Here is a 119,161-nt window from a genome sequence, read left to right as displayed (position 1 = left end):
TTTTTATGCCATTTTTGACCCCTATGGCATTTTCTGACAATTTTTCATGCCTTACTGTACTATGACATTTTTTGATGTTTTTTGACACCTTACTATAATATTACATTTTTTTTTATTTTTATTTTTTACCATTTTTGAATCCTATGACATTTTTTGGTGGTTTTTGACGCCTTACTCTACTATGACAATTTTTGACCAATTTTGACAAGTTTCATGCCTTAGTATAGTTACTATACATATTTTTTTTACTAATTTTTGATGCCTTAGTATACTGACATTTTCAGACATTTTTTCATGCCTTACTGTACTATGACATTTTTTGATGGTTTTTGATGACATGTTATACTATGACATTTTTTGACCATTTTTGACATCTTACTACACTATGACATTTTTTGACAATTCTTCATGCCTTACTTTATTATGACATTTTTTGACCATTTTTCATGCCTTACTATACTATGACATTTTTTGACGTTTTTTCATGCCTTACAATACTATGACATTTTTTGATGGTTTTTGATGACATGTTATACTATGACATTTTTTGACCATTTTTGAAGCCTTACAATACTATGACATTTTTTGATGGTTTTTGATGACATGTTATACTATGACATTTTTTGACCATTTTTGAAGCCTTACATTACTATGACATTTTTTTGATGTTTTTTGACGACATATTATACTATGACATTTTTTTTTTACCATTTTTCATGCCTTATATTACTATGACATTTTTTGACTATTTTTGATGATGTTATACTATGACATTTTTTGACCATTTTTGACGCCTGACTAGACTAGGACATTTTTTGACCATTTTTCAAGCCTTACAAAACTATGACATTTTTTTGACCATTTTTGACATCTTACTACACTATGACATTTTTTGACGGTTTTTCATGACATGTTATACTATGACATTTTTTGCTGGTTTTTGACGCCTTACTACACTGATATTGTTTGACCATTTTTCATGCCTTACATTACTATGACATTTTTTGATGGTTTTTGATGACATGTTATACTATGACATTTTTTGACCATTTTTGACGCCTGACTAGACTAGGACATTTTTTGATGGTTTTTGACGCCTTACTACGCTGACATTATTTGCCCATTTTTCATGACTTACAAAACTATGACATTTTTTGACCATTTTTGAAGCCTTACTATATTATGACATTTTTGGACGACATATTATACTATGACATTTTTTTTTTTTTTTAACCATTTTTCATGCCTTACAATACTATGACATTTTTTGACCATTTTTGACATCTTACTATACTATTACATTTTTTGACAATTCTTCATGCCTTACTTTATTATGACATTTTTTGACGGTTTTTGATGACATTATACTGACATTTTTTTGACCATTTTTTGCTGGTTTTTGATGACGTTATACTATGACATTTTTTGACGCCTTAATATACTATGACATTTTTTGACACCTTAATATACTATGACATTTTCTGATGCCTTATTTTACTATGACATTTTTTGAACATTTTTGATGCCTTACTAAACAGTGCTCTGTGTTGGACAGTTGATGTAAAGCTATTTGTGAATTACCTGGAGGCCTCTGTCTTGGTCTGAAAGAACAACTTCATTGTCAAAGCCTCTCTGTGATCAAGGACTACATCTCTGTGATCGCGGACTAGGTCTCTGTGATCACGGACAATGTCTCTGAGATTATGGACAAAGTCTCTGCGATCATGGACAATGTCTTTGTGATCGTGGACGATGTCTCTGAGATCATAGACGCTGTCTCTGTAATCATTGACAATGTTTCCATGATCGCGGGCAGTGCCGTCAAATCGGTGACCCCCGTCTCCGCCGATTCTATCGCAAGGTCTCTACGAAGCATGGGACAATGTCTCTGATCATGGACAACGTCTCTCTCATCTTTGACAAGGTCTCTGTGATCATGGACGACGTCTCTGATCGTGGACGATGTCTCCCTCATCCTCAACAATGTCTCTCCGATCATGGACCATGTCTCTGTGATCGTGGATGATCTTGTGGACGAAGTGGTGACACCTGGAGGAAATCAAAGAGAAACATACAAAGGAAATTGATCAATACACTACTACCTATTCCTCATCAACAGTTTAACCATGAAAACACTGATAAATATTCAATATTACAGCTGAACCAGAACATTTAACATTTTATGACCATTTCTGATGCCTTACTATACTATGACATTTTTTGACGCCTTAATATACGATGACATTTTCTGATGCCTTATTTTACTATGACATTTTTTTATGACGTTATACTATGACATTTTTTGACCATTTTTGACGCCTGACTAGACTAGGACATTTTTTGACCATTTTTCAAGCCTTACAAAACTATGACATTTTTTTGACCATTTTTGACATCTTACTACACTATGACATTTTTTGACCATTTTTGAAGCCTTATATTACTATGACATTTTTTGCTGGTTTTTGACGCCTTACTACACTGATATTGTTTGACCATTTTTCATGCCTTACAATACTATGACATTTTTTTGATGTTTTTTGACGACATATTATACTATGACATTTTTTTTTACCAATTTTCATGCCTTACATTACTATGACATTTTTTGATGGTTTTTGATGACATGTTATACTATGACATTTTTTGACCATTTTTGACATCTTACTACACTATGACATTTTTTGACAATTCTTCATGCCTTACTTTATTATGACATTTTTTGACCATTTTTCATGCCTTGCAATACTGACATTTTTTACTGACATCTTACTATACTATGACATTTTTTGACTATTTTTGACGCCTTACTACACTGATATTGTTTGACCATTTTTCATGCCTTATAATACTATGACATTTTTTGATGGTTTTTGATGACATGTTATACTATGACATTTTTTGACCATTTTTGACGCCTGACTAGACTAGGACATTTTTTGACCATTTTTCAAGCCTTACAATACTATGACATTTTTTGACCATTTTTGACGCCTTACTACGCTGACATTATTTGCCCATTTTTCATGACTTGCAAAACTATGACATTTTTTGACCATTTTTGAAGCCTTACTATATTATGACATTTTTTGACCATTTTTGACGCCTTACAATACTATGATATTTTTTGATGGTTTTTGATGACGTTATACTATGACATTTTTTGACCATTTTTGACATCTTACTATACTATGACATTTTTTGACCATTTTTGACCCCTTACTATAATATTCCTTTTTTTTATTTTTTTATTTATTTATTTATTTTTTTTTTTTACCATTTTTGAATCCTATTACATTTTTGACCATTTTTGACACCAATCTATACTATGACATTTTTTATGCCATTTTCTGACAATTTTTCATGCCTTACTGTACTATGACATTTTTTGATGTTTTTTGACACCTTACTATAATATTACTTTTTTTTTTTTTTTTTTTTTTTTTTTTTTTTTTTTACCATTTTTGAATCCTATGACATTTTTTTGGTGGTTTTTGACGCCTTACTCTACTATGACAATTTTTGACCCCTTACTATACTATGGCATTTTTTGACCAATTTTGACAAGTTTCATGCCTTAGTATAGTTACTATACATATTTTTTTTTACTAATTTTTGATGCCTTAGTATACTGACATTTTCAGACATTTTTTCATGCCTTACTGTACTATGACATTTTTTGATGGTTTTTGATGACATGTTATACTATGACATTTTTTGACCATTTTTGACATCTTACTAGACTAGGACATTTTTTGACCATTTTTCAAGCCTTACAAAACTATGACATTTTTTTGACCATTTTTGACATCTTACTACACTATGACATTTTTTGACGGTTTTTCATGCCTTACTATACTATGACATTTTTTGACCATTTTTGAAGCCTTACATTACTATGACATTTTTTGCTGGTTTTTGACGCCTTACTACACTGATATTGTTTGACCATTTTTCATGCCTTACAATACTATGATATTTTTTTGATGTTTTTTGACGACATATTATACTATGACATTTTTTGACCATTTTTGACATCTTACTACACTATGACATTTTTTGACAATTCTTCATGCCTTACTTTATTATGACATTTTTTGACGGTTTTTGATGACGTTATACTGACATTTTTTGACCATTTTTCATGCCTTGCAATACTGACATTTTTTGACCATTTTTGACATCTTACTATACTATGACATTTTTTGATGGTTTTTGACGCCTTACTATACTATGACATTGACCATTTTTCATGACTTACAATATCTATGACATTTTTTGACTATTTTTGACGCCTTACTACACTGATATTGTTTGACCATTTTTCATGCCTTACATTACTATGACATTTTTTGATGGTTTTTGATGACATGTTATACTATGACATTTTTTGACCATTTTTGACGCCTTACAATACTATGACATTTTTTGATGGTTTTTGACGCCTTACTACGCTGACATTATTTGCCCATTTTTCATGACTTACAAAACTATGACATTTTTTGACCATTTTTGAAGCCTTACTATATTATGACATTTTTGGACGACATATTATACTATGACTTTTTTTTTTTTAACCATTTTTCATGCCTTACAATACTATGACATTTTTTGACCATTTTTGACGCCTTACAATACTATGATATTTTTTGCTGGTTTTTGATGACATGTTATACTATGACATTTTTTGACCATTTTTTGCTGGTTTTTGATGACGTTATACTATGACATTTTTTGACGCCTTAATATACTATGACATTTTTTGAACATTTTTGATGCCTTACTAAACAGTGCTCTGTGTTGGACAGTTGATGTAAAGCTATTTGTGAATTACCTGGAGGCCTCTGTCTTGGTCTGAAAGAACAACTTCATTGTCAAAGACTCTCTGTGATCAAGGACTACATCTCTGTGATCGCGGACTAGGTCTCTGTGATCACGGACAATGTCTCTGAGATTATGGACAAAGTCTCTGCGATCATGGACAATGTCTTTGTGATCGTGGACGATGTCTCTGAGATCATAGACGCTGTCTCTGTAATCATTGACAATGTTTCCATGATCGCGGGCAGTGCCGTCAAATCGGTGACCCCCGTCTCCGCCGATTCTATCGCAAGGTCTCTACGAAGCATGGGACAATGTCTCTGATCATGGACAACGTCTCTCTCATCTTTGACAAGGTCTCTGTGATCATGGACGACGTCTCTGATCGTGGACGATGTCTCCCTCATCCTCAACAATGTCTCTCCGATCATGGACCATGTCTCTGTGATCGTGGATGATCTTGTGGACGAAGTGGTGACACCTGGAGGAAATCAAAGAGAAACATACAAAGGAAATTGATCAATACACTACTACCTATTCCTCATCAACAGTTTAACCATGAAAACACTGATAAATATTCAATATTACAGCTGAACCAGAACATTTAACATTTTATGACCATTTCTGATGCCTTACTATACTATGACATTTTTTGACGCCTTAATATACGATGACATTTTCTGATGCCTTATTTTACTATGACATTTTTTGAACATTTTTTATGCCTTACTAAACAGTGCTCTTTGTTGGACAGTTGATGTAAATCTATTTGTGAATTACCTGGAGGCCTCTGTCTTGGTCTGAAAGAACAACTTCATTGTCAAAGACTCTCTGTGATCATGGACTACGTCTCTGTGATCGCGGACTAGGTCTCTGTGATCACGGACAATGTCTCTGAGATTATGGACAAAGTCTCTGCGATCATGGACAATGTCTTTGTGATCGTGGACGATGTCTCTGAGATCATAGACGCTGTCTCTGTAATCATTGACAATGTTTCCATGATCGCGGGCAGTGCCGTCAAATCGGTGACCCCCCGTCTCCGCCGATTCTATCGCAAGGTCTCTACGAAGCATGGGACAATGTCTCTGATCATGGACAACGTCTCTCTCATCTTTGACAAGGTCTCTGTGATCATGGACAACGTCTCTGATCGTGGACGATGTCTCCCTCATCCTCAACAATGTCTCTCCGATCATGGACCATGTCTCTGTGATCGTGGATGATCTTGTGGACGAAGTGGTGACACCTGGAGGAAATCAAAGAGAAACATACAAAGGAAATTGATCAATACACTACTACCTATTCCTCATCAACAGTTTAACCATGAAAACACTGATAAATATTCAATATTACAGCTGAACCAGAACATTTAACATTTTATGACCATTTCTGATGCCTTACTATACTATGACATTTTTTGACGCCTTAATATACGATGACATTTTCTGATGCCTTATTTTACTATGATATTTTTTTATGACGTTATACTATGACATTTTTTGACCATTTTTGACGCCTGACTAGACTAGGACATTTTTTGACCATTTTTCAAGCCTTACAAAACTATGACATTTTTTTGACCATTTTTGACATCTTACTACACTATGACATTTTTTGACGGTTTTTCATGCCTTACTATACTATGACATTTTTTGACCATTTTTGAAGCCTTACATTACTATGACATTTTTTGCTGGTTTTTGACGCCTTACTACACTGATATTGTTTGACCATTTTTCATGCCTTACAATACTATGATATTTTTTTGATGTTTTTTGACGACATATTATACTATGACATTTTTTGACCATTTTTGACATCTTACTACACTATGACATTTTTTGACAATTCTTCATGCCTTACTTTATTATGACATTTTTTGACGGTTTTTGATGACGTTATACTGACATTTTTTGACCATTTTTCATGCCTTGCAATACTGACATTTTTTGACCATTTTTGACATCTTACTATACTATGACATTTTTTGATGGTTTTTGACGCCTTACTATACTATGACATTGACCATTTTTCATGACTTACAATATCTATGACATTTTTTGACTATTTTTGACGCCTTACTACACTGATATTGTTTGACCATTTTTCATGCCTTACAATACTATGATATTTTTTTGATGTTTTTTGACGACATATTATACTATGACATTTTTTGACCATTTTTGACATCTTACTACACTATGACATTTTTTGACAATTCTTCATGCCTTACTTTATTATGACATTTTTTGACGGTTTTTGATGACGTTATACTGACATTTTTTGACCATTTTTCATGCCTTGCAATACTGACATTTTTTGACCATTTTTGACATCTTACTATACTATGACATTTTTTGATGGTTTTTGACGCCTTACTATACTATGACATTGACCATTTTTCATGACTTACAATATCTATGACATTTTTTGACTATTTTTGACGCCTTACTACACTGATATTGTTTGACCATTTTTCATGCCTTACATTACTATGACATTTTTTGATGGTTTTTGATGACATGTTATACTATGACATTTTTTGACCATTTTTGACGCCTTACAATACTATGACATTTTTTGATGGTTTTTGACGCCTTACTACGCTGACATTATTTGCCCATTTTTCATGACTTACAAAACTATGACATTTTTTGACCATTTTTGAAGCCTTACTATATTATGACATTTTTGGACGACATATTATACTATGACTTTTTTTTTTTTTAACCATTTTTCATGCCTTACAATACTATGACATTTTTTGACCATTTTTGACGCCTTACAATACTATGATATTTTTTGCTGGTTTTTGATGACATGTTATACTATGACATTTTTTGACCATTTTTTGCTGGTTTTTGATGACGTTATACTATGACATTTTTTGACGCCTTAATATACTATGACATTTTTTGAACATTTTTGATGCCTTACTAAACAGTGCTCTGTGTTGGACAGTTGATGTAAAGCTATTTGTGAATTACCTGGAGGCCTCTGTCTTGGTCTGAAAGAACAACTTCATTGTCAAAGACTCTCTGTGATCAAGGACTACATCTCTGTGATCGCGGACTAGGTCTCTGTGATCACGGACAATGTCTCTGAGATTATGGACAAAGTCTCTGCGATCATGGACAATGTCTTTGTGATCGTGGACGATGTCTCTGAGATCATAGACGCTGTCTCTGTAATCATTGACAATGTTTCCATGATCGCGGGCAGTGCCGTCAAATCGGTGACCCCCGTCTCCGCCGATTCTATCGCAAGGTCTCTACGAAGCATGGGACAATGTCTCTGATCATGGACAACGTCTCTCTCATCTTTGACAAGGTCTCTGTGATCATGGACGACGTCTCTGATCGTGGACGATGTCTCCCTCATCCTCAACAATGTCTCTCCGATCATGGACCATGTCTCTGTGATCGTGGATGATCTTGTGGACGAAGTGGTGACACCTGGAGGAAATCAAAGAGAAACATACAAAGGAAATTGATCAATACACTACTACCTATTCCTCATCAACAGTTTAACCATGAAAACACTGATAAATATTCAATATTACAGCTGAACCAGAACATTTAACATTTTATGACCATTTCTGATGCCTTACTATACTATGACATTTTTTGACGCCTTAATATACGATGACATTTTCTGATGCCTTATTTTACTATGACATTTTTTGACCATTTTTGACGCCTTACAATACTATGATATTTTTTGATGGTTTTTGATGACGTTATAATATGACATTTTTTGACCATTTTTGACATCTTACTATACTATGACATTTTTTGACAATTCTTCATGCCTTACTTTATTATGACATTTTTTGACGGTTTTTGATGACATTTTTTGAACATTTTTTATGCCTTACTAAACAGTGCTCTGTGTTGGACAGTTGATGTAAATCTATTTGTGAATTACCTGGAGGTAATTTCATGCTATGCTATGACATTTTCTGACAATTTTTCATGCCTTAGAATGACATTTTTTGGTGTTTTTTGAGCCCTTAGTATACTATGACATTTTTTGACCATTTTTGACCCCTTACTATAATATTCCTTTTTTTTTTATTTTTTATTTATTTATTTTTTTTTTTTTTTACCATTTTTGAATCCTATTACATTTTTGACCATTTTTGACACCAATCTATACTATGACATTTTTTATGCCATTTTCTGACAATTTTTCATGCCTTACTGTACTATGACATTTTTTGATGTTTTTTGACACCTTACTATAATATTACATTTTTTTTTTTTTTTTTTTTTTTTACCATTTTTGAATCCTATGACATTTTTTGGTGGTTTTTGACGCCTTACTCTACTATGACAATTTTTGACCCCTTACTATACTATGGCATTTTTTGACCAATTTTGACAAGTTTCATGCCTTAGTATAGTTACTATACATATTTTTTTTTACTAATTTTTGATGCCTTAGTATACTGACATTTTCAGACATTTTTTCATGCCTTACTGTACTATGACATTTTTTGATGGTTTTTGATGACATGTTATACTATGACATTTTTTGACCATTTTTGACATCTTACTAGACTAGGACATTTTTTGACCATTTTTCAAGCCTTACAAAACTATGACATTTTTTTGACCATTTTTGACATCTTACTACACTATGACATTTTTTGACGGTTTTTCATGCCTTACATTACTATGACATTTTTTGCTGGTTTTTGACGCCTTACTACACTGATATTGTTTGACCATTTTTCATGCCTTACAATACTATGATATTTTTTTGATGTTTTTTGACGACATATTATACTATGACATTTTTTGACCATTTTTGACATCTTACTACACTATGACATTTTTTGACAATTCTTCATGCCTTACTTTATTATGACATTTTTTGACGGTTTTTGATGACGTTATACTGACATTTTTTGACCATTTTTCATGCCTTGCAATACTGACATTTTTTGACCATTTTTGACATCTTACTATACTATGACATTTTTTGATGGTTTTTGACGCCTTACTATACTATGACATTGACCATTTTTCATGACTTACAATATCTATGACATTTTTTGACTATTTTTGACGCCTTACTACACTGATATTGTTTGACCATTTTTCATGCCTTACATTACTATGACATTTTTTGATGGTTTTTGATGACATGTTATACTATGACATTTTTTGACCATTTTTGACGCCTTACAATACTATGACATTTTTTGATGGTTTTTGACGCCTTACTACGCTGACATTATTTGCCCATTTTTCATGACTTACAAAACTATGACATTTTTTGACCATTTTTGAAGCCTTACTATATTATGACATTTTTGGACGACATATTATACTATGACTTTTTTTTTTTTTTAACCATTTTTCATGCCTTACAATACTATGACATTTTTTGACCATTTTTGACGCCTTACAATACTATGATATTTTTTGCTGGTTTTTGATGACATGTTATACTATGACATTTTTTGACCATTTTTTGCTGGTTTTTGATGACGTTATACTATGACATTTTTGACACCTTAATATACTATGACATTTTTTGAACATTTTTGATGCCTTACTAAACAGTGCTCTGTGTTGGACAGTTGATGTAAAGCTATTTGTGAATTACCTGGAGGCCTCTGTCTTGGTCTGAAAGAACAACTTCATTGTCAAAGACTCTCTGTGATCAAGGACTACATCTCTGTGATCGCGGACTAGGTCTCTGTGATCACGGACAATGTCTCTGAGATTATGGACAAAGTCTCTGCGATCATGGACAATGTCTTTGTGATCGTGGACGATGTCTCTGAGATCATAGACGCTGTCTCTGTAATCATTGACAATGTTTCCATGATCGCGGGCAGTGCCGTCAAATCGGTGACCCCCGTCTCCGCCGATTCTATCGCAAGGTCTCTACGAAGCATGGGACAATGTCTCTGATCATGGACAACGTCTCTCTCATCTTTGACAAGGTCTCTGTGATCATGGACAACGTCTCTGATCGTGGACGATGTCTCCCTCATCCTCAACAATGTCTCTCCGATCATGGACCATGTCTCTGTGATCGTGGATGATCTTGTGGACGAAGTGGTGACACCTGGAGGAAATCAAAGAGAAACATACAAAGGAAATTGATCAATACACTACTACCTATTCCTCATCAACAGTTTAACCATGAAAACACTGATAAATATTCAATATTACAGCTGAACCAGAACATTTAACATTTTATGACCATTTCTGATGCCTTACTATACTATGACATTTTTTGACGCCTTAATATACGATGACATTTTCTGATGCCTTATTTTACTATGACATTTTTTGAACATTTTTTATGCCTTACTAAACAGTGCTCTGTGTTGGACAGTTGATGTAAATCTATTTGTGAATTACCTGGAGGCCTCTGTCTTGGTCTGAAAGAACAACTTCATTGTCAAAGACTCTCTGTGATCATGGACTACGTCTCTGTGATCGCGGACTAGGTCTCTGTGATCACGGACAATGTCTCTGAGATTATGGACAAAGTCTCTGCGATCATGGACAATGTCTTTGTGATCGTGGACGATGTCTCTGAGATCATAGACGCGGTCTCTGTAATCATTGACAATGTTTCCATGATCGCGGGCAGTGCCGTCAAATCGGTGACCCCCGTCTCCGCCGATTCTATCGCAAGGTCTCTACGAAGCATGGGACAATGTCTCTGATCATGGACAGCGTCTCTCTCATCTTTGACAAGGTCTCTGCGATCATGGACAATGCCTCTGATCGTGGACGATGTCTCCCTCATCCTCAACAATGTCTCTCCGATCATGGACAAAGTCTCTGCGATCGTGGACAATGTCGTGGACAAAGTGGTGTCACCTGGAGAAAATCAAAGAGAAATATACAAAGGGCAATGATCAATATACTACTACATATTCCTCATTAACAGTTTAACTATGAAATAACAGATAAATATTCAACATTACAGCTGTAACAGAACATTTAACAAACAGAGGGCTGTTTCAGAGAATGAAATACTGATATACTGAATACTGAACATAAACAGTTTAATGTCAGTGCTCTGTGTTGAACAGTTGATGTAAAGCAGTTTGTGAATTACCTGGAGGCGTCTGTCCTGGTCTCAAAGACTCTCTGCAATCGCGGACAGTGTCTCTGAGATTATGGACAAAGTCTCTGCGATCATGGACAATGACTTTGTGATCGTGGACGATGTCTCTGATCATGGACGATGTCTCCCTCATCCTCAACAATGTCTCTCCGATCATGGACAAAGTCTCTGCATTTGTGGACGATGTTGTGGACAAAGTGGTGTCACCTGAAGAAAATCAAAGAGAAATATACAAAGGAAAATGATCAATACACTACTACCTATTCCTTATCAACAGTTTAACCATGAAAACACTGATAAATATTCAACATTACAGCTGAACCAGAACAATTGATGGCTTTACATGCCTTACTACACCGTGACATTTTAGTATAGTAAGAAACATATGGCCTTTTTTAATGATATTTTTAACGACAAACTAGTGTCCTTTTTAATGACATACTATTGTCTATACTATGCGATGACATTTTTAGACATTTTTATGCCTTACAAACTATATCTAGTAATAGATTACATTGACTATTACATCTTATTTCTGATATTGCTCATTACTTTTACAGTTCTTCTATTTAACATATTACTTATACATTATTTTTATATTGCAGATTACTTCCATCATTACACTTTTCTGATATACTGAAAACTCAACAGAAACAATTTAATGTCAATGCTCTGTCTTGTACAGCTGATGTAAAGCTGTTTGTGAATTACCTGGAGGCCTCTGTCTTGGTCTCAAAGACTCTCTGCAATCGCGGACAATGTCTCTGAGATTATGGACAAAGTCTCTGCGATCATGGACAATGACTTTGTGATCGTGGACGATGTCTCTGAGATCATAGACGGTGCCTCTGTGATCATTAACAATGTCTCCATGATCGCGGGCAATGCCGTGAAATCGGTGACCCCCGTCTCCGCCGATTCTATTGCAAGGTCTCTACGAAGCATGGGACAATGTCTCTGATCACGGACAACGTCTCTCTCATCTTTGACAAGGTCTCTGCGATCATGGACATTGTCTCTGATCATGGACGATGTCTCCCTCATCCTCAACAATGTCTCTCCGATCATGGACAAAGTCTCTGCAATAATGGATGATGTCTCGGCAATCATGGACTATGTGGTGGATGAAGTGGTGACACCTGGAAGAAACTGAAGAGAAACATACAAAGGAAAATGATCAATACACTACTACCTATTCCTCATCAACAGTTTAACCATGAAAACACAGAGAAATATTCAATATTACAGCTGAACCAGAACATTTAACAAACATTAGAGGGCTGTTGACTAACATCACCTCCTGAAGAACCAACAAGGAAAAAGTAAAATGATTATTGATTGCATGTATAACAACTAATCACTGAAGCAATCATGTATGTTACTGTGAACTGCACAACAATAATAAAGATTATTAGTTAAGTAAATTTTTGAATGCAGGCTTTAAACTTGTGTTGTTTATTATTCTTCAGTAAAAAAAACGTCTAGAGTATTTCTTCCACCACAGACGATCACCTATAGAATCATTATTTCACATTTCGACCCTCTTCTTGTTAACTGTTTAAAATGTCTTTGTTTTGTTTTGTTTTTGTTTGCAGAACTGGCTGTTACACACTGTAAAAATATTATAAAAATCACCCCCTGACCAACAGGTAAAATTAACGCACGTATGAACAACTCACTCCAATATTTTATTTGTAGAACTGATATTGTTTTGTACCGTGTAGTCTAGTACACAAGATTAAGAATTTATGATCATGTACCGTCAAACTGAAGTTACAATATTTTTGAATCCCATTTTGACTGATCCTTAACAATAACATTTGACATTTTTATGTCTTACTATATTATGAGATTTTTGATGCTTTACTGTGGCCTTTTTGATGTCTTACTAAAACCTGGCAGTTTTCCTTCTATTTTGGATTACTATTACTTCTGCATTGTTTTTATATTACAGATTACTTTTACCGTTACCTCTAATATTAGATTACTTTTCCCATTACATATTACTTTTCTTATTGCAAATTACTTCTAAATTTACAGATAACTTTTACTGTTACAAACTATATCTAATAACAGATTACTTTGACTATTACATCTTACTTCTGACATTGCTAATTACTTTTACATTATTTCTATTAACAAAGATTACTTATACATTATTTTTATATTGCAGATTACTTCTATTTTAACACTTTTCTGATATACTAAACACTGAACATAAACAATATAATGTCAGTGCTATGTGTTGGACAGTGTATGTAAAGCTGTTTGTGAATTACCTGGAGGCCTATGTCCTGGTCTCTTCATTGTACAATAACTCTCTGTGGAGATGTGAGACAAGTCGTGGACAACATCTCTGTGATCATGGACAACATCTCTGTGATCGTGGACAATGTCTCTGAGATTATGGACAAAGTCTCTGTGATTATTGACAATGTCTCTCTGATCACGGACAATGCCTTCAAATTGGTCAACTCCGTCACTGCAATTTTTGCACGTCTCTGTGAGTCATGGACAATGTCTCTGATCATGGATGATGTCTCCCTCATCCTCAACAATGTCTCTCCAATCATGGACAATGTCTCGGCGACCGTGGACTATGTGGTGGATAAAGTGGCGACACCTGGAGGAAACTGAAGAGAAACATACAAAGGAAAATGATCAACACACTACTACCTATTCCTCATCAACAGTCTAACCATGAAAATACAGATAAATATTCAATATAACAGCTGAAACAGACAACATTTAACAAATCATATTTTATGCCTTACTATACTATGGCATTTTTTGACATCTATGACCACATACTATACTGTGACATTTTTGATGTCTTACTAGAACGTGATATTTTTCCTTCTATTCTGAATTACTATTACTTCTGCATTGCTTTTATATCACCGAATACTTTTACTGTTACCTCTAGTATTAGATTAATTTTTCCATTACATATGACTTTTCTTATTAAGGCTCGCGCACATATATAACATGCCCAGATGTGCAAAAAAGTTTCCTGATGTCATGACCTCAAACCAACAGGAAGTCAGCCATTTTGACTTTAAAACACAAATTGTGCTCATTTTTCGCCATCTGGGAACATTGTATTTGAACAAACTCCTCCTAGAGATTTAATCCTGCCGACTCTATACTTCAGTATACTGTTAACACCGTTGTGATTAAAAGTAATCAAAAGCTTGACTTTTCCTTAAAGGGCATGGCCGTAGTGGCACCTCAAATTTGCTAACATCCAGGTGTAATGCAGCCTGATACAGACGCAATATTATACAAAATGACCACAAACAGACACAAAACGATGACAACGACATGATAGACCGTTATAAACTCTGGTAAAATGACCAGGATAGTACACAAAGCGATGCAAAATGTCGGTAGTGACTGTAAACAATTATAAAAGGGATTTAAAGAGACTACCATTAGCTCCTTATGTTTTCACCCGTCCACGTTGGGGGTCCACAACTCATGTCAGGGACGCCTCAGTTACGGAAACACAAACACACTCTTACCCACGCGATAAAAACGATTGGAAAGGGAAATTAGGTAAAGTAAGTAATTAAAAGAGAAAGCTAGTGTTAACGCTCGCCGCTAACTGCTAACGCTAGCTGCTAGCTAGTTCGCTCCTTAGCCTTACCTGCGACACATTCGGCGTCCAGCCTCGCTCGGGTCACACAAAAACCAGCTTCGATGCTTGTTTTAGCATCCATGCTCTTCAGTATTTAAGTTTTCTCACAGTACTGACAAACCGAGGCAACATTCAAACATTGGTTTTAATCTGTTTCCTGACTTCGTTTCTCAGCCTCTCTGCACTCCTCATAGCCAATGACAACACAATTGGCCCTCTGATTCTGTTCCGCCTAGCAACGGCCTACAGTCTGTGATACACACATACAGACAGGAAGCGGGTGCGGAGGGATACAGGGATGGGATGAAGAACTTCTTCTATCTCTTTCGTTGGACTTTTGAACTACTGTGATTAATAATTGTGATAACTTTTAACACATTATTTGGATAATCTATCAAAACGTGTTCTCTTAACTTTGAATGTTTGCATTTGGTCTTGGACAAAAATAATTGAACTTGCAAGATTCGAATTCAGGACCCCGGGTTATGAAGCAGACAGCCGTCAAGCCTGACCCAACCACTTCCATTCTTTCTCTAGCCTTTGAGTGTTAATGTTGAATCTTGGAGGTTTAACATATAAACAACAGAATGAGGAGAAGCAGAAAATGGCACTTTTTTTCGTAATGTATATCAATGCGACCTCTAGTGTTGAAAGTGCGCCATACACACGCTATCGTGTAAGAGGTTACTGGAAATACTCAATAACCCTTACTGTAATAAATATAATGTGTGGCCTTTATTAAATCACATTAACAATGAGGGAACTGTTATAGTCAAATTAGCTATGTTTTGTGATTGAAATTGACATTAAATGGGCAGTCTGTATATGAACTCGAATAATACTATTAGAAGTCTGTCATTTACAGCAAGAAAAAAATATTTCAAACAGGCCAGTATTAGCGCTAATACGCATGAATTAAAACGCTAGAACTAAAAAAAAAACCACGTATAAAAGAGTGAGCATAAAAACACTAAACATAACTGCATAAATAATGGAATAAAAATGAATGCAACCTGCATGACAACGTCAGGTCTATAGTGAGCACAGATGGGGATAAGTTCTCCGCTTTACTGCAGTTGTCATCATCAGCACCAGAGCAACCACTGCTGGCACTCTCATAAAAGAAACTCCACTGGACGACTGACTGTGTTTGATTACACCAGATTGTTACTTAGCAGTCAACGCCTTCACGCGGCAGAGAAACACAAGGGCTTCCTGCGAGGGTTTCTCCGCTTTTCCTCATGCTGTTGCTGCCCTGATAATGGAGCTGTCTTGTGAGTCCGTGAGATATCCAGACGACAGAAGACCGACCAGTTGCAAGGTACGTCGAGGGAATTTAACTCTTTTCAAAACTTAGACTGAACTCAAATATAAGTCAGTCAGGATGTCAGTGCACTATATGCACTCTGAAATATTAATGTTTCTGTCTAGTTTGTGGAGCTCCATGTGCTTTATGTACCAGATGACCAGTGGGATGTGAAGCTCAACAAGGTCCCTGCTGAAGCCATAGAGAGCTTCATATCTGCAGGCTTCATCAGGTGAAACTGCAGGAAATGTAAACTTTTATTCAAGATGTCCAATTCAGGGGAAGACAAGAAACAGTCCAAATATACAATGTGTGTGGATTGTAGCAGCACATATGCAAAGACTGTCACACTGGAAAGCAGTACATGTGCATAGGTCAGTGTTCATTGAGCAGCAAAGTTTAGTTACCAAGGAGTTCAGTGGTCCCTTCCCTATATTTATAACAGACTTGAAACATTGAATAAAAAATCTTGTTAAATGTTAAATTATTAGTGCAACGTGTGAGCAGTGTAGCTGTGGTGTTGGTCAAGGTGATGCCAACTATTTAATACACTGCTGGATAGTTGAAACTGTAGAAATGCATCAGATTAACTTGCTCTGTGTTTGATGAAAACTTTTAATTAGCAAACTAATTAATAACTACAACCATCAGACAAATGCAACTGATTTATAGTCATCATTTTTAAGTTTAACTTTTAAGTGTCAATTCTTCCAAGTCCAGTGCCTATACCTCAGTTCTCACAGTGCAGTACATGTGTTTCACCTTTGTTATGTCATGTGTGTTGCAGTAAAGACATTACAACTAGAGCTTCTCTATTCCAACCAATATTCAGTTTTCACAGAATTTATTTGGACAGTAATGGGTCACTAAAACCTACAGCAATCCACACTAACTTTATGCGTCTTTCTCTTGTGTTTGTAAGATAAAACTAGTGTTTAAAACTTAACAAAATTAACTAAAACAACCTAACTTTGTGAACACTATGCTATTAGGGTATATCCTGATATCACCTTGAAAACTCTGAGGAGCGAGCTGGGTGCTCTTCTTGGCACAGAGAGAAGTGTCGACAAATTCTCCTTCCTGAAGTGTGTGGGCCGCAGTCTGGCACTGGTGAGTGCAGCCGGGGCTCTTTAGTGCGCTTTTCTATAGCTGGTTGTGTTTCACCAGGCAGACAGTGGAGAGAAACAATGCAGACAGTTTGATTAACAAGTTCACTATTCAGGTTTCAACACTAAAGGGTGTAAAGCATGTGTGTGTATGAGAGCGAGAGAGAGAGAGAGAGAGAGAGAGAGAGAGAGAGAGACACACACACACACACACAGAGCTTTTACTGCCATGACTCTGACACCAACCAAATTCTTTCCTGTTACAGGTTAAAAGCAAACAGGAGAGAGATCTGAAAGTGAAAACATTCGCTCCACCGTATGTATGTAGAATTCATGTTCCACATCTGCATATAACTAGAATTGGTGATTTTTCTTTGGCATAATAAATAAAACATTTTCTTACATCATCAGTGAGATATATCCTTTTTTGTATCATAGAGAATAGTTATTGAAATAATCTAATTCTAATTCACTTCTTGAGCTACCAGTCCCAGAAGGCTGATTATAAATGTATATTGTTGCTACGCTTAACCCTTATTAAAAAAGTAGGGGGTCACCTCTAGTTGCATAACTATTAACTTATGTTTGTTATGCTCTCAATATCATCATTTTGAAATGTCTAAATTTTACCATGAATTATATTTGGATTTCAGTGCATTATCTGTTAATCCTCAGGTGGGTAGAATGCTTTGTTCTGTGCCATTTGAGCTCTGCAAATGTCTTATCATCACCTGTGAGCAGGCCCCACAGCCAGAGCTTTACCTGCTGCCCACCGTGGAGAATGGCAGCAGCGTTCGCTCCCATTCCCTCTCGCCAGACACCAGCAGCAGCTCCCCAGACCACCCGACCTATTACCACCCTCCCAAGACATGCACCCTGCCAACTGGGACAAAGGAGCGTATTAAATTCCCCCTCATCCCCCAGCGTTCCCATCAGCCACCTCCCACTCCCAGCCTAGAAGAGGAGGAGGAGGAGGAGGAGGAGGAGGATGAGGAAGACGAGGAGGAGAGCTACAGTTCTTCAGAGGGAGATGGAGAGAAGGAAGAGGAAGCTCTCTCCTCCAACAAGCCTGAGTGGACACAGTGTTGTCCAAGGAAGACTCAGAATCAAAAGGGAGGCCCTGTGTCACTGAATAAAGGTAAAAAATTAACAGTGCAGTAAGTAACCTCAGACAGGGAGTGTATTTCCAGTTTAGTTTGACAAGTTCCTGCTCTAACATCTGTCACCTGTTTACTTGAAACTGCAGCAAACACGTAGCTGAAAACCAAGTCTCTCTAATGGTTGATATGAAAAAGAAACAGCAATAATTCATTTTACAAACTTCACTGAAAAGGCAGTTTCAGGCACAGGCAGGTTTTAGACACAATCACAAAATAGTGTTTTATTTAAGTTTTTTACTTTTCTTTTGGTCTTCCAAGATCTCTCATTATATAACCAAGCTCTTTATTTGCTCTGTAACCACAGTTTTACAACAACCTGAAGCTGATTCAGCTCAGGTGAAGAAGTTGCCAGAAAAAGAAGACGCCTGCAGAAAGAAGAAACAATACCACAGAGAAAACAGAGCGGCCAGAGATTCAGGAGTAGCAGAATCATTGGAAGACCGAGATTCAGGCTTCTCCCTCACAGACGGGTACAAACACACACAGTGTGGAGAGCACACTGAGCAAAAGCACTACTGTGTGCCATACTTGTACTTTGTGATACTAGTACTACTAGTGCTTGATCACCTAACAGTGTGTCTGTTTGCAGGCTTGGGAAATCAAAAGATGCACATGCGCTGAAGTCCATCAGGAATAAACCAGCGAGTGGGGTAATCTGTCATTGGACTAAAACTAATATAGCATGTTTTCTTTCTTCTTTCCTCTATGTGGAAAAGGTTGTTTTGGAATTATTTTTTACAGGCCTTTTAAGACAGGCAGGAAGCTGACAGTCTCTTGCAAGTCATTTGGTTAGGTGATTAGTCTAAATTCCTCTGCCAGCAGGTGGGTTTAGTGGAAAGCTTGAGGTCTTTGAGGTGAACAAAGGACTTGAATCTGCACAAACCCACGGAAAACTATCCAAATAAAGACTCATGTTGTGTTTACTGTCTGCTTTAAGGTGACAGAAAGTCCAGCTGTGTTGTCTCGGCCTGTTCGGTGCACCTCTCCACCTCCAGGTCTAGGCTTGGCCTCGGTCACCCACAAGACCGTTGATTCTCCTGTCTTTCAGGCAAACAGTAAGCTGTTGCTTTGGCCACCTACCAAGAAGGAACAATCTTTCTTCTTTTAAAGACAACTAACGTGGTTTGTTTCTGTTAGGAGAAGAACTGATCGAGGAAATCAAGCAGGTGAGGGAGGAGAGAAAACAGCTGGAGTGGACAAGACAAGAGCTGCTAAGAAAGGGGAAAGATTTATTGGCCCAAAACAGACACCGGAGGAACCAAGGTGGGCACAAAATATTGTTTAAAGTGTTTCATGAGACCTCAACAAAACCGAGCTCCTCAGATATTGAGGGATAGTAACTCTACTACAAAACCTCTGTTTGATGACTCATGTTGGATAGTAGTGGGATCCCATTATATTCAAGAAAGTAACTAAATAAAGAAAAGTTAAATTTGTCAAGAATAACTAAACTCCGCTGCTGCTCTTTTCTTCCCCTTAAACATAAAGCACGTGACAGCTGGAAAAAGAAATACTTTGAAACGAAAAAGGCCACAGCACCGCTGGAGGACAACCTGAGAAACTTGAGACAAGAGTTGGAGACATTTTACAACAAACTCTTGCACCAGCTCCAGGCCAGAGATAACAGAGGGAAGCCGAGACGACAAGGCAGATCCTCCATCAAGGTTAAATATTCTGGACTTGCCTTTGAATTTTTACATATTGGCGGGAGATTTCTCAAAAAATAATGAACATGTTTGTTTATTGACCTTTGTCACATTATGCCTGGACATAATCCCAGAAAAACTCACAACTTGGGATGAATATCTGTTTAAAATACTTAAAGCAGTCACATGGAAGTGGCTGCAGCCAATCCCTCCAACAAAGAATGACTGGGCAGCAATTGTCAACGAAATAGTGTATGGAGAAACTGACCTTTACCTTAAGACTGTGATATGTACTGAATGAAATATCTTTTATTTCAGAATGAACTCATCATTCAGATCATGACAGAGAGCCATGAGATTGACAACCTGAAGAGGAAGGTTGAAGATGCCAAGATGAAGCTGGTAACAGAGATAAAGGTAACTTACTTTCTGTGTATCAACATATGACTATAACTTTGACCAAGTAGAAAAGCAGCTGATGAATGAGTTAGTCAAGAGATGTTTGAGAACTACTTTTCATTAGGACAGCAGTCATCAGAGCCACTTTTGCTTGTTAATAAGACTGTTTAGTACATTCACTTTTATTTTTTCCCATGTATGGCTGTGTAGTTGAGGAAACAGGCTGCCACAGAGCTGAGGGCCCTGAGGGCTGAACTGGCCCAGAAGAAAAACCAGTCATCTCATACTGGGCACATAGCCTCTCTAGGCTTTGGAAATACCACCCGGGACAGACCACAAGTTCAGAACACCTCCATCTAATTCAGCATTTGCAGGACTGTACTCAAGACTGTTGTACGGCCTTAACTCTGCTGGCACAGATAAATTTTGTTATGAATCCAAAGTTTCAGGAGAGGGATTGAAAAATATTGCTTTTATGCATTTGTGCTCACTATTTCATAACTGAGTTTTGTACTTGTTGTTTTTCTACATTTTATTATTATGACATGCCACTTGGTGCTGCCTCATTTGTTCAAAGCACTGACATTGTTGACTTATCTTCTCATTTCTCTCAGGTGCTGTAAGCTTGTTGCTAAGGAAGCTAAAACTAAAATGTTTAGATGGTTATGTAACTTCAACAAGTTATAGATTTACCATAAAATGTTTTATTTATGAAAAATATAAAAGTGCACAGACCTCAGCAAGCTCAACATTGGTCAATCAAATATACAGTGTGTGTGTGCAACAAGAAGATTGGTTGTCTTTTTTGGAGAATCACAGTTATTTCAGTTAGCACAAAGGAATGTCTGAGATGTAGCTACGTTCAAAGACAACAGCAATAAAAGCCACAATAAACTCTGAAGTGCAAGTATGCATCCCTGAACTCAGAGGGTAGTCACACCCCATTGCTACTACAAAGGGATATATTGACTTAGCAACAAACAGGAGCAGGATCAGGGGTGGTGTAAATTTCTGCAGCACTGTTAAGCGTATCCCAGCTAGCATCCTAACAGGGCATTCCACATCATTGCGGTCTGCTGCCTGGCAACCGTTTCATCGCCGTAATCCAAGATGTTGCCATTCCACATGCCAATGCCCCTCAAACCTTTAGATTTCACAGAGTTCGCCTTGGGACAAATGCTCTGCGGGTCATCATACCAAACCTGATGAATCTGTCCCTGCTGATCCTAAAGAAAAAAAAATAAAGAAATGACAAAATGAGAGCTGATGATGGCACCACCTTGTGGTGAAGGTGAAGGCTTTTAGACTCCAGTGAGAGGGCGTTCACCAGAGTGTTTTACTACTGCTTCGAAGAGGCGATTTGTTTTGTCTGGGAAGTGACACTGTGGTAGCTCGGGTGGATGCCGGCACTCCAGATAAATAGCCCTTGCCTGAAATGCCCGCCTGATTTGTAGGGTTGTAATTTATTAGAACTAAGGTGAAGGGGGTGAAGTTGGCGAGGCTCAACCTTGGCAGAAAGACAAATAACCCATAGAATGGTTGCCCACTTTGCTAACAATAAAACATCTAACCCAAACAGATATATTTTAAGTACACCACATGTTACTACTGAACTACTATGAAGTAAAAATTAAAATGACGCTGATGATATTTTCTGCACCTACCTTTCACATTTCAGACTAATGGATTTAGTGGGAGTGTTCCCAGCAAGTCCTTGAAATTTTAAATGAGTCATTTTAGACTATAAAGATAATGCACCTTGTAATTGAAGTAGGGAGCCTGTTGCTTGCTGTCCCACATCCTGCCAGACAATGAGCTGTTGACCTGCTTCATGATCCACTTGTATGTTTTCTGCTTTCCAGCTGCGTCACTGCAGGGAGCTCCACGGAAAGGAACTTTGGGTATAGAGCATATTCCCTCCTGTCATAAGAAAAAAACATTAAGGGTTATATGCTTTGAGCTAAATGCTAACTTCAGCAAGGAAACCACATCCAAAGAACTCACAATAACAATAACAGATAACATGCTGATGCTAAGCCATCATTTTAGTAAAGTATCTCTGCATGCTAACATTTGCAAATTAGCACTAAACACAAAGTACAGCTGAGGCTGATGGGAATGGGCAAAAGTACGGTGATCACCAAAGCCATTGGGGTTCATCCTCAGGGAATCGTGAATGTAGGTAAAAAAAAATAATCCACAGGAATCTATCCCAACAGTTTTTGAGACATTGCCATTCCTAGGGCCGTGCTGCTCACATTGCTAAAAATATCAGTATTACCAGACTTATTCTTCAGCAAACATTTAAACTCTATATATTTTAAATGAACATCTCACCTGGGAAAGGTTGAGGCATGGGTAGTCATAACCGTACCATGGCACTCCCATCACCAGCTTCTTTGGATCGATCTTCAGATTCAAATACTGGTCATAAGCTTAAAAGAGAGAACAGACAATTCATATGGTGACGAGTAGCTCTGCATTAACAAGCTGATTTGTTTTCATTTGCTTCCACACAACTGGACAACAAACCATCTAGTGTTTGAGAGACGGGGGCATTTGCCATTGCAATACAGTCCCCCATGATCTGACTCTGCTCATCGTAGGACATGACGAACAGCAGGTCGCAGGATTCAGCGATGGTGACGTAATCATAGCAGCGCTTGTCGATACATTTTGGTGACCAGGCAACATCAAATGACACCTAGAGATCAGGGAAAGGCAAATACGAGATTGATTGTTTTAAAATTTATTATCAGACCAGGCAGGTTAGGAAAGGCTTACAGTCTTGCATGTACTTATTCAAGGTGATACTGTCAGAGCATCTCCCTCACCTGGGATCCTGGCATCTCCCTGTGGAAAGCCTCAGTGGTCTCTTTGACCAGGTCTGTCAGAGCGTAGTATTCGGGCGAGCCTTCCTCCACGGCTTGCTCAATGTCAATGTTGATTCCATCCATGAACTGACTTTTGGCCAACTTGACTCGCTCTGTTATCCATGCTGTCCTGTTCTGCTGGTCCACAATGTAGGAGATGTGAACGTCACCTTTTGGCACCAACAAGTAAAGAAAGAGACAGGTAATGGGTCAATGAATGTTGACAGGAGCAGTATGTGGTATTAAAAACATAATTATGTAAACAAAAAAGGGGTGTACATAACTCCTTTAGCCCATTACCTTTGTAAAACTTCCAAATCACTTCTTATTATAGAGAAGAGAGAAAGTTACTCTACCTTTGAGGACCACTCGTGCTCTTTTGGAGTGAGCGTAACACATGAGTTCAGCATCATATTTTCCAAACATGGCCACTGTTGTCACCATGCTCCAGTTGTAAGACTTCCATGTCTTTCCACCAACATCAAACACAAACACCTGAAAACAGAGGCCACACAGACACACGACGGTAAGGATAAATGCTTTTATTCATACTCCTTTTGTGTCCCACCATTTCTTTTTCTTACAGTTTGTTAATTGATGAATCCCCAAAAAGGAAATAAGTAAGAGATTTCTTTTTGGTCAGTCTCACTTCCTTTTATCCTAAACTCAAGGCAAAGCAGAGCTGGGGACAGTGACTGCAGTTTCAAAAGTCAATTCATCATTTCCTTGGACTTATTAATAATGTAAATGTCAAAAACTTAACTGTTTATCACAAGCAGCCAGAGATCTTCTAATTACAACTATGTTTGGAATTTCTATGAGATAGATAAAATAATTAATACAAAATCAAAACTGGCAGTGATCAAGTCAATTATTTGATTTAATCTAAACTGGTGGGCAGAAAACTGTTATTTTTAATGTTATTCCAATGACATCTCTCCACGGTTAAAGAGTTAGGGTCAATACTGATGATTTGTATTAACGATCAAAGCACACTGTTAATATTAGGAGTAACCTGAGCATACCCTGGCCCTATATAGTAAATTGTGATCAATGTTTTACTTTCCATTTGTACAAATAAACTACATTTAACATCCGACATGTGCATTAGTTGCACCTGTGTTTGACAAGTCAAATTGTCCCCTGTGGGAAGGCTTAATTACATGAATAATAAAAGGGCAAATATTGCATTTTGACATGTAAGTTTCTAAGTAACAACAGTCCAAAAGAGGCCAAATAGATCCAGAAAAGGGGAACCTCCTCAAATATCACACCACCATAAAGAACACACAGACACACTGCATGCATAAAGAGGAACAGAAAATAGAAATGTCAGTAGATAAGTTCAACAACAGGATTTATAGTGGTGTTTACAGCGCTGGTTTATCTCCTTGAATCGTATCTTATCTCCTTCCCTGAAACTTTTAAAGTCCTTTGTCTTGTAGATGTTTTATTTTCTCTGCACAATTCCTCAAATAAAACTACAGTTCGCATTTTTGATTCACCAGTTAGGTTAGTTTGTCTAGGTTATCATAGTTTTTGTAGGTGAAGATGACAATTCAATGTTCACTATCCAAAGCACGACATATACGACATTAAGTGTAAACTATCTGCATCTTTTCAGTGTCCTTCCATTTATCTCAGCACCACGAGGATTTTTGCTGGTAACAGAGTATTTCTAAAATGTGGTTTCCCTTCTTTTACTTAATCAAAACATCAAAGTACTTCCTCCATCTCTGCTATTTTAAATCTTATTTGCTGTCATACTGTTGAAATACACCTGTCAACACTGACTCCAGTAGCAGTTTTGACGTCTGTCGAGATTTATGTCTCCTTACTGATGTGGCGTGTTAGAGATATTTTGTGCTAAGGCTGTAAATTCACGTCAGACCGGGTTGTGTTTGCTAAAGTTCACTACCTCGAAGTCTCTCTCCTCGCGGATCGGCCGGCAGAGCTCCGGCCTCTGACACGGACAGCGGTTAGCCCCGCAGACCACCAGCACCGACGACAAAAACACAAGAAACCAAGACATTCTTGGTGAATTGTTACAGAATCGAAAGGAGTCGGGCGAATGATAAACTAATCACGTTACTGTCATGTCTTTATGTACGGAACGTATCATGGGACAAACTTCACACAATCGACTACCGACGTAGAGTAACCACGTAGTTAGAAAACAAAAATTTAACGGATTTTTTTTGACACTGAACCCGTTGAACATGTATTAAAACGTATCTTAGAAAACGTTTAGAATATTAAAATAGCCGGGGCAGGTCAAACAAAACTCAATATTGTTTCAGGAGGATGAAAGGCGGAACCTCAGGGTTGCCAGGTCTGTGTGACAAAATAAGCACAGTGTCCATTTAAAACCAGCCCAAAAACCACCTTAGTACGAGAATTCAAAATATCCTTGTGCCAAACCATAGACACTGCTTTTAAAGTCAAACAGCAACGCTATCACCACCAAATATATTGTAATATCTACAAAAGTAACATCATAAATATCTACTGTGCCAATATTAAAAGTAGTTTTCCCTAAATAGTTCTTTCACATAGATCCAAAAATGGCCTTGGGTAATTAGATACAATAAATTATGATAAATACAGTGGTGTAGACCATTGGAGCCCTGATTTCTAATTAGATGTAGCAACTAAATTAGTTCACCAATACAGACCAAATAGCAGCTCTTATGGCTCAGTGCTGTCACCAATGTGGCCAATATGCTTTAAGACACATCTTACACTGTACTGAGGTAAAAGGAAAAACCCTAATATTCAGGATAACAAAGCTCCTCAACGATTTGCTGAAGAATGTCCTCTCTTTCGTTACTGTTACTTACAGTGTGTCTGACCCAGAGGCGGTTCTGGCTAGATTTGCGCCCCGGGCGAACCATCCCCAAACCCCGCCACCAACACAACAATATATTATATTATTTGTATTATTTTATTACATATAATCTTAAATACAAAAACGTAACTAGAACAAAGAAAAAACAAGATCAATAAATAAAATACAGTATATAAACTGCACATGCTTGAAAAATCCCAGAAGAAAGCAAAAAAAAAGACAACTCTATATATAATCTTAAATAAGCTGGAAGCAGTTTGTGTTCTGTGGCCTGGCATCAGTCTATCCCTCGCCCCCCTCCCCCTTGCCAACCTCTGCAGTCGCAAGTTGATACCCGCCCCCCTCCCCCTTGCCTCTACGGACACACACAACCTGTACGACTCTCAGCAGCAAGTTGACGTGACAATGAGGGCGCCCCAGCGCCCACTCCACTAACTTAACATGGAAATGTCTAGAAAACTGGCGAGTTTTGTTTTGAGTTTAGTTTTTTTGTTTGTTTGTTTGTTTGTTTTTTTGAGGGCGCTCGTGCGCCCTCACATAGAGTGCGCCCTGGGTGGTCGCCCACATTGCCCATAGCAAAAACCGGCCCTGTATTAAATTTCCAATAAACAGAATGCTTATTACACTTGTATTAAATTTCCAATAAACAGAATGCCTATAACACTTCTGAAGAGATGAGCTGGAAAAAAATCTTATCTAATCTCTTCTGCTAGTTCTTTTGTCTGTATTTGCTGCTGGAAACGTAATTTCCCAAAGGGATCAATAAAGTCTGTCTAAGTCTAAGTCTAATTAATTCTATTACTAATATTAAAATACATCATATTAAAGTACATCCTAATGTATTACTATAAACAATAGGATTATCATACACACATCTTTGAATTATATGATATAATGGTGTTAAATTGTATTGTATACAGATGTATTAAGGCAAATCTTTAAGGCCTTGTTGTAGAGATGAAACTGTTTTAAAAAGCAACAATAATTATTTTATTCCTCACTTCCATTTTCTAATCCTTCCAATTTGCTGGACAGTTGTTAGTTTCATTTAAAAACGTGTGCATTGCAGTCTGAGTTTCTATTCACTTGTGCTGTCTTGTTAAAAGGTATCATCATCTTCATTGTCATATGAATTTTAATTTATTTAATTTTGGTACAATTTTACTTTTCATTTAAAGATTTTGAAACATTGTGACAATGAAAATTAAGTAAACATATGCTGTACTGTTACCTTTGGACAGTCAACAGTTCAAGGAGCAAGTTGACAGAATAGTGACAAAGTGACAGGTCAGGACAGAATGACTTTTCACAGAAAGACTGGAACCCTCACAGGTTTATACAACTGGAAACCATCCTCCTATGATAGCATTTTTATTATAGGCTATTTGTTTTTAGAATAGAAGGTTTTTTTTGTTTTTTTTTTGTTTTTAGTATAATAATTTATGTGAGTGTAAATCAATTGATGCAGCAGAACTAACTGTAATTTTGGCTTTTTATCGAATAACAAGACATAACTAAAATTGTAGATATTACATATATAAGTGACATTTGTGTGGGATAATTTTATCTATTTATGGATAAATATTATTTGTGCAATATCATTATTATCATATAGAATTGCATTTCACCTGTGTTGAATGTGCTATGTTACAGGAGAAAAAACATCTTTGTATTTGGCACATAGGGCTGATTGTGCCAACAACCTGTTTGTGACATTTTTCATTAGTTTTTTTCTCTGTTTGTCTAATCTACATGGTCAGGGCACAGTAACATCAATGCCAATGAAAGCTGATATTTACTTAATGATACATTTCAATGGGCCCACAGTCAGCAAAAAACTGGTTTTAAAAGGAAGCCTCTGCTGACAGTCAGTCACATCCACCAGCCATGAGGGTGTTCCTTCTAGCTCTCACTGTGGCCCTTGCAGGTATGTCTTTATGCATTTAAAATTAAATCTGCTTAAATTAGATTTTTATTTAATCTTATATTCTGAAAATGTTGCTGTTTGTAGGATGAGATACTCTCACTATTCTGAAGATGAGTGACAATTCTCGGCTGATATTTAATTTTATTACAAAGAAAATGTAAAAATTATGATTTAAGAGAAATACTAGCACTTGCTGCCGTCGTTGGTATATAACCAATCCTAGAACAGAGAATACTTTTTAAGCTCTTTGGTTTTATCAACTGTCTTGCCAGGTTAATAATTTTTTTTTTAAATAAAAGAAAATGTTGTAGCATTTTCTATGCCTTTCTATGAAATTACTTTCACAAATTCACTGTTTTTTCACATATTGTGTCTGTGCTTTATGAACACCAAAATAATCTTCTCTTTCTATTTTTCAGCGGGTTCTCAGGTCAGCTTTGGTGAGTTTTCTAACTTCCAATTGAAAACATACAATCATTTAGTTCACAGTTTAAAAATTTGTTTGACAAAACTGGCGTAAGAAAGATAGTCATTTGTTTGTCTGTCTTGGATTCAATGCTTTACTGAAATACAAATAGATTGATGAATGTCTTTGAGTGTCTGCAAGTTTACAGCAGCTTCCCATCAGTCATGATATTTCCAATATTATTGCAGCCCCAGAATTTGCTACTGGAAAGACCTACGTGTACAGATATGAAGCATTTCTCATGGGCGGCCTGCCTGAGGAGGGTCTGGCACGGGCTGGAGTGAAAATCCGGAGCAAGGTTATGATCAGTGCCGTGGCTGCTGACACCTTCATGCTGAAGGTAAAGACCATTTATAAGTATCAATATGATTTTATCATGACAGTTTTGTCACATTTCATTCAAATTGTCACTTTTTCCTTACAGCTTGTAGACCCTGAAATCTTTGAGTACAGTGGCATCTGGCCCAAAGATGCTTTCATCCCAGCCACCAAGCTCACCTCAGTCCTGGCTGCTCAGCTTTTGACACCTGTCAAGTTTGAGTATGCTAACGGTGTTGTTGGTAAAGTGTTTGCACCGGCTGGTGTTTCTGCAACTGTGCTGAACATCTACAGGGGAATCCTCAACATCCTCCAGCTGAACATCAAGAAGACTCAGAACGTTTACGAGCTGCAAGAGGTATGAATTACTCACTTTTCATGGAGTTCCACCCAGGAACTGAGCAATACTTAAGCTAACAAACCATATTGTGACTTTTGTGTGAACTAGCCTGGAGCTCAGGGTGTGTGCAAGACCCATTATGTCATCAGTGAGGACGCAAAGGCTGACCGCATTCTTCTGACCAAGACCAAGGACCTGAACCACTGCCAGGAGAGAATCATTAAGGACATCGGCTTGGCTTACACTGAGAGATGCGTCGAGTGTGAAGCTGTAAGAGTAATTTCCCTGACACTACCTGTAGTCTAATGCAGTGCACTCTTAGCGCAGGTGTGATAACATTGTGGGTTTGGTTGTCCATGCAGAGAGGAAAGACCCTGAAGGGAGCAGCTGCCTTTAACTACGTCATGAAGCCAGCATCCACAGGTGCTCTCATCTTGGAGGCAACTGCTACAGAGTTGATTCAGTTCTCTCCTTTCAACATCTTGAACGGTGCCGCCCAGATGGAGGCTAAGTATGTTGTTAAAGTTAAAAAGGAGAGAGCAATATCAGAATTGCAACCATTATTCACAGCACAAAATGTCACATTGCAAATTAAGTGAGTGCTTATGTATGTTCACAGGCAAATCCTGAAATTCCTGGAGATTGAGAGGATCCCAGTAGTGCCCATCAGAGCTGAATATCTTCACCGTGGATCCCTGCAGTACGAGTTTGGCACCGAGCTTCTCCAGACACCCATCCAGCTTCTGAGGATCAGCAATGCCAAGGCTCAGGTACTTCAGATGATATCCCCTCTTACATCTAGCCCTTTGATTAATTCATCCTACAGCAACATACTTTAACACGGGAAATATTTTATTTTTTGTTAGATTGTTGAGATTCTGAACCATCTGGTGACCTTCAATGTGGCCAAAGTCCATGAAGAGGCCCCTCTGAAGTTTATTGAGCTCATTCAGCTGCTGCGTGTGGCCAGATTTGAGAGTATTGAGGCTCTCTGGGCTCAGTTCAAAGTTAGACCTGACCACAGGTAACTGCAACTTTCAATCTGAGAAGAGCCTAGAAACAAAAATACAATGAATAATATAATAATACAGTGTTTCTCTCTCTTAGGCACTGGATCCTGAATGCTGTCCCCGCCATTGGTACTCATGCTGCTCTGAGGTTCATCAAGGAGAAGTTCCTGGCCAATGAGTTGACTATTGCTGAAGCTGCTCAAGCTCTTTTGGCTTCTGTGCACATGGTGACAGCCGACCTGGAGGCCATCAAGCTTGCTGAGGTAAGTCAAAATTAAAAAAGGTCTTGTGTGTTTTTAGTGATGTGAAAATGTGGACGTGTAATCAGTTCTGTATATTTTTCACCATTCCACAGGGCCTTGCTATGAACCACAAGATCCAAGAAAATCCAGTCCTGCGCGAGATTGTCATGCTCGGCTATGGCACTCTGGTCGCCAAATACTGTGTAGAGAACCCAACTTGCCCAGCTGAGCTTGTCAGGGTATGTATTGTTTGTACAAATGTTTGAACTAACTAAAATTCAGTTGCAACATCAGTGACACAAATGCTTTTCTGTTCCTGCCGCAGCCAATCCATGAAATCGCTATCCAGGCTGTTGCCAGAGGTGAATCTGAGGAGCTCATTGTCGCTCTCAAAGTTCTGGGTAATGCTGGACATCCTGCCAGCCTTAAACCAATCATGAAGTTCCTGCCCGGCTTTGGAAGTGCTGCTGCCAACCTGCCCCACAGAGTTCACGTTGATGCTGCTCTGGCTCTGAGGAACATTGCAAAGAAAGAGCCCAAGATGGTGAGGCTAGATTTGCTGATTCCTTTCAGTACTACCAGTCAATACACCTAAGACCTGTCTTGTTATGTGCAGTTTTGTTTATAGCATTCATCTTTGTGAATTAGGTCCAAGAAGTTGCTGTTCAGCTGTTCATGGACAAGGCTCTCCATGCAGAGCTCCGTATGGTTGCTGCCATTGTGATGTTTGAGACAAAGCTGCCCATGGGCCTAGTGACCACCCTCGCCGACGCCCTCTTGAAAGAATCAAATCTGCAGGTCGCCAGCTTTGTCTACTCTTATATGAAGGCCATGACCAAGAACACAGCCCCTGACTTTGCTTCTCTGTAAGAACCTAAATAATATTCATGTTTGAAATTATTTTTTTCTGTTGTTATTGTTGTTATCCCCTACAAACTCATATATTTTAATCTTCTTCCTTCAGTGCTGCAGCCTGCAACGTTGCTGTGAAGATCCTCAGCCCCAAATTCGACAGACTGAGCTACCGCTTCAGCAGAGCTTTGTATTTCGATGCCTACAACAGTAAGAGGACAAGATACAAATAATTTAGCATCACTGATTTCAGATTAAGACATGCAGTTTGATGGTTCTGGTCCTCCCCTTGCAGACCCCTGGATGATGGGTGCCGCTGCCAGCGCCTTCTATGTCAACGATGCTGCAACCGTTTTGCCAAAAGCCATTGTGGCCAAAGCTCGCACCTACCTGGCCGGAGCTTACGCTGACGTTCTTGAGGTTTGACTATCATGTCTTGCATGCTTCATTTTGTAAGAGCGTATATACCTTCAATCTATGTCATTCTTTGTTAGCAGTAACAAATATTTTTGTAACACTATTCTTCCTTTTTTCAGATCGGAGTAAGAACTGAGGGGGTCCAGGAGGCCTTTTTGAAAATCCGCGAGGCTCCTGACAATGCTGACAGGCTCACCAAGATGAAGCAAGTTATGAGGGCTGTAAGTTCAAGGGATCATTTCTGATGACTACTTCTTTTTAACAAGGTTCATGTTTGTAAAAGTTACAATAGTTCATTTACTGTTTTCTCCCCAACAGCTTTCTGAGTGGAGGGCAAATCCTTCAAGCCAGCCCCTGGCTTCCATGTATGTGAAATTCTTCGGACAAGAAATTGCTTTTGCCAACATTGACAAAGCTGTTGTTGATCAGATCATTCAGGTACAGCATCTTCTTCTACCTCTTCTACATACCCAATGACCTATAAATAATTATTGTATTTTGAACTGAAAATCTGATAAGCTGTCTTGTGTTCACAGTTGGCCAGCGGACATGCACTCCACACTTATGGCAGGAGGGCTTTGGATGCTCTGCTGTCTGGTTTGCAGTTGCATTATGCTCAACCAATGCTGGTTGCTGAGGTCCGTCGCATCCTTCCCACCGCTGTTGGTCTGCCCATGGAGCTGAGTTTCTACACTGCTGCTGTGGCTGCTGCATCTGTTGAAGGTAAGTACCACTAGTGTAGCTTAACCAATCTGAAATAATACTGATACTAAAAATTAAATATTGATTTATACTTATACTACTTTGTTGTTTTTCACAGTCCAAGCCACTGTGACACCACCTCTGCCTGAGAATTTCCATGCTTCCCAGCTTCTGAAGTCTGACATCAACATGAGGGCTGCAATTTCTCCTAGGTAAACTGGTTGTACTGTAGCTTACTTCAATGAGCTTCTTCTCAATCCTTTACCTAGATTTTTACTGTTGTCAAACACAAAAACAAACATAACATTCAGGAGCATCGCCCTTTAAGTCTGTATTTTCTGTCCCCTGCAGTGTCTCTATGCACACCTATGCAGTTATGGGCGTGAATACTGCTTTCATCCAGGCTGCCCTGCTGTCAAGAGCCAGAGTTCACACAGTCATTCCAGCAAAGATGGAAGCAAGAATTGACATGATCAATGGCAACTTCAAGCTTCAGTTCCTGCCTGTTCAGGGCATTGATAAGATTGCATCTGCACTGTATGTACTTTTCCCTCTAACCAAGTAAAACATATCATCCAGTTTTGAAATTGTGTTTTCTTAAAACCATGTTGTTGTCTTTTTTCTTCTCTCTGACAGTGTTGAGACCTTTGCTGTTGCAAGAAATGTGGAAGACCTCACAGCTGCCAAAATCACACCAATGATTCCAGCTGAAGTTGCAGCACAGCTGTCAAGGGAGACCTTCTCTTCAAAGATTTCTAGGATGACATCCTCTCGGGCTGGTGGTTTGGTGAGTTTGATTCATTTCACAGCCTTTTCTGACACAAAAACCTACGCCATTCAGAAATAATGTGGTGAACTATGCTGTGGTTTTACAGTCAGCATCATCTGAAATCATTCCTGTTGACCTGCCAAGACAAATTACCAACAGACTCAAACTACCCAAGGCCTTCGAGAAGAAAATGTGCGCTGCATTTGAAACCTTCGGAATAAAGGCATGCACTGAGATTGAATCTCGCAATGCCGCCTTCATCAGAGACTCCCCACTCTATGCCATAATTGGAAAACATGCTGTCTTGGTTGAGGTGGCTCCAGGCAAGTGAAATGGATTATATTAAATTACTGATACAAGTAATTTACAAGTAAAAATTACTGATACAAGTAATTTAATAAGAAGTAATGTATAAATTGATGTATTTGATTGCAGCTGCTGGACCAGTCATCGAGAAGATTGAAATTGAGATTCAGGTTGGAGACAAAGCAGCAGAAAAGATCATCAAAGTGATCAACCTGAGCGAGGAAGAGGAAATTATTGAGAACAGGAATGTCCTGCAGAAGCTCAAGAATATCTTGGTTCCTAGTCTGAAGAACAGCACTGTGGTATCCTCCAGCTCCAGCAGCTCCCGTTCCCTCAGCTCTCGCTCCAGCAGCTCCCGCTCAAGCATCTCCTCCTCTTCATCGTCCAGCTCCTCCTCTCACCGCATCCGCTCAAGCAGCCAGTCCAGCAGCCACTCTGCCAGCTCCAGCTCTTCCAGGTCCAGTGCCCTGTCCAAGGTGAGATGCAGCTTCACCACTGACATGTAAAAAAACTGTGGAATGGAAAAATGTGAGCAGGAATTAATCTACTCATTTTTCTATTTCAGCAAGAACTGTATGACATTGAGTTTACCAAGAACCACATCCACCGGGTAATTATCAGATTGTGTTGTAAAGAGCAGGACACAGTTACACCACTTACTCTGTTTGAGCAGGCTAAATGTATGACTCCTTTGTTTGCAGCATGCCCTCTCCACAGCTGGCGTCAACAGCCAAAGCAGTGCCTACAGTTTTGAAGCCATTTACAATAAGGTAAGTCATCAGACCAAGCCATTTACAGTCTCAGCTATTCAATGGGGAAATAAAAATGCAAACATTCATTAATATCAATCTGCGGTTTGCACTTTCAGGCCAAGTACCTCGCTAACGATGTGACTCCCGCCGTGACCGTTCTCATCCGTGCTGTAAGAGCCGACCACAAGGTTCAGGGATACCAGATCGCAGCTTACTTCGACAAAGCTACTGCCAGACTGCAGGTCATTTTTGCCAACCTGGCTGAGAACGACCACTGGAGGATCTGTGCTGATGGCATGATGCTGAGCTACCACAAGCTGATGGTAAAAACACAAATTAGGTCAGCAAAAGTTATTAGAAATCTGAGTGACACTTAAGATTTAAGTCTAATTTAAATTTCTCTTAGGCCAAGATTGCCTGGGGCATTGAATGCAAGCAATACGAGACTGAGATCACAGCTGAGACCGGTCTTGTGGGTCAAGAGCCTGCGGTCCGCCTGAAGCTGACCTGGGACAAACTTCCAAGGGGAATGCAGCGCTATGCAAAGCAGTAATGTCATAAACTAATACACATTACTGATACAAATTTATTGAAAATGCAATATTTGGTACATTTTTATCAGGTATTCTAGATATTGGATATTATCCTTCATTACTTTCTTTTGTGTGACATTAGTTGTTACATTATTCACATTAGTCAACACTTAATTTGACAAACTTAAAAGAAAATAACCATAACCTCTCTGTCTTCTAGGCTCTCTGAGTTAATTTCCCGTTTTGCTCATGAAAACGGAGTAAGCCTGGCAAAGGTCAAGAATGTTCGTAATCAGATCAAACTGACTGTGGCTGTTGCTTCTGACACAAGCCTGAATGTTGTGCTGAAGACACCAAAGGTGTGATTTTATTGGCCATTATTATGAATACACAGATGCACAATACACAATTACTCCTAGTCACTCAGATTGTGTGCTCTCTATTTTAATTTAATATTATAGAGGACTATTTACAAACTTGGAGTGGGTCTCCCCATTTCTCTGCCTTTTGGAGAAACTGCTGCTGAGCTGGAGGCTTACCAGGACAACTGGGCTGACAAGATTTCTTACATAGTCACCAAGGCTCATGCAGGTGAAAACATTTAAAGGAAAAGAATTCATATTTTTCATAGCTGAATATTACGACTGATCTGTACATAGATAACTTCCTGATTCTTATTTCCTTTCCGCTCCAGCTGAGTGCACCATGATCAAAGACACACTGATCACATTCAACAACAGGAAACTCAAGAATGAGATGCCCCACTCTTGCTACCAGGTCTTGGCACAGGACTGCACCCCAGAACTCAAATTCATAGTTCTGCTGAAGAGGGACCAAGCACAGGAGCAGAACCAGATCAATGTGAAGATTGCAAACATGTAAGAACAAACAGTATTTATCTAAATTGTGGGAATTGTCCAAAAAAATCAGGAATTCAAAAAATGACTATAATACACATATATTTATAATGCAATTGTTTTTCAACAGTGATGTTGACATGTATCCAAAGGACAACGCTATCGTGATGAGGGTTAATGGAGTAGAAATCCCCATCAGCAACCTGCCATATCAGCATCCCACAGGTTTTTTGTTTGATTAAATCAATTTGAACCGTCACACTGAAATGTATTCAGGTTTTTGAAAGTTAAAAATCACATATTTATACTTATTTTCACTCATTTTAGGCAAAATCCAGATCAGACAGAGAGGCGAGGGCATCGCTCTCCATGCTCCCAGCCATGGTCTTCAGGAGGTCTACCTGGATCTGAACACACTGAAGGTGGTACAAGAAAACTGGATTGTGTGACTTTCTTGATTAAAACTTTTATTTTAAACATACATAACAGTAATGGCACAGTAGAAGTGTAGACTCTACAGACACTGAACTGTTTGGGTTTTTCTTCAGGTTAAAGTTGTGGACTGGATGAGAGGACAGACTTGCGGACTCTGTGGAAAGGCTGACGGAGAAATCAGACAGGAGTACCGCACACCCAACGAACGCCTGACCAAGAACGCAGTTAGCTACGCTCACTCCTGGGTTATGCCTGGAACGAGCTGCCGTGATGCCTCTGGTAATACTTACAAGTACCCATTTCACCTTTCATCATTTATACTCAGAATGTTAAAATGCAGCATATAAAGGAATCTGCATTGCAATAACAAACCCACTCCAAACCACTATTATATCATATTACAGAAAAAGACAGGACTGTTGTAGGTAAACGTGGTATATGGACAGTGCTTACCTCCATTTTTATCCCTTTCCCAGAGTGCTACATGACTCTTGAATCTGTGAAGCTGGAGAAGAAGGTGATGCTCCATGGTCAGGAATCCAAATGCTACTCTGTTGAGCCTGTGCTGCGCTGCCTGCCCGGCTGCATGCCCGTAAGGACCACCACTGCTGCCGTCGGCTACCACTGCCTGCCTGCTGGTGAGTCTGCAAGAAATGGACACAGCTGGATCACAAAACTGAATTGTTGCACCTGTACCTTGAGCCTAACTGCTTTACCCTCCTCACTTTTTGCAGATTCTAACCTGAGTCGTACTGAGGGTCTGAGCAGCATCTATCAGAAGAGTGCTGACATACAAGAAACAGCAGAAGCTCACCTGGCCTGTCGCTGTACCGCTCAGTGCGCTTAATCTCATTGCCTTCAGTCATGTTGTGTTTCATTTTCTGTTTCAAGCAAATATTCCTAATTATTTTTGTTTGAGCTGTAAACTTGAATAAATTACAGAAGCACGTGAAACAACTGTTGTCTGAAATTAATTACAAATGCAACTGCTATATACAAATACAAAAAAAGTCCTTTATCCTAATAAGAGATCATTCATCCTTTATACTCATTATCATACATGTTGAAATGAAGAACACCTAATAAACAAATAATATTTTAAACCAACAGGCATAACTTTTTCTAAAAAAAATGAAAAAAAGAAAAGAAAAAGAAGGCTAATTAACACTACATTGCATGAAAAAAAAAAAAAACACTTTTCAGCAACCCAAAATCTGCTCCTCACTTTTCCTCCACAGTTTCACTGAATGACAGTACCACTTCAGTGACAAACATTTTTCCCACAATGTTTGGTGGCAGAGACACTAACCTCCACATTATGAAGTCATTTGTTTAATTTATCCTTTATCTAACCATGGTACATGTTAAAGCAATGACATTGTTATGTGGAAGACTATTTAAAATAATATTAGCCATGTCAAGATAGGGTAAAGATCCCAATTTAAGTATAAGTATACCTTGCAAGCTCACTCCAAGCTTCTGGTGCAATAAAAAAGGCAGATCAGCTCTTTTGAGGTGGATGGGACCATGAGGAGAAGTTTCTCTGATGATTTTGTATTATAGCTGCTAAAGCAGTATGTCAGCAAAATAGATATGTACTACAGTAATTTACTTGTCAAAGATTTTGCGCCAAAAATCAACATGGGGTTTTGCTCCTTAGATGTGGTGAAGACCATCAAACCATTTCATGTGAGTTACAATGACACACCAGATACAGACCACAAAGCAGAATGATAGACTACATCCAGTTTTTTCAAAAGGGATGACGATGTATGCATATAAATCACACTGCTGAAGTTATGAAGACACAGCCTGAAAGTGGCCTTTGTTTGGCCGATTCAGAGATTCTCAGAGTCATAGTTATCTACTTTTGGAACTGTGTATTATTGCTGTCTAAAAATATCTTAAATCATTAAATAAATAACACATGAAAAAAAAAAAAAGATTTGTGTACAGTAAGTGTGATCAAACATGTCTAAAACAAAATTAAAATATCCATCACATAACAGACCAAAAAATAAAGGGGGGATTGTGGTTGTGGATTAAAATTGGATAAGGACTTCAGCTCCATTAAAGTTTTACAATATATTAACTACTTCTCAACAGAACACTGAAGTCAGACTATTAGCCAATTACTAGTAAGTACCATCATGTGTAAAAAATTACACATTTTATGTTTTCATTCTTCGGTTTTTGTAGGGATTTAAAAAAAGAGTGTAGAACATGTTAATTAGCTACTGAGGGGCTGTGTTGCCTTTAGACAGAGACATTTCCAGTCGTTGTGCTAAGCTAATAAGCTAACCAGCTAATGGATGTTGCTTCATACTCACAGACATGACAGTGGTATTGATCCTCTTATCAAACGCTCAGCAAGAGAGCAAATTAGTACATTTCTCAAATTGTTGAAGGTACAGTTGAGAGCCTAATGTAACATAAAGACTGGAAGCAGGGGGAAACCTATCACCACCTCTAAAGCCCAGTAAAGCTCACGTGTATCTGTATCTCACTTGTTCAAATCAAACATAAATACAGATATAAAAACAGTAATTTATAGTTATATGGGAAGTTCAGGAGTGTAATGATTTCTTGATGAATGACAGTTTATGCTTATGCACAGCTTACTTACACTCAGTCACATTCAAATAAATAAGGGGGTCTTTCTAATCTGACCGGTGTGTCAGTTGCTTAAAGGGAATTTGAATAATTGAACATTTATTTGTGAATATGCAGCACTTTATTATAAATCAACATCACAATGTTGAGGCCCTGTTTTACAGAGGGTTTGTGTGTCTTTTATTATTTATTATATCCACCTAATATTGTAATTACATGGAGCACATTCCTAAAGAAATTCAGAGCAACATAGTCACATACTCCAGGAGAGCATTAGGAGAGCAGCCTGACTGGAGGCATCAGTGCATGGTAGGAGAACTGCTCTGCTCTGCTCTGCAGAGGGTCACAGCCCAGACAGCCCAGGACAGCAGTGGATGTGAGCTTCCTTCCAACCAGGATTTAGTTCATTGGATTATCAAAGACTCCAAACATCCCACTCACAGACTGTTCCAGCTGTTGACAGCTGGTGTTGTATCCTAAAGGCCCAGACCTGCAGGATCTGAGACACCAGGCAACCAGGCTCATGAACAGTGGACACTAATGGCCTGTTGCCTGTCTGCCTGTGACACACACACACACACACACACACACACACACACACACACACACACACACATAGCTGTGCCTATACATTTGTGTGTATACACAAACACATATACAATGCACATTTGCACTTACCGCACTAACAACAAAGGAATTGTGAATCTTAAATCCAGAACAAATGTATTGACTAGTCTCTTAGCAGAAAATAGTGAAGCTGCAGGGGACAGTGTGTCAGTAAAAATGACCAATTATAGATTACTGTCATTAATTATATTAATTAATTTAAAATAATTTTGATTCCATATGTGCAACCATATAGTATATCAGTGTAATGGTGCAGCAATGTAGAATTAAATCAACATTTATACATGTGAAATATGATTTTGAAACTGAAACTTTGCTACTGAAATGCTCCATATACTTAACATGTAACTTTATGATGAGAACTTTTAGGAATGCCTGTGTATACATGAGACATTTGCAGTCAAAATGACATTGACAGGCGACTGGGAAGTATCGCCATTAGTACTATTTGTTTGTATTAGATATCAATGGGCAAAAAAAAAAAAAGAAAAAAGAAAAGAAAAGATTCTAAACAAACTTGCATGCAAAAAAGCTTAAATTAATTTTAAAAGATTTTAAAAATAAAAGGTTAAGAGCTGTTCATATTAAAGAGAAATATTTAATAAATATTTAATCTATATCTACACTATTCAGTTTATTGAAAGAAGAACTTAACAAAAGAAAGAACATAGACTATGAAGTTGTTCACAAGCATTAACTGCATCATTTACCTCTATAGCTCAAGTGGGCATTTTCAAGAAACAGAAGTGACCATTTCACTGTGAAATGTCATGACATAAGTGGTCACCTTGACCACAACAAATAAAGCGAGCAAACAGCCACAGTCATGGTGCCTTCTCGTGTGAACTTTGAAACTGCATGTCAACAATATGATGGAGAGATGCCACAGATGTTCATGGTATTCACAAAATTAAAATCAATACAAACACTAACTGTGAATTATGTATAATTGAATAAAGACTTCATTATTCCTCCACTCAAATACTTTGATTCTTCTAACCCTCAGGTCATTCATTCATTCATTCATTATTTATACATCTTATCCTTATGGGTTGTGGGGGTGTGGTGTGGGGGCTGGAGCTAATCCCAGCCGTCACTGGGCAAGAGGCAGGGTACACAACGCAGGACCATCATACATAGACAAACAACCAACGCTCAGATTCACACCTACAACTAATTTAGAGTCACCAATTAACCTGCATGTCTTTGGATTGTGGGAGGAAGAGAGAATCCACGCAGGGCACAGGGAAGAACACATGCAGAAAAGCCCCAGGCAAACCAGGGTTTGAACCCCAAACCCTCTTGCTGTGAGGTGACAGTGATAACCACTGCACCACTGTGCCCACCCTCAGGTCAAAGAAAACCAAAAGTTTCTCTTAAAGTCTGCATTTCAATATTTTCAACCAAGGTAAGGATTGTTGTAAAAAAAAAAAAAAAACTGAGTTTTCTTTAAATGTGTGGTTGTAAAATGAATTGAGAAACACTTTGAAACATGATAAATGACTTTGACTTGGAATATCTGAGGAGAACAAGGTCAGGTGACCCTAACTTTTATCTACTAGTACATGCCCTGTTGCCCTCCCCAATCCAAACACAAGTTTGCTTGAAAAAGAGTGAAATCTATCTAATAGAGCAAATCGATCAAACATCATAACATCATTGTCAGCACAAAATTTCCCTTTAAAAAGGTTGCTCATCACTCAGGCTTTCACAACCCCATCAGCCATGAGAGCGGTTGTGCTTGCCCTGACTCTGGCCCTTGTGGGTGAGTATTTCTGTTTTTGTGTTTTCAGGTTTTAAAACAAGTTTGACTATAATTTGAAAAATTATTGTAGATGGGGTTTTTTTATGTCTTTAAATAATGCATGCAAGTGGTCATTTTTAAAGAGGAAATAAAAGCTGATTTTTTTATCACAACACACGAGCTTACTCAGTTGAACAGAAGCAACAGTTATTATTGCATTGTTTTGTACCTGGTTAACAGTTACAGTGCTTTTAAAAGCCACACAACCTGAGAAGTTGCTATATTATAATATACACGAGAATGTAATGTAATGTGATACTGTAGCTGCTTTAGGACAAATATTTAGGCCTTTGGAGAAACTAAAAAAAATGTCAACTGACAAAAACAGAGAGGGAAATCTATCATTGCAAGGAGGAATAACTGAATATCTATCTTAAAAAAAAATAACAAAAAATTAAAAAAAAGATTGTATCAGAGAAACTACATTTGTATACTGAACATGGGATACTGAACATCTCATCTGCTGTAAGCGTTTATAGAGTGATTAACCATGACCATGAACTTTTCCAATTACATGTAAAATAAATAAATACTTTAAAAAGTAAATAAAATAAAATACCCACACTTATTAATTTGCAGTGTTTTAGGACATTTATAATGGAATACATTGCATTCTTCCCATATTTAAATTTTTAAAAATGCTCTAAGTAGTATTTGCCAGATTATTAATTTCTTTTCAATTTCATTTTAGCTGGTCAACATCATAACTTTGGTAAGTTAAGATCCAAGTAAAATACTCTTTTCACAATTTGTGGTTCATTCAATGTCACAATTTTCTCTTAAAGTTTTGGGTTTATGGTAGAACACCTCTCACTGGGTAACACTGTGCTTACAGCTCCTGATTTTGCTGCTGGTAAGACTTATGTGTACAAATATGAGGCACTGCTCTTGGGTGGTCTGCCAGAGGAAGGTTTGGCAAGAGCTGGACTCAAAGTCAGCAGCAAAGTTCTCATCAGTGCCGCAGCACAAAATACATACATGCTGAAGGTGAAGATTGAAATCATGTGTGAGCAACAATCCTTTTATTTTGTGCAAACTGCCCTGTAATAAATATTTTTACACTGTAGCTTGTGGAACCTGAGCTTTATGAGTACAGCGGTGTCTGGCCTAGGGATCCCTTAATTCCAGCAACCAAGCTGACTTCAGTACTGGCACCTCAGTTCTTGACCCCTATCAAGTTTGAGTATGCCAATGGTGTTGTCGGAAAAATGTTTGCCCCTGAGGGAATTTCCACACTGGTACTGAACGTCTACAGAGGTATCCTGAATGTCCTTCAGCTCAACATCAAGAAGACCCAGAATGTCTATGAGTTGCAGGAGGTTTGTCAAAGATCCTACAGTGCTGCTTATAAATCCATTGCAAGGAGTTGAATGTCTGTAGTAATCACACCCTTTTCTCATTAGGCCGGAGCTCAGGGTGTGTGCAAAACCCTCTATGCCATCACTGAAGACGAAAAGGCTGAACGCATCCTTTTGACAAAGACCAGGGACCTGAACCACTGTCAGGAGAAGATCATGAAGGACATGGGGTTGGCATACACTGAGAAATGTGTCAAGTGTCAGCAGGTAGGTTCAAACCCATTTTGTGTCATGCAAACATCTGTGAAAGTGGAAAATGTTGCATGATAAAGCAACTGTGTGCTTCATTTGAACAGGATTCAAAGAACCTGAGAGGAGCTACAGCGTACAATTACATCTTGAAGCAAGTTGCAAGCGGAATCATGATCCTGGAGGCAGTCGTCAATGAGGTGATCCAGTTCTCACCTTTCAGCGAGATGAACGGAGCTGCTCAGATGGAGACCAAGTATTCCAACACATACTGATGAATGTTTTAATGTCAGTGTTTGGTTTTAACAGAGATGCAGATTAATCGTTTTTTTAATTACTTTAAAGGCAATCCTTGGTCTTCCTTGAGATTCAAAAGGCCCCTATTGTACCCATTGAGGCTCAGTATCTTCACCGTGGATCTCTCAAGTATGAGTTCTCCACTGAGCTTCTTCAGACACCCATTCAGCTCATCAAGATCAACAATGCAAAGGCCCAGGTATCCTCTCTTTATAAGATCAATTATGAAGGAAAATTTGTGAAATTTGTGCATCTCTGACATATTTAATGACTTCCTCCCCATCCCCCTCATCCTTAGATTGTGGAAATTCTGAATCACCTGGTCGCCCACAATGTGGAGAGAGTCCATGAAGATGCCCCTCTGAAATTTTTGGAGCTCATTCAGGTCCTTCGTGCAGCCCACTTTGCAGACCTGGAAATGCTCTGGAGCCAATTCAGAAACAAACCTGCTTACAGGTGACTCTAGGTGGTCGAAGATTTGAAAAAGATATTTGAAAAATAATGTATACAGCTCCACTCACTTCATATTCACCTTTCAGACAATGGATCTTGGATGCCATCCCTGTCATTGGAACACCTGCTGCGCTGAGATTCATCAAGGAGAAATTCTTGGCTGATGAGATGACTGTTGCTGAAACAGCTCAGGCTTTGATTGCATCTGTTCACATGGTGACAGCAGACACTGAGGCCATCAAGCTGGTCAAGGTAGGTAAATCCCAAAGCAAGTTACTTGGTAATGGTAATAAGAATGGAGGTATGAATATCTGTGATTATTGCTCTTTTCTAGGCCATGGCGGTCAACAATAAAATACTAGAGAGCCCAGTTCTGAGGGAGATTGTCCTCCTCGGCTACGGTACAATGATTTCCAAATATTGTGTTGAGATGGCTGTCTGCCCTGCTGAACTCATAAAGGTGATATAATTATGTTCTTTTCATATTACTTCAAAGTCTTCTGCACATTTCCAGATGGGAAAAGGGAGTTTTCAATTCTCATTTCCTCCCATAGCCCATCCATGAGCTGCTTGCAGAGGCTGTTGCTATAGATGAGACCCAGGACATCATCCTGCTCCTGAAGGTTTTGGGTAATGCTGGTCATCCTATTAGCCTTAAGCCAATAACAAAGATCCTGCCCATACATGGCACTGCAGCTGCATCCCTGCCCATGAGAGTTCACGCTGATGCCATCATGGCCTTGAGGAACATTGCAAAGAAGGAGCCCAGAATGGTGAACTCTCAACACCAAAGAGTATTTCAGACTGAGTATTTCTGAGAGAACTCCATACTGAATTATTATTATTATTATTATTATTTTGCAAATTAGATCCAGGATTTGGCTCTTCAGCTGTACATGGACAAGGCTCTTCACCCAGAGCTTCGGATGCTTTCATGCATTGTGCTGTTTGAGACAAGACCTCCAATGGGTTTGGTGACAAGTCTTGCCAACATTGTGAAGATAGAGGAGAACCTGCAGGTAGCCAGCTTCACTTACTCTCATATGAAGTCCCTAACCAGGAGCACCGCCACAATCCATGCCTCAGTGTAAGAGCACTCTCTGATCCCTATCCATCATCAAGTCTATCTGCATGAACTTGACTGGGTATACTAAGCTCTTTTATGCTCTCCATGCAGTGCTGCAGCCTGCAACGTTGCTATCAAAATCTTGAGCCCGCGGCTGGAAAAACTGAGCTTACGTTTCAGCAAAGCCATCCATGCAGACATCTACAACAGTAAGACCAATGTCAAATCTGCTTTAAGTTATCTCAGGTTTCTTTTTTTCAGTAACGTCATTTAACTTTGCCTCATCAAACCCAAATAACTGTGCAGTTCTATCAGTGTTTGTCAGCTGTCAGCTTATCTCTAAAGCACTTTGAATTGCATTAACCTACAAAGATGGACAATGAGTTGAGTGATAGATTTTTAATGACACACTCTATCAGGTCCTTTGATGCTCGGTGCTGCTGCCAGTGCTTTCTACATCAATGATGCTGCCAGCATTCTGCCCAGATCTATTCTGGTCAAGACCAGTGCCTACTTTGCTGGAGCTGCTGCCGATGTCCTGGAGGTAAAGAGAAAAGAAAACCTAGCCTCTAAGACATTCAATGTCTAATAAGAAAGTTATTGTTTTAACAAGCTGATTTTTCCCCTAGGTCGGAGTGAGAACTGATGGACTCCAGGAGGCTCTTCTGAAAAACCCAGCAATTATTAACAGTGCTGACAGGATCACCAAGATGAAGCGTGTCATTAAGGCTGTAAGCAATAAAACTTCATCAAGTAACAAACACAAGTGTAGAAAATCATACAAAGTCACATGATGAACTACAGCAATTGTATATTTCCTCTGTCCACAGCTCTCTCAGTGGAAGTCTCTGCCCAACAGAAGCCCTCTGGCCTCCATCTATGTCAAATTCTTCGGACAAGAAATTGCCTTTGCCAACATCGACAAAACCTTAATCGATCAGGCCATTGCAGTATGATTCAAATAACAATCTCTCAACCTCAACACCATTTTTTTCTTTGCCTAATTACAGTTTTGCCAGACACCATATTTATGTTAAATTCTTCTCCTACAGCTCGCTACTGCACCCTCTGTTCAGGCATTTGGTAGAAATGCTGTCAAGGCTCTGCTCTCTGGTGCTTCCTTCCACATTGCAAAGCCTCTGCTGGCTACTGAGGTGCGACGTATCCTACCAACTGCTGCTGGTCTTCCAATGGAGCTCAGTCTGTACACTGCTGCTGTGGCTGCTGCAGCTGTTCAAGGTAGGCAGAAACTATGAACCCTCTTCAGTTTACATTGATACAGGTTCCACTTATCCAAGTTTAAAAGTCTATCCTACATTAATCAACAAAGGTGCAGACTTGCTCTTGAAAGTACATGAAAACCATTTGCTATTTGTAATATTCTGTTACTCTCAACAAATGTTAAACAGCTGTTAAAAATAACTTGTTGAATGGTATCTTACAAAGCCCAATAATATAATTTATACCAAATAAATTATGGCAAATGCTGATTTATCGCCATTTTCTTACTTTTCCAAAGAAAAAAGGAAACAGTGCACTTTTCATAAAAATAGCATTAAAGCACTGATGAGATATGGTGCATTATATCATCTAATAGTGGAAATAAGAATTTTAAACGTATTATGCTAAGAGGTGACACATGGATTTCTTTGTTTTCTTAGTCAAGGCTACCACAACACCAACTCTGCCTGAAAACTTCCATCTTGCTCACCTTCTGAAGACAGATATGCAGCTTGAGACTGAGGTCAGACCAAGGTGGGTAAACATATGACACTACTAAAAAAATGAGTGGAAAATATATCACATCATAAATTGTAACACACAAATGTCTTTTCCTTCTAGTGTTGTTGTGAACACATTTGCTGTGATGGGGGTAAACACTGCCATACTCCAGGCTGCCCTGGTATCAAGAGCAAAACTCAACTCTATTTTGCCTGCCAAAATCGCTGCAAGACTTGACATCACTGAAGGCCATTTTAAGATTGAAGCTCTGCCCGTCTCTGTGCCTGAACACATTGCAGCTGTGCAGTAAGCCTAAAGTTTTTAACTGTGTACCCTTAAAGATGTTAACTACCATCACATCTAAAATTTATTTATCTTTAGGGACCACACAATTGAATTCTTGTTTCTTCACAGTGTTGAGACTCTTGCTGTGGCAAGAAATATTGAGGATCTTGCTGCTCCAAGAATCACTCCCATTATCTCTGCTCAAGTCTTGCAATCTTCCATCTCAAGGGAGATTCTCACATCTAAGATTGTTTCTTCTGCTGCAGCTAGTTGGGTGAGTTTAAACACTGTCTTTTAATATAGTATTTGTATCCAAATTTACAGTATGATAAATGTATTTCTTTTCACAGTCAAGATCCTCAGAGACAATTTCCCAGGGTGTGCCACTTTCCATTATAAAATCCAAAGCAGCTCAATTTGAGAAGAAGTACTGTATTGAAACTGTTGCCATTGGAGTGAAAGGCTGTGTCAAGGTTGCCACTGAAAATGCTGCTCACATCAGAGACACTGTCCTGTACAAACTGGCTGGAAGGCACTCTGTTTCTCTCTCTTTCAAACCAAGTATGTACTGAAAACACAATACCTTTTTGTAGAAGCAGCATGCATGAAATCAGCTTTAATAGCATTATTTATTGATACTTTCAGTTGAAGGTGAAGTCGTTGAGAGACTGGAGATGGAGATTCAAGTTGGACCAAAGGCTGCAGAGAAGCTCATCAAGCAGATCAACCTGAGCGAGGAGGAAATTACTGAGGGACAACCAGTCTTGATGAAGCTCAAGGGAATCCTGGTTCCGGGTCTGAGGAATGGCACCATATCCTCCTCCAGCTCCAGCAGCTCTCGCTCCAAGTCTTTCTCTGCCTCTTCCAGCTCCTCATCTCATGTTGCTGCTCTCAGGAGCAGCAGCAGCAGCAGAAGCAGCAGACTCAGCTCCTCCAGATCTCTAAGCAGTTCCAAGTCCAGCTCTGCATCAAACCTTGCATCTCTCTTCGGTGCTAGCTCAAGTTCCTCTAGCTCCAGTGCTCATCTCTCAAAGGTTAATTTTGCAAGATAGTTTTATGAGCTTGCATGGAACAATATTAATTCATATGTATATCGCAGTAAGCATGGAATCTGAAAAAAAAAAAAATTCCTCTTGACAGAGAGTGATTTATCCTCACAAGTTCCAGAAGAACCACGAGAAACAGGTATGTTTAGATAGTGCTTCAAACAACTGATGATGTATGGCACAGTTTGAATAAGTTAACTTGTGTTGATGATGGCCATTAACTTCAATATTATATTGTAGGCTCTCACCTCTCAAGCCATCCCAGTACCACCTTCCATGAGCAGAAGCAGTGCCTCAAGCTTTGAGGCCATCTACAGACAGGTGAATCTTGGTCATCTTGGTAAAAAAAAAAAAAAAAAAAAAAAAAAAAAAAAATTCTGATCTTTTCACTGATGGATTTATTGATCAATAACCTTGGTTGATGCCACAGAACAAATTCCTGGTCAACGAAGCTGCTCCTACCTTTGCTATCATCTTCCGTGCTGTCAGAGCTGACAACAAGATGCAGGGATACCAACTGGCTGCCTACTTGGACAGACCTACAGCCAGAATTCAGATCATTCTGGCTGCCTTGGCTGCAGATAGCAACTGGAAGTTCTGTGTTGATGGAGTTGTGCTAAGCAAGCACAAAGTCACAGTAAGAACCTGTCTTGCTTATTTTACAGGTTTTATGACAAAACAAGTAGAAGTCAACTCTTAAAACCAGCTGCATTATCGCCACTTCTACTGTCTCTAAATAGGCTAAACTTGCTTGGGGAGCAGAATGCAAACAGTATGACACCATGATCACAGCCGAGACTGGTCTCGTTGGTCCAAGCCCAGCAGCTCGCCTCAGAGTGGCCTGGAACGAACTGCCATCTGCCCTTAAACGCTACGCAAAGAAGTGTGGAACTTTGCACATACTGTCTTTAGCGTATTCACACACAATTATACTATGTACAATGATGTTTGAAAATTTCTTTTACAGGGTGTATGACTACATTCCTGCTTCCATGCTGGCTGGCTTGATTCAAGGGAAGGATGAAAACAGTGCCAAGCAGCTCTCACTTACTGTTGTTGCAACATCTGATAGGACACTTGACTTCATCTGGAAAACACCAATGGCATGAATAATCAAGTTTGTTCCCACAAAATATAAATTTCAATATTATTCACAATATCTTATAATTGTGAATTATTTCATCCACAGCATACTGTCTATAAGTTGGCTTTGCCTCTTCCCATCGCTCTGCCACTTGATGAAGTCACAGGTCTCACCCCCTTCGATGACCTTGCTGATAAAGTCCACTACTTGCTTACCAAGGTTGGCACAGGTAATGGCTGAACTTATTCTTCAATACAAAAAGCACTGGCAGTTATTTTCGACTGTGTGCTAAAGATAAAAAACGATTCTACATTTTCACAGCTGAATGTAGCTTCGCCATGGACACGGTGACCACATTTAACAACAGGAGATATAAGAACGAGATGCTTTTGTCTTGCTACCAAGTTCTGGCACAGGATTGCACTGATGAGCTGAAATTCATGGTTCTGCTGAAGAAGGATCACATTGAACAGAACCATATCAATGTGAAGATTGCTGACATGTAAGTGTTCATTAAAAACAAGAACGAAACAGTGGTTTTCACCCACAAGTTGATAAAACTAAACTAAATAGCATTTTCATTTCTGCACCTGTAGTGATATTGATCTGTACCCGAAGAACACTGACGTGATTGTGAAGGTCAATGGAATGGAAATACCCATCAACAACCTGCCATATCAACATCCCACAGGTTTCTATACACATTCATTACCTAAAGTCTCCTGCTCAGCAAAGAGCAACATGTAATTTAATATTGCAAACTAAATAATTCTACAAATCATGGCAGCACAGAGCTCAAGTTGTTCATGTTTAACTATCAAAGTGACATTTAACGTCATCCTTAGTACATTCAGTTCAGTTTTGTTTTGTAAATGATTGTGAAATGTTTTTTTTTTTCTTTATAGCCAAAATCCAGATAAGACCAAAGGGTGAAGGCATCTCTGTGTTTGCTCCCAGCCATGGTCTTCATGAAGTCTACTTTGATAAGAACTCATGGAAGGTAAATGCAACGTTAACTAAGGACAATTTAAGAATAGATTAAAATGTAAATAATATTTTCTGAAAGGGTTTTTTGCATAAATTATTAGTAATTCCAAACTTAAAACCATGACCTCAAAGAACAACAAACATAAAACTACTTCTGAGAGTTATTAGCATTTTGATAAATCTGGTGTGCAATGTTTGCTCTAATCTTTGATTTTGCTGTACAGGTTAAAGTTGTTGACTGGATGAAGGGACAGACCTGTGGACTCTGTGGAAAAGCTGATGGGGAAGTCAGACAGGAGTACCGCACACCCAGTGGACGCCTGACCAAGAACGCAGTCAGCTATGCTCATTCCTGGGTTCTGCCAGCCGAGAGCTGCAGGGACACCACTGGTGAGATACAAAGTTCCCTGTAGAATCATTTATTCAACAACATTCATATTCATACAAATGCCCCAACAGCCTGTATCACACTTTGATAACACAATTATTAAATCTATATCACTGTTTGCAGTTAAAGCAAGTCTGTAATCTAAGTGAAGACGCACTGAAGCCATCCGAAATTCAATCAACCCTTCTTTTGCAGAGTGTCGTATGAAGCATGAATTTATACAGCTACAGAGGCAAGTAAACATCCATGGTCAGGAATCCAACTGCTACTCAGTTGAGCCTGTGCTGCGCTGCCTGCCTGGCTGCTTCCCTGTGAAGACCACAGCAGTTACTGTTGGCTTCCACTGTGCACCCACCGGTGAGTCTGCCAGAGACCACAGCCAGTTTAAGTGACAGACCAAGAAAATGTCGTGAAAAATACCCAGTTCCTAATTTGCTCTGTTCTTCACTTGTGCAGATTCTCGCCCAGAGAATCTCAACACCATCTATGACAACAGTGTGGACCTGAAGGAAACAGCAGAAGCTCACCTGGCCTGCAGCTGCACAGCTCAGTGTGCTTAATAACATTTTCTTCTGTCAGTCACTGATGGCATGTGTATGTTTTGAATGTCATTTTAAATAAACTGCATCTCAAAGTAAGTGTTGTTATGTTTCTACAAGTATGACGGACTTGTAAAACTACACAGCTGTGTGCGATAAATGCTTTTCATGTCTCCAAATGTGTTGATTTTTACTGTTTGTGATAAACTTTAAATACATTTAAAAACTCTCTTGGATTAGCTGAAAAATGCATCATCACAAAGCTAAAAACTGGGCTGTTTTTCTGAGCTCATCAAAAGCTGACTTTTAGATACATCTTTCTCGCAGGACAAACGTGTTGCAAACATATGATGAGTTTACAGAATATAATACAATGCTGTAGGTTTAATCACCTAACAGTAGCCTATAGTAAGTAGTAAAAATTACCTGAACCTTAAATGTCTACAGTCATGAAATTCAACATACTCATTAATGCAGCATGTAACATTAATATAAAGACATCATTGATAAGGACCATTTTACAGCACAATGAGAACTTTCACTTTTCATACTTTGGGCACATTTTGCTCATACCACTTACATACTTTCACTTAAGTGAGGTTTTGAATGTAATGACCTTTACTTGTAGTGGAGTAATTTCAGTGTTGTATTAGTACTTCAAGTAAAGGATCTGAATATTTCCTCCACCACTGCTCATATGCATTATTAAGGACTATAAATGTGGATGAAACGGTCTAAATTGGGCTTTATTTCATTTTAACATTTCCAAACTCTTGATTGTTGACAAAAAGAAAATGTACCTCAAATGATGAGCCCCATAACATTACAAAAAATGACCAGTATAAACATCTGTGCATTATAGTAATAGTGATATTGATCAGTGTTAGTGTTATTGCCAATACTGCAATACAGTTCAACTCCTAAACATACAAGGCCAAGAGTAGACAGTGATAAAGTTATTTATTAGGGCACTTACCTCTTCAATGGACATTTATGTTGAATTGCTGCTTCACCATTTGGTTTACCTCCGCAGAATCAACTGTGATAGTTGGACCAGGAGGAGACATGCTGTTGATAATCAGTAGCTTGTTTCCAAAACAGGTCAATAAAGATAAAATCACACAAAATGTTTTGTGTTTCAACAATGTATAATGACTGTTTCAAGAGTAAAAGATTGTCTAGAATACATCATGACACATTCCTGTTGTAAGAATTATTTTGATCTGTTAATATAAAGCCACTAAGATAAACACATTCATAAAAAACTGTGAAAGAAATTTACATTCATACTGACATTGGAGTTGTCTGCCTTCAGTGTCTACAACATATTATGTGATTGTGTTACATTTTACGGTCTTTCTTCCTTTTCAAATGAAACATCATACACCCCCTGCTACTAATGTAACTGCAACATTTACATGAAAGTGATGTTGTTAATCAGCCACATTTCTATTATAAACCTAGTGAAACATAATTCATATTTTACCCAGTTTCTTGTTGCATTCAGTGAAAGAGCAGCATTAAATCTACATTCTCAAACTCTGTGACAATTAACATTTAACATGATAACATAATTTGAAAGTTATATGGCAATATAAACGCCAACTTATAGGCAACTTAAGCTGCAGTACTGGCCAGTGCACACTGCTAATCAACATCTTTTGCTATTTGCTAGACTTGATATATGACTCCCAAAACAACATTTACTATACCACATAAATAAATAAATACAGTTATCACATAATCTAACAATAAAAGAATTAGCTAAAAAAAAGAGAAACATTTAGATTACAAATTTTTTTCTCAGTCAAACAGAACACAGCACCTGCAGGAGCAGCGAACCACAACTCTTGTTTGGCTTTGACTGATAACAGCTATTTAATCGCTTTACAATCTATCTTCAAGTTGTTTGACGTTCACAAGTTAGATATAGTTCTGAAATACCACACAACAGCAATAATTTATGGACACTTACATAAGTCCTGATTTCAGAGGGTAAAATAGCTTTTGGCTTCAAATAGAGCTATTCTTTTCCCGTGTGAGTGTGTGGCTGCTGTGGTCTTTACTGTTGTTCCACCGTTTGTGCTGAACTGGAACATTTCCATTACAAAAGACGCTTGATTCCTCAGCATGCTCAGTCTTTGTCTTTGGTTTGGTTGAGCTGGAAACCACAGTTCACAGAGAGTCAGGGGCAACAGTTAACTTCATTCATTTGAAGCTACATTACCTCATGATTTTTACTATTTCAGAAATCACTGTGGACATAAGAGACACGGTACCTGTTTTCGGAGATAAGGCAAAATGTGCGACACAGGTCGGTTGTGGATGGTGATGTTGGTGGGACACATCTGTGTGTGGGGGAGGTTGTGTCAGACGGGCATTTCATGAGCTTTTCTGGAGCTGACCCTGCACCCGCCTGTGTTTCAGCTGCTGAAACAATATGAAACTTTATTGGCATCATCAATTGTAAGTTACTGATCCCCCATCATTAAAAAGGACACAGCTAGGAAAAAGGGACAGAAATCTGTTGTATAACTACACTGCAACTTTTAAACTGCTTTAGATCCACTTGCAAATAGGACTGAAAATGTTTTGTCAAACAAAAGCCAAAGGTTCTGTTTTCTAAATGTGAAGATAATTTGAGCTCATGTGCTACTGTGCACAGACACACCTGAAAACATTGTGTATGAATTAAGCAGTAGTTTTAGATCTCTACATCTTGCACCACAGTCACAGTATAACCATTATCAGTAGAAGCATAGAGAATGATTAAACACTCACGTATTAAAAAGGCACTTTTAGACTTTGACAGTTGAGATTTCTTTGAGTCTGCAAATGGACTCAAGTTTAAAAACTGGTGTTTGAGCCACATCGCGCGATCCTCCTCGAAGGCCTTTCTCTGCAAATTAAACCAGAGACAAATTATCACAAAAGCAGTCCAAACGCTTCTTAAAGCAACCACACAGATAGAAATGAGTCCTCTTAGCACAAAGCTGTTTTTCCATTTCATGCCAGTATTTGGAGTAAATATCTTTTCTGAATTACCTCATGGCTCAGTCTTATGGCTGCTTCTGTAAAGTTCCTCCTCTCCCTCTCAAATATCTTTCTCTGTTCCTCAAGGGTTTTCCACTCCTCTCTGAGGCGCTCTTTCTCCTGCAACATGAAGCAGTCGCTCAGCAGGGACGCTGTCTCCTCATCACATGGAGAGCTGAGCTGCTGCTGCAAGAGGAGATAAAACTGGTATGACTTGTCTTTCCTCCAACAAACAAACCACTTTTCAGTGTAGATGCTCTGGCACCCTAGGCATCTCAGACCCTGTGTTTGGTTTGTCTGTGTTTGCAACTGGTAGTTTGAACTTGTGAATCCCAAAGATTTTAGTGTAAATTCAGTGTTACCTGCAGCAGCTGCTGTTGTGTTTGAATAAAGTCTTTGCACTGCTGAATCTCCAACTTTAGTCTGTGCATCTCCTCCTCGTGAGTCTCTCGTGGAACAGCATCAGAGTTTCTACTCTCACCAATTTGTGCCAAAGATGCTGCACAAACAAAACAGAAAATCCAACTTTCTAATTATGTTTACATCCAGTTTTTATGTATTGATTTTAACAGAGAGTAAGGATCCAGTCTGGAACGTCACTGTTATCTGTATTATATCTGTACTTTCATCACCAGTTTTTTTGGTTAGAGAGGAATAAGAGTGTTGTCTTCAAATTCCCTGAAATTCTTTCATGACACAAAGTTCTGTACAGTGCGAAGACTACCTTGGCTGTCCAGTCTTTCTACATGGCTCTTGAGTCTTCTCCACTGGAGGCGAATACTGTTGGTCAGCTTCTCCCGAGCATGAACACAATACAGGTCTACACTTCCTGTACTGGAATCAAACACCTCCTCCTCATCCTCGGAGTCGGCCTAACATGATAATGAAAATAGATTTCAGTTGTTAACACATCCGTCAAACATGATGATTACCAGATATGAGACATACTGTGATAAATTCCAGCTGTTCCTGTTTAGTTTGTTTTTGTCTGCTGAGGTTAATAAACAAAAAATACAACAATAATAATAATAATAAGCACTTCCCGTGTGCAATAATCTAGAGAATGGTTTAAAAAAACTTGTTGTCTGACCTGAATGCAGCAATCTTCGTGCTTATCTCCTTTCAGAGTCTGTTTCCTTGAACTTAAAATGGACACCATATCTTTTTTCATCTGCTGCAGCACTTTCCTCAACTCTGCATTTTCCAGCACCAGCTCCCTCTGTCGGGTGTCATAGTCACTCAACAGAGTCTTATACATCTCCCCTTCATGCCTATGGACAAGAAATACTGTAGTGTGTTTTTATTTCACAATTACAACCTGACAAAGTCAAACCACTACAGGAAAAAGTACTTCAAGTCATCACCCTGGATTCAGCGCTGCCGGCTCTGGTTGAAGCTCATGTTGCTAAAAATAAATTTGTGTCACCCAGAAAACTGACAAAGGAGCTGATGTGCAACCGGCTTTAGATTCAAAAGCAGAGTGACCACTTTTAAGTACTTTTTTCTGGTAATGCCTCTTTTTTCCTGTATGTGTGTATTTACAAAATAAATGTTCCTTTGAATAAAGTTCATAGAGCTATACTGATTAGATGAAAAGCCCAAGGGAACTGAGCTTACTTTGCCTCTGTTTTTTCAGTTTTCCAAAGGCTTCTCTTCCCATCAGCTCTTCCAATGCTGTTTAATACATCAATGGCTGCAAGCAAGAATGACAAACACAGATAATAGAAACTGAGGAGTCAGAAAGGGCCTGTGGAGCTTGATTTTGTGTATATAAGACATTTGTTTAATTTTAAAATGTTAAGAATTTTTACCTTGTTTCTTCTCCTTTTTGTCAACCAGAAGTTGATTCAGACGCTCTTTCAGTTTGTTGAATTCTCTTTCTTTCCTTTTCATCTCATGATTGTACTGACTGGCCCGACTTGCAATTATATTCTGAAGTTTCTGCACCTGGCAAGAGGGAAATAAAGTTGTTAATTTTAAATTACTGTTTAAATTGTCGTGCTTATACACAGACAGATGACCAGTCTGTGGATTCAATCAACATTGTGGGAAGCAGTTTTTTGAAACAGATACCTCCTCTTTTTCATTTTTCAGGAGGTTCTGCAAACTTTTCACTTTCAGCTGTAGCTGTCGTTCTCTCTCAAGGAGTCCTGTGTTTTCTCTTTTGGAAAGTTCAAGCTGCTCCTATAATAACAGAATCACAAAGACACAGTGATCAAAATGCTGAAGTGAACATTATCAAAAGTAACTTTTACTACAGGCTTTATCGCTGGGTATATGTTACTGTACCTTTAGCCGGGTGCTGGTGAGCTGCAGGTAGTCCACATTGCTGCTTGACTTAAGCTGCTCCACTTCCATGTTTTCCAGGGTTCGGACGCCCCTGCGGTGCAGCTGAATGAGGTCATACATGCAATTTAGCACAACCACAACATTTAGCTCTGAGTTGCTGGCTGACTCCGTCCAAACTGGTGGGAGACCAAGGGATGACATCTCCTGTAAGAGCAAGGATATGGCAAAATGCATCAGTTCTGTCTGGGGGTAGATTTAAACCCTAATTCTATACACACAAAAATGACAAAAAAACAAGCCTTTTCATCAGGTTTTTATATGGATTATTTTGATGATATTGAGGCATTTTTTTAACAGGATAAATGTTTCCCAGCCAGACTTAAACCCAGGAGACGGCATTCATATTGTACATGTCTTAGACCGCTGGGCAGGAGCATTTACAAATCACAAACTGAACTAATACTACATCAGAAGAACATTTAAGGTTACCAACCTGATTGATGTGTGATAGACATTCTTGTACATTGTGCTCTGTGCAGAAGGTACTGAGTGTGTAGGAGTTTCTGTGCAGTGGCAGCGATGATTGGCTAAACTGCCTCAAGGGGGATGCTCTACATTCAGTGGAGCTGCTGTGAATGTCCTTGACTTCAGGGGGGAAAAAAGTCTGTCAGACATATACAGTGCATAGGCCTATGCTAATTTGTTACCACTTCATATAAAATGTCATTGGAATTGAATTAACTCTTGGGACAAAAACTACAAACAGCATTCATCTGTCATCTGTGTCAGTTTACCTGTTCCTCACTCACAAGGTTTGATACAGAGCACAAGACAGAGGCCAAAATATATTAACCTGCAGACAACTACTGAGGGCTGAACAACGTAGAACTCTGCCTCAGTCAATCTGACTAATGAGGCATGACGTCCAATATAAACACTCTTTTTTCTCAGTGTGCAGACATGTCGTATGTGTCTGCCATGTTTACACCATTTAAGGTTTTTTGTTTTGTTTTTTACAACCGCAGACACACAACACAACAGATGATGGGACATATTCAGTGGTGTTAAAAGATATCAGAAAACTCACCCAGGGAGGACTCTGGCATTGTTGCAGTGCAGCCTTCAGGCTACGTGTCTGGATCATCTACTACATGTGCAGGTCAGGATACACAAAGCTCGCCAATCAAGATCCACCTACGCAGTCTGCTCCTAAAATAGAGGGTCAGATTAGCAGCACCCATTCAATACAACCTAGATTAGGAGGTGAAGTAAAGTAAACAGGAAGCTGTGAGGGGTGGAAACATGTAAAAACGCAGTTCACAAAGGTTAATTTTTAGTATTGCAGTGTTGATGTTGTTGATTTTGTTGTGCGTGTTGTATTACATCATTTTCCGTGCCGATTTAGTATTTAATAGGTTACATGCTGGGACCAGGCCAGCATCTTATCTCAATGCTCTTATCATCAGGTGATCAGACTAATCCCAGACAGACAGTATGGTGATTTATCTTCACTGTCACACAATCAGAAACACAACAAAAACTTTTTTTTTTCCCTTGTGCAGGAAAAAGCACTGCAGTGCATAGAGATATTATTCAATACTTTAAACATTATTCACAACACTTCATTGCAGGACAACAGCTATCAGAGCATAAGCAGAAACTGCATTTCAATTTTTTAATTTTTTTTCTTGAGAAGAACATTTTGTGAACTTAACAACAACAACAGTTTGGTCATGAAAACACTGTGACTCATTTACTCGGCGGACCTACCTTTTGGTTTCAGTGATACTTAATCAGTCTGGAGAGACAGATGGCAAACCTACAACCATGAGGCTTAACAAGCCTGGACCCTGCTTAGTCTGACTACTCACCAAGTGTTACCCTTTAACTCATTAGTCAAGCTTCAATATAGAAATAGTATGAAATCTTAGATATGAAATATCAAACTAAGTGTCTGCAGAATGGATTTTTAGGTTTGTGGGACATCTTAGATTGAACCACATGCACTCAGTTGCCAGTTTGTTAAGTACACATAGCTAAAATTATAATGCAGTCAAATACAAACAGCAATGCAAAAAAAATCCTGCTTGTTTTCAGTTTTTTAGTTTCTACTATTTGGTTGACACTTCATGATTTAAGAGGAGTGGCCAAAATATTAGAAATACCTGTCAGTATAATCCAACACAGTCCAACAGCACCACAAACCACAGCCACAAAAATAATGGTAATGATAAAATCAACTCCTCTCAAAGACAAGTAAAACAAGTAGTAGTGCAAGTAAAACTGAAAATTATAACTGATAAACATTATCTTTATTACAGTACTGCGGTACTGTGTCATAAGTTCAATTCAATAAACTTTAGGTTTCCCTTGGTGCACTTGAACAGAAAATGTAATATATTATAATGTAACTTTAAAGTGTAACTACATAAAATGACATCTCATTCTGTCATAGTAGTACAAACACTGACATGTAGGTGACGGGAGAGTTTAAGACTTTTACGCCTTTTAGAGAAGAAACAAAAGTTATCTATGTGAAATTATTTTTGCGTCCCATACAGAAAACCGTGGAACAGCCTGGAACAAGTCTAAGTTATGTTGCTGCTGCCGTGTCGGTAATAATGTGAAATCTTAAGCTTGTCTGACGTTAACTGGCTATTGTCAGGACACCGTTAAATCTGACTAAAGTCATATAATAGTTTGCTTATAATAAAATAAAAGAGGATTATGCAGGACCTTTGCACGCAGTGTTAAACTAACGTTAGCCACCGTTACCTCAAAACAATGTGACATTGAAGCCAAGCGGCTGGCTAAACAGGTTGATTAGTTACAAAGGCAGACGCTTAAAATGTTCACTATACAAAGAAGTAGATGTTTGGAGTACTTACTCTACGATGCGGGTTGTAATTTAGTCCCAAACTGCTCCTACCTTCACGACAGAGAAGCAGCCCATGAAGCCATGTCGGTCCGAATGACAGTACACACCACTGCACGCAGACCAAACAGCACGCTAATTGGCCAGCTCGTTGTTTAGCAACCAAACACGGCTCAATGTGATTGGCTGTTGTCTGTAGGCTACTTTCAAGTGTTTTTAATTATCGTTTTAATTATACTGGTGTTATTTTTTAAAACCGCCTCATAAAGAGGAACAAATGAGAAAAGTAAGACTTTTTTCTTTATGATTTTCAAATAGGCAGGGAAGAAAGGTTTATTTAGTCAGTTATACTATAATATATACAAATCGATCTGTAATTTGTAAAGCCAAAAGAAATATTGATTTGGGCCTCTTAAGAGTAAAGTGTGGAGGGTGAAGAGATACACGAATGACTATGGCTGTAATATGTGTGGGGGAAAAAAGCTGCAAGAAGGATTGTTTAATTTATTTTTAAAATATTTTCCTGGCACAAGGGGCTGTATAATTTGAGATAATGATCACTGAGCTTATTATTTTTTAAGTTCATGAGATAAATAGTAACATTGCATTAACATTTGAAGATAGGCTTATTTTTAATGTCTGTTTTTTGCAAGGGTTGCATTTCCTTGTCCAGGGGTGCTTACATTTTTGCATAAAATTGCATGTTCAGAAATGCCAAAGTCACAACTGCATGATGAAGTGACTGTTAAGCCAAATAGTAAGAATGAACAAAATTCTAACCTTAAAGTACCTTTAATGCAATTTATATCATCACTGAATATAAGAACAGTACAATAAAATAACTTTGCACTGCACAGTAAGTGATATTTTAAAAACACTACAGACAACTGTTCATTCTTATTCTACAAAAGTAATGGGTAATTGTTTGTGTTTATCAGATCTAGTCTGTATGTACATTTTCAAAGCAAAATCACAGGAAGCTTTAACAGAAGAGTTTGGTTCCAAATGACTTGTACTTCTGTTGTTAGGAAAATCAACCATTCTAGAGCAAACAAAACCACAGGTGGAACTACCAACATTACCATCAGTTTTTTAGATTTCTTGGAAGCAACACCAGTGAAATCATTATCCATTATCACATTTATTAAATACTCATATGCTCTTCCTAATATGACATGTATTGTCAGATTCCAGTTCTTAATCAAAATGTTTGAAAGGTAAGATATCAAACTATATAGGTGATACTTCTTAGTCAAAGATGGAGTTTATTATTTTCAGGCAGTGAACATCTCCTTTACTTTTAATTTACCAGAAAACAGAAAAGTGCCTCAGATTGCAACAATATAAATAAATCTATGTATGATAGAAAATTAATCATAGTAGCATGTGTAGCAAAAACAGCACTTCCTCAGCTCTGGCATGTTTTTCTGCATATTTCTTTTACATTCCTTCCAACAAGTGCAAAAAAATAAATCAATACACGACCATGTTCTGCGCAATCATATTACAAAAAATATGTTTTTGTAGTCATTGTGCATTTCTTCTAATTGTCGGTGGGATTGGTCTTGTCATCATTACCCCTGGTCACAATAATGGAACTATGATAATGAACAGCAACAATTAAGCACTTTACTAGTATCCTCTGGTGAATTTACAGTGCAGCATTACATCTACATTCATGATAGTTTTTCATCTTAATTTAACCTCATTATACAGTATCTGCACTTTTTACCCTAAAATAACTCACTGGACTCAGATCAGTTTCACAACACCAAGCCTAACCAGTTTTTTATACACTTATTCTCACATATTAGTCTCTAACCCAGACTTAGTCACTAACTGGTACTGGGACTCCTCTGGATTCAGATGTTCTGAGCAGCGGGTCTGTGTGATCGTCTCTCTTTGCTTCAAGCCACCATGTTGTCATCTCCCCCTTGCCCTGTTGGGTCAAGAAAAACGAGTGTGAGACAGAGTCATATTGCAAAGCATGTGTCCCTTTGAATTTTAAATAAAGCCATTAGGGTTTGATGGAGGGGAGGGGGGTACAGAGGGTAGCAGCTGAGGCCACCTTTTAGCAAGACATCACAAGTGTCAGGCAAACCCCTCCCCCATAATCACACAGGCACCACCCAAAAATAGGTCTTAGGTTACAGTGTGAATAGAAGGCAGTAGAACTGGATTGTACAATACTTCCCTGGAAAAGAGAGACAGAATACCAGACACACCCAGTCTATTTTCCCTTGGAGGAAAGTTTTGAATTTCTTCTGATCTTTTCAAATCTCAGCCTCATAAATCCCCTGTCCTTTTCAGTCTGTTTCAAAGATGGTACAACAGCTTGCATCTGATTACAACTGCCAAAAAAACAAAAAAACAAAAAAGAAAACAAAGAAAAAAACTCCACAATAACACACATTAAATAAGTTAGAAAAAGCATATACAACAGAGCAGATCACCCTAATTGAGGTCAGAGATCCTGTGGCTATATATCAGCTTTGTGCAGAGGTCTGTTTTCCAACCCAGTTAAAGGCTCAGTCACTCCAGCAACCACCATGACCATGGCCAGGAATGTGCTGAGCATAAACCCTGAGCCATGTGCTGTATGGAAATGTTTTCCCCATGAGAATACAGATTAAAGTTAAAGAACTGCTGCAGGATGCTCAGTATACACTACATTTCCTGTCCTGATGGTCCTGGATTTGTCAGTCCAGTCACTGTATGGTGTACTATAAGAATGTCTGATAATCTTACCTTCACATTAAGTGTTCCTCTGCAGGTCAGAACATAACCTCTGAGTGTGTGAAGCAGGTCAGCTGTGGCACCACTCACCTGGATCTTCAGAGCTATGGAAGTGCACAGCATGTAATAGGAGAGAGGAGTATGAACAAAGTGCGTCAACCAATTATATTTGTATGACACAATGTCATACATTACTTTGTAGTTTAGTACTCCATATGTTATGGTACGTAAGTCATGGACTATAAAAATGTAGTGCTGGACAGAGAGATATATACAGTACCTAATACATACAAGTACAAGGCATTATGAGATGTGTAAGGCATCCCTGTAATAGGACAAACTGCACAGACATGTTTCCATGCCAAGTATGCAATTTGCTAATTTTATAACATACATGACTCTTATCATTTTTATATGGGGACTTAACAAGATATTTGCAAAATGTGCAAGGGAAATTACTGTGCGCTCACTCAGCTTTGTAAGATTGTCCTTACAAAGTCAAAATGAGAAAACGGCTCATTTTTCATGTCCAGTTTCTTATTCCAAAATGAAAAACAGGAAAACACTTGTCTGTTTTCTTATCTGTTATAAAATTTTCTTATCTGTTTTCTGTTTTCCCACTCCAAGTCAAAAATTGATTGGCCATTACATGCATGGACCCTTTAGGCACATTTTATCTCACATTCATCTTTAAAGTTTAGTCTTTTTAACTTCCCAGAGACTACACTCTGAGCTTGCAGCCACTTTGAACTTCTCCAGTATCCCACAAGCTTATTGCAGAGGATTGGGTGCTGGGTGAGCATATTGTCCATTCTCCATGTTGTAACTCTTCTGCATTGTGCTGGTGAGCAAATGCTGACAGCACAGAGACAATCCTGTTTGGCACAATAGCAGCACAGGCCAAAGATTAACTCTGCTCTACCTCTGAGGCCAACTGAAGAAAAACTCTTTGATCAACTCTAGACCACATTAACAGAACACAGAACATAATTAGTACATGTAGTACAGTAGTTTTACACCTCATACAGTAAAAAAATTAAATAACTACATAGACCACCTATTTTTCTAAGACTGGTTGAAGACTTTTGAGTCTTTAATCGAATCAAGAGCAGTATATCTAATCCTCCATTACCTTCACTGGTTGATTCCATTCGTGATGCTGTGTTGACAGTGTCTCCAAAAAGGCAGTAGCGTGGCATTTTGGTGCCAACCACACCAGCAACAACAGGTCCTGGCAGGACAGACAGCAGGAGTTGTAAACAAAACTTTTGGCTGATGTATACGACATTGCTTAATCATAATAACACATGTAAAGTTACTTATGCATAAAGCTGTCAAATAAAGTATTGTGAACATGAACAGCTTTCTAAAAAAAAATAAATAAATCCAGGGCTTAGAGACTTTAGACTGTAAGATTGCAGCAGTAAATATGGAACTGATCCAAACAGAATCAATCAGGAAAAACTGAAGAGGTATGAGCATACAGGAGGCTCTCCCTGTGACAAAGGAACATCAAGGTTAGAATAGATAGTATTTAGTATATAAGGTTACTCTATTACCACAATCTACAACCTTTTAACACTGTAAAATTGTGAATGTGCCCTCTGAAAACCATATGATATCTTAACCTCTGGTAAAATAGTGCACAACAGGTAGAAGTCTTCTTCACACAAGGAGGTATTCAGTAACTGGACTGCTGTCAGATTATGTGTTTTTAAGACTAAGGCAAGGTTCAGTCAAGACATGACATAAGCTACAGTATGTGGTCAGATAATCTGATAAAACTGATGCTGGATACAATGAGATGGCTGCAGTACCTGAGTGTATGCCAGCACGGATCTTTAGCTGCGTGTTGGGCTTGTGGGGGATCTTGAAATTGTGGCAGACGCTTACCAGATCCAGAGCCATGCTGGCTATCTCTCCAGCATGATTGATGCCATTTTCTTTAGGGACCCCAGAGACCACCATGTCTGGACGATCAGCCATTATTCCATGTTAAGAGACAATATAGGAAGAGCGAGAGGTTCACCGATAATAAAATATCAAAACATACATTCAGAATCTAGTTAGAGCAAAAATCTGTTACTTACAAGCATCGCCTATTGTCTCCACTTTGTAGACATCATAATTGTCAATAATGTCATCAAAGGTGGTGTAGAGCTGGTTGAGGAAGTCCACTACCTGGTGGGGAGTGCTGGCACCAGACAGTTGAGTAAATCCAACAATATCACTGTCACAGGGGAGTAACACAGTGTTAATCATCTCTAGTTTCTCTGCTTCTGTGTAACCAGATAGTGTCAGGAGTATAATCAAACTATTCAACTAAAATAGAGAATCTCCAGTTATTCAAATGTCAGTTTAAAGAAATCAGAACAGTATGATGAGGACAAACCTGAAGTAGACAGTGGCATTGGAGAAGCTCTGAGCCTCTGCTGTTCGACCTTGACGGAGGTCATCAGCCACTGGCTTTGGTAACATACCTGCACATCAATTTAATGACTTAAATAAAGTACGGCTGTGTACATACTCCTGGAAAATGTTCTGTCATAGGAGCAATAGGTTGGAAAGGAAATGCAACCTCTGTACCACTAGATGGCAGCAACAGCAGCCAAGTCAGTTCAAGGAGTTTACACACTGGATTTATTGGACAAAAACAGCTCTTTCTCATACAGTGGTAACTTTCACTTACAGCACGATAGTTAGAGTATATGTGCACTGCAATATAGATTATTAACCCTGTCCCTTTTGTATTCTGCATGGAATTAATCACTTGAGCCCAGAAGCTATTGCACATTACTCCTCACTTTTACTCTGACTCACTGTATAACAATCGATCCGTCTTCTGTTTCTCTTGAAGAAGGTCCTGTGTTCTCTCAGCAACTATGGCCTCCAGATGTTTGCTGTACTTTTCCATCTGCAGTTAAAGAAACTCTGTTTATGAAACTCACAAGAAAACAGATGACACTTGGAAGTTTTTCCTCTCATTTGTTTTAGAAACACAACATGGATATACTGTGGAAATTTTTGTCATGTGTAAAATAGGCACTGATCCATATTGAGTATTATGTATCTCTGCAACCACATTATTCCACATTACTTTATTGTACTTCAGTGGCTTTTTTACCAGGTTCATCATCATGTCCACTGGGCTGACTTTGTGTGGGTTCATCTTGTCAAGCATCTTCTTCACCTGCTCAAATGTGGGCCTCATGGTGACGTTGTGAGACCAGCACTTCTTAATCAGCTGGTCAAGTATTCAAGAAAAGACATTATTGTTTAGTGTGTTTCACAGTATAATGCCTTCTGACAAATATCTCCATGTTTTGTTTTGGAGTTATCCAACAAAATGATATTCCAACCACCTCTACAGCTGTGATGTAATTATTTTATTTGTACATGGGACAGACCTCACAGTAGTCTCCTTGGCTGGGACAGTCAGTATCTGCCTTCCCTGCTTTGAGTTCAGGCAGAGGGGGGCGCCACATGATATCCATCCTCACTCCCTCAGTCTGGTCCTGTTAGAGAGGACCGCTGGTTACACAGCAAAGATCAAAAGGAAACTGAAGGTTGTAATCTGCAGAGAAGGCTGTCATACTCACTGAAATGAGGTCAGAGCGAGTCGCAATCTCAACCAGAATCATGGAGTAGCTGAGGACAGGAGGGAGAGTCAGAGAGGGAATATCACTATTTACATGTACAAAGATGCTTGCCTGTCCAAATACTACAATCTGAAATGAAGTGCTTCGACTGCGTGTACAGGAGCACTCAAACACACCTGTAGACGTCCGCTGCTGGTGTCATGTTGGAGCTGCTTCCCAGCAGGACCTCTGGAGCACAGTAAATACGGTTTACATCGCTGCAGTTGAAGCCATTACTGATGGCCTCAAAGTCCTCCTTCCTGTAGGCCATGAGCCCATAATCTGAGGCCAAACACAGGAAAATATAGAGTGCAGTGACGCAGGATGTTGTTTTCCACGTTGCTTTCATACTAACATTGCTGCTGGTGTAGGATGTGGTGGTGCAATGACTCCTATATAAGGATGTTTTTTTGTGTGTTATTTAAACTGTGTATGTTGAGTCACTTATCACACGTGTAACTGCTGGAAACACTTTAACGTGGTACGCAAATTAAAAATCTTAAACACTTTTTAAACGTTTGATGTTTGATTTTTTTTTTCTTACCTGAGATTTTGCACACCCAGCGGTCATCAATAACACAGTTTCTGGTGTGAAGCCTCCCATGAAACATCTTATGTTGGTGGAGGTAAGACATCCCACGGGCGATGTCAGTGGCAAAGGACAGTCTGTGTGGGAAAAGAGACTTGTTCCGCACTTTTGTTCGCAGTTGAAGGTAAAAGTCAGGACACATGGTTAATACATATATATATGAATTTATAGAACCTTTGGGTCTTGCCACATCCACAACACTACAGTACACCACTCTATGTCTGATGTATTGCATTGCATTATGGTCTGTTGAGGATCTTGGAGAAGTGAGTGTGTCTGGATTTCCCCGAGTCTGAGTCTGAAAAGGAGCTCTTCCTCATCTGAGGGACTGACACCAAATCACTTCCTGTTAAAGTTTTGTCAGAAAAATAAACACAAAAAACACAACAAAGTCCCTCATCTACTCAGCAGCAAGCAATGTCTAAACCACTATCTACAGCTGTAGAATGGTAGAAAAGGTGAATTTCAAAAGCCAGTATATTGATGCTACTACTTCTAATAAAGAATAAGACTGAGAACAAGCAGGAAAACATTGCAGTTAAATGGTCAACATGTAAGGTTGTGTGTGAGGTTTTCTGACCTGAAGCCCCAGTTGATGGGGATGTCATCATTCAGCAGGACATCAGACAGGCTTCCTTTGGGGCAGTGCTCTGTGATGATGCTCACATAGGGCACCTCAATGGAACCACCGATGAACTTGCATAGATTGGGGTGGTCCAGTTGCCTAACCATTGTGATAAATGTGTCAGATTAAGTGAAAACTGCAGGAATCTTACTTTCATTTGGAAGACAAGTGTTAAACGTGACATTTTCTTTTCTCCTCACCTGACTTCTTTCACCTCCTTCCTGATGGTTTTAGACAGGGTGAAGTGTTTCTTCTGGATGTGTTTCACTGCTACCGTCCTCCCATCACTGCAAGACAAGCACTGTAAGGTCATCAAGTCAAACTTAGTTACCCGAATACAGAATGTGAAAGAAACATTTCACTTACTTCATCATTGTTCACTTAATCTAAAGGGATATCTTCTTTTATTGCATAAATCATTTTGCGAGAGCAAACTTCTACTGAGATTCAAGGTATTTGAGCAATGATGAAATCCTTACACTGTTACAGCAGATCCAGATTGTTAAAGAGTAAGGTAGAGTGTCTAAATAGTTAAATAGTACTGGAATAGTTTCTGATTCAAGAGCATTTACATAAACAAATAATAACATTTCTCACTATATGCCTGGCTGGATGAAGCCCTGTTTGAAGGAGGTGTTGACTTCGGTGCACACAGTCACATCAGTAGTTCGACTCACAGTGGAGTTACTCTTGACGCGCTGCAGGCTGGTGGTGCTGCCGTTCCCCATCCAGCACACTCTACCTGCAGAGTCCAGGCAGTCAAGTACATGTGTCAGACATAGACACAATTTACTGTCGATTCAAGAAAAGCTCTGAGAATTCTTACCACTGAGATTTGAAAATGCTTGTATATGAAGAGAAATGTGTTTTGGAGGGTTTAAAGAGGGTACAATAATCTTTACAATAACACCTTAAATTCTTCTTCATTTAAAGTGAAATTAAAAGTGATCCAAGCATACCGTTGTCTTTAAAGAAAGTGAAATCCTGGAGCTTTAATTTAAGTTATGTTTTCCATGTAAGTACATGCAAATGGTATCAATTAACAACTTCAGCCTGAGACATTTTACCAAATATTATGTTCTTGTAGCTGATGATCCAGCTTTCATCCCAAAACATCTTCTGTTTCTGGTACTGGAGCCACTGCAGGGAGGAAATTAAGATAAACATCAGCATATAAAACATCTCCTGTGTTTGTGTGTGTGCGGTTTTGTGAGCATGTGTTGCACGGACTGACCACCATGGTCAGGATGAAGCCACTGCTGAAGAGGGCGACCGGAAGCCCAATGGCTACTTTGATTGTAATGGACATTGGGCAGATGCCGCAGTCGGCAGGACAGTTCAGACAGGTCTCCTCCAGCTCGCAGACGTCATCCCCGCACACTTAAACAGACACACATTTTACATGTTAAGTTTCCATCCACTGCATTCAGTGTCAGATGAAGCACTCATATCCTTTACTTTAGCAAAAGCTGCGTTACCACACAGTAAAAAAAAACAAAAAAAACTCTGTTACAAGTGGAAGTCTTGCAGTCAAAATTCTACAAAAGTTAAAGTACAAAAGTGTGTTAAATTAAAAATATGCTCAAAAGTAAAAATGCTCATTATGCAGAATGGCTCTTTTCAGGTGATTGTTGATGCATTAACATCATTTTAATTTTGCAGCTGCTAAAGGAAGGGCTAATTTTAACTAGCTTGTTAAATCACCCTATGATAATGCATCATAATTTGAATATATTTTGTATCACTGATCTGAACCTGCAAATAACTACTAACTAAGGTTATCAAATAGATCTAAGTAGTGTAATAAGACTTTCAAGTAGTATAAAATTTTCTTTCAAAATTTAGGGGAGTACAAGTATAAAGTAGCATAAAATGGAAACACTCAACAACACACTAAAATACAAGTGATTCAAAACTGTAAGTACAGTACTTGAGTAGATGTATTCAGTTACTTTTCTCCACTGACTGAATTAATCAGTAATTCACAGATACAGCAAAAGTCAGTGAGATTCATGATGTTTCAAGGGCTGTTAGAGATACATATATACACTGTATTGTTGCTGCAGGCAGTAGGTTGAACTCATTATCTAGGTTTCTACCAGCAAGTACAAAATTAAGTTTGTTATTGCCACTCAGCTCGCAGAGTAACAGTTGTTTTGAAGTTAAGATTATTTTACTGCAAGGTCAAACACAAGTTCACCCAACGTTTCTGTGAGTGTTCAGAAAGTAAACAAACTGTGCTTTTAGTCTCTGTCTGGTTGATAAAACAGCTTATGAATATAATGCTGCTCCTCACAGACATTCTGCATGACCAGAAACTTCAACGCGTTAGCAGACTGACCTTGGGCACTGACAACAAGCACTTTGGACTCCAGCGCTGCGTGCATCTGTCCTATTTTGATATGAGCAATGACTGAGGTGACTCCCACATGGATCAGCACCACCTAAACAAGAAAGCACCGTGACAGAGACTAAAATGCAGCACGGTTTTACTGTGGAGGAGTTAGGTTTTATGTAAGCATTGGTTGACAGTGTAATCTATGTTTGTTGTTTTATTACTTGACTTAGTCTGTGTATCTGCAATGTTGTCTTTCTCCTACCCCATTCCCCCACCCCCCTCTCTTTCTGTCTAAACCCAACCGGTCGAGGCAGATGGCCGCCCACCTTGAGTCCGGTTCTGCTCGAGGTTTCTGCCTCTTAAAAGGAAGTTTTTCCTTGCCACAGTCGCCTAGTGCTTGCTCATGGTGGGATCTGTTGGGTTTCTCTCTGTAAATTTTATAAGATAAAGAGTACGGTCTAGACCTGCTCTATATGTACAGTCCCTCGAGATAACGTCTGTTGTGAATTGGCGCTATATAAATAAAAATTGACTTGACTTGACTTACTTTATACTTTCAAACAATGTAGATACAGATGTACCTCCAGATAACTGCCACATGTTACATAACCATATCTACACATATCATCCACCATATCATCAGAAAATAATCAATCAACAATCAGTCCTATGAGAGACTGTCCAATCAGGAGCACAACAACAAACTTGTATCATACGAGTTGTGTTCTTGTTTTTGTTTCTAGTTTACAGTCATTTGATAAGCCACAGCCCACAGTACAGCTTTCTTGTAATTTCCTACCAGCACACAAGTAATTACAACCTGCTGCCATGTTGTGTCATGACTTAGCAGCAAAACAGACTACAGGCTTCACAAAGGACTTTGATCAAATCCACATCTTTTATGTTTTGTATGCCTGGATGCAAGATGAATTCAAACTTCAGACAACAAGGTTAATATTGAAGATGAACATCTGCCATCTGACCGAGTCATTTACTCAAGAAGTGTCAGTGAAGTATTGCAGTTGGTGAATTTTTATGTTGGACATTTGTGTCTTTGTTTACGCCAATACACAAAATGAAATATTTGTAGTTATTAACATGATATGGTTCTGTAAGAAATACAATAAATATTCTCCAGACCTCAACATGTGTCAGTAATTACTGGTTCCTTTAAAGACTTTTGTTTGGTTCAGCTCACCTTTGAAGTCCAGTATTTCTGGGTCATCTTGCCTGCTTTGGAAACAGTGTGAGTCACTATTTTACCATCGTCAGGAATCCACGGGCCACAGATTCCACCTTGTTTCTGTGAAGAGACAGAACAAGAGATTGAAGAAATGCTATTCAGAAACATGCTTTCTACACAGTAAGATGTTAGTTGCAGTTTAACTCACAGAGGTGATGGCAATCTGCTGGCCTAGAAATGCTAGTATGCTGATTTTCTATATCTGTGTGTGACGTGGCGCTTTTGATTTCTACTCCAAAGTCACAGCTTTGACCAAAATTCAATGTCTTTGTGCCAGATAAAAACTAAACTGCAGGAAAAACACAGTAAAGCTAAACTTTTGGGCCAATTTACATTCAAAGCAGACCCTGCCTGTGATGACAGGTCTGACAGAACCGTGTTATTTAACCATATTGGACTTTAAACATTTATGAACACTGAAGAATGTGAACCTCTTAAACACCACAGACTTACAACTAATGTGCAAGACCCCAAAGTTCCCAAAGATTTAGGGGAATGGAGTGTTAAAAGGAGCAAAATGTGAAATGATTACCTTCACCGTTAACCTGTAAAAAAATATGGTGTTTCATATCTTAATATCTCTCTCAAAGTAAGAATTCATGTCGGCACAATAAAGTTGATATAAGCAGATAAAGTTATTATTTTATATGATTACTATCCTAACATAATTCCATCGATACTACAGATAACACAGTTCTACAGTAATCTCAAGAGAGATCATATCTACTTGCGTTCATGTTTTATTGTGTAAGAAGTAGAAGAAGACGACGGCAGTGTGGACTTTGTTTGGTGAGATGAAGTCAGCGTTGTGCAGCGCTCTGATGGGTACCAACCATGAGGCCTAAGGGACAGGAGTGGATGTTGGCGTGATACACACAGCAGTTCATTTCATTGGCGTTGTTCCAGTTCGACGGGCACTCGTGTTCATGACAGAACCTCTTTGCCTCTGACGCATCACTGGAAGCGAAGATGGGTGGGTAGACAATTAAATCAATTAACACAACAACTCATGATGCTATTTACAGTAGTAAGCGCAAACAGTTGGTACAATAATGCAAACAAAACCCTGATGATCAGCTTGTTCTTCTCAGAGCTTAACATGAATATGACAACAGACAAGAGGCCTGTTTAGTTATACAAATGCTTCAGACATCAACATGTGTTTTTGTCATTTTTGTTATCTTCTCTTTCTGCAGATGTAGCAGTTAATTTACTCTCTTACTCATTACTTGTGTTGTGGAAGTGAAGCAATATTCCAGTACACTATACTCCTTTGTGTGTGTGTGTGTGTGTGTGTGTGTGTGTGTGTGTGTGTGTGTGTCTGCATGTGTGCCTGTTACAATGTAGTGTGTTTCAGTAATTGTACAGTCATCATGAAGTGTCATTTCTTAAACTGCCATAAATATCAGTGATTCATTTCACACATACTGTATATGTGGCTGCATTTGTCTGTATCTATCTATCTGTGTGTCTGTGTGTGTGTATTCTGGGTATGTCAGACGTTTAGGATTCTAGGTGTTTATGTAACACTCTACCTAAACTGGAAGATCCTGTTCCTGACTGCGTACTCATAGAAGGAATCTGAAGCTGTCACCGTGTATGAGACATTGAACTCCTCGCCATTGGTCACTTTCTCTGGGGGACGCTGCACCCAAGCCATTTCCAGACCTGCGAGCACACACACATAGATGTACATCACCTGAACATACACATTCAATCAGACTCTATATGCATACAAAGGATACTGTGCTGCTGTGTTTGCGCATGTATTAAATGATTTCGCAAGCAGCTATGATTTATGGAGCTCCGCCCTCTAAGTCACTGTAATTCATTCTGGACAAAATGTTTTCTCCTTCCTTTTCAGCTGAAGCAGGAAAACTATCTGATTTTACAGGAAAATGTCACAAAGATGAGCTGTTTCAACTGCAATGGCACAATCACACAAACACACACACACACATAAAGACTTACCACCACAGCTAATCATGTTGTAATCATTTGGACTGTTGATCGGCCAACAGTCGTACTCTGTGTTGTCCAGATCATGCCAGCAATTTACTGCCTGCAGTCAAGAGAGGAAGCTTTTTATGTACAGTTTCTTTTTCTTTCTTGCATGACTTCACACAAAATTGGAAAGGTCTTAAGTGTGTGTAAAGTGTTTTACCATTGTCATGTGAGAATGTGCGTAAATTAAGTACACAACTCTGTAGGAAAAAAGTAAACTCAAACAGCAGTCAACTTCAACAACATTGGAAAAAGCACTGAGGTGGATAACTGTTAGTAAGAATCACAGTGTTTTCTTTTATTGGAGGAAAAAGCCAGATTGATCGCATAGAGTGTTTTAATAATCAAGGAAATCAGCCCCACAAGAATACAGCAATACACTGAAAAACCTCATGACCACACGCCTGCAGCAGCAAGTGTTTCTGACAAGACAACAAAAGCAAGGGGGGTTCCTCGGCAATAAATGAAAATGTTAATTTTATTAACTCAGTTTAAACAGATGTTTATATTTTATCTTCTCTGTAATTAAGTTTGATATCACATCATAATGCAGTGCATTAAAAACTTAAGCACCTGAAGTATCTGTGGCTATTAGCCTACTTTTCCTCTCTTGAATTAAAACTGTTGTAGTTTTATATTTGGAATAAAAGATAAATTAAGAACTTACCAGCAGAAAGCACAGGTAGACGCATGCTGCTATCCAAAGAGCCATGAGGAGGTTTGCTGCTGTGACCAGACCTGCTCTAAACTGAATGACTGAGTGAATGACCAGATCTGTGTGTGTGTGTGTGTCTGTGTGTGTGTCTGTGTGCAGTCACCTCTTCACAAGGCTTCAATACCCTTCCCCAAACTGTGTGTTCCCAACTCTCCTCTCTCTAATTGTCCAATCAGCAGAAGAGGCTCTCCAATCAAAGTTTGATCATGTCCTCGTTCAGAATGTGCTTCAGCTCAACCTTCACTGTCCTACAGGTCACAATCAGCCGCAGGTCTCTGCTGCTCTCCTGTCTTAAATCAGTGGTATTTACCTGGAAAGTTTTTTTTCTATCAACTTTAAATCTACGTTGAACAGTTAATCCCAGTAAATATGATTGTAGGCCCTGTTTTAGTGTCTTCCTCAAGAACTATTAACAGAAAGTATGAGCTGTTGAGGGGTCTGACTAGGTTGGTTACGCATCTCAGAACTACTGACAATACAATGACCTTTTATACCAAAGCTAAAACAAAAGTCTAAATCTTCAGTACCTTGCTTTGGTGAAACGGACATATTTTCTACAAAACATTTTTATATCACACAAAAGAAACCAAACTTCTTAAATATTGTTTGATATGTTTTTTTTTCCTGGTGCTTTCAGCCACATTTCACAGTTTCTGCAGATTTATCAGCTTCACATTTGTGCTGCGAATGTCCTGTTCTACCACACCCGAAGGTGTTTTACTGGACTCACATTTAGTAACCACCTATGCCAGTGTCATGTTCATGAAACCATTTGGAGACGACTTTTGCTTTGTGACGTGGAGGATGCTGGAAGTAGCCACTAGAAGATGGGTAAATTGTGACCATTAAGGGATACACATGGTCAGCAACATCTCTCAGATAGGCTGTGGCATTCAAACAATGATTCATTGGTATTAAGGGGGCCAAAGTGTGCAAAGAAAATGTTCCCAACACCATTACACCACCAACAGCCTGGACTGTTGACACAGGGCTGGTTCCATGAGATCAAGCTGTGTTTAGTTGTAATCATATACATTGGATAATCATGAATCTTGGAACCTGGAACTAGGCCTCTTTATGAGTCCTCGCCTTAATGACATAAGGGATATTTACATAACATCATATCCTGATGAATTTTTTCGTCTCTGCCTACATCTGTTTGCATCCAGATTAAGAATGAACCAAAAGACAGCATTTCTGAACATCTGTGAAATTTAATTGGCTTTTCAAGAATGCATAATTACAGCACAGCTGTAGAAAAAAAACAGCCTGCCACACCACAGTTTACAGTTTATGTTTATGGGAATGCAAAACCCAGAGCTGCCGGCAAACAGTCACGACAGGTCTACAGAGGGCTTCACTGAGGACATACAGTACTCGCTACAATGCAGCATGTTCTTAACAGAAACCACATGACTTTAATCGAGTCAAACCTGAAACATAAACTGAATGTCATTTACATCCTAAGTAGTTTTCTATCCACAAAATGTACAGTGTTGAACCTTTTCTTCTGCTGTCAAAGTGTGCTGGTTGGGTTAAGGGGATTAAGTCCTGAGTGGTGTGTAAAATTTTACTGCATAGAAGTACTTTAACATGTGATTTGGGGATGCTGTAAAAGCAGGTTACCTAAAGTCTGGGGTGGGGGTGGGGGGTGGATTTGTGGTTGTAAAGAGTGAAAGGTTATGAACAATAGGCTTGAAGTTCAAGCAGGACAACTTGAGTAAAATAGAGGGGAGGTTTGAAGCTTTAAAAGGCTTTTTGGGGAAGAACAAAGGAACTATATATACAGTATGCAGAATATGTTAACGGCACTTTTAAAAGAAATGAATTACATCTCGACGCACTGAATACAGATGTGCTAATGTTTAAATGTATTTCATTTTACCTTTAGACTACAACACTTCCATGAAACACTTCAGATGGGTGACATTTACAGGACAGTTCAAACAGTGTCAGGTTACTGTTGCTCAAGGAAAGCTGTGTTAAATGTACATTAAAATAGTTTGTGGGTTTTTTTTTTTTTTTTTTACTGATCCCAGTGCTTCGCAGTCTAATTTAGAGGAGGATCTTGTTCCTCCCACTTAAGAGTCAATTCTTTTTTTCAGGATTTTTGGTCAATAGGAGAATGACTGAATGGAAACTAAAGGTCACTCATTAATTGGCCCAAATAGAGTAAATCATCCTCAAGTAGCAGCTCTAGAGCACCAGAAATCTCAAGCAGTGGTACTTCATCAGCTATTGACTGCAGTGCAAGTCATGGAATAGGAGCTTCAGATAATCATTTCAGTGCTATTTCTGGTAGTACACTAACGTCTGCGCTGCGGTGTTATCAGAGGTTTTAGGCTTAACCATTATAGGCAGTTAGTGACCTTTTTTTTTTTTTTTAAATCAGGAGACTCAGTCTGACTCAGTCAAACAGGATTTGCAGGTAAGCTTATGGTTTGGTAGAGCCATTGCAGGTGCCAAGTAGGCGGTGTGAGCCACCATTTAAAAGGCTACAGATACTACAGCAGCTCTGTGAGGCTGCAACTAATCATTAGGATACCAACATGCTCACATTGCATTCTGATGTTTAGCTGATAATGTTTTTACCATCTTAGTTTAGCATGGTAGCATGCTGCCATTAGTCTAGAGGAGGACATGAATATCAGTACCAAATTGTAACAGTAATTAATCCATTAGTCGTCTGAGATGTTTCACCCAAAACCACAAATATCAAACACATGGTGGCACCAGAGGAAAAGTCAGGGGATCAGTAATGTCATAAGAATATGGACATCATGAAGGAAAACCTGCTGGTAACCTTAAATTAAACATCAGTGGATACTGACAAAGGTTCATGACAATCCATCCAATAGTTGTTGAGATATTTTAGTATGGACCAACACAGGGGTCTGAGCAATACCACTGTGTTGTGGTGAATAAAAATGTAGTGAATGCAAATTCATAAAAGTTTATGTCACATTCTGTATATTTGTGTACTGTTATTATAAAATACATTATAATAGCAGATATTAAATTATGTACAGTATAAATACATATTATTTGACCCATTTTGAGAACTTTAAGGGAATCGTATTCAACCTGATGTTCACATTAGATAACTATGCAGTCATTGCTAACCCTACTGTGAAACTAACCTCTATGCTGCTTGCTGTTTCTGTGTCATGTCATCAGGAGAAAACAGACATACTGTACATATTATCATGATGTTTGACAATAACAAAAACACAAAACTCCAAAAGCTGTGACTTAACAAATTTGGTTAACTTTTATGATTTTAAAATGTCCAACACTTATAAAAGTCGCATCACACAGGAAGTTATCACAAATAGCCTCAGTTCAATAATGAAGGACCACTGAAGCTGTAAACCTTTCCACACACAAGTCTCATATGTGGCATTCCTACACTCCCAAGAAAAAATAACAAACATGATGTCATGTCCTCTACAGCAGGAGTGGCATAAACACTGTACAGCAGGTTGACGAAAAGGCATTTGAACCCTGTCAATGATTTAGCAATGGAGCAGCCCAGAGGTGTGCGGGGGGTTGGGATTGTATTCAGTCATGTCCTATTCTCTTCCTGCAGTGCACAGAACTTCCAAAAGGAATCCAGTGTGTTGCAACATCATTTTTACAACCCCTCCACTCTCAGGTAAGCAGCTGTTTCGTCGCAGCAACCGCAGCCAATGAGTTCAGTGAGTCGAGGCGGATGTGTAGGAATGCTACAGGGAGAACAAGTCTGCCGGCGTCAGGTGCTGCAGGTGGGAGGTTGTCCGTTTGTTTTGGTAAGCTGATAAAACGCGACAGCTGGGGCGAGGGAGGGCTGATGTCATTATCTGTTCCCCAGAAGCAAAATTGTTTTACAAAAGAAAGATGGGTGGGATTGTCTAAACTCATTCAAAGTTTTGCAAATAATGGCCAAAACAATCAGGTCTCACTGAGCGTGCTAGCTACCACACAGCTGAAATTACCTATTACAGGATGCATACAGTACAGCAGTTTAACAACAGGAAATAATCATTAAAATCATGCCCTATTCAGGCAAACCTACAGTTTTATAGTACCTGCCTATAAACAAGTTATATTTCTGTTTAAGTTTTACAAAAATTTACATTGGGGTGAAAGTAAAAGCACCCACTACACGTTTTTTACCCCTTGTGAGGAAAAAGTAGAAATGTACCGCTGTGCACCTCATACTGGGTTCTTTCTTCAGCCATCGGAGAACAGTATCATCCGGGGATGTGACAAGGGAAATAAAAAGCAGGATGAAACAGCATCAGCACACACACACACATATATATATATATATATATATACACATATATATATATATATAAAAATGCGAGTCATGTGTTCAATAAATCCTGACGACAGAGAAAAAAGAAACTGAAACATCTTTGCATCGATATGGGGGATAATTAGTGCATCTAAGTCTCTTATCTCCATCAGCTTTACACAGGAGCAGTTGGCCTGAAGTGTCTTGTCAAGAAAGTACTTTTAATCTGAGGACAACAACGACCTCCTGAGAGCAACTGGTGTGTGTAGCTTCTCTTTCAAGTCAACTCCAACCGTATCTTCGTAAGGTACGTCCAGTCGAAGCTGGAAAGAAGTTTAGCAAAATTCTCATTAAGTTCCATTTTCAGGTCTTGAGTATACCCTGATCGCTTTTCATCTCCTCTGACGGGGGCTGACTGTTGCCCGTCTCCTGAGCAGAGCTGAGCGGCCTGGCGTTGGCCTTCGTCGACCGCTGCCGCCGAGTGCCGTTGCCAATACAGCGCATGAGGTTCTTGAAGGTCGTCCACATTTCTTCATCCTTGTAGGAGTAGATGCAGGGGTTCATGACGGAGTTGAGTACGGCCAGGAGTAGCAGCCAGCGTTTTAATTTCACGACTTTACAGCTCTGACAGTTGAGGCCGTCCAGTAGCAGAACAACCAGACCTGGGGTCCAGCAGAACACAAAGGCCCCTACAGGAAAAAAAAAAACAGTAGCAGTCACACACAGTTAGGCTTTTGTATCACTCAGCAGTTTCAGTATTAGATTAGTTTACACTTGTTTCCAGCATTTATGCTAAGCTAAGCAGCTGCTGGTGCTGATGGTGTTGATCTTTTCATCTAATTTCGAGGCAAAAGGCAAATGCTCCCAACACCCAAAATGTGGAGCTATACTTTTAATTGAACATTTAATTGTGATAAACTGTAATCCTTCACAAATCTGTGGTAAATGTATTAATAATATAAATGGATTAATGTGAAAATCAACCATTAAAAATCATTTTGGGTTAAGAGCCCACGTTTTCGACTGTTGTCTCTGGCTGGTAGAAACACAGTCTAACACAGTTTTCTGCTGGGAACTGCAGGGCTGAACATCAGAATTTCTCTGAATCCAATGTAACAGTCCAAACCCCCAAAATACTCAGTTTACAATGCCACGACAGAGAGAAAAGCAGCCAATTGTCACATCCAATAACAAATAAATAAATAGATCTGTGCATTTTAGCAGAGTCACATCAGTCTAACACTGCTGGCATCAAGCAGACACAGGTTAAGAAATACAACATCATCACTAAGACTCAATGCCCTGTGTTTGGTAAATAATGAGGGTCACAGGGGTAGTGAGGCAGCTAATTAGCCACCCATTTCAAACATGGGCACAAAACAGAGCTACTAGTAGTTTCCTGGAGCTGAAAGGGAAGCCACAAGCAGCAACTTGCCTCCAGTACCAGCATCTCTGTGGCTCCAATACATCTGCAGAACAAAAACAAGTACAGTTCTATACAACTTGTTCCTTTTCTTTGTCTCTCTCTCACACACATAAGCATGGATACATGTAGACACAGACAGAAAGTGTCTGGTAGAAGAGTTTATCAAAGTTTTTTTTATGTTTTTCACTGCTCTTAAGCCTGAAAGTCAAAAAGTTTGCCACATCTTTACAGCGAGTTCCTATTTTTGTACTCCATCTTCTTCCGTCTGTGTTTTTTTTCTTTGTCTTTGATGGACCACATGTCAAAAATAACGTGAACTGAATTGAAATTGAGTGAGATCCCATTAAATGGACTTTCACTCCCAATTTTTTATGTATTCCCCAAGTTCAAAAGTGGACTTTCTTCCTCTTTAATCTCTGACAAAAGAAAAAGCCAGAGGGGCTCTGAGGAACACATTTCAAGCACATGTTCAAGCCCATGTACTGAACAATGGTGGTTGCACTTATAAAAAATGAAAACAAAATCAGAATCAGCCTGATGTAGTTTGATGCTTCACTTCAAGAGCAAGCCCCAGCACTCACTTTAGGATAATATGCTACAAATAAATGGCTGTAGGCTATTAAACAACAAGAATGACATTTTAACAAACTCATGCCATGAAAAATAAAGCACAGAAAACAAAAGAAGCCATGCCTTATTTGTTAACAAAATAAGTTTAAAGAGCAAATTTACACTTGGGAATGTGTCTACATCTTTTTTGTTTACCCTTAAACACAGACTACGCATAGCGACAACGTCCGACAATTATCCACCGCTTATGTGCTCATGTACATTTACACAAAGCATGTGTGGGTTAAATGCATTTCTGAACTGGTTTGTCCAGTTGCCATTTCTGCCTGAGCAGACTGCTTTTCACCTGGAACATGGGTTAAGCATCTTTTTTTCCTGACTAATACATCCCTTGGACCTAGACCTGACTACATGACTCTGAGATTTTTTAATTTCCTTCATTTTTCTCTCAGATATCACTGTCAATTTCCTTACAACACCTATTACACCAGAGTGTTAAGTTACATCCACTCCTTTTCCTTCTTCAAAAAAAAAATCAAGAATCCTAACCTGATGTCTCTTACTTTGCTGAAAAGTATGCACGCCAGACGTTTCAAGTTTCCACATCACACTGTGTGTAAGTTGCATACTTGACCACGACTGACTCCAAACCAGTTGTGCTTTCACAAAACCTACTCGTACATACACATCTTAAACTGAGAATAAAGTATAGAGAAACTTTCCTTCTCCTTTCCTCCTGTGAAAACAGCCTTCTAGTGAAGTAACAATGAGCAAGAGGGGGACTTTAAAGATGACACTTGTGCACTAACACAAGCTACAAAGAACTGCATCTGAAAGCAATTGACAAAGTCCTCAAGTATAGGTTCTTCTTCTTCCTCTTTTTTTTTTTTTTTTTTTTGGGTGGGGAGGAGGGGACGTTCATTGAAGGCCAGTGTGGTGCGGTGTGGATGGTGCGCCACACAGGCTGAGGAGCAGTGTCCTTGCAGGGAAAGATAATTACACAGCAGTGTGTGCAGAGGCAGACAGCTCCTACGCTACACACAGTACAATATGGAGTCATCTGGCCCGGGCACGCAGAGTGCCCAAGGAGACAAAGAACAATGACAGACTATTATCCTGCGCGGCGATGGCACAAAATCACTGCAGACAGCTCACGCATGTTTTAATCTAGGTGACTAGGTGAAGAGTGTATGATAACAAAAACTCATTGAACCTGCGGTGCTCTCTGAGATGCAGCGGTCTCAGCAGAATTCCTGAGTTGCATGTGAGTTATACTTGCATGAGAATATTTACATTTATGTGGTATTCTAGTGCTCCATGAGATTATGCTGGAGCAGTCCCATTGTTCCTTTCTTATAGGACAGGACTGGGAGGGGAATGATTTAGGTGCTGCGCCTCTATTGCAAGGTATCCTGTTGCAATACCTTAACAAAGAGCCACATCAGGATATCTGACTGCCTCATCTAGGACGAAAATGCATGAGAAGAAAAAGAAGCTTCAGCAGTTTTTGTGCTTTCTATCTCTGGGAAACAGAGATGAACAAATAGCAGTTACCCAAAACAAATTACAACAGACTGTGACTTGACATTCTCTGGCTCCAACTTCTCAAAAGGGAGAATTTGCTTCTTTTCCTGTTGAATACCTTTGGGGTTTTTGACTGTTGGTTTGACAAAACAAGCAATTTACAGACACCCTTTTAAGCTCCAGTAACTTGTGATGGGTCTCTTTCACTACAATTTATTCATCTATTCATTGTCATTGTTCAATCCACATTAAAATGGAAAATGTATTAGTTTCATCCCTGTAAATGAGTGTTAAAGTCACTGGGTAGAAAACAAACCCAGAATGACCCAATAATACAAGAAACATGAGACCTTCTACTGACTACACTTTTGTTTTCATTTAAGACTCCCCTATAATCACTGACACTCAGCAAGTTTACTGAAAACATTAGTGTTTGTGTTATTATGCTCAAGGTTTTCATTCATGTCAGGAAAACAGTGGATACAGCGTGTTCAGCAGTGACTCACTGAACTGGACTTTGCGAACGCTTTCAATCCCTGACGAAGTACACCACAACTATTTACACCTTAGTTATGTAGGAAATGTTCTGACTCACTGTCATATCATCAGTGCTGCTGCAGAGACAATGATAAGCAGCACTTACCAAGCACAACCATAACTGTCTTGATGAGCTTAATGGGCGTCCTCTTGCGGTTGATGGAGCCACTTGTGTGCGGCGTGAGCACCGACGTCTTCTTCTTGACGTAGGCATAGATCCTCGCGTAAATGGCCACCATGATCAGGAACACCACCAGATTGGACGCAGACCAGAAAGTCAGGTAGCTCCTGCTGAAGATGGGAGCCAGCCGGGAGCAGTCGCCCAGGTTGCAGATGCAGTTCCAGCCCAGACTGGGCACAGCCCCCATGAGGATGGAGATGGCCCACACGAGCACGATCAGCAGGGTCACTCTCCTCTTCGTCAGGTTGCTGTGGACCTTCCAGTTCATGACGGAGATGTAGCGCTCCAGAGCTATTACCAGCAAGTTAGCCAGCGAGGCTGACAGACTGACGTCCAGCAGACCTTGCCGGATAAAGTATTCTCTTACTGTCAGTTGCCATGACACCTCGCCTGTGTTAAACATGAGGTACACGTACGCTATGCCTGCGAGGAAGTCTGAGGCAGCAAGGTTGGCGAGAAGATAGTAGAAAGGGTAGTGAAACCTCTTGTTGGTGATGACAGCAGCTATGACCATGGCGTTGGAGACCAGGATGAAGCAGCAGAAGAGAGAGCCCACCACCTGGACCAGGATGAGCTGAGTTTTGTCCCATTTGTCGACAGCGCCAATGTTAGAGTAGAAGAAGCCCATGGACTCGTTATAATGACAGCTGTGGTTCTGCTGGGCCATTTTAGAGGTGAGTCTGTGAAAGGAGAGTGAGAAAACTTAAGAGAAGGAACCATTTATTATGTTATCTTAATAATAAGCTACTTTAATTCAAAATGTTTAAATAATAAGACTTTTACCTCTTCACAAGTTAATATGTTGAGGCTAACAACTATTTGCATTATCATTTGTCAATTATTTTTTTAAATTAATCAATTCATATTTGGTCTATTAATAGTGGAAAATTCACAGAGAAACCTAAGATGATCTACTTTGATAGATCATTCATTTAATCTTCTATCACCTAATCAATTATTTGATTCATTGTGCAGCTCTAGTATAAATCTATACCAAACACTGTTAATTCTACTTTAATATACAGGACAATCCTTCACCTTACTGTCCAGTACATAACAATATTAATTTGCATTATAAATGTACAGTATTTAGCATCATTGCAGTGTATATTCAGTATGCATTAGAGTTAAAGATTTTTTTATTAACTAAAGAAATGCTTTTCAGGCATTTCAAATCCAGTTTTGGGGACTGGTCAATTATATTATGATAAAAATAGAGTGGGATCATAACAGTGATGAAAAGTCTGAATTAAAATGCTTTACTATACTAGTTTATCGCCTAATGCCTATTTCTTTCAATGACAAAAAACTTCTGGGCCAAGAGAGATTTAATGACAAGTGCACATGCCAAAGACCCATTTACTGAGAAGAAGCTGCTTTGAATAAGGCTGAAATCACCACGAGCTCCATTACCTTAGCTGAACGAGATAGTAGCCATAGTAACATGAAAAATCAGAGCCAAAAAAGTACTCTCAGTTAAGTGAAACGAGAAAGGTCTGTGGAATTAAATTTCTTTTATCTGTATATGCACATAAACAATACAGATATGCAGCAACACAGGACTTCAACGTAATACAGTGTAAAGTACACCATGCTTAAAGGAGCAACGAACATTATTACCGTCTGTCACTTGACTTACCAACAGCAGCAAAGAAGGGAAGAAGAAAAAGTTCACAGAAAAGAAACAAGTTCTTGTCGAAAACACGCAACAAAATAAAGCGGACAAAACAAATTTTGCCGACAGAAGTCAAAATATAACAGCAAAGTAAGAACAAAGGAGTTACTCAAAAGACTAGCCAGGTGAGTTTACCTGTGGTACAGGGCTGGAGGCGGTGCGTCAGTAGACTAAAAGTTGCGAAATGTTCCGCGCCGAGGTAATGAACATGTTTCCTGTGTGTCTCCGCAGCTGTGGACGGAGCAAGGAGACGGCGGCAGGAGAGCAGACAAAGTGAAGGCAGGAAAGTTGAGCGTCTTCACTTTGAGGCTCTGAGCTCGGTGAGTGACGTAGAGGGCGTGTGCCGCCCGGTGTCACGTCTGAATTCCTCCGGTTCACCGCACGAGGTCCCGATCACAAAAACGGTAGCACTACTATACACTGTAATTAATGGCCTTATTAATGTTGATAAATCGCTTACCGATGCTTTACAGACCAGTTGTCAGCTGTTAATAGGAACAACATTTAGGTTGCCAGATTGTGGACAACCCTTCTTTACTCTGTCACCACTTATTAGCGAGACTTCTAAATATTAAGCAGAATCAGGTCATTAATCCAACTTGCAAATAAATGTAGTGGCGTAAAAAGCGCAATATTTCCTGCCTATATGTAGTGGAGCACAGGTATAAAGTTATAAATGTTAATGTAAAGGTGTCATGCTGGAGAAGGACACAACCTGGCAACCCCAAAGTTGTTCTTATGCATGGCTTACAACTGATTTATAAACCATTAAAAAAATATTAACTACTGATAAAGATATTGTGGCTAAAAGACCCTTTATAAAGGCTGCAGTTATTGCAGTTAAGTGGGGACAGGGAAACACACCAACTGTCTCACTTGTTTATTATTTATGTTTAATATTTATTAATAATAGAGAACTTTATTTGTGGAATTTAATAGCACTTCCCCACTTTCCTGTCTGTCTCCACTGTTGCTGAACAATAAAAAAAGAGGAGTTGGTTCATTCATTCAAACACTGGCACTGAGAGGAGTACTTCATCACTGACAAAAGTAATAACCTGATACCTTGATTGGTGGCATGGCCATTGCTGTGTTATCACTTATGTGGCCCCGGGCAAAAAATTGTGATTAGGCCCCCGTACTGACCACCCTACCTACTCTGTCTCCTCCAAGATCCCCTGAAGTACAAGACACACAGCAAACACAGCTTTGCTATTTTCCCACCAACACTGACACCAAACCAGTCCCACTGTCTGGGTATATACTATTACCTGACCCTGAGTTTTCTTTGTGGTCAACTAGTTTGAGTTAATTTGAAGGGCCCCTGAGGGCCTGGGGCCCTGCACAGGCAGGTGCCTGCTTTGCGTGGTTGGTAATCCAGCTGTGAACATGTCACATCAAGTCAGTTTACAACTCAGTTTTCTCTCCTCTTTTCACAAAAGTGTTGTGGAAGATCACCAACAAACCCTGGTGAGTCATATGTTTTGGAGCCGCTCCTTCGCATGAAAATGTGAAATCTTCCCTCTCTTGACTTCAATGCAGCGCTTACTCCTGTTTTGTGTTTTGTTTCAGGCAGCACACATATTCACATTTGTTATTGGTTCAAGTCATTTAAAAGTAACATTGATGTTTGTTGACCCAAACTACACACACAGATTAGTTAAAAGTAAATCCTTAGAGCGAATAACCTGCTCTTGCTTTTGAAAGGGTTTTCAATTGTTCTGGCCTCTGTTTTAACTTGAACTCAAGTTTCAGTTTGACTTAAAATATTAACAAAATAAGGGCAGTGTTGCCACATAGGAAAAACACTCTATTCAGAGATGGGGTGGCACTTAATGACACGTCAGCTCATTAACACTTCTACCCTCTACCCGCTGGTGTTTTATCAGATCCAGACTGAGATCAGACAAGAGATCTTTTGGATGGCATTAGAGCAACTGTCATAGATGAACTCTGATGACATGCCAGCTCAAACTCGAGAGGGGAACACGTTTCTTTGATTTTTATCAGGTTGAAAGCATAGGAGCCACACTCCAACTCAGGGCTCATGCTACAGCTTGTTTTAAGATCTTAACGTTGCTGGTAGAATGATAAAGTTGACTCATTTTCTAGTCCTGGTGAAGTCATTCAAAACTCCCCTCTTTCTCAATCTCAACCCAGCTGTGAAAATGTTATGAAATTTAAAGCGACCTCTGGAGCACTTAATATTTCTGAGCATAGAAGAAAGTCGTTGCACTGTAACGTTGTTTTACAGCAAATTACTGCCACTGCTGGTAAGACACTAAATAATCTTCCTGGCTCAGAGCTTAATGTGCACACATGCAGCAGAGACTGGAAATTCTTAACAACTGACAAAAACAACAACACTGGCTTTACTGCAGTCTTTACTTGACAAATAAATTACATCTGGTGCTGCATGATGTTGCATAGACCTGGTAACTGCAGCAACAGACAAGTGCAAAGCAACACTGAATCCATTTTTTTGGCAACTAACACATACGCATTCCTGAAAAAAGCCAAGTAAACTCCTCATCAGCGTCATGACATGAAACTTTTTTGTCTTTTGTCTCAGTTCCAGCTCTTAATGTTAAGTGCTCCAGTTTCATATTAAATAGAGGGAACTTGTTTCATATTGCACTTCACAGAATCTCACTCCTGGAGAGGTATCTCTACATGCTCCAGGCTTTTCCAGCAGAAGCATCTGAAGTCTGCATTAGAAGCATGAGGTCCTGTTCCCAGCATCCACCTCCACCTCCTCGTCCTCCTCCTTGTCCCTGAACCATCCCATCTGGCCGTGAGGCAGCTGTCAGCTGATCAGTATGATGTCGTCATTTTCTGAAACTCTGCAATGACACGATCAGAAAAGATGCATGAGACACACAATGTCTCATCAATACCACCGTACTGAATATAGATAAAGACATGCACGGTTTCCATTTTAGGTCACCGCTGAGGTTGGCTCATTGATGCATCAGCAAAGATCTCTATGATGTAACAACATATTTTTTATTTCAGGGATAATCTATACCCTTACAACATTAAAGCCCATGAAAACTTATAAGTTTATAACATTAAATATTCATGACTCTGTGCATGGGTGACTTGTTTCACTAATCAAAACAAATACCAGTCAAAATTAACATGAAAGAAAATTATCTGATGTTGTAAACCGCAGCTTGCATGTTGCAGATGTGGCAAAAGAGGCTACTCCTTTATTAGGACGGGAGTGGGTGTGGCTGATGATTATTTTCATTATCGATGAGTCTTTGGTGCATTTTCTCAATTACTCTTGTAAATGTTAGAAAATAGTGAAAATTGCATCTATAATTTCCCCATAGCCCAATGTCATGCTTCTTTTATTTAAGGAACATCCCAGAATCTAACGATGCTCAGTTTACTGTGTGACGTAACAAAGAAAAGCAGCAAATCTTCTCATCTGAGAAGCTCTGAGCAAATATTTGGAATTTTTGCTTGAAAAATGACTGAAACGAAATATCGAAAATCGATTTATGATTGCAGAGTCCTTTTCTGTTGATCAACTAAAATCAACTAATCGTTGCAGCTTCACTGAGCAAAAAAATCCCACGGCTGTCATCAGAATTTAATTCAGACATCGCTAAATCCCAACAGGTGATGTCACATTTTTCCAACCAAACCTGGTTCAGTGTGAAACGGCAATCCCAGACGATTCTTGAGTCATTTAATGTTAACATGTCACATCCAACTCGTTACAAATATCCCAGGAATTCAAAGTTCAGCAAGACTTGTTCAGACTGGCGAGGTTTCTCTAAACTTGCTACAATATTAAAGCATTACTGTTCAAGTAAACTCCTACACGGATCATCACGGCCACTTCCTAGAATTCAAACCAGCATAAGTACACTCTTTGTTCCCTGGGATTCCACCTGCATACAGGTTTGTCCCAGACACAAAGGCAAACAGTGCAGGGTAGCAGGAAGAGGACTGGATTTCAAATTAATCCCCAAAACCCAGCATTTGAAAAATAGCAGCGTTGTCACTGTGTATCTTGAACACCTTTGCACCCAAGAGAAACATCTAGTTATGTCCCTGTTCCATCAAACCTGTAAACAATTAGGACTTTTTTTTCCCCTTCATGTTTATGATCCACCAGAAGCAGCGCATTTCACTGCTGAGGTGAGTTTGCAGTCGTGCCTGTTTCAGCTCTCACACACCAATTTTCAGACTCTGATCCAGGATTTGAGTGTATTTCACAGAGATCGAGGAGTTCTCATCACTCTCTTAGAAAGCAAAGCCACCTCAACTTACAGTATTTATACATTACTTCTATGCAAGGCTTAATGTTCCTTTTGTCAAATCTCTTTCAAAACATAATATCCACTCTTAGCTAAGCTGCTGTATTATACTGTGTAATCACAGACTATTTATGAGTTGCAGCAAATACATTCAAGCCTTAAGACATTCATTAGGTAAATATTTGTGTCATTGTGTGGCTCTGAATAACCAGCTACTGTGTTCAAGTGTCAGATGCACACTTGTCCATTCAACTTGATATATTAGTTCCAAATGGAGAGTGACTCTTGCCCCTCAACTTGCTTTCCACACAAGATAATCTACTGCAGTAGAGGATGATGACAGTAGGAAGGGGCTAATTGTATGCAGATGAAATTTCATCCAGTAAAGACACTGAAATGTTTGGGCAGTCAACGCTGATCTAATAATTGCAAACGCAGCAAGACAAAGATCCTCGTAAAAATGAAATTTAGCCAGGTCAGAGGCTGCAAATGGCCGCAATTACACAATCTGTAACTAGACGAGAGCACTCCTAATGACAAAAAATCTGCAGACTCGTGGAGGCCACTGGCAGTTTCATGTTAATCTCTGTTCAGAGACGATACACATTCAGTCGCCAGTCTTGCATTATTACACATTATTACATAATGGCTCTGTAACTGAGACTACACTTCCTTTAACGTTTAGATATCCCGAGGAGGAATGGATGGCTTGGTGATAGAAAACGGCTGGAAAAGATTGCAGAGGGCATGTGTTAATGTCTGGTAAAACAACAGTGACAGAGGAGCTCTGACAGGAAAAACTGATTATCTGAGCCATGATATTTCAATCTAAACCTATATTCACATACACAGCTAAGTAAACCTTTTCATCGTTAACGAATTCAGCTCTTTTCCACTGATCATGTGACTGAAAATCATTTTTCGAGTGTGTACAAACATCTGAGGCTCAGGCTAGCAGAAAATAACAGTTTGATGGCAAACACTGCACAACACTGTTTTTCCCAGAAAAACAAGTCCGTCATAAAATTGCCTCATGTGTCTGAAGTATAAGGATGGTGATGGCTACAGAAACCAAAGCCTCCTGTTGGTTTACAGTTCAAGCCTTTCCTCAATGTAATTGATGCACAACAGGGAAATTGAATAATATATTAAAAAAGTTATAGAACACCGTCATGAATCTTTAATAATGCGGAGCTGAAAGCCAGACTAAGAAACCACAGTCTGCTGAAGTGCTGCTTTTGGTCCAACTTTTTAATTTGGCAGTAACAAACACAGAGGAAGTAATGACTTTTCAACAAGCCCCGAGTGGTGCATTAACTTTACACCGTAGTTTCAAAATGGATGCAGTGAAATAAAAAGTGATAAAATGCAACTCATTACTTGGGCATATTAGGAAATGATTGCTAGAAATTCCATCTTTGTCTTTACAAAAGGTCAGATAAGAGAGTGATGAAAAAAAAGAGAGAAAACAGTATCAAGTCCTGTTTAAAACACACACACACTAAACTTCTCTGTACACCACATTAAGGAGAACTGGAGTTAAACTTTCACCCATCACCCTCAAATCAAATAACTCTGCCCCACTAACCACTGTGCTTTAACAAAACTTTTGTGGCTCAATTGGACTAAAATCCCAGTGCTGACCGTGGTTTATCTGGGAGGCAACGCAGCAAAGAGGAGAACATGGAGGAGGGGGGTTGGGGAGGGTGTACAGTGTCCCAGTGTACACCCTCCGTTTCTCTGTAATCAGCCCATCACTGGGTGTGCCTGCATAGCTCCCACCACTAATTTCATTGCTCTCAGACCACGTAAAGACCAAGCCAAACCACAGCGTGGAGGAAACTCCGCTGCAGTCTGCTGCCTGCTGATGATAGAGATTGGCTCATAGAAAAGGAATGAGCAGAAAACAGGGACGTATAGAGGCATATGGTGTCTTGCCGCAGCAACAAAATGTAAGCAATGCAGACTGTGTCCTACTCCCTGAACGTGAGACTTGCACGTATAGGGACTGATTGACGGACCATATTTCCAGGTAGAGAAAGTCCAGTTTTGCTCCACTGTACTGGTCTATGACACAACAGGAAATCAAACTATTGTGTATTTTTGGTTCAAGCTCAATAATTAACAGGATAGATGCTTCACACATTGAAAGCAGCAGCCTTTTTTGAGCAAACAGCAGAAAACATGAAATTTCATAATTAAAGAGCACCAGCTCAAACAAAGAAGACAACACAGCACTGCCCAAGCTTTTTGTTTGGCATGGCTGATTTAGGTGCAAAGCAAAAGTACCACAGCAGTTATACAGCAACAAAAGAAGTCACCAAAATGAAAAAACAGGGCCACATTCCAGATAAATTATTAAAAAGCCCTCAGGTGAGGTCTATAAAGTTACACGGCATTTAAAGGATGACACCTCTGTGTCAGTGGTGAGAAGGTGTGTTTATATAGTGTAGCTCCCAGGTGTCAATGTGTGTGCATTAGGGTGTGTGAATACAGGTTAAATATTATTTAAGTATCAACATTACTGTCCTACCGTTGGCAGCAGCGGAGCGCAAAGCATGTGCTGCGGGTGTCCGTCTGACTGCTCTCCTCAACAACAGTAAAGTCTTTCTGCTCTCTGAGGAACTTCTGCAGGTCTGTCAGCGGGAATCCATCCCTCTGGTAGTTCTGTTCATAAATAAATAAAATGAATGCAACAATTACAACACAATGTAGTGGAAAGTGAATAACAGTGTCTTTTTATAGCAGATTTTGAGAGTTACGAGAAAAAGGTAGATTTATTCTCTAAGGAGCACAACAGTACACCAGCTCTGCAATATTTTGTACCTAAACATAAGAGGATATGGAAATGTCCATGTAAACATTTATTTGCAAACTTGCTTACTTATTTCATTATTGCTTAGTATGCTGACTACATTCTTCATTAAGTGTTTTATCTATGGAGTATCAGAAAACTGTAATAAATTAATTAATTAACTAATTAATGGTGGCGTGTTCAAATTCTTTGTTTCAGTTCAGTATCAAGGAAAAGAAGCACTGAATTCTCATATTTGCAATGCTAGAAACAGATGGTGTTTGCTTGAGGAAAAAGTGACATAGTTGTAGATTAACTTTCTGTTGATCAAATAACCTGATAATCTACTTTTCAGCTCTAATTTGCATCCCTATAAAGTGGTAATAGGGTTTTTTATGGTATTTCTGTTCCGAAGTGGTCGCTGACAGAGAGAGTACCTTGATGGTCTCGTAGGCATCGGTGATGAGGGCAATGAAGAGCGACAGCACCATGTAAATGAACAGAGAGATGAAGGAGTAGAGGTACGCGCGGCTGAAGAGCCACACCAGCGTGTTTTTGTCCTTCAGCTGGGCGAAGGTGGTGAACATGTCGTCGCCGTTCAGCAGGGAGAACAGACACTCTGCCACGCGACTCAGGCCCTCAAACTAGGACACATAGAACAGGGGACATTACACTGGACTTAATGAAAGTGACAAATGAGATAAGCAGACATGACAGAGGCAGTAAAATCAGTGAGACAGGCCAGTGGCTGGACCTACACACTGAGGGATTTTGAGATGATAAACAGGACAGGAAAGCAGGTGGAAAGTAGTTTTTTTTGAATGGATAGGTTAAAATTTTTAGGCCCCTAAAAATTCCCAGTAGGTCGCATCCTGCAGCCTAACACAGGAAAGTGGGTAATTTCAGATTATCACTATAGAGATTATTCCTCTCACTGTAGATTTCAAAATAAAACTTTTTGTTTTCCCACAGAGATAGAGTGAAGGAGAAGGAGGTGTAGAGGGCCGAAGCACGATGGTCGATAGAGGTGGACTGATAAAGACAGAAAGACAAACAAAGAGACACATGACTGAAAGAGGGAGAGCCTGATAACAAGACACAAACATTATGACAGAAGCCAAGTTTCCCCATGAATGTGATAGTATCTAAAGACAACATCCCACTGCGACAGTATGGATCCAAGGCACAGCACTTGAAGACGTGTGGGATGGCGAGTCCGAGAACATCCTCTGTTTATTCCCTCAGTAAATACACAGTACTCTACAGGGGACTCCCCCTCCTCTGCTACCACAATGTAAATATCATGACCACGTCTCAGAAGACTGTAGCGTTGGTCACACTTACAGAATTGAAACCTGCTTTACTTCAGCTTCAGGCGCAGCGGCACTGCATGTCAAGTCACTTTCACTTCCGCTGATGACAGATGGGGAAATGACTCTGCAATTAATGTTATTGTTATTCATGATATTAACTGTGTACTGAACAAACACACTTGACATCAGTCCACAGCTTATTTACAGCAGGTTCTCCTCCTCAGCATAAGATTGTCAACAAATTTCCCACTCAATGAGTGAGGGCCCAGGGCGGCTGATCTCAGTCTATCTCACATCTGCCTCTCCAACAGTACGAGTTCGGCCTTGTTTAGACGCCCACTGCTGCTCGGACTTCCGTAAATAATTTATCTTAACAGCAAGGACAGCTAAACACAGACATATTTTCCCTAATGACACTTGCTGTCCAAGGAGTTAAGACCATCTGTGCTGAACTGAAGACGTGGTCCTTGCCTGTTGCAGTTAAAATACCTGTTGATTTTATGTTTTCAGAGCAAACAAAGAGCAAACAATGTAGTGTCATGGGTGCAATTATTTCTTAAAATCCCATATTCTGTTCCTTACTGTAGCCTGTGCATTTCTATCCCTGGTGTGCGAACTTACGCAGTAAACTTATCCCATTTTGAGTAGTTGGAAATTTTTTTTTTTTTTTCCCCAACAAGAACCATCTTTGGTTTGCTTAAAACAGAGACACGGTTGTAAGTGTATGCACATGCATGAATGTGGCAAAAACTTGTGTCCCAGTTTAATATTTTCACAATCTGATCATCTTCTCTAAAACACAGAGCTGCTGTCACCGAGGCCTGAAGAGGATCACTGGGCAAAACATATACTGACACCTGGTGGCTATAATATATATCAAAAAAACAAAAAAAGGGCCAATGACCTGAAGTTGTTCCAGGATAAGGCAATGACCAGTTTTGCTGTTTCCTCAATTTGTGGGATATAACGCTGAAACTGCAAACTTGAAAAGCTAATTAACCGTGGGAGAAAGCCTGATAAGTTTCAGTTTCTAACTTAACTATAAGCCCGTTTCTCGTAGTTCATAAAATACTTTGTTCACAGTCATCGCAAATATAATATAATATATAATATTTCCCAGTATCTTTGTACTTAATCTATACAAACTGACTCACGTGAGTCTTCATGGTAGTAACACAGAACCTTTTTTAACTGTTCCATCACAGAGTGCTGTTTCAGCCAATTCAGCCACATTCATACACACACATATCAGGGAGTTCCTTAATGCAAGCTTATTTTTGTGGCCTCAGCAGTTCCACAGGAACAAACGGGCGAAGTTGCTAAAAAGAGACCAAATAGTTCCCCTAATTTCCCACCACCCTTAACAATATTAACCAGCATGGGGATACAGGCTAGCAACTGTCCCATAAACTCCTCTCTAATATATCTTGTAGGTCTCCACTGCCTCTGCTCTCCACAGACCAGTTTGTTTGTTACCTTCTCATGGTACGGGCCCAGTACGATCCACCCACAGAAGGTGTAGCCGAGGTAGATCATGCCGGCACAACAGCAGAAACGTAGGACCTTGGGGAAGGCTGCTTTCATGGTTAAAATCAGCACCTACAGCAGAAACACAGGAAGTAGAATGCAGGCAAGAGGCAGTCGTTAAGTCACGACTAAATCACGAAAAAATTGTTAGAAGTGTAATTAGATTTTGTACATCTTAAATTTTAAATAAAATGTAAACAGTTAAAAATGTCCCAAGACAATGATGATGAAAAAAAGGGTTCAGGCTCTGACTTACATTATACTTCTGGAAGTATCCCAGGTACCTGATCACACCAACCCACACCATTAGTGTGGATGTTCCCAGGAAGATACTGCACACATCATAACTGGTCAGACTCTACAGGAGAAAAATAAGAGGACTGAGATGTCAGTTTGCTGTCAGTCAGGCCTCAGCAAAAACTGACACAGCCTGGAACAAATTACATTGCTTAAGTTCACTTTAAGTATGATTGTGTTTTAATATCTGTGATAACCTGCAACATAACCTGCGTGGATTATTCTATTACAGCTTAAAGTACAATGTGGAAGTGCAACAGGATCAGGAACATCCTATCACTCATTAACTAATGTTTTATAATGCCTATATGTTTGAGTTGGAAAACAAATCTCAGTAAGCACATTAAATGGTCTAATTCTAAGCTGAAACTTGCCTCCACTGCTGCAGATAACTCTAGTGTATTTATCCTATAAAATAGGATTATACAATTTTCTTAACAGGGACAACTTACCCATTCCCCACGGCCCTTTATTTAAAAGTGGTTTTCTAAACCACAGTTGTGAGTGATCCACAGCAGCAGGCTAAAGGCTCTGCTCTTAAACAATAGCCTCAGCCGAGGGAGTGGGGTTGGGAGTGTGTATAAGGGGAGAGTTTATTTCTATCTCTGTCATGCTTAGGGTAAACACTCAACATGGTGGCTATAAAAAGGACAGACAGACACATTAAAATAAACAGGTCTTTACAGTGTCTTCACTGTGGCCTTTTCACTCCAAAGTCCACCAGGCACTGAGAGGATGATTTAACAGCTATTCCCAGAATTAGATTTCTCAGTTGCTTAATAACAGGGTGTAAAATCAAAGGTGATTCTGATGACAACCCCAGCTATCTTTAACCCATTTGTCACTGATCACCTGATTTACCTAACATCTAATTCTCCTTTCTAGTACATTTCATTGACATAAGCCCTGCAGTGATAGGCCAGTTACCTTTGGACAGAAGATAACAATATCTCTATCGAAAGCACATGATTCATTTTTACCTTTGCTTGTATTTCCATCTTCAGTATGGACCCAATTATGGCTAACAGGTCGCTGACGATGACCAGCACGTACCAGCCGTTCAGAAACTCCCTCTGATCGTCCTCACACACTTTACGATTGTAGTTTTCGTGGAAGAATCGGGAGAATCTCTGAAAATATGACAATGCAAATTCAGTCTCTTAAAAGAAAAAAGATCTACAACACAATGTCATATCAGCTGATGCCCAAATGGTACATTCTGGATAAAACAACATTATTTTACCAGTTACAAAAGAACTGATCCATATCTACATGCGATATGAATGGTATTTTAGAGGTTGTGATCGTGGAAAGTTGAATGAACTGGGCTTATTGTGACATTTGGCTTAAGAAGATGAAAGAGAGAAAGACTGTTCAAGTTTTGAACAACCAGAAAATTAAAAAGGAAATATAAGCCAAAGAGTAAAACCAGGAAGAGCCGGACAAAATAAAAAAATTCCAGTATAATACTGTAAACATGTGACTGCTGACCTGGAGTAACCTGACAGCCAGCACGATGGAGCGGGTGCACAGCACAGCTGATGTGAGGCAAACCAGGATGACGAAGCCGTCAAACAGCAGAAGATAGTGAGTGTTCTTCTGAGCTGAAACAGACAAAGTGTCCATGAGAGAGAGAGAGACAGTTTATCTCATACATAACTCCCCTCACATTCATTACTGATAACTACAAGTTCAGAAGAAAACGCCTCATAACAGTCAACAGTATCAGGCCGTGAAACTGGAGTAAAAAGACAGTTAGTTTTCTCATTTTTTTTCACGTTTTTAAAAACACAGAGGCTGTGGGATTTGGTGAAAATGCAGCACATAAAAATAAATGATTATTATTACTAAACACTGCAAATTCAACCTCACACCCTCACAAAGATGCTTAGACAAAAAAAATAAATATTTGAGCCTTGAAACTTTTATCATCTTTTTGTTTTGTTTAAATTCATGTCATATTTTTAATGATTTGTTGTTTCATTTCTGCATTTGGTTAGACAACTCCATCTTACCCGTGCCAGATATCTTCCAGTCTCTACATGCACTGCTCTGAGCATCAGTGTCCAGGAATATTTTCACCTTTCCACTGTGACACTGGTTGTCAAATGTTATCTAAGGTCAAAGGAAAGTAGATGAGTAAAACAATGTAGTTTTCAAAATGTGTAAAATTGATGTGTACAATTGAAGTATTAACTGTACCGTGACATAGAACGAGTAGCAGTCAGGCAACTCCCGTGAACGCACCGTCTGCAGGTTGATTCCCTTCAGCTGGAAGGTTATTTTGATGTCAACGAGCCTGAAAAAGAAGCGAAAGAGGTGGTTTTAAAAGGTGATTTCTGTGTTTATTAGGAAGAAAGAAAAAACTGTAAGTTTGGCAGCAGCTTTACTGTATTGACAGCACTGTATACCTGTAAAAGTCCAGCTCAAAAAAGGATGAATTCTGGGTTCTCCACAGGTTTGCAGTCTTTGGATCATGTGACATACAAACTGAGAAAGAGACAAATAGGGTGAGAAGACAACTATAATACTGTCACTGAATGCTTGATTTTAGTTTTAGTAGACATAATATACATTTCAATATGACTGTCTACTTGTGACATACAGAATAAGATTAAATCCTTACAAAAAATATCTCCTTGGTGATGCATTGAAAAACACAAAAAACTATTTATAGCCAAGGGACGTAATGGCCTTAAAATCTGTATCATTCCATCATTTCACTTGCGTTTGTTGCAGGTGACAACTTGAGACGAAATGTCGAAAATGTCTCTCACCTGTCTCCAGCTGGGCGTCGATGTCGTAGGCCTCGTCTGGGGGCTCCACACTGCCTCTCTTGTAGTACTCTTTACAGATGAGGAGAGGCAGCAGCGTGCCGTCCTCGTCCTCAGCGTAATTGATGGGACCCGTAGAGAGCCGTCCCAACTGACTGTACTGTAAATATCACAGGCCTCAGGTAAAACACAGCGTGCCGGGGTGATTTACATAACAGTGGAGAAACTGTAGACTGCCATATCACAAACAAACACAACGCTAAGGGACTTAACATTAAGTAACATCGCAGTTCGCTCGTCAGCCAGCTTCCCAGAATTTCCAGATAAATGGGGAGTGGTTTATATGAACATTAGCATCCCAGTTTTCTCTCACCCTGGATCTGATCATTTTACATGTTTATGTGGAACATGAGAAACCTGGTTATTCATCTAAGTGTGTGTATGATCATAACAGTATGCAGATATCAACACAGTATTAAAACCTGCTGCCTCTGTGTAGGTAGGTAGAGAGATCACAGAATCACCTTGTTTGCTAAATTATCATATAACAAAGGCATGCAACAATTCTAAAAATCCATAAATAAAATATAAATAAAAATTATTTGCTCATTTTTAAATCAAAATCTTATTAATTTTACGTTTGAAAGTTGTACTTTCTTTGCTTCATGGCCCAATAGTAGCAAAATATGAAAAGGTCCTATTAACCTAAGAAAAAGGTAAATCTCAACTCAAGTACTAATATGCAGACTCAAACCTACAACACTTAAGTTCAAACTAACCATTAAAAATCAGGCTACGTTCATGTCACAGCAGAGTTACCCTGACTGCCAATTTCCACCTTCCAACAAATCATCAAAATCCAAGTCGTAATTAGGACTGGAGAGTTCACATCAGCAAGAGTCAATCGTTCAATATAATCAAACTCAAATTTAACATGCTAGCCTTTAGCTGTCCAATGACGAGCATGCTCCACCATCCATCCCACAGGACATGAACGCTACATTACAACCACCACTTTTCATTTTTCTGACAGTAGAAGGAAAAGCAAGCATAAGTGAGTAAGGTGAGGAAGCTGAACTTGCCTGATCCAGGACATAAAACAGGCTGTCATAAACATCCTGTTGGGTGTAGACAGCAACGCTGTAGTCGTCCTCATCCACCCCACTGTAGTCCTTCAGGAAAAGGTTTTTGAGGGCCATGGTGTTCTCCTCCTTGTAGGACACCACCAGCTGGTTGTTGAGGCCGAACAGGACGAGCTGCAAAGAAAACACAAGGAAAAACATTTAGGCTTTTAAGTACATTTATTCCCGTTCCTGGAATTAGTATTTGCACCTTATGGAATATGTTTAAAAGCTGAACCAGTTGGTTCAGATGTACAGGTGCAGTTCACTCATTTCACCATCTTCCATTTGAAAAAAAAAAAAAAAAAAGAAAGAAAAAAAAAAGGACACACTCCAGAATCTGTCCACAGAAATATCAACACTGATTCACATGCATTGCTGCGCTTGGCTGCATGCTTTGGACCAACTACAGTTCCAGGAAGTGTTTTCTGGGTGGTTCTGCTCTTCCAGGTCTGTACTAATTCACATTAAACTCACTGCACACACCTGTGTAGTGATCATGACTATTTTCAGGATCTGCACTCCCAGTTTCCAGGGTACGTGTCGTCGGGCCCTGTACTTCTCACATGGGCTCATGAAGTAGTACTTCAGGTCATCTCTCAGGTTCTCCTCTTTGATAATATCTTGAGTCATGACAGAGCTGAAACAAAAAAAAGGGCAACGTCATGCAGGAGCTGGGAGACAAATGGAAAAAACCACAGCCTGTGTCTGTCCTGGTGCTGTGGACTCCTGAGGTTAAAAAAGAACATTATTTAAATTTGTAATGTGATGATTTTTCTGAAAAGTTGCCCACAACTTTTAGCTCATTTTACTATGAGGAGGCCTGGATACAGCGCTCAAGGTGAAAAAACGGAAGTGTGAGAAAGCAGTTATTTCATGATCATTTACTTGAGCAATAGTTAGGGTTTTTTCAGTGTAGTGCACCAGATTGTTCATCTCTCACAGGAAGAACTCCATGTACTGAGCACACTGCCTGCATTCATGGAGCTGCCTGGGTTTAAGTCCAAGGTTAGCTCACTGACTGCACTTTCAATATTTTCCCAACAGTATGTCGCACACAGACTCTCCTTCACACAGTATAAATCTCTGGGACTCCATTACACCTGAGGGGATTCTGTTAAAAATACAAAGTTTACAGCTATTTTCAGCTGAATCTGTGGTGTTAAATACCTGCCCGTCACCTCAGGAACTTGTATTAAATAATAAATGACTTTAGCTGTTGTTTTAATGTGAAACAACACTATTTAGCTTTGGGGAAAATGTTTTTTAAGTTAATTCTAGCGACTAAATATTCGGTGTTTCAGCGCCCAACACACTGTTGCATCTAGTTCTTTATATTTCAGATACATCATTTGTCAAAGCAGTTCATACAAATGTCAAATTGTTGCCCCTAAGCCGGTCATTCAAAGAAAAACACTTACCTAATTGAATTGCTCCTATCAAGATATCGAACCAATAATTCCATGATTGATTAAATCCACGTGGACGCACCAACTGGTCGAGTGTGATTATTCACAGTTTGACAGAGAGAGAGAAAGAGACAGTGACACTTTCCGCGTACACAGGACTCCCCTCAGCTGGGTTTTTCACTGTGACCATTCAACTTCCACTCAACCAATCAGGAAATGAGCTGTCAGGAGGCGCACAGGTGCCCAATCTGCGGCCCGAGAACCTCCGAGGGGGTCACTGAGAGGAGTGAAATGGGTCAACGTCGTAAATGTTTAAATGATTAACTTAAGCTGTTTTTGTAAACTATTGCTGAGATTACATGGGAATAAGTCAGCTACCACCCCTACCCCTTTCAACAGGGAATTGTTGACCCAGGAAATAGCTTTTCCAACACTTTATTACTATTACTATTATTAGTAGTATTATTGGTAGTAGCAGTAGTAGCATTTAGCTTTTTAACAGCTACTGTTTAATTTAATGTCTATACATTTTCTTTTCCAGCATACAAATCTGAATGCTGATTCGAGGCCATCTTCACTGCCAGGATTGGAATTCTTGCTTTTACTTTTTTTTAAGTTCTAGTAGTAATATAATGGCTCTTAAAAATACACAGAAAAAATACCAAGGATATGACTAGTGTGTCCCTCAGTAGTACCTACAGCCATGTCCTGAACATGTGTGTGAAATCATCAACCAAAGATAAAGTTTGAAAAAACAAAACATACTTAGTTGCTATATATGATATTTAGGGAAACTTCTCCTCAAATCTGTTTAAGGGCTCCTTCATTGAAGTCTGGGGCCCAAATTGCTCTAAAAGAAATATGTGTTGATCAACCTTAGAATAAATTCAAGATTTTGTTTAATAGAAATGTTGCCTGTGCCTATTCAAGAGTATTTTTGCCATGACAGAATTTCACAACACTCAATGCTCAACAGAGTGCTCAAAGAATGAAAAAGTGATTATCACAATAACTAGAGGGGAAAAAACCCTCCACAAACATGCACAAATAAGTATTTTATTTTAATTTCTGTTCTGTTCTGGCTACATGATGTCCTTTCCCCCTCTCATTCAGTTTCCATGCTTGACACTGCACCAACACTCCGAGCTGACTCTTTGTCTTTGTGTGCACTCAGGTGGCTGTGAAGTGTAGCACAAATATAAACTGAGAAAGACATTATTGACAGTCTGCTTAGGTTTAAATTTGGAAGGAGATATATACTACACATACTGTACTTCAGGTTGCAGCTGTTAAACATATGATTAGACATCAAAACATATGTTCTAGATAATTTTGGATGCTCATTAGTTTGTGAGAACAGCAGGACTCCAACACACAAAGCCATTTGTCTTTCAAAATGATTTTATACTGCAAAAAAACAAATAGAATACATTCTGAGCCTTTCATGGTTTACAGACTGTTCTCCCTGATAACAGGTGGATGCCATCTCTTAATCCTTTACATAACTTACTTCCAGAGGTCATGGTTGTAGTGTTATATATTATTCCCCTTGGCACTTCGAATAAACTGAATAATGGTTTGCAACCAAATTGGAAAACCGTGTAAAACAACAGTAGACATTATGACTTACTAAATACTAATGTATAACTCAATGATTCTGTGATGATCAAACTGACTTATAAATCCTGTTATGCTTTATATAAGCAGTTTGTCCTTTCTCATAGAAAATTAAAGGAGGTATCACTGCTGCTCAGCATCAGTATCTCAAGCTTCCTATAGACAATCAATCAATGAGCACAAAAAAAGCTTATTGTTGTTGTTGTAAATTGAAAAAAGTCATTAATTGTTAATTGTTCATAAGACTGTGATTCCTGCCCATGGATAAGACACAACAAAACATCAGATCAATCAGTACCGTTTTTAAAAACACTGCATCAGTTTTTTGTTTCCCTGATATTGCTTTTAGTCTGACTGAAGGCTCTGCTCTCTACTTCTCTGAGGAAACAAAGCTCAGCCGGAACCATCATGAAACAGTGAGCAGATTCATCAACAGTATTGGGTAACCGCGCAGCAGCAAGACTTAGTTGGCAACACTGGGGCTGGTTCCACATTAGGCTGCCTTTAAAATGTTACTGATGCACATTTCAGCAACATCTGCCACCAAACACTGATGACGCTAATCTTGCTGCTTTGACCGATGAAAGAGCAAATCTGTTTAAGGGCTCCTTCATTGAAGTCTGGGGCCCAAATTGCTCTAAAAGAACAAGCAGTCTACTCTGCTTGTGCTGGAGACGTCTCCTGGATGGAGACTCCAACAGGTTCAACATCTGTGACGGTAGAGGTCCCTTTTTCAGCTGGGGCTTCCAGGTCCTGCAAACCACAGTGTGAGAAACTTTTAGACATTAGAATGACAGTTGTGATAATAATAACACTGATCTTGGGAATTAAGCACATACCTGGCTTGTTTCCCTAAAATTTTTTGACATTTGGTTGCATGCTTCAAGTCTTTATTTTCATCATACTTTGCAACAAGTCCTAAAATGGCGATAAGATCTGATTATCTAAATTTTCTCATATGCAGTGGATTTCAAACTCCCTGTTGCTGTGGCAGACAAATTACAAGGCAGATTTAGGTGTGAGTCGTTAACAAATGTCATAAACAACCATGATTACACTAAGAAGAAAAAATCATTCTGGATTGAGGATTGATTTCATGAGATTTTAGCCATTATCAAGTTCACACAAAGGTACGTATGCCATGGCATCCCAGCTGAAATCCACTGCAATTAGAATTTGTGTCATTCAAGAGACTAACTCGGGAGATATGATGTGGCAGAAACACAAATGTGACACAGCAAATGAAGAAATAAAATCTAACCACAGGATACTGGCTAAACACACTCAGAAGAACAAGATGACTTAAACATTTTAACAGCTATCATCAAAACACAGAGGTACACTGAACAAATACCCAAATAAAAATATGATCTAAGTGTTAAATATTTATTTACCAATGTGTGAAGCTTATGATTATTCACCATCCCATTAGTACACACACAATACTGAAGCATTAAAAAAAACAACAGGGATATTTACAGTTAAGAAGCACTATCATATATGTAAAATCTGATATTAAGAGAATTTTTATTTAGTTTTCCTGTATTTTACAAGAACTCACCTGAACATCAGTGTGTGAAGGCTGCCGTCCCGCTGGCTGAGATGAAGGTTTAGCCTCTGATTTAGATGAATCTGACCGAGTGGCTTTAGTTTTTGTTTGGGCTCTGTTAGCAGCAGAAGCACTGCTAGCACTCGCTCCCTCTGGCTCCTCTTGTGCCTCCTGCTGACTTTCTGGATCTGAGTCAGCAGAGAGATTCTTGTCTGGATCGGGTCCTCCTTCACGCCGCCGGGCATCTATCTCATCCCCTCTGAAGGAAGGGTTCAGTGTCTCCACATCCACAGGGGTTTGTTTTTCCCTGGGCCTGTTGGGTTGCCTCTGACGAACCTGATTCCTCTGCAACCTGACATCATCGGCTCGGTGTCTTGGGGCTTGCTGTGGTGCATCGCCCCCTGCTAAGTGGTCACGGCCCTCGATCCTCTGGCGAGGCTGCGGCTCGTCCACCAGTGGAGGAGGTGGATCCCTTCGAGGGCGACGTAGAGGTGCAGTGATGCCATGCTGGAAGGCTGCCTGCACACTGCCGTACATGAATACCTGTAGAGGAGTCACATAAAATACCAGTATATAGATTTTATTTATTGTGGTATTCATGTGTCAGTGAGAATTTTAGTGAGGGTCCTTACCAAAATGGAGAGCACAATTGTGAGCAGAACTGGGATCTGCAGGGTAACTGGTAGATCTTTGAGGAGGGCGCGAAGAAATTCACTGATCCCCTGGCCAAAGTGCTTCAGTGGCTCCGTGATAAAGGTTGTGATGGTAACTGATATTGCCTAAACAGAGAGGGATGTTTAAATGTAACCTATGTGCCATTTCCATACAAATACAGATAATAAAAACTAATACGGATATTTAAAACCAATGCAGAAATTAAAGTAGTTCAAGACTTTCAATTTCAAGAGGACTCAAGCATTGAATAGTAACATATTTGTATGATAGAGCGATTAACTGAAATGCTTTCATTCTACAAGGATCACCATGAAGCAAAGGCAGCACCATGTAGAAGTCCCTTAACAAGCCCAGGATGACCTAACCTTCATGTTAGGTCTATGGCTACAGCCCAGAGGCCAAAGAGAAGTCTTTGCAGTGGAAGAGCCTGTAGTCTAGAATCATCAGGTCAGGAGCGCAACCAAGAACGTGCTCGCTGTTTTCTTGGACAGTCGTGGAGCCGTGCACCATGAATTTGTCAGAGTTTCGATGCCAAGTTCTACTGCACCATTCTGAGGAGTCTAACTGAGGACATTCAGCACCAACGACATGAACAGTGGCACTATAGCAACTGTGTGCTGCATCATGACAATATGCCTGCTCACAGCTTATTGAAAATGAGTGAGTTTTTAGCATCGTCAACACAAGCGTCGCTCGCCACCTGCCCTACATATCAGATTTGGCTCAATGCAACCTCCTCCTCTTTCCAAAATGTAAACTCAAGCTGACGGGTTGTCATATCGACACAGCTGAGGAGATCCAGGGCCAGTTGCAGATGGTGCTTGACGCACTTACAGAACAGGACTTCCAAGAAATGTCCCCAGTGCGACAGGAGGGCTGGGAGCAGGTGTATCACTGCACAAGGTAACTACTTCGAAGGGGATGGTGGTTAAATTTAAATCAGGTGCAGTTTTTGCTTGATATATGCATAGTCTTGGAACTTTCTGATCGCACCTTGTACTTCTTCTTCCTTGTACTGGACCATACGACTCGTGTTAGAGCAGTGCAACATTCTGGTGGTTCAACGCATTGATATCCCTGGAATGACGTCACGTTTTAGACACATGCCTATACATAGCCTGAGCAGGTACCACCACACCAGCCCAATGACCTACCTTGGTTGGAGGTACCAGCAGAATGGGATTGACCATGAGAACTTCATAGTATCTCTTACAAGGGTCATCCTGAAGAGTCCAGGTGCTTCGGAACCACTCTGCAGGGAATCAATCACAGTCAGTCTATTACAGCAGCTGAGAGTGCTGTATTGTGCATTAAGCAAAACATTAAAACCAAAAGCTGTACATCTGATATGAATATGGGACAGTGCATGTGAAAGGATCCATATATGGAGCAGTGGAGAGATCAAAACCTGACCACAGACACCAAGAATCTGTAATGTTTGTTTTACTTGTTATTAGTTTACCTTTCAGACTATCACTCCAGTCAATTTTCTTCACTCCAGTGCACTTTTCATTGACGCTGTCCATCTGCACTATGTTTTTTTGGTGCTCAGCAAAGGCAATCTAGACCAAAAAATTTAATGGAATTACAAAAATATTTATTAGTTTTTAAAAAAGCATTGGATGACAGCTATAACAAGAGTGAGGGAACTGAAACAGCTCTTCACCTTGTACAGATAAAACCAGTTCCAGACAATACTGACGAAGAAGCAGACAGCAAACAGTCTACTGAACTGCATGAACCAGGAGACAGTTGTCCACAGCTGAGTGCAGATGATGGCCACTATGACCAGAACAAACAGCCCCATCTGAAACACAAGCAAGAAGAACAGAGGGAAACTGTGAATATTGCAATGACTGATGGATAAAGGCAATCAAAGAGAGCTGCTTTAATCTCTCATTACATGTAGGTCTTTGGTATTTCCAATTTCAGGTGGAGTTTAAAAAGTTACCAAGTGAACAACAGACACTCAGGTTTGTAACAGGCCTATCTTTCAGATTCACAAACAAAGACTTCAGATTAATGAATGAGCTCACTTTTAACAGTGTGTCAAGCTCCACGCCAAAAGTGTCTTCAAAATGCCACTTCCAGGCCTCGTAGTCATGTGGTTTAAGATCCACCAGTATCTGACTGATGGCATTGTCCAGAGCCCCTGTTCTCCAGCTGTCTTCGCCCTCCAGAAGTGTCTGAATCTCTGCCATGGCTTGTTTGGACAGTCTGATTTTAGCATCGTAGAACACGTCTGAGGAGTCAGTGGGCTGGGGAGAAAAGGGATAGGTGTGTTAAAATGCCAAAGCCCCGTTTTCTGCTGTTTTGTCCCAACTACACCTTGGTTATATTGAATTAGTGAAGCAGAATTTTGTTTGAATAAGGTTAAGAAGAGCTATCAATATCAGGGATATAACATTTAAATAGAAAGGCTTGTAAGTCATATGATTGCAAATGTTTTTGAGATTAGCAAAAACATAATGCAACATGAAATGACCACCTACCAACCCAAGTTTTTGTATTTCCTTCAGGAGCCTGCTGAGGAATCTCCTGAACACTGGATGGCATGTAGGCTGCTGTGAGATGAGTGTGATCTTCTTCTTTTGTTCTTCAATCTGAATAAAAGCAAAGCACAATATTTGCAGTTACAATTACTCTACCAGTCTGGCTGTGCTGGCTGACAGCGTCCTGCAGAACAATCAACTATCACAACAATCCCACTTTTAGTTTTGTTGTGTCCTGACAACTTGCAAATGCATATACAGAAACATTTTTGAACAAACATTACTTCCTACAGCAGCCAAGAGACTAGATTTGACACTTTTGTAAATTAAATACCTCCTAAGGCCTTCTTCAGAGAAAACTATAATATTAAATATTGTTTTCTTTTCCTGCTGCTCAACCTTTTTAACTGTCATTATCCACAGTGCTGTGGTGGACTGAATTCCTGTAACTCCTGACAAAGGTGTAGCTCCTAACAATGGATGATGCCCTACACCCTCTCTGCTCTGGTGGCTGGTCTAGATGGCATACGACCACCTCAAAGTGTTTGAGAGTTCTCAAGACCAACATAGGTACAATACTAGGCACAAACAAAACTCTGCTGTAATGCAAAGATATGGTGCTTTTGGATCTAAACCTTTTTTGAATGTGAGGGCTAAAATTTTACAGTTACCAGATGACACGAGATCCTCTGAATTTATTACAGTTAGGTAGTAAAAACTGGGAACTGACACAGAGATATGCTTTAATGTATTAATTTTTTATCTGCATTTTACAACTTTTGGTTTCATTCTTGTTTTTTGGACAACAGTAGTGGCATGTAAGGGTTGTCTTATGTCAAAAATAACTCCAAAACAAAACCACCAACCTGTCTCTGCAGATCCACTACCTGACCTTTACACGAAGCTAGCTCGGCCAGGCTGGAGTCCTGAGTGGACTCTCTTCTTTTGGTTGCCACGTTGTTGTAGTTTACTGGCTGAAGAGCAAACACACACACACACGTCACAACAGAGGTATTAGAGTGGCCTCAGAGCATTCAGGACAATAGCAATGTTGTTAAATGTGTAGGCTAGTCAACATCACCAGACCTCAGTGGGCTTCCTCATCGTTTTGGTGCTTGCATCGTAGTTGAGCATATCATAGGGGTCGACCCAGTCCTCGTCCACCTGCTGCCCCGTCACACCCAGTAACAGGATGCACAACAGGAGACTGAAGAGCATCCTGGCAAAAACAGGAAGGTCCTTTCTCGACTAACCGTCCGGTGTTTAGTTAGCTAGCTGGACTGGAGGTGGAGGTTTAGCTAAAGGAAAGAGAAGTACAGGAGGCTAACTTTACTGTCGTTGCAGCTACGTTAAGTCAGCGCTGAATTACAGCTTTTGGCACAGCTACACTGTCAGACCCCCCGACTCAAACTGAGCTCTTTAAATATTTTTTGTTGTAATGTAAATGTCATCTCTAATTAGGAACAAAAACAGCTCATCCTTACTACAAGTTACCACCACACAACAACAAACGCTTTACAGAACCTTTGACACATAACGGAACTTCCGTGTCGCGAAGGCTCACGGGAAGTGTAGTTAGTCATGTGCCTTATTTTATCCCGTAACTACATCTCTTTCACCGTGGAAAAATTAAGGTGTGACTTATTCTGGGAGAGCAACTCTATTCCTAATGGAAAAAAACTGAAGATCATTATTTTGGTAAAAATGAATGCCGTACAAAATACAATACCACCACGTTGAGTATAAGTGCAAAAGAATCATTAAGAAAATGTACTTTAAATATTAAAAAAATTTGCCACACCTTTGAGAGAAACATGGTCCCCTAACCCTATCTTGTTTCTAATGGATAAAAACAAAATACCTGTGATAATGTGTAGATGAAATACTCAATGTCAAACATAATTTACTTCCAAAGGTCATGGTTGTAGTCTTTGTTATGTATTTATGTTTCTACATTTTGTTGCAGGCTACTACAAGACATCTTCCTCACTGTTTTCCTGTTGCCTTCCTCACATTTTGTTCTTGCTGACTTACCACTTTAAATTAATAAACTGAAACTCACCTATTACAACTTTTTCCACCACACCAAACCATGACGTCAGCAATCCATCCATGCTCTGTACAAGCAGTTTGTACTTTCTCACAGAAAATGAAAGATGTATCACTGCTGCTCAGCAGAGAATCAATCAATTACTACAAAAATAGCGAAGAAGAAATATTGTTATCCCTTTTAAATTACAAAAGCCAAGTTTATATTGAAATTTCAAAATTGAAACAAGTCATTACTTGTTCATTGTACTGCCAAGTTTTATTTGGTCTTCTGTTATCATTATATTGAAACTAGGGAATTCTAGTTTCATAAAACTGTGATTCCTGCCCATGGTTAAGACACAACAAAACACCAGATCAAGTAAACAGTCAGTTTTTAAACATTTTTAAACTGTGATATATTTCCCAGATTATTATCATCAGTCTGGCTGACGTGCAGTTGACTGAACATTTTCAACATGTGTCAGTGAGAGAGACGTGGTCCTTGGTTGAGGCTTGCAGGTCCTGCAGGAAGAGGGGGATGTTGGGTTTATCCTCAGAGCAATGCTCGGTCAAGTTCAAATATTCTTCTGCAACCTGCTATTGACTTGGTGCCCTGGGGTTTGTGGTGGTGCATCCCCTCCTGCTAAATGGTCACTGCCCTCAATCCTCTGGTGAGGCTGCAGCGCATCCACCTGTGGAGGAGGCGGAGCCCTTTGAGGGCAGCATAGAAGTGCAGTGATGCCATGCTGGAAGACTGCCTGCACACTGCCACATATGAATACCTGTAGAGGAATCACATAAATATGCCAGCATAGAGAAACATCATCTGATTTTATTTATTGTGGTATTTAAGTGTCAGTGAGAATTTATCAAGGATCCTTACCAAAGCGCAGAGCCCACCTCTGCACCCATCACATTCATCACCATGCCTCATTCAAAAGGAGGACTGGCTGTCAGGCTTACTGGAACAATGGCTGCTGTAATTACTGGAAACCATTAGATGTCACCATGCTGTCTTTCAACAATACATGGCAACTGATCCATCATCAACAGTAGTTCAGAAAATAGAGCACACAATGTTAACAGAATTATAATCTAATTTTTTAAAAAAGAACAATAAAGTTAATAATTTTAGGTAGTGCGCTTTTAACCATCAAAATAAAAGCAGATGGTATTTTTTAAATAAGCTTATATTGTTTGTGGTTGCACTGGAATTTAATTAATTTCAAGGAAATATCTCAGAAGGTTACAAATGTAATAAATGGCTTCAAAGACAATGAAAAACAAACTAAGACTGACTAAGCTGATTTATATTCGTAAAGCATGAAACTGGGGTGTAACTGTCACTTCCATACAGTTGCCTGGTGTCAATTTAGTGAGGCTCAAGGGATCCTTAAAAAAATCTGGCACAGATTTAGCTGCAAACATAAAATTCATCTGAAAACAGAGCAGACTTTGTGTATACTTGATCACACACCTGGGAGCTCCTGGTGCTTCTCACTCCTTTCTCTCTCCTGGATAGAAAGTAATCAATACATCTTATGTATTTGTTCAGCCACTTTCATTTGAGTCACATTGATCAGCCCAAATCATTACAGAAATGAGAAATGAATGACACTGAAATAACACATTTCAACAAAACATATTTATTGCAAAGATGTGTATTTAATATTTACAAAATTCAATGAACACATATTCACTGTTACGGTGTTAAACTTGATTTACAGATCAGCTCTTTGGTGAGGCCACTCCATTCAAAGAGCTTCAGACAAATAATATACATCTTTAGAAAGACGTAAACGCAACACCAGCGCTGCGATACCCTGGGATCATAGCTCAAGTGTCCGACAGTTCAAGGTACCTCAGCAAAGGTTGCTAAAAAGAGGGCATTTGTGTCAATGACCAAAGTTCATTTTAGCCTCTGTCCATGTTACAGGAGCCCAAACTGTGGGATTTACCTCACAAAGCTCCATAAATGCTAACCTGCAAATAAGCCCAGGCAATGTTTAATAGTTAGATAGAAAGGCAGGACTGTGACAGGGTTATGGGCTCAAATTTATTTTCCTTTTCGCCCTTTACCACCCTTCACTCCTCCTTTACCACCTTTTGATGCTCTCCCTTTGCCTTTGCCACCTTTTCCTTTGCCCCCCTTAGCGTGTTGTTCTTTCCTCTGCATTCCCCGCATGTCTTTCTTCATGCGACTGTCCACCACTTTGAAGACACCCTTGACGCCGGGCGGCCGTCTCACCTTCTTGCCGGCTCCCTTTTTAGTCACAACGTACGTCACTTCTCTCTTCTCCTTCCCCAGGCCTGCTTTCTTGTAGATACTGGCAGAATGAGGAAAAGATCATTTTATTATTCCTGAAATTATAGTTTGATGAAGTCATAATTTCCTTTTGAGGCACTGCTCCCACCCAACATGTGTGACGTCATACCTCTTCAGCTGAGCCATCTTCTCTCTCTCAGAGATGTCCACTGTGTTGACGACTGCCTCTGCTTTCTTCTTAGCCTGCTCCATCTTTTTCAGCATCTAGAGAAGTCAAAGAGGGGCCAACAAATTACAAAAAAATAAAAGTTTTGAGTGAGTTTTCATACATGTAAGTATAGATCTATCAGCTATAATGATTTCAATAATAATCCAGTCTGATCGTCTTTTAATGTCTTCAACCTCTTTGCTGTGTTTTTTTCCCCTTAACTTACCCTCCTCTTCTTCCTGGCCTTGGCCTCAGCAACTCGTTTGATGGGTCGGGCATTGATCTCCCTCCATTTTTCTTTGTACTCCTCCACCATCTCTTTGGTGACTGGCACTGGCTTCTTCCGGTGTTTACGCTCATCATCCAGGAACCACTCAGGTACCTCCCACTGCTCCTCAGAGCTAGCAAACCTGCAGGAGCGTACAATCAGTTTGCTGCACAGCTACATACTGATATATGCTTTTCTTATTTAACTTTGTCAAACACTAGGCCAGTGAAGCATTTCTACTAATGGATGTCACTGAACTAGCTCTTTAGACCACAACATGTGTAACAGATATAATCAATCAATTAGTTTAAAAATGATTTAAACCCTGCAAAATTAATACATGTAACACCTCATCACATATTTTTGTAGCTCACTCTCTCTCTCTCTCACACACACACGCACATACCTATGAAAGGAGCTGTCCACCAGGTCTCTGGCTCTCTTCTTAGACGTAGCGATCTGACAGCCCAGGGCCAGGCCCTCTGCATCCAGGATCCTGGCTTTCTTACCTGAGGTGCACAAAATATACACAGATCCACAAAGTTACACACAACATCAGACTGAAGGACTCTCACAGGCTGTCTGTTATCATGTAAAAGTGTTTTTGATTGATATACACAAATGTATTAACTTAGTTTAAAAAAAAAAAAGCTTCATACTTTGATGTCTGGTTTAATCTGCAGTTTCTAGAACAATTATCTCATTGGAAATACACCCTACTAATGTGAAAGCGTTTTTTGTTACTCACTGGTGCTTTCTACAGGAACAACCTGGAACTCGTCATCATCGGCCTCTCCCAGCATCCCACCAGCCCCCTTGGCCTGCTTCATCCTGGTAATCTCCCTGGAAAAAGGAGCAAAGTTTTGAGTGATTTATTTGTACATTGTTTTAATTGTGACTTAAAGCATCCACAGTAAATGAAGTTTTACTTCTCGTCGTCGCTGCTGTCGTCTGAGTCGCTGTCGCTGTCCTCCTCAGCCTCCTGTGAAGACGGTCCTGCCTTTTCCTCCTCTGGCTGAGCAGCTTCCTCCTCTTCCTCTTCTTCCTCCTCAGCTTTCCTCTTTTTACCTTTTCCTATAAAAAAATTACATTAATGTTGTCAGTTCCACATACAGGAGAGCTGCTATCCTCGTACAAGTGATGCAGTTAGTTTTATGCTATCGTTTTTGTGTCAGGACTTTATAGATTGTGGAAATATATTTTAGAAAAAAATTGGTTTGATGAACGTGTAAATAAATGAAGGACAAACAGGGGAGATGGTTACCTGTCTGTTTGTTCTGGAGCCACTCAGTCTGTTGGAGCTCGCTCTCTGCGTCTAACTCCAGGTTGAGCTCGGAGAAGATGCCCTGCAGAGTAAAAAGGGCGGCGGGGTCACAGGGTGGAGATCACACAGAAATCGGATATAAGCCAGGAGGGAGATCAGCAATGATGTGAAGAAAGAACCAGGCAACCAATTATAGTATAACATCAAACTGTGGAATTAATGCCACGAATGGCAGAAAAGGAACAACCGAGCTGTATATGTTGCACTATGTGAGAGCATGCGCGCGCGCGCGCGCACACACGCACACACACACACACACACACACACACACACACACACACATAGACAAACCTTGCTGAACCACAGGTTGCTCTCTCGCTCTTTCTTCTCATCCTTTCCCTCCAGCTCCACCAGCAAACCACCCTCTTGCTCTTCATCCTCCTCTTCCTGAGCAAACTGCACTCTGGGAAACACATACAGGAATTAGCAGAGAACCGAACAGACTTGTTTCATGTAGTATTCCCTTATCTGGTGGGAAAAAAGTCAACGATTGTCAAAATGAACAGGTTTCATCTGTCTACTGGTTGAAATGTAATCTTTGCTTCAAATTTAAGGCCTGAATTTAATACAGTTGGAGCACGTTGTTCACAGATGAAAACAGATGAGTATGACACAATTACAATGAAATTAAAATAAAATAAAAATAAAAGAAGAAAAAACACTTTCCAGGCAACAAAATTTTTAACAAATTTAATTAGAAAACGCAGGCCTGTTCCTGGTCTACTTACTTCTTCTTTGGTGCTTTCTTCTCCAGCTCTTTCTGTCTCTGCTCCACCTCTTCCAACTCGTCTTCATCTAAATCAGAGGCCAGGGACATTTTATCCGCGTCATCGTCCTCCTCCTCTGACAGGTGAAGATCGTCATCCTCTCCATCTACCAGAGCGTCTGCTGCCTGCATGTCCCCCTTGGATATATCAGCCAGCACCTGATGGAGAGACGTCAACGTGTTAAACAAAGGAAAAACCAGCTGGCGTTGGTGAGAGGTTCATCTGCTTCTCTGTGTGAACCGGAGCAATTGTAAAGTTCAGTGGGAGGATTGTTACCGCTTGCTTCTTGATGGTGGCGAGTGAGAACATGGATGAGTCGTTGGTGTCGGCGATGGAGACGCCCGGAAGGTCCATCTTCAGCTCCACTCTCTCCCTCTGCTTCCTCCGCTCCTTCAGCAGCTTCCTCTTCTTCCTGATGAAGCATGACAGTTATAAAAACACTGTTTTCCTAAGAAATGTCATATCAGCAAGTGTTTTTTTCACTAAATCCACATCAAGGGCACTGTAATTCATCAAATGGACAAGCAGTAAAAGTAGCAGAAAATAAACGTCCAGAGTAACAGGAAACAAGTTTGTCGTACCGTTTGAGCTCAGCCACCTCCTCGGCTTTCAGCTCAGCAAGCTTCATCTCCATTTCTTCCTCCTCGTCATCATCCTCCTTCTCCTCCTTGTCCTCCTCCTCCTCCTTTTTCTTCACGTCTGGTTCTTCCTCTGAATTACCCTCCTCTTCGTCAGAACTTAAGCTAAAAACAAAGCAGAGAGGGTTTGTGATCTGCTGTGACACATCCCAACAAAACATAGAACAATATTTCTGTGGCTTTTTGCTAATGTGCCGTATAGAATAGTGTACCTGATCTCCTGGTCAAGCTGTTTGGCCTCCTCCTTCAGTTTCTTGGCCAGGTATCTCCTCAGCTTGGACCTCCAGTTAAGCAGCAGGCTGCAGACATGAGGATGGAGAAAAGAAGAACACACACACACATGCATACCTGAGTCACTCATCTTTTCTGTATTTCTTGAAAAATGCCAACTTTGCACAAACCTCAGCAGTGGCAGACAGATAAAGGGCTTACCGGAGCTCTTTACGGCCCAAGACTTTGATGTCGCGACAACACTCCTTTATCTCATCACTGGTGGCCGAGTGAGACTCCAGGTCTGGGTTGTCAAAGGCGATCTGAATGAAGACGATTGTGTGAGAATGGCAATGCGGAAACACTTTTCTTTGGCTGGATTTTTACAAGTTAGACTTGGTGTTTTCATGGCATTAAATAAACCACATCTAGTTGCTCCTCCTCAGCGAATAACTAAACCATCTCTTTGACAGCAAAGAAACTCAATCCACTGAAGAAAGAAAGTGGCTATAGTGCCAGGATACATCTTACACAGTTACAGTTTATATTTACTGTTTACGTAATGACAGCCTCGGTCGTCCACAAGTTTTCAAATCAAAGCTAATCTCACCTCGCTGGCTTTCCCCAGGAAGTCCACAGGGTTGTCAGCTTTGAGAAAGGCCGTCACTGTGAAGCTGTGGTAGAGTGTCAGATCGCCGTCTGTGTATCCCTCCGCCTGGAACAGAGGAGGAGATGCTCCATCAGTGTCTTAATCAAAAGTCAGACATTTGTGAGTGATAGCAATTTATGTGCTGTTCAGGTAATTACAGGAGATCACTGGAAAGTCCTGTTTGGTATTCTTATTGTGACTGAGCAGTTTACTGCTCATCTAGTACTCAGTCATCTCATTCTTGCCTTTGGCTTCTTGACGGGAATCAGCTCCCTCACAGTTTTGGCCTGCACCTCCACCTCTTTGAACGCATGTTTGGGGTCAAAGAACTTGCTGTCGATTTTATCCGGGGCGACAAAGCCTGGTAAGGAAAAAAGACAAAGTGGGTTTAGATGTAATCTGCAGAGGCCACTAGGAAACAGGCTACTCCTTTGGAAAATGTATTAAAATCCAGTCATCATAGATCGCCGCTGACCCTGACAGATGACAAAGATCTCGGCGGACTCGTTCCTAGACGCCTGCGGCTTTGTGGCCTGCACCTTCTTGAAGAACTGCTGGAAAATCCAGAGCAGCGGCTGGTAGTCTTTGGAGCGGAAGACCTTTGTGACAAAAGTGCCACCTTTGGTCAGAAACTCACAAGCTAGCTTCAGAGCCATGAGGGTCAGATGAGCTAGAGGCGAAGAGGAGAACGGAGGGAGAGAGATTTTAGGTTCAAATACCACCCACCACGACGGATGTCAAATTTAAGTCCAGTGTGCTGAAACTCCTGCGTTAGCCTTTCTTACCTTGTGAGAAGGCATCATGCTGCCAGTTGGCTCCCACATTCGGAGCTCCATCGTTCAACACCACATCGACCTTCCACGTCTGCAGCTCCTTCCGTAAAGCCTGCATACAGGACAGACGGTATCTCACTCAACAAATACACATTAAAAACGGTTTGTTATAGCCTCTGCTTTTAGAGAAATCTGATCTTTGGAAAACACAGAGACACTGGACTCTGCAGCCGCTGTCTCACCTGTCTGCATTTCTCAGTGGTGATGTCTTCCTGCAGCGTCACCACGTTGGGGATGGGCTTGATGGGCACCAGATCAACACCTGACAGGAGGAAACAATTTTTAAAAACATTCACCAGCATCATCTCAGTCACTGTCATTGATTCTAACTGGGTTACTCCAAACGATAGATAACAATAGATGATGCTGGATCGAAAACTATTTTTTATTAACTGAGCAATCCACAATTTATTATTTTTTTTAATGGTTTCCGGCTTTGTTAATATCATTGATTGCTGAGTCTTGGCTGTAGATTGGACAAATCAAGCAAACTGTATAGGACACCTTGGACTAAACACTTACTGAACCAAACAATTTATCAAATAATTGACAGATCAACTGATAAAAATAAATCATTAGTTGCAGATGTAGATGAGATTAATCAGTACAACTAGAACTGAAATTGATATAAAAATAGAAAGAGGTTAGATTAGTAGCTATGATGCTAAGAAATGTATCATTTTGAGTCACAGAAGAGAATGAGAAACATTACAACGGTTGGAAAATTGAATCAACACAAATTGAGACAGACGAACAGACTCACCAATAATGAGACTTGAAACGGGCATAAACTTGGACGCTACCTGTAACCTGCAAGGAAAAGTTTAATCATCAGGGTCTTTAAAATGTACTCATATCCCACATGTCACACACTTATTTCTCTGAGGCAGAAAATACAAATACAATGTGTTAGGAGCATCAAGTTAAAACTAATGCAGTCTGACACAACATTCCTGTAATAAATCCTCCCTCCATGAAGGCCATAATGTTCTGTTTGTGTTAAAATTGTGTTGATTTGACTGTAAATAGGTGTCAAGTGATGTTTTGGCAAAATGTCATTATCAAACAAAGTCTGTTCCTGCTTCTATCAGGTATCATTATGGGCAGGTTCTTATCAAACACCATTAAAGAGGAAAATCTGTGTGATTCGAGTGGCAGTGCACAATTAATATTGAAGGTTGAACCACGTTTTAACAATTTAACTACTTTCTGATTTTTATAGGCGCACGTTTTTCAGAATTAAATGAACACAAAGTAAGCTGTTTGCAACTGGCAAAGGTTCACACGCTGAATTTAATTTAGAAAAATCTTTGTTCTAGGCCCTTTGACAAAGTTATGAATGTTTCAGTTTCAGATGTTGACAGGCAGCTCACCATCCTCCCGGAGCAGCACACAGGTCGACCAGAGCTCTGGCTTTCTGCAGAAACTGAAATTTACGGTTGAGCTGGATGAGCTTGAAGGATGAACGAGAGCGATAACCTGAAAAAGACAAGGCAGGGTTGAGCGAGTTACCTAGCAAGCCGGCTAAAGCTAACATCTACCTCAATGCTTGTTATCTTCCCTGAGAGTTGTACTATACCTGTTTCTTTAGCCAGGTGGTAGAATTTATCTTTTCTGGTCTTTCCGACTTTGAGTTTCTTCCCCATATTTGTCGCTGTGGTGTTACACTGGACTCACAAAACTGAAATGTCACACTTTGTCAGGACATAAACCGTTCAAGCGACGTCTCAGGAAAACAACACGTGTGTCTGCCTCGGCGCAGATATTCTACGTCACAGTGTAAGGTTGTTTTTTTTTTCTTCTTCTTCTGAGTTGTCTCCGTTGTTCACAGGACGCTGCTGCCACCTGCTGGTCTGCAAATAAACCAATTTAATTTAATTTAATTTAATTTAATTTAATTTAATTTAATTTAATTTAATTTAATTTAATTTAATTTAATTTAAAACATCCTGTGGTAAGTCACCTATTGCATTTTATTAAGTATTGTGCAAGTACAGTTTTTAAATGCTTATTTATTTAAGCATTTGCACATTTCAACTTGAAAATGCTTATAATCATTAGTTGCAGCCCTTGTTTAAGATGTAAGTAAATGGTAGTAGTGATGGAAAAACAAAAAATTAAATTAAAAATATATAAATAACTTTAAGACCGGGAACCTGGAACCTTGTCACCTCACAGCATGTCAGTACAGATAATGGATGGATAAAAAAGATGTAAAGTAGCAGAGGTGTCTGGTCATGCAGATGTTTTAGGCTAATAAACACAATTGAAACCACATGATGTAGACTTCTGTATATGAGCCATGGTACTGAACAAGTTAACACACTTTTTTGTATTTTTAATTAATGCTTTATTTAATTCTTTTTATCACAGCCGCATGAATGTTGGGAGACAACGCAATTCAGTGAAGATCACAGCTGTCAGAAAGGCCTGTTTCTGGATCGTGTGTTGATCAGTCCCAGGACAGAGAAGGCACTGGCTGCTGCCGTCACCAAACTGATGGCCCCAATGGCCCGTGTAGCCTGAGAAGACAAAGAGAAGCAGAGGAGGTGGACTGATTTAGGATTATTGTAAAGGAATAGCAGAGGTCAGAATAAAGCAATATGCAGTAATAGCCCTGAATTTTATTGCATGTCATGATACAGTGTAATTCACAATGAATCAACTCAGAAACAGTTGTACATGCTAAAAATGTGTCTGTTGCTCATGAGAAGGGACAGTCACCAGGTTGTCATCTTACAGGGTTTTGGTAGATTCCTCTCTATTGTATCCCAATTTGTTATTTAACTTGTGATAAAAATAAGTTTGTTTTCATGTTGAATTATTGATCGGTGTTCAGGCAAACAGAGCAGCTCACATGCTTACATAAAAACAAATGCAGACTCCAGAAAGTAACAGAAGCTAAGAGGCAAAAAAACAGGCATTCTCTTTTCTTCCAGAACATATATTTCACATGTAAAACTATGACAGTGGTGACATTAGTCCCTGTGGTCTGTGGAGTGATGAAGTGTTTTGCCCTGATGGCATGAAATACAGAAACAACACAAAACACTGAGATACCTGCTCGGACACCCCCTCCCCGTAGCGCAGAAGGGTAACAAAGTGCTCACAGTTGCTCCCAAGCAGGTCATAAGACACCTCCTGGCCAATGAGGACTTGTGCTCGCTGGATGATTTCACAGACAGGCAGGGGTGTGTGGTTGTGGTCGTACTTGTTGTTGATGCGGTACGAGTCGCTTCCCACCACCTCCTTCAGCAGCTGCATGCGCACCACTGCCTTCCTGCTGAAGACAGACTTCACACTGGACATGGCAGGCTGCCTGGCTCTCATCTGAGGAGGAAGAGGAGAGAGTGGGATTGAATCAACCCAGATTTTCCATGACTCATACAGATTAGATACTAGATGTATCATGTCTCAATCACTCCTCAATAAAGAGCCAGAATTACAGTCATTACAGCCTTTAAAGTTTCAGTTAAAGACGCTGAACTTTTTACCAATGTAATAAGGGAAACCAGTTGAAAGTGAGGTCAATACTTCCAACAAAAAGTTGAACTATACTGATTTTTAGGGGACTTTAGGAGTAGAGTAGCCACACCTGCTCACCTTAACTATAATATGAAACAGAACTGTTTTTAAAGGGGAAAAACAAGAATACTTTTTACCTTAACTATCACATTTAGATAAGAAAAAATAAGAGCTTTTGTTTGTTTGTTTTTGCTTCTACTGACCAACAGGAGTTAAGTTGATGATGTAACCGTCTCCCAGGTAGAGAGCCCAGTGCTGATAGGCCTGGTCTGAAGATCTCAATGAGGTCACCGGGCTGTGGGTCACCAGAGGGGTCAGGAAGGTCAGGGTCACTGGAGGCCATCTACACAGAGAGCAAGTTGTGTATTTAGTTTCATGAATTAATTGTTTTCATGAAAAGGTATATAGAGCTCGTAGTGGTCTGCATGTGTACTAGAAAAAAAAGGACATCTGGATTATAAAATACAAATGTATAAAATACTGAGTAATTAGCAATTTGGAAACATTAAAAGTTATTAAAAGTAATTTATATGATTTCATACTATGGTCAAGAAAACATCTGATGGAGGCCTTGAAAACCTATAAATTAAGAAATAATAAATTAAGAAATTCATATTCTGTTTTTCTCTGACTCACTCGTGTGTTCCTTCTTTGGAGGTCAACAGGGTCATTCATACTCGATCATTACAAATCCACATTCACCCTTCATAAAAACACACACTGTTAAAGTACAAGTCATTCTAACAGCCAGTCAACTTACTGTAGAGTTTTCGTTGTTGTTTATCCATCCCACATCATGCTTCCACAAATTCTAAAAAGAAAAGAAAACATGGGTAGGATGTTTTCGTGTCATTCGCTGAAACAAAACTGCTTTTAACCCACTGACACACCAGTGAATGTGAATCAACTAGGAGAAGATATCTTTTTAGTTTTCTTACTTAGTCAGTGGTAAGACAAGACTAAAAAAAATAACTAAATTCCCAGAGAAAGAGAATGCTAGATAGGATTTTACACAATGTAAAGGTCACGACCACAT

General features: G+C 39.4%; 11 protein-coding genes and 2 long non-coding RNA genes across 21 annotated transcripts; 3 read left to right on the top strand and 10 right to left on the bottom strand.

The window, feature by feature from the left end:
- Positions 1–5,859: 5,859 nt before the first annotated feature.
- On the bottom strand, positions 5,860–11,390 carry LOC127143488 (uncharacterized). Its single transcript, XR_007814945.1, has 4 exons — positions 11,208–11,390; positions 10,441–10,908; positions 7,812–8,279; positions 5,860–6,070 (listed from the first exon to the last, which is right to left on the bottom strand). It is a non-coding gene; the product is annotated as an uncharacterized LOC127143488 (long non-coding RNA).
- A 153-nt stretch (positions 11,391–11,543) lies between these two features.
- Positions 11,544–14,686, bottom strand: LOC108881161 (uncharacterized). Its single transcript, XR_001960587.2, has 4 exons — positions 14,205–14,686; positions 12,637–13,074; positions 11,917–12,132; positions 11,544–11,675 (listed from the first exon to the last, which is right to left on the bottom strand). It is a non-coding gene; the product is annotated as an uncharacterized LOC108881161 (long non-coding RNA).
- A 1,945-nt stretch (positions 14,687–16,631) lies between these two features.
- spata1 (spermatogenesis associated 1) lies at positions 16,632–21,736 on the top strand. Its single transcript, XM_051077245.1, has 12 exons — positions 16,632–16,886; positions 16,997–17,103; positions 17,864–17,981; positions 18,244–18,297; positions 18,719–19,115; positions 19,442–19,607; positions 19,727–19,892; positions 20,012–20,192; positions 20,275–20,400; positions 20,626–20,801; positions 21,102–21,200; positions 21,393–21,736. Exons 1-12 carry the CDS (start codon positions 16,827–16,829, stop codon positions 21,540–21,542), a joined length of 1,800 nt encoding a protein of 599 aa, XP_050933202.1. The 5' UTR covers positions 16,632–16,826; the 3' UTR covers positions 21,543–21,736.
- Positions 21,737–21,863: 127 nt separating this feature from the next.
- Positions 21,864–26,169, bottom strand: ctbs (chitobiase, di-N-acetyl-). The gene is made up of 7 exons (XM_018673187.2): positions 25,974–26,169; positions 24,412–24,550; positions 24,017–24,225; positions 23,715–23,886; positions 23,520–23,617; positions 22,941–23,102; positions 21,864–22,408 (listed from the first exon to the last, which is right to left on the bottom strand). Exons 1-7 carry the CDS (start codon positions 26,085–26,087, stop codon positions 22,220–22,222), a joined length of 1,083 nt encoding a protein of 360 aa, XP_018528703.1. The 5' UTR covers positions 26,088–26,169; the 3' UTR covers positions 21,864–22,219.
- A 2,434-nt stretch (positions 26,170–28,603) lies between these two features.
- On the top strand, positions 28,604–37,916 carry LOC108881281 (vitellogenin-2). The gene is made up of 34 exons (XM_018673188.2): positions 28,604–28,830; positions 29,250–29,270; positions 29,485–29,636; positions 29,721–29,972; positions 30,063–30,224; positions 30,317–30,465; positions 30,574–30,724; positions 30,821–30,978; positions 31,062–31,227; positions 31,320–31,445; positions 31,532–31,750; positions 31,855–32,072; positions 32,171–32,268; positions 32,354–32,478; positions 32,595–32,696; positions 32,794–32,913; positions 33,012–33,198; positions 33,296–33,389; positions 33,529–33,714; positions 33,814–33,964; positions 34,053–34,269; positions 34,382–34,728; positions 34,818–34,862; positions 34,954–35,022; positions 35,121–35,327; positions 35,411–35,553; positions 35,758–35,896; positions 35,999–36,128; positions 36,232–36,415; positions 36,525–36,619; positions 36,722–36,816; positions 36,943–37,108; positions 37,306–37,467; positions 37,564–37,916. Exons 1-34 carry the CDS (start codon positions 28,791–28,793, stop codon positions 37,674–37,676), a joined length of 4,989 nt encoding a protein of 1,662 aa, XP_018528704.1. The 5' UTR covers positions 28,604–28,790; the 3' UTR covers positions 37,677–37,916.
- Positions 37,917–41,794: 3,878 nt separating this feature from the next.
- On the top strand, positions 41,795–51,555 carry LOC108881282 (vitellogenin-like). 3 transcript variants are annotated; one of them, XM_018673191.2, is made up of 34 exons: positions 41,795–41,834; positions 42,565–42,585; positions 42,709–42,860; positions 42,941–43,192; positions 43,277–43,438; positions 43,528–43,676; positions 43,766–43,916; positions 44,016–44,173; positions 44,257–44,422; positions 44,505–44,630; positions 44,725–44,943; positions 45,040–45,257; positions 45,348–45,445; positions 45,656–45,780; positions 45,866–45,967; positions 46,067–46,186; positions 46,289–46,475; positions 46,898–46,991; positions 47,079–47,264; positions 47,373–47,505; positions 47,594–47,804; positions 47,889–48,277; positions 48,384–48,428; positions 48,530–48,610; positions 48,720–48,926; positions 49,030–49,172; positions 49,257–49,392; positions 49,479–49,602; positions 49,695–49,875; positions 49,970–50,064; positions 50,279–50,373; positions 50,585–50,750; positions 50,944–51,105; positions 51,205–51,555. In XM_018673191.2, exons 1-34 carry the CDS (start codon positions 41,795–41,797, stop codon positions 51,306–51,308), a joined length of 4,998 nt encoding a protein of 1,665 aa, XP_018528707.1. In that variant the 3' UTR covers positions 51,309–51,555. The 3 variants fall into 3 exon arrangements, with proteins under 3 accessions (XP_018528707.1, XP_018528706.1, XP_018528705.1); XM_018673190.2 differs by having other exon boundaries at positions 47,373–47,508; XM_018673189.2 differs by having other exon boundaries at positions 47,373–47,517.
- Positions 51,556–51,712: 157 nt separating this feature from the next.
- On the bottom strand, positions 51,713–59,604 carry LOC108881284 (afadin- and alpha-actinin-binding protein). 5 transcript variants are annotated; one of them, XM_051077342.1, is made up of 14 exons: positions 59,498–59,592; positions 57,697–57,818; positions 57,103–57,254; positions 56,610–56,813; positions 56,394–56,504; positions 56,132–56,267; positions 55,938–56,013; positions 55,411–55,591; positions 55,045–55,192; positions 54,683–54,819; positions 54,333–54,503; positions 54,069–54,186; positions 53,567–53,717; positions 51,713–53,448 (listed from the first exon to the last, which is right to left on the bottom strand). In XM_051077342.1, the coding sequence occupies exons 2-14, from the start codon at positions 57,713–57,715 to the stop codon at positions 53,301–53,303; spliced, it is 1,752 nt and encodes a 583-aa protein (XP_050933299.1). In that variant the 5' UTR covers positions 57,716–57,818; positions 59,498–59,592; the 3' UTR covers positions 51,713–53,300. The 5 variants fall into 5 exon arrangements, with proteins under 5 accessions (XP_050933299.1, XP_050933300.1, XP_018528708.1 ...); XM_018673192.2 differs by having other exon boundaries at positions 51,723–53,448; positions 54,333–54,506; positions 59,498–59,604; XM_018673193.2 differs by having other exon boundaries at positions 51,723–53,448; positions 54,333–54,506; positions 59,539–59,592.
- Positions 59,605–60,280: 676 nt separating this feature from the next.
- Positions 60,281–73,394, bottom strand: LOC108881285 (atrial natriuretic peptide receptor 2). Its single transcript, XM_018673196.1, has 23 exons — positions 73,325–73,394; positions 72,625–72,715; positions 72,189–72,321; positions 71,487–71,610; positions 70,609–70,713; positions 69,414–69,516; positions 68,307–68,452; positions 68,140–68,212; positions 67,670–67,814; positions 67,273–67,359; positions 67,028–67,171; positions 66,403–66,524; positions 65,996–66,140; positions 65,820–65,868; positions 65,628–65,735; positions 65,345–65,464; positions 65,041–65,134; positions 64,613–64,700; positions 64,311–64,450; positions 64,038–64,190; positions 63,353–63,451; positions 62,233–62,324; positions 60,281–61,423 (listed from the first exon to the last, which is right to left on the bottom strand). Exons 1-23 carry the CDS (start codon positions 73,367–73,369, stop codon positions 61,313–61,315), a joined length of 2,517 nt encoding a protein of 838 aa, XP_018528712.1. The 5' UTR covers positions 73,370–73,394; the 3' UTR covers positions 60,281–61,312.
- A 1,612-nt stretch (positions 73,395–75,006) lies between these two features.
- Positions 75,007–84,319, bottom strand: lpar3 (lysophosphatidic acid receptor 3). Of its 2 annotated transcripts, none has more exons than XM_018673202.2 (3): positions 83,529–84,319; positions 81,815–82,569; positions 75,007–78,340 (listed from the first exon to the last, which is right to left on the bottom strand). In XM_018673202.2, exons 2-3 carry the CDS (start codon positions 82,554–82,556, stop codon positions 78,015–78,017), a joined length of 1,068 nt encoding a protein of 355 aa, XP_018528718.1. In that variant the 5' UTR covers positions 82,557–82,569; positions 83,529–84,319; the 3' UTR covers positions 75,007–78,014. The 2 variants fall into 2 exon arrangements, with proteins under 2 accessions (XP_018528718.1, XP_018528719.1); XM_018673203.2 differs by having other exon boundaries at positions 83,700–84,319.
- Positions 84,320–85,931: 1,612 nt separating this feature from the next.
- Positions 85,932–99,266, bottom strand: mcoln2 (mucolipin TRP cation channel 2). Of its 2 annotated transcripts, XM_018673199.2 has the most exons (14): positions 99,086–99,266; positions 98,151–98,304; positions 97,626–97,799; positions 96,547–96,703; positions 96,181–96,259; positions 95,972–96,068; positions 95,785–95,884; positions 95,261–95,373; positions 94,750–94,899; positions 93,729–93,830; positions 93,422–93,544; positions 91,070–91,276; positions 90,372–90,505; positions 85,932–86,407 (listed from the first exon to the last, which is right to left on the bottom strand). In XM_018673199.2, exons 1-14 carry the CDS (start codon positions 99,127–99,129, stop codon positions 86,371–86,373), a joined length of 1,671 nt encoding a protein of 556 aa, XP_018528715.1. In that variant the 5' UTR covers positions 99,130–99,266; the 3' UTR covers positions 85,932–86,370. The 2 variants fall into 2 exon arrangements, with proteins under 2 accessions (XP_018528715.1, XP_050932952.1); XM_051076995.1 differs by lacking the exon at positions 99,086–99,266 and having other exon boundaries at positions 96,547–96,694; positions 97,622–97,799; positions 98,151–98,300.
- Positions 99,267–99,955: 689 nt separating this feature from the next.
- Positions 99,956–106,958, bottom strand: clcc1 (chloride channel CLIC-like 1). The gene is made up of 10 exons (XM_018673198.2): positions 106,493–106,958; positions 106,273–106,380; positions 105,407–105,517; positions 104,951–105,172; positions 104,581–104,721; positions 104,377–104,476; positions 104,069–104,166; positions 102,872–103,018; positions 102,252–102,782; positions 99,956–101,443 (listed from the first exon to the last, which is right to left on the bottom strand). Exons 1-10 carry the CDS (start codon positions 106,622–106,624, stop codon positions 101,345–101,347), a joined length of 1,689 nt encoding a protein of 562 aa, XP_018528714.1. The 5' UTR covers positions 106,625–106,958; the 3' UTR covers positions 99,956–101,344.
- A 2,109-nt stretch (positions 106,959–109,067) lies between these two features.
- Positions 109,068–116,368, bottom strand: ftsj3 (FtsJ RNA 2'-O-methyltransferase 3). Its single transcript, XM_018673204.2, has 21 exons — positions 116,180–116,368; positions 115,974–116,079; positions 115,364–115,410; positions 114,783–114,862; positions 114,553–114,652; positions 114,243–114,437; positions 114,013–114,128; positions 113,729–113,833; positions 113,341–113,441; positions 113,121–113,207; positions 112,852–113,013; positions 112,547–112,682; positions 112,232–112,428; positions 111,795–111,906; positions 111,444–111,525; positions 111,109–111,253; positions 110,928–111,022; positions 110,586–110,688; positions 110,138–110,321; positions 109,873–109,967; positions 109,068–109,764 (listed from the first exon to the last, which is right to left on the bottom strand). Exons 1-21 carry the CDS (start codon positions 116,244–116,246, stop codon positions 109,494–109,496), a joined length of 2,586 nt encoding a protein of 861 aa, XP_018528720.1. The 5' UTR covers positions 116,247–116,368; the 3' UTR covers positions 109,068–109,493.
- A 583-nt stretch (positions 116,369–116,951) lies between these two features.
- Positions 116,952–118,468, bottom strand: plaat1 (phospholipase A and acyltransferase 1). Its single transcript, XM_018673209.1, is given in 4 exon segments — positions 116,952–117,122; positions 117,661–117,925; positions 118,325–118,389; positions 118,391–118,468. Coding segments are annotated over 4 exon segments (510 nt in total). The 3' UTR covers positions 116,952–117,020.
- Between the last annotated feature and the right edge of the window lie 693 nt (positions 118,469–119,161).

This window comes from Lates calcarifer, linkage group LG17 (genome assembly GCF_001640805.2).
Source record: "Lates calcarifer isolate ASB-BC8 linkage group LG17, TLL_Latcal_v3, whole genome shotgun sequence".
Taxonomy (NCBI): domain Eukaryota; kingdom Metazoa; phylum Chordata; class Actinopteri; family Centropomidae; genus Lates; species Lates calcarifer.
Note: the sequence above shows the minus strand (reverse complement) of the source record. Positions and strands in the feature narration are given on the sequence as shown.

Excerpts from the sequence above, each read along its gene's own strand:
- LOC108881281 (XM_018673188.2), top strand. The coding sequence starts at position 28,791 with ATGAGGGTGTTCCTTCTAGCTCTCACTGTGGCCCTTGCAG. Across the intron at positions 32,269-32,353 it reads GTATTTCGATGCCTACAACA|ACCCCTGGATGATGGGTGCC; the intron begins GTAAGAGGACAA and ends CTCCCCTTGCAG. Across the intron at positions 32,914-33,011 it reads TTGTTGATCAGATCATTCAG|TTGGCCAGCGGACATGCACT; the intron begins GTACAGCATCTT and ends TTGTGTTCACAG.
- clcc1 (XM_018673198.2), bottom strand. The coding sequence starts at position 106,624 with ATGCTCTTCAGTCTCCTGTTGTGCATCCTGTTACTGGGTGTGACGGGG. Across the intron at positions 104,722-104,950 it reads AGCTTGACACACTGTTAAAA|ATGGGGCTGTTTGTTCTGGT; the intron begins GTGAGCTCATTC and ends CTTGTGTTTCAG. Across the intron at positions 102,783-102,871 it reads CAATTGTGCTCTCCATTTTG|GTATTCATGTACGGCAGTGT; the intron begins GTAAGGACCCTC and ends ACTCCTCTACAG.
- lpar3 (XM_018673202.2), bottom strand. The coding sequence starts at position 82,556 with ATGGCCCAGCAGAACCACAGCTGTCATTATAACGAGTCCATGGGCTTC. Across the intron at positions 78,341-81,814 it reads GACAGTTATGGTTGTGCTTG|GGGCCTTTGTGTTCTGCTGG; the intron begins GTAAGTGCTGCT and ends TTTTTCCTGTAG.
- spata1 (XM_051077245.1), top strand. The coding sequence starts at position 16,827 with ATGGAGCTGTCTTGTGAGTCCGTGAGATATCCAGACGACAGAAGACCG. Across the intron at positions 19,893-20,011 it reads TTACAGGCCTTTTAAGACAG|TGCACAAACCCACGGAAAAC; the intron begins GCAGGAAGCTGA and ends AGGACTTGAATC. Across the intron at positions 20,193-20,274 it reads TCCTGTCTTTCAGGCAAACA|GAGAAGAACTGATCGAGGAA; the intron begins GTAAGCTGTTGC and ends TGTTTCTGTTAG.
- LOC108881285 (XM_018673196.1), bottom strand. The coding sequence starts at position 73,369 with ATGGCTCTTTGGATAGCAGCATGCGTCTACCTGTGCTTTCTGCTG. Across the intron at positions 72,322-72,624 it reads CAACATGATTAGCTGTGGTG|GTCTGGAAATGGCTTGGGTG; the intron begins GTAAGTCTTTAT and ends GTGTGCTCGCAG. Across the intron at positions 69,517-70,608 it reads AGAAATACTGGACTTCAAAG|GTGGTGCTGATCCATGTGGG; the intron begins GTGAGCTGAACC and ends TTTCTTGTTTAG.
- ftsj3 (XM_018673204.2), bottom strand. The coding sequence starts at position 116,246 with ATGGGGAAGAAACTCAAAGTCGGAAAGACCAGAAAAGATAAATTCTAC. Across the intron at positions 115,411-115,973 it reads TGTGCTGCTCCGGGAGGATG|GTTACAGGTAGCGTCCAAGT; the intron begins GTGAGCTGCCTG and ends TTTTCCTTGCAG. Across the intron at positions 114,438-114,552 it reads GCATGATGCCTTCTCACAAG|CTCATCTGACCCTCATGGCT; the intron begins GTAAGAAAGGCT and ends CTTCGCCTCTAG.
- LOC108881284 (XM_018673192.2), bottom strand. Across the intron at positions 54,820-55,044 it reads AGAAAGACTGGACAGCCAAG|CATCTTTGGCACAAATTGGT; the intron begins GTAGTCTTCGCA and ends TTGTTTGTGCAG. Across the intron at positions 53,449-53,566 it reads TGCCTTATCTCCGAAAACAG|CTCAACCAAACCAAAGACAA; the intron begins GTACCGTGTCTC and ends TGTGGTTTCCAG.
- mcoln2 (XM_018673199.2), bottom strand. The coding sequence starts at position 99,129 with ATGGAATTATTGGTTCGATATCTTGATAGGAGCAATTCAATTAG. Across the intron at positions 95,885-95,971 it reads GCTACTCGTTCTATGTCACG|ATAACATTTGACAACCAGTG; the intron begins GTACAGTTAATA and ends CTTTGACCTTAG. Across the intron at positions 91,277-93,421 it reads TGGGCCCGTACCATGAGAAG|TTTGAGGGCCTGAGTCGCGT; the intron begins GTAACAAACAAA and ends TATGTGTCCTAG.
- LOC108881282 (XM_018673189.2), top strand. The coding sequence starts at position 41,795 with ATGAGAGCGGTTGTGCTTGCCCTGACTCTGGCCCTTGTGG. Across the intron at positions 42,586-42,708 it reads TGGTCAACATCATAACTTTG|CTCCTGATTTTGCTGCTGGT; the intron begins GTAAGTTAAGAT and ends CTGTGCTTACAG. Across the intron at positions 47,265-47,372 it reads GAACACATTGCAGCTGTGCA|TGTTGAGACTCTTGCTGTGG; the intron begins GTAAGCCTAAAG and ends GTTTCTTCACAG.
- ctbs (XM_018673187.2), bottom strand. The coding sequence starts at position 26,087 with ATGTCTTGGTTTCTTGTGTTTTTGTCGTCGGTGCTGGTGGTCTGCGGG. Across the intron at positions 23,103-23,519 it reads CATGCCTCAACCTTTCCCAG|GAGGGAATATGCTCTATACC; the intron begins GTGAGATGTTCA and ends TTCTTATGACAG. Across the intron at positions 22,409-22,940 it reads CTCCCTACTTCAATTACAAG|GATCAGCAGGGACAGATTCA; the intron begins GTGCATTATCTT and ends TTTTTTCTTTAG.